The 113915-nt window shown below is 59.8% G+C and overlaps 3 protein-coding genes across 8 annotated transcripts; 1 reads left to right on the top strand and 2 right to left on the bottom strand.

The window, feature by feature from the left end:
- The first annotated feature begins 10477 nt into the window (after positions 1-10477).
- On the top strand, positions 10478-53502 carry Lama5 (laminin subunit alpha 5). Of its 2 annotated transcripts, none has more exons than XM_063248067.1 (80): positions 10478-10833; positions 14671-14823; positions 22469-22586; positions 23374-23492; positions 23577-23747; positions 23832-23929; positions 27852-27967; positions 28067-28185; positions 28273-28363; positions 28595-28729; positions 28831-28890; positions 31966-32106; positions 32184-32321; positions 32412-32546; positions 32623-32757; positions 32830-32967; positions 33342-33394; positions 33663-33762; positions 33864-33916; positions 33999-34104; positions 34530-34629; positions 34782-34938; positions 35049-35187; positions 35353-35495; positions 35573-35679; positions 35814-35967; positions 36186-36346; positions 36423-36531; positions 36859-36956; positions 37032-37233; positions 37318-37444; positions 37822-37961; positions 38381-38496; positions 38571-38782; positions 39107-39311; positions 39454-39598; positions 39759-39899; positions 39978-40142; positions 40324-40425; positions 40514-40597; positions 41063-41293; positions 41973-42086; positions 42267-42394; positions 42591-42671; positions 42761-42975; positions 43143-43243; positions 43328-43508; positions 43590-43739; positions 44310-44461; positions 44559-44660; positions 44844-44955; positions 45517-45687; positions 45853-46049; positions 46149-46265; positions 46423-46577; positions 46827-46968; positions 47053-47155; positions 47466-47576; positions 48179-48358; positions 48440-48588; positions 48660-48836; positions 48936-49072; positions 49153-49306; positions 49424-49557; positions 49638-49800; positions 49874-49996; positions 50070-50218; positions 50304-50436; positions 50515-50658; positions 50827-50957; positions 51040-51216; positions 51288-51423; positions 51505-51650; positions 51717-51909; positions 52003-52164; positions 52241-52394; positions 52468-52601; positions 52685-52778; positions 52860-52985; positions 53088-53502. In XM_063248067.1, the coding sequence occupies exons 1-80, from the start codon at positions 10528-10530 to the stop codon at positions 53210-53212; spliced, it is 11076 nt and encodes a 3691-aa protein (XP_063104137.1). In that variant the 5' UTR covers positions 10478-10527; the 3' UTR covers positions 53213-53502. The 2 variants fall into 2 exon arrangements, with proteins under 2 accessions (XP_063104137.1, XP_013000023.2); XM_013144569.2 differs by having other exon boundaries at positions 10479-10833; positions 52860-52979.
- A 142-nt stretch (positions 53503-53644) lies between these two features.
- Positions 53645-58921, bottom strand: Adrm1 (ADRM1 26S proteasome ubiquitin receptor). 2 transcript variants are annotated; one of them, XM_003462817.5, is made up of 10 exons: positions 58755-58921; positions 58030-58243; positions 57349-57465; positions 55929-56052; positions 55601-55687; positions 54950-55031; positions 54553-54785; positions 54245-54402; positions 54018-54120; positions 53645-53879 (listed from the first exon to the last, which is right to left on the bottom strand). In XM_003462817.5, exons 2-10 carry the CDS (start codon positions 58240-58242, stop codon positions 53773-53775), a joined length of 1224 nt encoding a protein of 407 aa, XP_003462865.1. In that variant the 5' UTR covers position 58243; positions 58755-58921; the 3' UTR covers positions 53645-53772. The 2 variants fall into 2 exon arrangements, with proteins under 2 accessions (XP_003462865.1, XP_023417728.1); XM_023561960.2 differs by having other exon boundaries at positions 54018-54138.
- Positions 58922-64145: 5224 nt separating this feature from the next.
- On the bottom strand, positions 64146-103824 carry Osbpl2 (oxysterol binding protein like 2). 4 transcript variants are annotated; one of them, XM_003462818.5, is made up of 14 exons: positions 103577-103824; positions 87368-87539; positions 85257-85401; positions 81581-81656; positions 77863-77997; positions 77128-77225; positions 74917-75099; positions 73723-73830; positions 73133-73222; positions 71531-71654; positions 69892-70032; positions 67809-67932; positions 66727-66817; positions 64146-65251 (listed from the first exon to the last, which is right to left on the bottom strand). In XM_003462818.5, exons 2-14 carry the CDS (start codon positions 87402-87404, stop codon positions 65149-65151), a joined length of 1455 nt encoding a protein of 484 aa, XP_003462866.1. In that variant the 5' UTR covers positions 87405-87539; positions 103577-103824; the 3' UTR covers positions 64146-65148. The 4 variants fall into 4 exon arrangements, with proteins under 4 accessions (XP_003462866.1, XP_013000114.1, XP_005000451.1 ...); XM_013144660.3 differs by lacking the exon at positions 103577-103824 and adding an exon at positions 100108-100264 and having other exon boundaries at positions 85257-85365; XM_005000394.4 differs by lacking the exon at positions 103577-103824 and adding an exon at positions 100108-100264.
- Positions 103825-113915: the final 10091 nt, after the last annotated feature.

Genomic DNA, 113915 nt, shown 5'->3' on the forward strand with positions numbered 1-113915 from the left:
CTTTCCGTGAGCCTGAGCGCAGGAGCACCAGGCTGGCCAGGTGTGGCAGCTGGTAAAATGTGCCCCAAGGCACTTGCCGGGCTCCCTCTGAAAGTAGAAGTGACTGAACCCGAATTCCCGCCAGGTGAGTCACCTGGGTTCATCCCACTCAGCACATGTGACCCCAATTTCTTGGGCTCCTGCCCTACCGGGCTCTGGAGCCCTAGGTCTATGGGGCCCAGGGCCCACACCCGTGCTGACCTGCCCTCCTCTGGGTGTCTCTGTGGAGTCAGGGGCCCCTGGGCCTGGGCAGCAGTGGACTGAGCCCTGCTAGTGCCTGGGCCAAGCCCGGGCAAGGGGTCCCGCAGAGGTCTGGGCTGCACGTCTGACTGGACCTGGCCATGCTGCTGGGGACCCGCGGGGGCCGCTGCAGCCCAGGAGTTTGGTCCTGAAACCACCTCGCCCAAGGCTTTTGCCACACCTCGTGCCCCTTGGGCCTCTGCTTCCAGGAGATGCTTTGCCCCTCCCCCACAGGGCCACCCAGCCAGGCAGCAGCGAGCACCAGGGCTGCCCCTGAACCTCAGCAGGAAGGGGCTGAGTCTGGGCCAGGCCTGCTCCTGCCCCACCACCTGGCTGACCTGTGTGTCCCACAGATACTCACCCAGCACCTGGCACCCAGGCCCTGCGGGGGCACAAGTGACCTCACTGTGCAGGACAGGTCGAAAGCTAGGAGGTCTCAGGTGGGTAGGGTGTCAGGCGGGGAGGGTCCCCAGGACATGTCAGAACACATCTGTGCTTGGCAGGACGGGGGATGGGGCCGTTGGCTGTCAGGGAGCAGAGGCCAGGGCTGCTGCTCTCACCCCATGGCACTGGCCACTGTGCCACAGGCCCAGGGTATCGGCAAGGTCTGCTGGAGGTGCTTTTGCTGTTTTCGTGTTTGCTGTGGTTCTGTGCTGCAGGTGCTGGGGCTCGGTCGCAGGGCCGCCAAGTGCATGCTGGGCAGTGCCATACCTGGGGGAGGATCTTTCTTTTTTCTTTTTTTGGTACTAGGGATCCAACTCATGACCTCACACTTGCCAGGCAGGTGCTGACACTGCTGAGCTAAATCCCCAACCCTTAGGGGGAGGATCTTGATGGGTGGAGGCTGCATAGAGGGGCTGGGGTGGGTGGTCAAGGCAGGCCCCTCTGGGGAGGGGCATCGTGAGCAGTGAGCAGACCCCAGGTGGCTGTCTCTCCCCACCTATCACCCGTGCACCTTGTGCAACTGGTGCTAGTTGTATGCAGTGGCAGGTGGAGGTGGGCAGATCAGACACCAGCCAGGTGCCAGGCAGCCCGGGGAATTCCAGGAGGGCACCTCCCCTCCCCTAGCCCAGGCACATTCCTCCGCTTGGGTGGGCAGGGTGGAAGCGGGCACATTCCTGCAGGAGGAGGCCCAGGTCCTCCGGCTTCCCAGGACCCAGATAATCTCTGTCCTCTGGGGCTGAGCTGGAGCAGGGCCCTGCCGAGGACACGCAGGTCAGCGCTGGGGTTTTGGCGTGGTCACATGTCCTGCCGCGAGGCTGCAGCTGGGGATCAGGAAGGAGAGCCTGGCAGACAAGGTCAGGGAGATGCCAGCCCGGCTGGGCAGTGGGCAGAGCTTACCTGGCCAGTGTGAGGTGGGGACAGGATCGCCCTGTGTCTCGGAGTCAAGCCATCTTACAGAGCAGTCCATGGTGCCTCTCTAACCCCCAGCCTGGGAAACTGGGCTGAGGAGAGCTGCTCTCCGCTGCCCAGCACACAAAGGGCTGGCCCAGCACCTGCCAGAGACACGGCAGGGCCAGCCCAGTGGGTACTGCACTGGGCTGAGCCAGAGGCCCCAAATCAGGGATGGAGACAGAGGTAGGACACACGGTCCACCACCACACCCAGGGACCCGGAATGTGCCTAGCCAGGCATCACACAGCAGGCCCTGACGGACACGGAAGCAGGTGGAGATGGACGGTGGGGTGTCCTGGCCCTGTCCTGGGGCCGCAGGTTTGGTTACAGTAGCTTCTACTCCGGCCTTCATCACCACCATTTCCTGGGTTCTGAGAGCCAGTCCGCAGCCCCTGACCTGGTGCTGTGGGACACCTGACCGCTTGCCGGAAGGCCCCTGGTGGACCCCTCACCCTCTGCTCTGGTGACAGCATTCCGAGTCTCCGTGTGTTTACATTCCCTGGAAATCCTTCCTAGTGCCATGGGGCAAATATTTTGTTAGTGTTGAAACTCAGGGCGAGTAGGGACCTGGAGCAGAGCCCCTCCCTGTCCCTCCCCATGGGCAGCGGACCCAGCTGGGACTGGAACCACTTCACCTGGCCCACCCCTTTATTCTCAGCCTGGCCCTGAGCCAGCAGCTCGGGCGGAGCCTGTGGGGCCCTCTGGGAGTGGCAGGTACAGGCACATTCCCAAAGCCCTCCTGCCCACCTTCAGCATTCTGGAACCCTCCTTTGTGAAACTGTGGGGACAACAGATGGAAGTGGCTGGAATATCACCAGTGGCCCAAATGCAGGGGACCCTAGGTGCCCCCTCTCCATCAGGGCTCCTTTGGGATGTGGCAGGAGAGGGAGGGAGCTTCCACAGCCAGGCCCCAGGGCTGCAGAGTGACCAGAGGGTGGGGCTGGCTGGAGGCCACAGGCGGGCTGTGCTCTCCCCAACAGTTCCTGGGGATGCAGCGGGGTCCTGCGTGCCAGGCTTTCTGTTTGAGGTGTGCTGGGCTCACTGTGGCTCTGAAGGCAAGTGCAGGCCTCCCTGTGCGGGGACAGGGCCCAGCTTGCCCACAGGCCCAGGAGCTGGCCTGCCTGCGCCAGCCCCCGTGGCCCCCTGCTGGCCCCACCATCCAGCCTGGCCATTGGTCTTGGCCCAGCTGGCCTCCTCCTGACACCCGGAGAGGCTGTGGCCAGGAGCCCGCCCCAGTGTCATCATGGTTCCCCCACCCTGCAGAGCGGGCTGACCTCAGCTCCCATCTGCTCAGCAGCTGGTGGACACCTGGGCTCCTTCTACCCTTTGGTTTTAGGGGCCAGCACCATGGTGGCCATCAGGGCACACATTTCTGCGGTTCACAGGTTTATGTTTCCAGGCAGTGACCAGGAGTGGACAGCTGGGTCACTGTGACTCTGGGTTTAGTTATCGGATGAGACGTCAGGCTGTTTGCCCCCACTGTGCGCCGCTCCACACGTCCTCCAGACCAGGCCTTGGTCCCCACGTCCTCTCTGTGACACTCCTGTGATTCTGCTCAGAAGATGCCTTGGAGGAGTCCCCTGTGAACTTTAGGTGGCCAAAAAGAGAGGACTGAGTCCTCGCCTACTGGCCCCGTCCCCACCACCAGGCCTCCAGCGCCTGGCACGGAGTGGGGCACAGGTCTCTGGGCCGGGTACTCAGCTGTCGGCCACTGCTGTCCAGCAACTGTTCCATGCTCGCCTGAGGCACACTGGCCCTACCCTGCCTCTGGGCCTCACCCTGGCCCCAAAGGACAGGCTGCACTGTGCTCCGTGAGCTGACGGCAGTGACAGCACCCACTGTCTTCGGTGCTGCCTAATGCACTTTTGATGTGGAAAATGCTCATTTCAGGAGTTTTTCCGTCATAGAATTTGGAGGGTTTTTTTCACTATGGAGTCCAGACTGGCCTCAAATCCACCATGTGTCACAGGGTGGTCTCGTGATGATCCTCCTGCCTCAGCCTCCTGAGTGCCGGGACTCCAGGGTTCGTCACTACACCTAGCTCCATGGTCAACTGGAGAACTTAGCCCTCACCCCACCGCATGAGGGCGGGGACACTGGCGTTCCTGGCGGGCGTGGGGGTGGGCACAATAAAATAAAGCTGCTGCATAGAGGAACACTGGGGGGCTCCTGCAGTGGTGCTGGTGCGGGCGGGTGCAGCTGTTGGAAAGGCTGCTGTGCTGAGCTGGGCTTGGAGGACAGGTCGGTGTCCCTCCCTGTCGCTGTCCCTCAGTCTCCTGCCCCACTGGAGGCAGCTGGCTCATTCCAGGCCAGGACGGAGGCACACAGCTGCATCCTGACGAAGGGTTAGTTTGCAGGAGGAGGTTGGCAGCCCCTGCCAGCTTGGTGGCGTGCAGTCTGCAGCAAGGCAGGACAGGACAGGAGCTGCGCACCCCAGGCCACTGGGAGCCTCAGCCGCAGGGGCCAGAGCCAGCTGGTAGCCCTGCTCTCTGGCACCCTCTGGGCCACAGACTCCTCTGTAAGTAGGGGCAGCGCCTTGCTGCTGCCACCTGAGCCCTCCTACAAAGCGGACAGTGGACGGCGCTCAGCAGCCTCCCTGCCCAGCCACAGCTTCCTGTACATCTCAGGGCCTGGCCCTGGGGAGCAGCCCCAGCAGGTGACAGCCCAAGGTGGTGAGAGAGGCAGGCACTTCCTCACCCCTGGAGAGTGCCAGGGCCCTGTGGCAGCTGTAGAGCAGAAGCCTGTCATCTGGGCGGGCGGGGGGTGGGGGGCTCGGCATCTGTGCTTTCAATGCTGGCAGCTGCCCAGCCCAGCCCTGGCAGAGGCTCCCCCCACTGCTGGCTCCCTCCTGTGGGGACCAGGACCCCACCCATGAGCCTGGCAGCCCAGGGGCAGCTGGCAGGGGAAACAGAGAAAGGGACGTTGGCAGAGAGACGCAGAACGAGGAACAGAGAGCAGCCAGAGAATGAGAATCCAGGCGCAAGTCAGAGGGTCCCAGTCGTGGCACAGAGCAGGGGCTGCTGGGCCAGGAGTCTGCACCCCTGGGGGCCTGTGTGTGCTCCGGAAGTCATGTGACTGGTGAGGGTCGGTCGGGGAGCAGCTTGTCCTCTTGTGAGGAGGGATCCAGGAGCAGGTGTCTCCCTCCTGCAGGGCCTCAGCCAGCTGCCCCACAGGTGCAGAGGGGCTTCCCAGGCTGGCTTTCTTTAAGGGACTGTGGCCGTGGGACACTGCAGGCCATTGGCTTCCAAAGCCCAGGCCTAGGCCCAGGCCAGGCTGCAGCTCCAGGGTCCGGCCTGGGCCTGCTCTGCTGGCTGGGCCCGTCTGGGGGTAACATTCCTCCTGGGCCTCAAGGCCTGCTGGCCATATAAGGCCGCCTGTGGGCACCTCCTGCAGAAGCTTGGAGCCTTCACCCCCACCCCGCCCCCTGTGGGAATCAGGGTTTGGCCAGGCCGAAGATGGGGGAGGTGCCTACAGCAGCCTCAGCCCCAGGGAGGGGGGCACGGGCGGGCAGCCCCAGGCTCTGCACAGGGTCGCACTGGGCTGGGAAGTCCCTCTGGTCTTCCCCATGGGTCCAGGCCTCTGGGCTCCCCGGAGCTGCCCAGTCTCTATCTTGTAGCAGGGAGGTACTGGTTTTTGGTCTTGGGGTGGGCAAGGACTGGGACAGGGGTACAGACGGAAGCTAAACAGGATAAAATGGGCGCTGCAGCCATGTGGGGAGAGCAGCACTGGTCACCACCCTTGGTGGGGGGCAGGTGAGCTGGAGCCCTGACTTCACAGCCAGGCAGGCCCTGGGAGGCGCCCTGCAGCACCCTGATGGGGTTGGGGTCCTAAAAGGAGCCTGGTCCCTGCCAGAACCAGATCCTTTCTGTGTCTGTGTCCAGGGCTCCGGGCCACTCATCCCCTCCCCACCAGCTGTGGGCCAGGGAGGTTGGCCGTTTCTTGTTGGGGTCCACACCTCGGGCGAGGGCTGGGTCCTGGAGGACTGTGGGCAGCGGAGGTGGAAGGGGGGGATGCCTCACCTGAGCACAGCTCCTCTTTGCACCCCCCCATCTGCACGGCCTGCTGCTGGGGGTGCTGCTAGTTTACAGGCCTGCTGGGAAGCAAGTTTGAGGACAGAAGGGCAGGAATTTGGGGACAACGCTGAGAGGCTGGGAGCCTCCCTTGAACTATTCTTGTCTGGGCCTGAGGGAGAGGCTCGCTCTGCCGCTTAACTCCCAGCCTGCTCTGCCACAGGGCACAAACAACAGAGAAGGAGACAGCTCAGAGTGAAGCCTGAAGGGTGGACAGAGCTCCAAACAGCCAGGCCAGGTGGACTCAAGGGGACCATCAGGGAGGGGCCCCCGAAGCCCTGTCTCTGGATAACAAGGCTGAGGCCGGATCCCCAACAAGAGAGGTGGGAGAGGGTACAGGCTGGGGCAGCTGGAAAGTAGGGGGCTGCAGAGAGTGCCTGGCTTTGGTCCTAGGAGGAGGGGTGCACCTTGGGCCCGGGAAGGTCCAGCAGTCTTCCTCAGCCAGCCCAGGGCCGGTTCCCAGTTCCCAGCACCCAGCACCCAGCCGGGGTTCAGGACAGCCTGACAAAGACAAGGTCCCTTCCAGGTCTCGGCTCATGGCGAATTTCACAAGCAACTGGGTGGTAGGCGCCTACATTCAGACAAACAAGCTAAGGCTGGAGCAGGGGAACGTCTGGGCTTCTGGTTCTGACCATCACAGCGATGAGGCCCCCTGAGCACATGCATGTGGGCGCCCAGCTACACGTGTGCAGGCGTGGCCTGCCGCTCTGTCCAGCCGAGATGAAGCTCACAGGGAAGAAAGCCAGGTGGGAGAGAGCCTGGGAATTCCTGTGGAGAGGACAGCACAGCCGGGTCACCTCGCTCTGTTCGTACCTGGAGCCACCTGTCCAGCCACCCAGCCTTGACTGGCACCATGGCAGCTGTCCTGGCCAGGCCTGCTGAGGCTGCTGTGGGCAGGGCAGGCACAGGCCACTCTCCACCTGGACAGACGATGGCTTGAGCCCTGGATTCGGCCTCTGTAATAAGACAGTGGACAAGTGGGGCCGGGGTCTCAGCACGATGCCTAGAGCCAAGGCTTTGAAGGCAATGAGACGCTGAACACAGTGACCCATACCTCTAAGCCCAGCACTCTGGGAGTTGGAGGCCAGAGAGTGGCCAGTTAGAGCTCAGCTAGAGGAAGGCAACACTCAGACCCCGTCAGTGCAAAGGTCCTGGGTTGGTCCATTCTCCAGTACTGAAAAGGAGGAGAAGGAACTGGAGCCAGGGCCAGAGATAAGAAGGAGGAGGCGAGAAGGAAGAGGAGAAGGAGAAGGAAAAGAAGAAAGAAACAGAAATATGAGCTAGGTGTGTTGGCACACTTCTGTAGCCCCAGTACTACAGAGGCTGAAGCAGGAGGATTGCTGGGAATTTGAGTCCAGCCTGGGCTACATAGTGAGTTCAAGGCCAGCCTGAACTACATGGGGAGACTCTGTCTCAAAAAAGAGAAAACAACATAAAGAACAAAAGCTAAGGTAGACGGGTAAACCTGGAGCCGGCCGAGGGCTCCTGGGCAGGTAGTGCAGAGGGTCTGTGCCCTGTGAGTGAAGCCCCACGGCAGGCAGGGGCAGGCAGCTGCTCAGGCCCCACCCTCGTCCTCGCCTCTCCTGAAGGCAGGAGCCTGGGATCCTTGGGAGGCTGTGCACGGGCAGCTGCCCTGGGGTCTCTGGCTGGTCTCATCCTCAACCTCCAGCCCCAGCTCCCATGCTTCCCCCACAAGTAGCAATGTCAGCTAAGGGCCGCGGTGCAGTTTTTGACCAAGCAGTGGCCAGCAAGGCCAACGGCTCTCGCTGCCCCACTGGGCTCAGGAGCCCGGTAAGAGGTCTAGCTGAGGGTCCTCCTGGTGTCCTGCAAGCCTGCCCTCCTCTTTGAGGACAGCACTGAGCACACCCCCAGCGGCTGCCAGAATCAGCTCCGTGCTGGCTCCCGGTTCCTCTGCCCCATGGACCTGGATAGCAATTGTCACTCTGGCTCCCTGGAAGGATGAGGGGGCAGCCCTGACAAAAAGGATGTGGCTCCAGTCTCCCAGACCCTTTGCCCAGGTGCAAACATCCCGGTTCAAAGTCAGAGCCCTGGGATAGCCCTCGGTGCTGGTGCTAGTCCTAACCTGCTGCCGGTGTGTGGGGGCTGCAATGCACAGCAGGAAGCAGTGGGCGCCCCGATTGATTCCAGAGCCCACACACCGCACCGGGGAGCATTGCTTGGAGCCTCGAGTGCGGGAAGGTTGGTGCATAATCTCTGCAGTCACTCTGTAGACTGAGGAGTGAGAAGCAGCCTGTGTCCCCGGCACAGCCCCAATCCCCGGAGGCCAAGGCCAGGTCCATCTGAGTCAGGCGCCCGGGCTGCACTGTCCCCTCAGCTGCCCCTTTGTGGCACCGGGAGGACCGTCAGCCAGGACCCTAGCAAGGCTAGGGACCATCGGCCAGACCCCTTCCCTGCCAGGACGGCCACTCTCCATGGCTCCCAGGCTCTTGGCGCCCTGAGGCCGGGACTGAGTAGGGACCGTGGGTTGTCCAGCAAAAAGGTGGCAGAGCCAGGGAGGACAGAGAACAAGCTGCTTCCCAAGTGCCCTTTCCCGGCCCCTACTCCCAACTGGACATCCCTTGTCTGTGGGTCTGGGGTAAGGAGGCCACCTTAGGGGAGTTGGGGGGATGCCCTAGCCTGACCGACCACGCCTCTCACTGACCTGTGGGCTGGACTCTGTCCTCGTGACTGGGCTTCCCCACATGGAAGAGGGAGTGGTGGCTGGATTGTCTCAAGTCACAGGGAGACAGGAAGAGCTGCTCACTGGCCCTGGGAGCCTGACCAGTCAGCAGGGGCAAGGGTGTGCAGGGGGACAAATCCCCACCCCTGCCACCTCCCTGCGCCCACTGCCCACCTGCTGCCTCCTCCCCAGTGCAACACAGAGAGGTGGGGCAGAGTGGATGCCGTACCAGCCCTGGTGCCACTCTGCCTCTGCCCACTGCACTCACTCCTGCCACCGGCCAGTTGCTCCCCGGGCAGCTGTCGCCCGCCGGGAAGCAGTGAGCCTGGGATTAACCCTCTGGGTGCCAGGCCCTGGCTGACTCAGCACATTCCCAGGCAGCCACCCCTCCTCCTGCCCAGCCAGTGCCCTGGGAAGGCAGTCTTGAACTGGCCTGACCTGGCCGCAAGGGGGCTCAGTGGGCCCTTGGCCCAACCTCTGCACCGAGGACCTTCCCTAAAGTGACTGTGAGAAAACAAGCAGGTTCTCAGGAGCCTAGCCAGCCTCTGGGGGAGAGAACGTCTCAGCCTGTGGTCCTCCAGGCTGTCACCATCCCCTAGTAGCTATCCAGGGGGCCAGGGCCAGAGCACACTGCCCTGTGTGCGTGGTGGGGAGGACCTCCAGGAAACAAGGCGGGCAGGGCTGGCCGGTCACCCATTTTGGGGCTGCTGCTGCCCCAGCTGTCCCTCCCCCAGGTCATAAATCAACTCTAGCAACCCTGGGATTCCTGGATGTCTCCCACCCACCTTCGGGCTGCCCCTCCCCCAAGGAACGGGACTGCCGCCTCCGCCCCTCCCTTAGGTTGGAGAACTAACCCTGAAGTTAGGAATTTCGGGGGAGGGAAGTGGAAGGAGTCGAGGAGGGCGATTTATCCCTCAGCGCTTTCCCAACTCCGAAGAGAGCCGCCCAGCGCCTTGGGGTTTGAGATTTGCCGGCTGCCGGGAAGATGTGCCCAGGCTACAGCCTTCTGATAAGAGCTGCGAGCTCGAGACCCCCACCAGGTCCTGTTGGCCAGTACCCACGAACCTACTAGCCCCCGGCTGTCCAGGAAGTCCCTGGAGATGGGAGCCCCACGGGTCACGTGGGAGCAGGACCCAGCTGGCCACGCTCAGAGGCTGGGGGACCTGCCAGCCCCGCAGCTGCGGCCCCACCTCCATCCCCAGGGCTTTCCTCAAGCCAGTTTGGCCCCGGACACAAGGGGAGGAGACCCAAGGGCCCAAGGTGCCCCAAAACAGGCACGAAGGACCCAGTCCTGTGCTCGGCAGCTAAGTCCGAGCTGCTTCCCCAGGGTGCTGGAGCCTTTCCTGGCAGGGGTGTGGCCCTGCGCACCTGTCCAGGCCCGCAGGTGCTCTGGGCACACGAGGGCACCAATAGATGGGAAAGCGGAGCCAGAAGTTTCTTTCCTGGAGCCAGTCTGACCCATGGGGCCTTGAGCATCCCGAGGCCTCTCCCCGATTCAAGAGTACAATGTTTTTACGTCCAACTAAGGCAGGCAGTAGCCAGAAGGGATAAATCTGACCCGCTCCCCCGGGAAGTGAGTGTGTGTGGGGGGAGGGTCCCCAAATGGGCTCTTACTGTGCCTCCGGCGGGCGGGCCCCTCAACGGCCACACTGCGCACCACAAACGCACTTCCCCCCCTTCCACCAGAATGCCGCGACTTGGAGGTGGGACGGGTCGCTGGCATCTACAGGTGCCAGAAGTTAGGGAGACAAAGAGGGGAGCCGCGGGGCTGGGAGGAGGGGCCAAGCCGGTGCGCTGGGGCCTGAGGGCTGGGGGGAGTGCGAGGGTCCCACGAAGGACCGTGGAGACGCGGCGGCGTCCGTGGCGCTCCGCGCCGGGCCAGGGGCCAGCAGGTGCCCTTCCGGGCGGCCGGGGTCTGAAGAGTTAAGGCGGCCCGGGGCCCCTCCCCCTCCCCCACCCCTCCCCCGGGGCGCGGGGCGCGGGCTCCCGGGCGGGCCTGGGCGGGGCCTGACGTCCGCGGGCGGGCGGGGCGAGCTGAGCTCGGATCCCGGCTCCCGCGGCTCGCAGTCTCTGGAACGCGGAGACGCGGCCGCGAGCCGGAAAATGGCGAAGCGCGGCGCCCCGTTCCGCGCGGGGAGCGCACGGTGCGCGGGCGACCCGCGGGGCCCGGCGCGGCTGCTGCTGGCCGGGCTGGCGCTGCTGGGCGCGGCGCGGGCGCGGGCCCCGGGCGACGGCGGCTTCAGCCTGCACCCGCCCTACTTCAACCTGGCCGAGGGCGCGCGCATCGCCGCGTCCGCGACCTGCGGCGAGGAGGCCCCGGCGCGCGGGCCCCCGCGCCCCACCGAGGACCTCTACTGCAAGCTGGTGGGCGGCCCCGTGGCCGGCGGGGACCCCAGCCAGACCATACAGGTGCGCGCGGGCCGGGGACGGGCGTCCCGGAGCGCTCGGACCCGGGAGCCGGGGATCGATCGGGCTCGCGCTCGGAGTCCAGCGCGACTCCCGGGGAGTGCCGCGGCCGGGAGAGCCCGGGTACCAGCTCTCACGTCCGGACCCGCGGGTTCCGCCTCCTGGGGTACCAGGAGGGACCCCCTAACCCAGCGCTCAGGCCCGGCGGGGACACTGCGCGTCCTCCTGGAAGAGTCCGTGAAGTGTCCCCGCCGCGGACCCGGGGGCTGCGGGCGCCGGTCCAGTTCAGTGGCGCTGACCTGGGCGGGAAGGTCTGCTGCCCAGTCCCTGGAGCCCCAAGTCCGGGATCCCGGCGAGGGCGGGATTTGGCGTGGGCGCCGGCGGCCCGTGAGGAGGGGGCCGGCGACTCCGCCTTCCCCCGGGACAGGCTGGAACCTGCTGGCCTCCGGATGGGGACGGCGAAGGCGAGAGGGCCCGGCGCCTTCCCTGCCGGCCGCCAAGGGTTGCAGCGACCCGACCGGGGTCGGGAGCTCGGTGGGACTCTGGAAGTGGGAAAAGGCAAGCACTCCTGGTTTTAACCGGGACTAGTAACACCTGGGGGTCAGAGGCCGCCTCTCTGACCAGCCTGGGGGGATCCTGGCTTCAGGCTCCCCCAGTCCTCTGAGATCCGAGCCGGCAAGTGGGCTTTGCGGGAGCACTGGCCAGGAGAGCAAGGCTGTCCAGATCCTCAGGACTTCGTCGAAGCTTTGAGGACCCAGATCTGCCCCACAGCGCCCCAGCAGCCCACCCTATGCCACACCACTAACCCAGCCCCATTGGATTCCCGGGCCCCAGAGCCGGGGTAACCTGAGCCTCCTCCTCCAGCGACCTGCCTCACCTTCCTGGAGGAGAGGCTAGGAAGGTGGAGAGTGGCCGGGAAGGTTGGCTGGGGCCGTGGCGGAGGTGCACAGGGAGCCTGGGCTGGGCGCTTCCTCCCACCCCACCCACCCCACCCTTGGGCTACTGTGGGGAGGAAGGAGAGAGAGGAGGCTTGCTTCCCCTCTCCCCAAGCCTAGTGCAGTCCTCCGTGGTGAGGGTGGCAGCTCAGATAGGGAAACTGAGGCTGGGAATGGTTCAGACACCTGCTCAAAGTTGCACAGCTAAAGGAGTCATTGGGGCTGAGGGGTGGGAAGCTGCTGTCTCCTGGCAGGGGACCCCATCCCCTGTTAGGGCTGGGCCCCTAGGACACTCAGCAGATATAGGGGGCCTGGCCTAGCCCCCGGTCCCCTCCTTGTTGCCTAGTTAGGAGTCTGCCTCTTTAGCCAAGGAGGCCCCAGTCCATTCTTCCCTGACCTCGCTTTCCGAGGCCGGGTGCTCTGCAGTGCTATCTGCTCTCTCTGGCTGCCGCCGCCTCTGTGGGTTTAAAGGCCCAACCTGGGAGCCTGGCTGCTGGGCCTCACAGCCAGTCTCTGCCTCTCCAGAACTGGGGGCTTCCTGGGTGAGCCTCAAGCTGCTTATTTGTGGAATGGACACAGTGCCACGCCCACCTCACCTGGTTAGGAAGCAACAGCGTGTAGAGTCCCTTTGAAAACCTGGAGAGAAAGCACTTAGCCCTCCACTAGGGCTACTGGGGTGGATGGGGCCCTGTGACCGGGATGCCTCCTCACCATAGGACCAGCCACGTAGGGCAATATGTGACAGAGGAGGTGCTGGGGACAGGATGTCTTGGATGTGCCCCATCTTGGGAAGCCCAGCCTGCCACTGGGGCCCTGGGGCCTAGCAGCACAGCCTGAAGGTGGCGGGGACCTTTTGCCCTGGAGATTCCTAGCCCCAGGGGATGGGATAGAAGGCAGTTAACGTGTGGCTGGAGCAGGCAGGGGGCCTCAGGTTCTCCCACCCTGGCAAGCTCAGGTGGGCATTAAAGGAAGTGGGACTGGCTGGGCCAGTTCCTGGAAGGGACATCTTACCAGACCCTCTCTTCTGCCCCTGGCAGAAACCTCTGCACGGAGGGCTGGAGGGAGCCTGGTTTCCCAGCCCTGTCCTCTGTGAGCTGCAGCCTGGCAGAGGGGCTGGTGGGGCCCTGGGCATGGGGGGGCACCTGTGCCAGCTGGCTGCTGAGAGCCCAGTCAGTGGGGACTAGGGCCTTCCCTCCCCCTCCCTTTTCAGACCATCCTGTTGCCTGGTGAGAGCTGAACACATACTTCCTGGGTTTCTGGGAGACTGGAGCTTACCCTTGACCCTTGACCCTTCATCCTGCACCCAGGCCCCACCCCACCCTACTCCCCCCCCCCCCCCCAGCCAGCACTAATGGGAGTTGTTGTTCCTGAGCCCTGGGCCACATGGGCTCCTCACCCGCTGGGAGGGAGCCCAGGGTTCTAGTTTGCTGGTCTCCACTGAAGCTTGGTGTGTGGCCCACAAGGTTCCCCACTGGCCTGGCCTTCTGCTTGTGGGTGGTGTATGGGCCACCCTCCAGGACCCATGGGCGGGGCATTTGGTATCCCTGGCCCAAACCTGGCCCCTGTGTTTGGTGGCCTTCCCTCCTCTCCACTTGGATGTCACCTCCTCAGCAGGCCTCTAGTCTGGGCCACCCAAGGTGCTGACCCGCCCCTTGCCAGGTGTCAGACTGTTTTGTTTATTCCACTGTGCTACCTGGCTGTTTCCCCAAGTGTTTGTTCCACTCTATGGGGCCCTCTGGCTCTGGTGGCAGGAGTGGGTGCACACCTGCCCTGCACTTAGCTCTGTCCTCAACCCATCACCGGCACTGCTTATAGCACAGAAGGGCCAGGGGAGCCTGGGGAGCACTGAGTCTAATGGGGGGCCTGCCAGAGCCTGGGAGTGAGGGTGGGGATCTCTGTCCCCCCACCAGCTTGGATGGGTGGGGCAGCCGTGGCTCCTAGACTGCACCTCAGTGGATGCCATGTCTTCAGGGCTGCCTTTGTGTGTGGAGGGACAGCAGGTCTGGTTTCCTTGGAGGGGGCAGTCCATGGGCTGGCAGCCAGGGCTCTCCACCTCCCCTTCCTCCACCAGGGACAGCAGGCCAGGACCCTGCTAGGGCTTCCTCTGCCCCCAGGAGGACAGACCCCCAGCAGGTGGCTGATCTGCAACAGAAACAGCTGCCAGGCCCTGTGTGTGATCTGTTAATCCCCACTGTGGCTTGAGGCAGGTGCAACATTATCCCCACTCTGCAGATGGGACACTGAGACTGCACGATTGCTGTGACTTGGCCCAGTCCCAGGGCTTGGAAGTGGCGCTGGGAAGCGGCCCGCGCCTCACCTGCCACGCCCACACACCTTCCCTGTCCCCAAAGCTTAATTCTCTGGAGACAGCCCCCATCCTTGGAGGACCAACCTTGGGGGTATATGTGCCAGGGGTAGGTTGGTGGGGGTAGGGAGGACTTCTGACTCAGCTGACTCTCAGGCCATCAGGACCCCTCCTCTCCAGACTATCTTTCCATCTGTAGCTCCGCTTTCTTTCTGTCTCCCATCTCACACCATCTTGTGCGAGCACTTGGCCCCTATGGCTCTAGCTACATTGCCACAGGGTCTTTGCACTGGCAGAAGCTCTTCCTGGAGTGTCATACCCTTACCCTGAAGGTCACACCACTTCCTCAGAGAGGCTGGGCTTAATTTTCCCACTTACATCGCGTCTCCCTCTTTCTCCCAGTTCATCCTGCCAGGTCCACAACCTGTCCCCTCTGAGCCTGGGCTCCTGAACCCAGAAGGAGTAGACCCCAGCAGGTGTAGGGGATGCGGTTGGAGGTGGAAGCCAGCACGAAGAGACTGAGGGCCTGGTAGGAGGGTGACCAGAGGGACAGGCGTCCCTTTGCCCCATCCCCTGCTGACCCTACCTGTATCCCCGCAGGGCCAGTACTGCGACATCTGCACAGCCGCCAACAGCAACAAGGCACACCCCGCGAGCAACGCCATTGATGGCACGGAGCGCTGGTGGCAGAGCCCACCGCTGTCTCGCGGCCTGGAGTACAACGAGGTCAATGTCACCCTGGACCTGGGCCAGGTAGGGTCCCTTTTTCTCCTGCTGTGAGGCGGGGAAGGGAGGGGTGCTGGTGCTCTGCAGGAAGCGGGGCGCCCCGCTGTTTACTCTAAGGAATTCCTGGCTGCTGTGGGAGGGGCTGCAGGAATGCAGCCCAGGCTGGCGGAAGTGGGCATTCCTTGGATACCTGTGTTTCTGGGCTGGTCTCCTGGTTAGGGGCTAGGTGCGCCTCAGGCTCAGGCTGCAGCTCTGGGGCATCCGCCAAGGCCCAGGCTCCCACCCAGACCTTGGGGATGGGGCGTTTTCTGGTGATAAGCAAGTCCCCAGGGTGAGCAGGACCTGAGGCCCCGGGCTTCACTGTCGGGCTGAGTCAGAACCACACAGCCTCTTCCCACTCCTGCAACTCTCCCCCGATGCTCAGCTCCCGGCTCCTAGCCTGTTAAATGGGCCAGCAGTGCTGTTGCCCGCTGGAAACAGGATGGGGAGGGATGCATGAAACTGGGCCCAGCACCAGACAGCCCCCAGCCCTGCCTTGCCGGCCCCTACCTGTGAGCCCCAGAGGCCCATGTCCCGGCAATTGCTCTGCTGTGCAACGGTCTCTGTGCCTTTCTGAGTCTGTGTCCCCACTGTAACCCACGGTGTTGGAGGGGAGGTGGTGGAGGCCTCTCACAAGCCTGGCCCAAGGGCAGGCTCCCTGTGTCCCCCCCCCCCACCAGCTGGCAGCCAGGGGAGTGGGGTGCCAGCACGTGGCCTGGGGTTTCCAGAGGGACCTGGTTTTGCTGCAGTGGCCGTGCCGCTCTGGTGGGAAAGGCTGGAGAGGGGGCTGCACCTTAGAGCTCTTGGGCCCCTGCCTGTCCTGGTCCAGGTCTGGGTGGGGCTGGACTCGGAGTTCACCTCACTGGTTTGCACCATTAGGACTCCCTGTTCCTTGGAGCCTTGGGGGCCTTAGGGGCACAAGGGGATCCCAGGGGACCCTCATCTCTGGCACAGTGGGAAGATATATAGGTAGATGGGTGAGGACCTGGTTTCCATGGGTGGCTGCAGAGCAGGTGGCATCACACAGGTAGCCTCTCCTTCGGAGGTGCTTATAGCTAGGACCAAGTACCCAGCACCTGCAGGCTGCCAGCTGGGGACAGAAGGGACCAGCCCTTGGGGCCTGTCTTTCTGGCCAATTTTGAGAGGCCTTCACCACCTCCCCTCCAACTCCGTGGCTTACATGGGGACACAGGCTCAGAAGGGAGAGAGACTATTGCACAGCAAGCACCCGGGATGCAGGCTCATGTGATTTAGAAACTTGGTGCCAGCGTGCTGGGTGGTGTGGTGGAAGGGCTGTGGCACAGGAGGGCCACCCTGGGAGGGAAGGGAGGAGCCAGGGAGGGAGCTGCCCCTGCAAGGCCATGCCCCTCTTCCCATGGCAACCGCCTCTTCCCTGCAGACAGCCCTGACTCCCCATAATCCGGCCACCTCTGAGAACCCCACCTTTGAGTGTGCCAGGTCCTGGGGGACGTCTAGATATAAACCCTAAGTCTCCAATCTGTGGATTGGGCTTGGAAGAGGCCTACATTTACATTATCCTGAGCCAGGAGGGAATTTCACCATGAGGCACTCTGTTTCTCTAAGCCTCAGTTTTGCCAACTGTAAAATGGTGCGCTGGGGAGACCCTCCACCCTCCTTGTCTCCTTTCTCCTTCGCTGTGTGCACCCTTTAACCTCTGCGTGGATGACCCTGGGAGAACTCTGTCTGCCGGCCCAGGGCTGCCCCCCAGTGAATCCAACTGGCGGGGCAGGTAAACGGATTCCAGTACTGTCTTCCTGGGGTTCTGTGCTGAGGTGCTGGCCCTGGGCTGGGGCTGGGGCTTGGGCTCACCAGGAAGCTGGCCTGGGCTGGGCCAGCTGCCTTTGTTCTGGGATTGGAGCGGATGCCCCGGGAAGGGGGTGGGGGCGGCTGGCACAGGCACCGAGGGCTTCCTGTGCGGGCAGGCCTGGGGATGGTGGGCTGGGCTGCCTGCTGCCCTGTGTCTCCTGCTTGAGTGGTGGGCGCCCAGCCTGTGGCGTCTCTGTGGGCCCGGCTGGAGGCAGCCAGGCTCCTGGACAGGACATCAGGGAATGCATGGGCCTGGGCCCGCAGGGCTCCTGCTGCAGGGGAGGGCCCTAGGAAGAGACTCCCTGCCGTGCCTGGTGACTCAGGGAGAGTTTCCTGCGTCCCCTCCTGACCCACTTAGGGGTCAGAGGGAGGTTCTTGTGTGTGTCCTTGGGTCCTCAGGAAGCTTTTGGGCTGAGTGTTCAGATTGTTGGCCCTGCTCCCCCTCCGGAGCCTCACGCAGCCCTGGATGCAGATGCTGGGCTCCGGCCACCTGCTGGGGTCCTGCCTGGAGGTTCCCACCCTGGTCTCTGCCCCACCCCCAGCACACTGGCCTAGGTCTGCCCATGCTGGTGCGGGCAGAGTGGGTAGGCCTGGCTCTGCCACCCTTCTGGCTTTCGCAGTACCCCGGGGCAGCCTCCTCCCTGCCCCCGGGACCTAGGTTGGGCTGGGTGAGGAGTGCAAGGCAAGGCCTGCCTGCCCCTTCTGGCAGGGAGGCCCCTGGCTTTGTCTCGTTTGCATGCAGGTGGCTCAGGGGAAGCAGTGGCTTTGTCCCAGCCTCAGAGTCCCAGAGCTGCAAGAGCGGAGGCACTGGGGTGGGTAAAGGACAGTTGGCATGCAGGGTGGACACCGTGGCTGGCCCTGGGGTGCAGGCTGGGCCACTGAGGACTGGAGTGCCCAGTGTGGGGCTGTGCCCCCAGGACAGGGGGCCATGAGCAGGAGGAGGTAGAGCACCCCAGCAGATGCGGTGCTGGCAGGTGTGGCCGCAGTGAAGCTACTGCCCCTGGATGATGGGAGTCCTCCCTGGGTCCCCGGGGGCAACTGAGGCCGAGGTTTGTAAGTAGGACAGTGCTGGCATGGAGGGGCAGATCCCAATGCTGGCATCCGAAGGGGCTGTCGGACTGGCTGTGGGGAAGTGGTCTCAGTCTCCTCCAGGAAGTGAGAGTGCAGCATGGGGACTTGGTGGCCACTGGCTGCCGGCCCTGCAGGCCTGTGCTGTCCTGCCTGCCGCAGCTGGCCAGTGTGGGGATCGCTGGAGGCCTCCAGGGCCTGGTTGCTGTGTCTGAGGCTGATGGCATGACTTCCTGGCCCAGCTGGGCACTCAGCCATATGGCCAGTGCCCGGAGATGGTCAGCAGGGGGTGTCCAAGGAAGTGACAGGAAGTGCAGCCGTGGCCGGGCTTCGGTTACAGCTCTGGCCAGGACAGGTGCAGGGTGGGGCCAGGCCCATCCCTGCCTGCTGGACTTCCTGGGGGGGATGGAGCCGGGGTGTCCTGGTGGCATCCCTGGGCGGCTTCTGACCAAGGGAGATGGCAGTCCGTTCCCGCTGCCTGTCCCCTCCCTCTGGCTGTCCCGTTGCCAGAGAAAGTTATTCTGAGGGGCTGCCAATGCCTGGGGCTGAGGGCCCTTCTTTCCCAGCCTGTGTCTCCTGTTGCTGCCACCTTGGCCTGCGGTCACCAAATGCAGCTGTCCTGGCATGCTGGTCACCTCATTCACTCTGTACCCAAAGACACCTTGTCACCCTGCCCGGACGCCAAGCCCTGGCAGCCTCAGAGGCTTACTGTGTTCTGTGTTATCAAACCACCCCCTCACACGGCCTCCCACCACACCTTCAGGACAGACTAAACTGTTTGGATTTTGGCGCAGGGTCCCCTCGAGATAAACTCCACTTCCTGCTGCCCTCCAATGACCATCTGGCCTGTTCAGGCTGGCTGTAGCAAGGAGGGGCAGGGAACTGGGTTTGACTGGTGTGACTGGGGTCACCGAGTCCACTCTGGGTCCAGCTCTGTTGTGGTTCCAGCATTTGAGGTGCTGTCCCTGCCATCTCCCCACCCTGCTCTGGATATCTGTGGCTTAGGCATTGCCCAGAGTCAGGGCAGAGTCCGAGCCCGTGGGTCCCCTTCTGCTCTTGGGGGGTCTGTGTGTTTGTTGTCCCTCCTGGTGGTAGGCTCACTGGGTGACCCCTCAGCTTTTCCACTGTCCTTTCCCTTGGGATGGGGCCTGTATGGGCCAGCTCCCGGATGGGCTGTGGAGAGGGCTATGCTTATTTATTTACGCAGTTGGGGGCCCGAGTGGACACGCTGCCCTGCCCTGGCCTCCCTGTGGTTCCCTGCATGTTATCAGGTTTCCATATGAGGTCTGCTGAGGGGGGCAGAAAGGGGTGGCGTTGAGCAGGTGGGCCCGGGGCCTGCTGGGCTGGCTGGACATCTGGAGAGGGTAGAGGTGCAGTTGAGAGTCCAGATGCCCTGGAGCTGGATTTAAGGGCCTGGGGCAAGGAGGAGCTTCCTGCCTCCGCCTGGCCATGCGTGGGACCCCAGCCTGCGTGCTGGAACGGGCATAAGGCGTTCTTCCTGCAAGCCAGGCTGAGTCATAGACTGTTTGCTGAGTCACATCACTGGGGGGTGGGGCAGGGCCCCTTCACCCCCAAGATGTGCAGAGGCTGGGACCTGTACCCCACCATCGTCTTCCCAGCCCCCCGAAGGCCCAGGCCAGAGCCAGGCACTGGGCACAGGATGGAGCCCGCTCCCTTCCCCAGCGGTTTCAGCCTCAGGCTATCCCTTTGTGAGGAGGTATCTGAGCCGTGGAGGCTGCTGCCCGTCAGGTTCACGCCCTGGTCCCTATGTCCCCAGGGTCCCCCTCATACATGTGACTTCCAGACCTGGCCCGGCACCTGCTCACCCCTTGCCTTGGCCTTCACAACATTGGAGTGTGTGGTGTGGCTCTAGGGGTCATCCATGGGGTTCCTGCCAGGTGCCACTGGCCTCTCATCCATGGCAGGGCCGGGAGTTTCCTCCCCCAGGGGGCTCTGAACCTTTGCCCCACCGTGAACATCCCTTGCTCTGTGCCCAGGAGTGGTGGCGGCTTCCGCAGGCCCCTTGGCATCTGAGACCTGCGGCCTGTCCCAGACGCACTCCTGCTCTGGCTCTGGCCCCTGTGCCCAGGACTCCCACAGACCCCTGCGGGGCAGGGACTGCAGGAGCAGAACCTCTCCCTCAGGAGCCCTGGCCCTCGGAGGTCAGGCTGTGCGGGAGCAGGGGGCAAAGCGGCCAATGGCCTGGAGACATGCCTGCCCCAAAATAGCCAGATTTTTAAAAATAACCCACGGCTTTTGTTTGGCTTTTACTTTAAAAGACATTTTTTTCCCTTTCTACACAGAACTATGCAGCAGCGGAAAGGTCAGCCGCAGTTGGCAGCTGAGTGGAACAGGGCGAGGGGGAGGGCTCTGTCCAGGAGGCCAGTGTCTGCCCATTCCCGGTCACGCCAGGGGCGCACGAGGGTGGCCCTGAGAGTGGGGACCAGGTGGGGACAGAGCGGAGTGCCTAGGCACAGCACTCCCCACCCTTAAGTGTCTGTGTAGCTGTCAGGCCTTTGAGTCCAGCTGTCCAAGGCCTCGTCTGACAGAGGCTCCAGTGGACAGTGAGCGGAAGGTCTCTTAGCGTGTCCCCCACGTGGGAGGTTTCTGTCCCCTCTTATCCTGCCCATCAGCAGCATCTCAGAGTCAGTATTTGTGAGAGTGCACTCAGCTGGGAAAAATGTGGGCCCGGCCGGCCCGGGAAGGGCAGAGTGACCAGCCCGGGTGCAGCCTGGGGCTCCTGCTCAGGGAAAGGCGGGGGTGGGTCCCAGGGGCTCAGCTGGGCGGTCATCTCCTCAGAGCCCTCACTGGGGGCTGAGCTGCCAGAACTCCAGAGCAGCCAGGTCCATGTCTGACAAGTCTGAGTATCCCCACATTCCCAGCCCCCCTCATGCAGACCCTGTCCTGCCCTGCTGTCCCAGCCCCCAAACCCCAGCAGTGTGCAGGGTACACCGAGGGCCTGAGTGTAAGATCCATCCAGGGACTGAGCCCCTCCCCCGCTGGGCGGGGATGGGAAGATGACCTCAGAGCCTGGCAGCCGTTGAATAGGCCTGTACCCCCACCCGAGAGGCCGAGCCCAGACAGACCCACGGTCCTGCCACGCCTGGCCTTCCCTGAGCAGCAGCACCCAGAACCTGTCTCGGCTCTTGCCCTGCCTGCACCTAGGCATTTGTGCCTCCCGGGGCTGGAGCTGCATGGGGCCCGTGGTCCCAGCCAGAATGTCCTGAGTTGAGGCAGAGGACCCCATAGGCCTTGCGCAGGATGCCAGCTGCCCTGGGCTGGCTTGGCTGACAGCATCGCCAGCTGGCACCTCCTGGGGCACAAAGTCCTCCCTCGGAGCAGCGGTTGCCAGGAGTCATCTGTCCCCTGCGCTGCTCAGGCCAGGCCCTGCCTACGTGGCTGTGACTCCATGGTGCTATAAGAACACTGAGCCTTCCTGGACAGCAGGCCTCTCCCCTGGTCCTTCTGCTGCAGCCCAGGGTGGCAACCGCAGTTCCCAGTCCTTCGGGTGGGGGCTCGTGGTACCCCAAGCCGTGAGCTTAGTCCTGTGGAGGGTGGGGTGAGCCTGGTCGGGTCTCCTCGGAAGCCACCCCTTGTCTGCTGCCTCCCTTGGGGGTTCTTGGCATGGGGAACCTGAGGCAGGGAGCCCACGGTGGGTCACTGAATCGGTAGACACGAGGCTGGGGGTGAAGACAGGCTGGGGAGTCTCAGGCAGAGGAGGGTCTGAGGGGACAGGGCTGGGAGGGGCCGTCTGTCCTGGAGGCATCCAGGGCCTGGTGTGGGTGGGTGGGCTCCAGTCAGAGAGTGCTTCCCCACAGAGGCGGCCAAAGGGCCTGCTATGCCAGGGCTGGGGCAGGTGGGGCTGAGGGGCTTCAGTGGGGGCAGGTGTGTGGTGATGTCCCAGGTTGCTGTCCTTTGGTCAGGAAAATGAGAAACAAAGCTTTGGCCTCCCGCAGTCAAAGTTGAGCCAACACCAGCAGGCAGGCTGAGGTCTGGTCTTTGGGGTTAGGGTACTTTAGAGGGAACAGCGTCCCCTGCCTTGGGCTGGGGCTTGTCCTTGACTGTCCAGGCCACAGCCAAGCTGCAGTTCCAAGTCCTGGCTGGTTGGGCGCCCCCTCCGCCACGCCGCTGAGGTGAATTCTGGGAGGGCCGATTTTCCAGTCTGCGTCCCCCGAGGGGCCTCCTAATGGCAAAGCAGGGCCCTAACCTGCTCTGTACTGTTGTGCTCCTGGATCTGGGAGCAGGTGACCAGGGTGAGGCTGGGACAGGGTCTGTGGCAGGAAGAGCGTTCAGCTGCCCAGTGTGCTAGGAGCTGGGGTGTTTGGGGTGTGATCGTCTGTCCTGGATGGACATCGGGGCTTCCAGGCTGTGCTTCCGTGTCTGCTGTGGACGCTGCCGGGGACAGGCTGCTTCCCCTGTGGGCTGTGCCCATCCTCCACCAAGTCCCCTCTGCAGCCACGGAGCCCATGGGCCCTGAGCTCTTTGGGGAGGAGGCTGGGGATCTGGAGATCACCTCCAGATCAGGGGTACTGTTGTCCTCCACTGTCCCTAGTGTAGGTGCCACCCTGTGGACCCAGTTGGCCCCTTATCACAGGGTTCCTCAACTGCTCAGCCCCATGCAAGGGATGCTGCACCCCCTGCTGTGCCTCACACCCTGCAGGGCACACTGGCCCCAGCAGCGTGCAAGGGTCCCAGCACCCTGAGTCCAGCACCCTGAGTCCTCGCCGCTCCCCCACAGGTCTTCCATGTGGCCTACGTGCTCATCAAGTTTGCCAACTCCCCTCGGCCGGACCTTTGGGTGCTGGAGCGCTCCACAGATTTCGGCCACACCTACCAGCCGTGGCAGTTCTTCGCCTGTGAGTGTCCAGGAGCCATGGGCTCTGGGAGTGGCCCTGAGACACAACTGCCCTCACCACACCTTCTCGAGGTCCCTGGAGCCTTGCCTGGCTCGCAGCCCTGTCTCCTGGGTGGGACTGGCGGTGCAGCCTCCCCACGGCAGTGGCAAGTGTGTTAGCTCTCGCCCCGGCCTTCCGGGCAGGACTCGTACAGAAGCCAGTGGCGCCTGCCCGGAAGCACTGAACCATCTCTTGGCTCCTCTGGACTGGCAGCATGGTTGGGTGGCTTCCCTAGTGATGGAGTGGCCCTGGCAACACTGGGCTTGCTTCCTGCCAGCTTAGTTGCCTATGTCAGGCGACAGTGCCGCAGTCAGTGGCTGGCCCTGGCTGTGGGTACCCGGATTGGCCATGTTGGCAGGATAGGGTCACTCCTATGGGATGGGCCTAGTCCCGGCTCCTGAGACTGGGGGAAGGCTGCTGGGATCGTCCCCAGGGAGGGGTGAGAGTGGTCCTCTGGGAGGGACACCTGCTCCCTGGTGTGCTGTGGGGAGCAGTGGCACCTGGGTGGGCTAGTGCCATTTGTGCCAGTGCAGCCTCCCTGGCCAGGGACCAGGCCACCACCATCTGTTGGAATTCTGCTCTTTGGCCAACAGATTCTGTGGGTCAGTGCTGTGCCAGTGGGGCACCCCGTCCAGGGTGACTTCACTTCCATTTGGGCGAGGTCAAGGGGTGCAGAAGCACTACTTGGTGCCCAGGGTCAGCGGGATGTCTGTGGCCCCTGCTCTCATCCTCCAGTTTATCTCCGCAGCCTCCAAGAGGGATTGCCTGGAGCGGTTTGGGCCTCGGACGCTGGAGCGAATCACGCAGGATGACGATGTCATTTGCACCACTGAGTACTCACGCATCGTGCCCCTGGAGAATGGCGAGGTGGGCCCCAGGGTGGACTGGAGCGGCACATTGGGCAGTGGCTGGGTGCAGGCGGTCACACCCAGCCTTGCTTGCTGCCCGCAGATCGTGGTGTCCCTGGTGAACGGACGTCCGGGGGCCATGAACTTCTCCTACTCCCCGCGCCTGCGTGACTTCACCAAAGCCACCAATGTGCGTCTGCGCTTCCTGCGCACCAACACACTGCTGGGCCACCTCATGGGCAAGGCGCTGCGGGACCCCACTGTCACCCGCCGGGTGAGCTCCAGGTGGCCGGGTGGGGGTGAGGCGGGGAAGGGGCGGGCTCGAGGGCGGACAGGGGCTCACGTGCTCGGCTTGCAGTACTACTACAGCATCAAGGACATCAGCGTCGGCGGCCGCTGCGTCTGCCACGGCCACGCGGATGTGTGCGACGCCAAGGACCCCTTGGACCCTTTCAGGTGAGGCCTGGGCTCCCTGCAGTCCCGACCTGGGCTGGGAGATCTCCTGGCACTGCCTCCCTGGCGTGGAGGGAGGACCTGTACCGGCCGCCCGCATGGTGATGGGGAGGAGCCAGGCCCTGGAGCCTGCTCAGGTTGCCTTGTCTTGGGTGGTGGGGTTTGTTCCACAGCCAGTGGTGATGGGGTTCTCCCGCCCCAGGGCTCAAAGAGGGGAGTCACGGATGGAGGCCATCAAACCCACCTGTGCGGGGCATGGTCGTGCACATCTGTAATCCCAGCACTCTGGAGGCTAAGGCTTGCTTGCCATGAGTTCGAGGCCAGCCTGGGTTAATGGCCTGCCTGAACATAGCAAGACTGTCTCAGAAAACCCAAAACCCCCAGGCTGCACACATGGACAGGTGCCCATCGCTTGCCCAGGCAATCCTCATGCACTTTGGGCATGTGTTCCCCAGCTTCCTTGACCCCTCACACAGACACAGCCAAGGACAGGGGTGAAGTCCAGGATGGGGGACAGCTAGCACCCCATTGAACGCTGTGGTCATCCAGCCAAGGGCTCCAACCTCTCCAACCGCTGCAGGGCTCTGCCGTGGCTCTGCCCACAGCAGCAGATGTGTTCCTGGGACCCACTCAGAACCGGGTGGCCAGGCAGGGCCCCACTGCTATCAGGCGGTTTGTACCTGAAGCCAGATCCCTGGTGGCGCTGGCGTGGAGGCATCCCTCTTGTAAATGGCTGGCTGGAGCCTGGCCCTGGGCTAGCACACTGGACTCATCTTGGTCCTCATTCTGCCTGGGGGCAGCTCTAGGGCATCAGGTTCTTCCTTCAAACTTTCCGCCAGCAGCGAAGGACGTGAGGCCCAGCCCTGGCCCCAGGACACCTGTTCTGGATAGTCGGGCTTGGGAGGGTGACTGACGGGAGGGTGACACAGCGGGGACAGGGTTGGGTGAGGCTCCTGTGGGGGCTGCCACGGCTCAGGCAGGCTCACCCTGCTGTCTCTGTCACTACAAAGCCCTTTGGGCCCTGCTTCTTGCCCTCGGACGCCCTCGGACGCCCTTGGACGTGAGACCTGCTGTGGGCCCTGCTGAGCTACAGCTCTGCACTCGTGCTCGAGTGCAGAGGAGACAAGGGAGGCCCAGGTGGGACGGAAGCTCAGCCCCGTTCCACGGCCAAAACTGAGCCTCTCAGGAGTGGCCAGCGGCTGTGAAGGGGCAGCACAGTCACCCAGCCCAAGGACCTGGCAGGCTGCTCCTGCCCTGGAGCCCTGGGCCCTGGGGACACTTCCTGGGAGTAGGTCCTAGCCAGCGCCACTGCAGGCCCCACTCAGTTGCCCTGGGAAATTAAGTGCCCAGTGGGAACGCAGCTCCAGATGGCTGGGAGTGGAGCCAGCAGACAGCCGAGCTGGCCTCGGAGGAGCCGAGGATTCTGAGCCCTGGGGCTGGGCCTGCCCTCACCTGCCAGGAGAGGCCTCATTATCTTGACTCAGACCTTGACTCGGCGCACTGAGCCCAGCCCACCCTGCAGGGCCTGAGGGGCTGTGCAAGCCAGGCCTCCCCCCAGCACCTCAGACCCCAACAGAAGTGGGTCACCATGGCTTCCACCATGGTCAGTCCCCACACTGACCGGTGTTCCCTCTGCCACTGCAGGGTGAATGGCTCCTTGGGTCCTGCTGGCACTTCTGTTTTTGTTTGGACATGGTCTTGCTAGTGGTTCAGGCTGACCTTGAACTCCCAGGGATCTTTCTGCCTCCTCATCCCAAATGCTAATTACAGGCATGTGCCACCATGCCAGGCCGGTCCCTGCACTGCCCCTCCAGTGTGTCGGCCACTGTGGCTCCACCACCCGCCCTGCCTCCGACCTCTGCCTTGCTCCCACCCCGGTGACCCTGGCACGCTGCTTGCCTTCTCTGCTCCTCTGGTCGGAGGCCGTCCGTTTGGTTCCTGTCGGAGGCACCCTTGCATCTTTGTCCGCTTCTTGTCGTGGTGGCCGCCCCTGCTTTTCCTCAGGCCTCCCTGACAGTGAACTGCTCTGCCGCCTCCGAGCAACACCTGGGCCCACGCCTGGTGGTCCTGGCTGTGCATTGTTCCTGCTTGGGGCAGCACGTCATTCCCTCTCTGGTGCCCACTGGTCACCCTGTCCTCTCCATTCTGTGTTCTCCCAGTGCGTCCTGTCTTGGGTGTTCGCTGTGGGCATCTCAGGTGTGGTTTGCAGTGGCTGTGTGGTTTGTGGGTGCTGGTGTGGCTGATTGAGGTTCTTGATGGCCAGTGCATCTCCTGACTTGGGAGGCCTCCTGTCCCGGCCTCTGGCCGTGCCCAGGGGAGTCTGTGCTGCTCCGGTGTCTGTCTCTGTGTGTTCCTCTTCTGGTGGGCTCCAGAGCTCTGTGTCCTCTGTGTCCTGCAGATCGACTCAGAGGTGCTGAGGGTTAGACATGTTCCCTGTGACTTCATGCACTGCCCTCCCACCCTGCTGTCTGCGTTCCTTAATCGAGACCGTGGCCTTCCCATCTCTGACTTCCCTTCTGACGTGGGACGCGGGGATGTCTCACGGTTCTCTCTGTCGCAGACCCCTGACATCGTGGCTGCCTTCTGCTCAGCCTGTCCATTGGGTCTTTCCGTGATCACTGGTTTTGCCTCTGGGAACTGCAGCTGGTTCCCTTTCACATCTGCTCTCTCTTCTTCCTGCTTTTCCATCTTGCTTTCGGTGCTGCTGGGGACAGAACCCCGGGCCTCAAGCAGGCTGGCGGAGTGCTCTGCCGCTGAGCTGCACCCTCAGTCCTGGCACCTGCCTTTGTGTCCGCCCTCATGTTTTGGGCTGCTCTGTTTATGCAACTCCTTCGTAGCTCCTGTCAGAGCATACGCTGAGCGTCCACTGGCCCTCCCGCGGTGTCTCTCTGCCAGGTCCTTAGCAGAGCCTTCTCTGCACGCCCTGTGCTGCCTAGGTCAGGGGGAGAAGCCCTCCAGGGTAGCTTTGTAGAGTTTATGCCCGGGAATTGCTATCCTATGGTCACTTAATTCCTTGAGGTTTAGGGGTCCCATGCCGCATAGCTAATTGAGAAGTGAACATCAGCGATGGGCCCTTGGGCTCCCAGCTCAGGCCTGGAGTCAGGACGGGCAGACTGCTTGTTGATCACTGCAGCTGGTGGCAGTGTGCTTCCTCTTCTGAGGAAATGGCCTTCCCAGATGTTCCTGGCTTCAGCCTGAAGGATACCGAGGGTGACAGTCATGGGCTGGAGTCGGGTGGTTTGGGATGCAGGCTGGCTCCCAGGGTCCTGCTCAGGAAACACAGTTTAGCATCCAGGAGCCCAGAGCTCTGTTCATCTCTGCCCCAGAAGAGTGGCCTGAGGCTTGGGTGCAGTGCTGTGGTGTGAGTGTCCCAGGCAGTAGATGGCTCCACCCTCCGTCCTCAGTGCTGACCAGCTGTCCCCCTGCCTACTGAAGCAGCAGGCAGGAGGCCATCGTGCCGACCTGGTGTCCACCCCATGCTGGGAGAGGAAGCGGTTTTTGGTCACTTGCCCTGGGGGGCTGCCCTGCACATGGGGGCGGGAGTCTGGACTGCCTGCCAGAGCTGAGATCTGGGCTTCGGGGAGCAGCTGCGTCCCTTCTCCAGGACCTGGCTGTGAGAGCCCAGGCTTGGGTCTTGCTCATGGTGGGACGGACCAAGGATCCAGGCTGCTGAGCACTCCGGCACACCCCTTCCTGTTCCCTGTGACCAGGGCAGCTCTGCGGAGCTATGGGGTGGGCGGCAGTGGGTCCAGGCAAGGACAGCTGAGGAAACTGAGGACAGGGGATCTGTGCCCGCATAGCAGGCCCGCAGTAGCCAAGGGGGACCGCAGCCCCTCCAGAGTGGGGGCCAACGACCTGTCCACCAGGGCCAGTGCTGCGTCTCCAGGGGTGTCTGAGCACCTTGGTGCCCATGTGTCGCCCACAGGCTGCAGTGTGCCTGCCAGCACAACACCTGCGGGGGCTCCTGTGACCGCTGCTGCCCTGGCTTCAACCAGCAGCCGTGGAAGCCAGCTACCACTGACAGCGCCAACGAGTGCCAGTGTGAGTCCCCTGTGCCCACTCACGTGCCCTGCTGTGGGCCCCCTGGTCATGGGATGTGTCTTGGAGGATGTGCTGACCCCTGTGTCCTCTTCCCTTTAGCCTGTAACTGCCATGGCCATGCCCACGACTGTTACTACGACCCCGAGGTGGACCGGCGTAATGCCAGCCAGAACCAGGACAATGTGTACCAGGGCGGGGGGGTTTGCATCGATTGCCAGGTGGGCTGCCAGAGGGAGGGCAGCATGGGGGCTGGCATGGGGCGGCGGGTGGGCCTGGACTCAGGGCCTCCACCTCCCCTTTCGCAGCACCACACCACCGGCATCAACTGTGAGCGCTGCCTGCCGGGCTTCTACCGCTCCCCGGACCAGCCTCTCGACTCGCCGCATGCCTGCCTCCGTGAGTGGCCCAGCCTGGGTGGGCAGGGGTCCTGCACTGGGAGGGGGCGGCACAGAGCCTGCCCAGGGCCCAGGGTGGGTAGCGGGCCCTGTGGCTGTGGGAGGCCTGGCCAGCATTCTCAGCCCCCTGCCCATACGAGGGAGGCAGAGGCTGCTGCACCCTCGAGCCAGCGCTGCGGGGCCTGCTGGCACCGGGCCTGGGGTCTCAGGGACTGTGGACCTGCCCTGCCAGGCTGCAGCTGCGAGTCGGCCTTCACCGACGGGACGTGCGAGGACCTGACTGGCCGCTGCTACTGCCGGCCCAACTTCACTGGGGAGCGGTGTGACGCCTGTGCTGAGGGCTTCGTGGTCTTCCCACAGTGCTCCCGTGAGGCTTAGCTGGGGCAGGGGTGCCCTGCGGAGGGGGGCACCCACGCTGGGCCCAGAGGGCGGCCAAGCTAACCCGGTCGATGGGTGTTCTCTCTGCAGCACTGCCGTCCGCCCACAATGACTCCAGGGAGCAGGTGCTGCCGGCCGGGCAGATCGTGCGTAAGTGTCATGGCCCGAGCCCTGTCGAAAGGGCAGATTGCCTTGTAGTCACTTTTGGGGACTTCGTTTTGATGCACAGTTGCACGGAAAACCTTAAAAAGATAGATCAGCATGGAGTTGGAGCAGAAGTTAGCTCAGCAGCTTGCAGGTGACCCCGCCCGGCAATGTCCCCTGCACATGACTGAGCGAGGCTACCTCCTCTGGCCAGGGTCCCCCCTCTCCCCCCCCCCCAGGCCCCCCCCCAGGCCCCCCCCCCCCAGCAGGCAGCAGGCAGGCACGACCTCCCTCTGCTAGGGCTTCCCGCACTCAGGTTCTGCTCTGTTTTCATTCTTTCTCTCCTCCGCTCCCCCTCCCCTTGCGCACCCCCTCTTGATTTCTTTTGTTTTTTCGTCCTTTGAGATAGGGGCTCACTGTCGAGTTCAGGCAGGCCTTGAAGTCTCTACGTGGCCCGGCTGGCCTGCCTCGGCCTCCAAGGGCTGGGGTGACAGGTGTGCGCCTCCTCCTCCAGCGATGCTGGGATGGGCAGCGGCCGGTCCCGTAGGCGGTGTTGGGTCTCCAGATGTGCATGTCGTTTCGGTCGTGGCTGCCGAGTGCCCAGCTGCTCTCTGAGCGCCAGCTCGTGTCAGCGGGCAGCAGCGTGGGCCGTGGTGCCGTCTCGTTCCTGTGCGCTTGGCTGGCAGAGCTTCCTCCGCCCCGTGCACAGACGCCCTCCCCGTCTTGTGTCTCTCGCCTGACACTTGATCGCGTCTGCTGTCTTCCGGGGCTGGGCCTGCCTGGGGTCTGGCTCCTGGCCAGCCTGTCGGGCCCGGTCACCTTCGCCTGTCAGGTGGATCCTGCTGTGGACTCGAGCTGGGCCAGGCTCTTCCCTCAGTCCCATTAGCCCTTTCTACACGTTGTGTGGGGTCCTTCCCGCAGCCTGACTTTCCTTTGTGTTTTTTAGGGACTGGTTTTCAGGCCAGATTCTCACATTTTTAGGTGATTCTGTCAGTGCTGTTCTTGGCTTCTCTGACTTTGGTACATTTGGAACCAGGGCTGCTTCTGGGTGGTTTTCTTTCTTACGGGTCATCAACAGCATAAACCAAGGGGCTGTGAACTTTGCTAGGGGGCCGGGAGGTAAGCACATGTCCTAGACTGGGGGCCACATGGTCTCCGATGGCTGTCAGCTCTGCCTCTGCAGATGCCTGGGAAGGAGTGGGCCGGCTGCCTCCCAAATATCTTCATTTGCCAAAGCAGGTGGCAGAGCCCTTGGGCTGTCATTTACCAACCCCGATGTAAACTGTTGAAGGTTCTTACCCTGCAGGACCCTGGCAAGCACTAGTGCTCAGGTCCCCACTTCGAATGTTCTTATGGTTCAGAGACTTACACTAAGGCCTCCCTCACGTGAGCCCAGCACAGAACATGATGTCTTTCCTCATGTCTGCATTCACGAGGGAGTCTGGCTTGGCCGTGTTAAGTTTGTGTGTGTTCTTGGGAAACAACCCTTGCGTTTCTGCTCTGCGGATCCTTTCAAAAAGTCACAAGAATCGTCCGCATTAAAAGTCAGAGCTGAAATGTGTGTACCATTGTTACCCCCAATGGATGTACTTTAAAATTTTGTCGTAGCTGTTCTCTTCCTCCTCCTCCTCCTCCTTTTCTTTTCCATCTATCTATGAATAAAATGGCTTTGCAGGGAGAAAGACCTGCCAAGCGCAGCGGTGCAGGCCTGCGACTCCGGCTGTGCCGGAGCAGGAGGCTGAGTAAGCCTGGGAACTTGGGGCCGGTACGGCACAGCCAGACAGCGTGGCTCCGGCGTGAACAAAAACAGCTTCCATTCCATGGAGCTGCTGGAGCCAGCTCGTCCTGATGCCCAGATCTTCGGTTAAGGTGCTGCCTTCTGTGCTCACGGTAGCTGATCATGTCCTGCCTCATCTGTCTTACGTCTTTCAGTTAGTCATATTTTTGTTAGCAAACTGCTGGTTTCATTTGGGTGTTTAAATGCCTGTTAGTAAAAGCTATACACGACGTTCTATTACAGCTTTTAAATTTCCTTTCATCTATTGTCTATTTTTTTCTCTCTCTTCTCTGTTGATCTGATTGAATCAAGATTTGTAAATCTACTAATGTTTCCAGAGTGTAGCTTGCCCAGGGGGTTGGGCACAGGCGGGGCCCAAGTACAGGCACCAGGCACAAGGACCAGTCGCTGTGAATGTGGCGTTAGTGCTGGAGTCCCTTCCGCTGGGTTTCCTGTGCCAACCCCAAACCCTTGGGTTTTTATCTTAGGCCAGGACTCACTGCCTGAGCTACCTGTCATCTGGCCACGCTCTTGCTGGGCTGTACCTGCCCTTTTATCTTTTTTCTTTCTTTCTTTCTTTCTTTCTTTCTTTCTTTCTTTCTTTCCTTCCTTCCTTCCTTCCTTCCTTCCTTCCTTCCTTCCTTCCGTCTTTTTGAGAAAGGGTCTCGCTATGCGGTTCAGGCTGGCCTTGAGCTCACTTTATAGCCCAGGCTGGTCTCAAACTCCTGCCTCAGCTCCAGGGTGCTGGGATTACCGCCGTTGTCTACTTTTCTACCTAAACATTTTCACTCCTGGCTTTGGCCCGGGCGGCAGCGCATGTCCCTGCCGCGCTGGCCTGTGTGTTGCTGCTGCTGCCGCTGCTGCCGTGGGGAGCCCGCTCCTCTCGTGGGTCGGCGAGTTCTGGCTCTGGACTGGGTGTCGCCTTGCTGCTTCGCTCAGTAACAAACGCTGAGCACATCCCGACCCTGCCTTCCTGTGCAGTTACGATGGTTAGCATGCCTTTTCTTCCTTCTTCCCAACGCTCATGGTTGTTTATAAAGAAACTAGAAGTTTCTGCTTCGCTTGTTATGATTCTGTTTTTATGGTTTTCCTGTGTCCCTGGCTGTCGTAAACTTGGATTTGCGTATGAACACCGAGTTCTGGGTTTGCAGTTGTGCTGGTTGCTCTGCTTGGTGGTTTTCCCAGCGGCCTCTTCCCTTCCGGGAGTCCTCGTTCCTGGGGTGAAGAAGCGTAAGCACCCCAGGCTGTGCAGAAGGCTGCGGTCTTCGTCTCTGAGCCTCCCCTGCCCTCCCCCTCCCACCCAGATTGCGACTGCAGCGCCGGTGGGACCCAGGGCAACTCCTGCCGCAAGGACCCGAGGGTTGGCCGATGCGTATGCAAACCCAACTTCCAGGGTGCCCACTGCGAGCTCTGTGCCCCTGGGTTCTACGGACCGAGCTGCCAGCGTGAGTGTAGCCCTGCTTCCTGGCCCCCTGGCTGCCAGTGGCCCTGGGCTGCCCTCAGCAGCTCCCTTTCCCTGCAGCATGCCAGTGCACCAGTCCCGGGGTGGCCGACGGACTCTGTGACCCTGATTCCGGCCAGTGCAGGTGTCGCATAGGCTTTGAGGGGGCTGCCTGCGATCGCTGTGCCCCCGGCTACTTCCGTTTCCCTCTGTGCCAGTGTGAGTGATGTCTCTCCAAGTGGGTATGGGCGGGGGACCCTTGGGGTGTAGCCTGCCTGGGCCTAGACTCCTAGATGCATCTGCCTGCAGTGTGTGGATGCAGCCCTGTGGGGACCCTGCCTGAAGGTTGTGATGAAGCTGGCCGCTGTCCATGCCGGCCTGGATTTGATGGCCCCTACTGTGACCACTGCCGCCCTGGCCACCACGGTTACCCCAACTGCCAGGGTGAGGCAACGGCTGAGGCAGGAAGGGACTGGGCCACCTACACAGGCTTAGACTTGACCCCACTGTGGCCTTGCAGCCTGTACCTGTGACCCCCGGGGAGCTCTGGAGCAGTTCTGTGGAGTGGGTGGCTCGTGCCTCTGCCGACCTGGCTATGCGGGTGCTGCCTGCCAGGAGTGCAGCCCTGGCTTCCATGGCTTCCCCGCCTGCACCCGTGAGTGTCTGGGAGGAAGATGGGGGACGGTGTGAGTCCACGATCGTGCTCACACCCGGCTCTAATCCACAGCCTGCCACTGCTCCACGGACGGCTCCCTGAACTCGGCCTGTGACCCCCGGACGGGACAGTGCAGCTGCCGGCCCCGTGTGACAGGGTTGCGGTGTGACATGTGTGTACCTGGTGCCTACAACTTTCCCTCCTGTGAAGGTGAGTGGGCAAGTGGGCAGGCAGAGCCGTGTTCCAGATGTTGCATGCATCCCTGGGTTGTAGAAGATGCTCATCATGCCCCTGCTGTGCTCACGCAGCTTCAGTGTGCATTTGTGTCCCCGACGTGTGGACCGGTGCCTGTGCATGTGTGCATGTGCCGTGTGTGTGTGTGTGTGTGTGTGTGTGTGTGTGTGTGTGTGTGTGTGTGTGTACAGGCATGTGCTGTGTAGTGGGAGGGTCCAAGCCTCTGATCATCATTGTAGGAATTGTGCACAAAGGCTCCTGCAGGGTTGTGGGCTTTGGTCAGGCCTGGGAAGTTGTTGGCCTCAGGGGTTAGTCGTCAGGGGATGGCCAGCTTGCTTATCTCTCCATAGCTGGCTCCTGTCACCCTGCTGGCCTGGCCCCAGCCAATCCTACCCTCCCCGAGGTGAGCCCAGGTCTGCCCATGTGTGGGGACGGGTGGGACACCTAGGCTTGAACAAAAGTCCCAGTCTGGAGAGGCCTTGGCTTCCTGCCTGCAGCTCAGCTGCCATGGCAACCTCGGACCAATCTGGTCTTTCTGCTGGTCCTTTGCCCCTGTTCCAGGTGACTGCCGGACACAGGGCAGGGTCAGTCCTTTGTCAGGGCTCCAGGGTGCAGGGTATGTGGGGGAGGGCAGGGCTCCCTGTAACTGCCGTCATCCTCCCGAGGCACAGGGCCCCTGTGTGTGCCGGGCTCACGTGGAGGGTCCGAGCTGTGACCGCTGTAAACCTGGCTTCTGGGGACTCAGCCCCAGCAACCCTGAGGGCTGCACTCGTGAGTCTGCCTGGAGGAAGTGGGGATACTGTCGTGGAAGGGGAGCCCAGGTCCGTGCTCCTGTCCTCAGCCGCTCTCAGGCCTGCTCTGCTCTTCCCCAGGCTGCAGCTGTGATCCCCGGGGCACGCTGGGCGGAGTGTCCGAGTGCCAGCCAGTGAGTCTGCAGTCCGAGGTTCTGGCTGCCGGGTGGGTGGGTTTATGCCCCTGCCTGGTCCCACTTTCTCTCATGGCCCCAGGGCAGTGGCCAGTGCTTCTGCAAGCCCCATGTGTGTGGCCTGAGCTGCGCAGCATGCAAGGAAGGCTTCTTCGGGCTGGATCAGGCTGACTACTTTGGCTGCCACAGTAAGTGGCCCCTGCTCTCTTAGGCCATGTCAGGGACACTGAGACCGCAGGAGGGACAGATGGGTTAGGGACGCCAGGGGGTCCACAGTACAGTAAGGCTCTGGGATTGGGCCTGGACCAAGCCAGGCCCATGCTGGGGTGGAAGCCAGAGTGTTGCCAGGGCGTGGACCTCAGCTCCATCCCACAGCCTGTGCCATAGCCCTGGTGGATACCACTGGGCCATCCCCATGAAGACCATGCCCCGTCCTCAGCCTGGGATCCGGAGAGCCCCAAGGCCCCTCCTGATGGATGAGAGCTGGCTTTTTCCCTGGGAGAGTGGGTGAGGGGAGGGGTTGCCGCTGGGCCAGCAGAGCCGAGCTGGGCAGAGCCTTGAAGCAGGCAGGGGCTGCGCAGTATCTGACCTCCACCCCTTTCTTCTACTGCAGGCTGCCGGTGTGACGTCGGCGGTGCACTGGGCCAGGGCTGCGACCCAAGGACGGGCGCCTGCCGATGCCGCCCCAACACCCAGGGTCCTACCTGCAGCGAGTGGGTGCCAGGGAGTGGGAGGCAGCCTATCCCAGGCTCCCTTGTGTCCCTTACCACGGGGCCCATGTGGGGCCACCAGCTGTCCCTGGGGATCCAGGCGGCCTCACAGAGCCAGGGCCTGCCCTGCTGACACCTGTGCTGTGTGTGGCCAGGCCCGTGAAGGACCACTACCTGCCCGACCTGCACCATCTGCGGCTGGAGCTGGAGGAAGCAGCCACGCCCGAGGGCCATGCCGTGCGCTTCGGCTTCAACCCATTGGAGTTTGAGAACTTCAGCTGGCGGGGCTATGCACACATGGCGCCCATCCAGGTGGGCGGCACCACCCTGCCCACTCACGTGGAAGCGGGGCAGCAGTGCTTGACAGGGCTGGGGCCGGCAGTGGCCAGGCAAGATGACCCCCTGTTCCCTGTCCACTGCAGCCCAGGATCGTGGCCAGGCTGAACATAACCTCCCCCGACCTCTTCCGGCTGGTCTTCCGCTATGTCAACCGTGGGCCCACAAGTGTGAGTGGCCGGGTCTCCATGCGTGAGGACAGCAAATTTGCCACCTGCACCAACTGTGAGTGGAAGGCTGGCCCAACTCTGCCTCGCACGCCCTGCCCCTCCTGGCCCAGCTGGCTCCTGGGGGGTCCTCTTGGGGGTGGTGGGCTCAGGCTGTCTCCCACACGGTGGGACGCTGCAGCCTGCAGTGGCCGAGTACCAAGCCTGGAGCCTCCCTCCCCAGGCACAGAGCAGAGCCAGCCCGTGGCCTTCCCGCCCAGCACGGAGCCTGCCTTCGTCACTGTACCCCAGAGGGGCTTTGGAGAGCCCTTTGTGCTGAACCCTGGCACCTGGGCCCTGCTCGTGGAGGCCGAAGGGGTGCTCCTGGTGAGGTGGGGGCCGAGGTGGGGGTTGGGCACAGACCCCTGGCCAGGAGCCTCAGTGCCCACTCCTGTCTCCATCAGGACTACGTGGTTCTGCTGCCCAGCGTCTACTATGAGGCAGCCCTTCTGCAGCTGCGCGTGACCGAGGCCTGCACCTACCGCCCCTCTGCCCGACGCTCTGGGGAGAAGTGAGAGGCCACCCAGTGGGCTGGGGCAGAGACTGTGGACCCACCTTCCCCACCCCTCCTGGCCCGCACTCGGGCAGCCTCCCAGGGATGGCTGCTGGGGATCCAGTGCTGACCTCCGCCTCTGTCCCCTCTAGCTGCCTTCTCTATGCCCACCTTCCCCTGGATGGCTTCCCTTCAGCTGCCGGGCCCGAGGCCCTGTGTGGCCATGACAACAGCCTGCCTCGGCCCTGCCCCACGGAGCAGCTCAGCCCTTCACACCCACCATTGGCTGCCTGTCTGGGCAGTGATGTGCGTGTCTAAGGGCCCATGGTGGGCGGGATGGATGTAGGACAGGCTGGCCGCGTGGTGCCCGCATGCGCGTTTCTCACCGGGTTAGGGTGGCTGTCACCATGCTTGACTTCACCTGTGGTCAAGGAGGTCACCCAGCCTTCCCCTTGGTCCTCTGTGGTCCCTGGGCAGACAGGGAGGATGGGCTATTGGCTTCTGGTCACCCTGCCCTCCCACAGGTGGACGTCCAGCTCCAGGTGACCGTCCCGCGGCCGGGCCACTATGCTTTGGTGGTGGAATATGCCAACGAAGACGCCCGCCAGGAGGTGGGCGTGGCTGTGCACACCCCCCAGCAGCCCCCGCAGCTGGGTGTGATCACCCTCCACCCCTGCCCTTACAGGTGGGCAGGGAGCATGCTTGGGGTGCGCATGGGTCAGCCCTGGGCTGCCAGGACACTGACCGTCCCGCCCCGCCAGCACCCTGTGTCGGGGCCCCGTCCTGGATGCCCAGCACCACACGGCCACCTTCTCCCTGGACTCGGAGGCCAGCGTCAGGCTCACAGCCGAGCAGGCACACTTCTTTCTGGTGAGGCTGTGTGGCCACAGTTGTGGTCTCCCACACTCGTGGGAGTGAGGAAGGTGTGGGGCCCAAGCAGGGGGGCAGTAGGGGGTCTGCGAAAAGCTGGACTGGTCCCTGGCCCTGGGAGCTGAGGGAGCCCGAGAAAGGGTGGGGTGTGGCAGGGGAGTGGGGATGAGTGGGGAGCCGGGCCTCAGGGGCTGCCCCTTGGTCCCACATCCTGAGCTGCGACCTGTGCCACAGAGGCAGGCCTGGGTCTGGGCTGTGCAGTCCCCCATCTCTGCTTTCGCCTCCTCTCCTGCCTGGGCACAACATGGTCCTGTCCCTGCCCTGCAGCACGGCGTCACTCTGGTGCCCGCAGAGGAGTTCAGTGCCGAGTTTGTGGAGCCACGGGTCCGCTGCGTCAGCAGCCACGGCACCTTCGGGCCTGGCAGGTAGCGAAGACACTGGGCCAGGGAGGTATGTGGGCACCCGTGCGGGTGCTCAGGCTCACCGCTGTGCTCCCCCAGCGCCTCCTGCCTGCCCTCGCGCTTCCCGAAGCCGCCGCAGCCCATCATCCTCAGGGACTGCCAGGTCTTGCCGCTGCCGCCCAGCCTCCCTCTGAGCCACTCGCAGGAGCTCACACCCGGTGCAGCCCCCGCCGGGCCCCAGCCTCGGCCCCCCACTGCTGTGGACCCTGACACGGAGCCCACTCTGCTGCGCCACCCCCAGGTGAGGGCCCAGCTGGACTGTGGTCCCTGGAGGGGTGGGGATCGGGCCAGGCAGGCTCTGCACTCACCAGCGTCTTCCTTGCAGGGCACTGTGGTCTTCACCACCCAGGTGCCTGTCCTGGGCCGCTATGCTTTCCTGCTGCACGGCTACCAGCCAGCGCACCCTACTTTCCCTGTGGAGGTCCTCATCAACGGGGGCCGTGTCTGGCAGGGTGAGTGTCTGGGAGGGGCTGTCACCCATGATATGGGCAGATCACACACACCCCAGTGACAGCTGACAACCCTTGCCCTGCTGCTAGGTCCTCAACTAGTTGTCTCAGGGTCACTGTGGGCGTTAGCCTCCTGCACACCTGTCTCCCGTGGTAGGGTGCTCCTTGCAGGTCCCGGTCGTGCATGGTGACGTGTTTGGTGCAGATGCCCAGGGATCTGCACCCCCAGGTGCTCATGTGTGACCTCGGGGGCTGCAAGGTCAGGTGCCTGCAGCCCTCTCTGTCTCATCTGCTTGAGGTCTGGAGAGTCCTGGGCCCAGTGGGGCTGGAGGGTGGGTGCTCGGTGCCAGGGTCCTGAGCCTGCCTCTTTCCTGCTCCAGGCCATGCCAATGCCAGCTTCTGCCCACATGGCTATGGCTGCCGCACGCTGGTGCTGTGTGAGGGCCAGGCTGTGCTGGATGTGACAGACAGTGAGCTCACGGTGACTGTGCGTGTGCCCGAGGGCCGGTGGCTCTGGCTGGTGAGTCCAGGGCTGGTGTCCCCACTCAGGGACTGGCTGTTCTGTTTGTCATACCAGTGGCAGTTTCAGGGTGAGCCCCCTCAGCCTGCTGCTGCACCCTGTGCCAGGTGCCAAGTGGGGTAGCTTCTGCCTTGGGGACTCTCAGGGTACCATGCTGCTCCTTCACCCTGCCCTGCTGGCAGAGTGCCTTCCTGCAGGGGGCAGGCTGTGCACTCTGGGCAGAGGTGACACCAGGAGGCTGCCACCCATCTTACTCCCAAGATGTGGCTGTAGTTGGCTCCTTCCTATGTGGCCTCAGCGAGGACCCTGGCCTTGGCTGGGGGTGGGTGCTTCCTTTGTCCCCATTCCTGCCGAAGGCTCTGCCCCACTGCATAACCCCTGGCCGTGACCAGGGAAGCTGACCAGGCGCTGTCCCCTAGGATTATGTGCTTGTCATCCCCGAGGATGCCTACAGCTCCAGCTACCTCCAGGAGGAGCCCCTGGACAAATCCTATGACTTTATCAGTCACTGTGCTGCCCACGGTTACCACATCAGGTGGGCTAGGCTCAGCAGGAGTGGGGCAGGGGCGGCCGGATGGGGCCTTGCCTTACCAGCTGCCCGTGTTGCAGCCCCGGGAGCTCCTCCCCATTCTGCCAAGACGCCGCTACCTCACTGTCTCTCTTCTATAACAACGGGGCTTTGCCTTGTGGCTGCCACGAGGTGGGTGCCACAGGCCCCACATGTGACCCCTTTGGGGGCCAGTGTCCCTGCCGGGCCCATGTCATCGGCCGCGACTGCTCCCGCTGTGCCACCGGCTACTGGGGCTTTCCAAGCTGCAGGCGTGAGTACCAGGGTGGCCAAGGGTGACTGCCTGGAGTGGGGTGTGCTGCAATCGGCCTAGTGGCCAGCAGTGTGCTACAGCCTGATGGGACAGCTGGCAGTCTAGGTGCTAGGTGCCCACCTTGCAGATTTGTCTAGAAAGTTCTGGGGCCCACAGATACCCTTTAGCCCCTGGCAGCTGAGCCTTGGCTCCATGTCAGACGCGCTGGCGCTGGGGCTGGGGCTGAGGTGGACCCTGCCAGACCCGTGTTACCCACCACCTCCTCGAGGCCTGCAGTAAGGCCTGAGGGGATGGAGGGGTCAACCAGCAATGTCCACCCCGCAGCCTGCGACTGTGGTGCCCGCCTCTGTGACGAGATCACAGGCCAGTGTATCTGCCCACCACGCACTGTGCCCCCCGACTGCCTGGTGTGCCAGCCCCAGACCTTCGGCTGCCACCCGCTGGTGGGCTGTGAGGAGTGTAACTGCTCAGGGCCTGGTGTCCAGGAGCTCACCGACCCTACCTGTGACGTGGACAGCGGCCAGTGCAAGTGAGCGCCTGGGCAGGGGTCCCTGCACTGTAGGCGAGCCCAGAGCCCACTGTGCCCCCAGGTCATGGAAGACACTGTCCAGGTGGGGGCCCCATGGGTTTGGCTGTGCCGGGCGCTCACCCGGTCTGTGTTTCCCTGGCAGGTGCAGACCCAATGTGGCAGGACGCCGCTGTGACACCTGTGCCCCAGGCTTCCACGGCTATCCCAGCTGCCACCCCTGTGACTGCCATGAGGCTGGCACTGCGCCAGGCGTGTGTGACCCCCTCACGGGCCGGTGCTACTGCAAGGTGAGGGGCGCCTGTGCCTGCCCCATCCCATGTGGTCTCAGCTGAAAGGTCTTTTTGTAGCTGGGGCCTCCTGGCAGCTTTTGGGGGTAAGTGGGTGGCAGGGCTTAGCTTCCGGGGACGCAGCCGACTGGCCCTTGTCCCCCCCCCCATCTCCCCTCAGGAGAATGTGCAGGGCCCAAGGTGCGACCAGTGCCGCCTTGGGACCTTCTCCCTGGACGCTGCTAACCCCAAGGGCTGCACCCGATGCTTCTGCTTCGGGGCTACAGAGAACTGCAGGAGCTCCGCCCATGCCCGCCGAGAGGTAGAGAGGTAGCCCGGGCCTCGGGGCAGGAGGGGCCGCCGCCTCCCGCCCATGCGTGATCCACCTGTGCGCCCACAGTTCGTGGACATGGAGGGTTGGACCCTGTTGAGCGCCGACCGCCAGGTGATGCCCCACACGCACCGGGCGGAGGCGGAGCTGCTGCATGCGGACCTGCGGACCCTGGCCGAAGACTCCTTCCCCGAGCTGTACTGGCAAGCGCCCCCCTCCTACCTGGGGGACCGGGTGAGCAGGGATGCTGGGCCAGGGGCCTGGAGGGGAGGGGGACGGGGAGCTCTGTGGGGCTGGAGGGATGGAGAAGGACCCGGTGAGGCTGCTCACGCCTGTCAGGCTGCAGAAGCTGCGAGGGAGGAGCGCGGCCATGGTCACCCGTGTCCAGCGTCACCTCCCGCCGCCGCACTGCTAGGTATCTTCCTACGGGGGGACCCTCCGCTACCAGCTGCACTCGGAGACCCAGCGTGGAGACGTCTTCATCCCCACAGAAAGCCGGCCAGACGTGGTGCTGCAGGTGGCATAGCGGGCAGACGTGGCAGGGTGGGTACGTGCAGTGGCAGCTTGAACAGTGGCCCAGCCCTCACCCACCCTGTGTCCCCCAGGGCAACCAAATGAGCATCGCATTCCTGGAGCCGGCGTACCCTGCACCTGGCCATACCCACCGTGGGCAGCTGCTGCTGGTAGAGGTGAGTGGAGCCGACCTGGCCTCGGGCACTGCAGAAGACCCAACTGCTGTGCCCAGTCTGTGATGGACACCAGCGCAGGGACACTGCTGGCCTTCCTGCCTGGTCACTGTCTCGCCTTGTGCTGGTTCAAACACCCTGGCCTATGACAGGAGAGCAAGTCCCTGCTGCTCCGTGACCATTTGGCTTCCTCCACTGTGAGCTGCCCCACAGCATCCTCCGTTTGAGTTTCGACTGTTTGGCCGCCTGGTCTTTTTAGCGGCCTTCATTTTTATGGCACTGGTGATTGAGTCTAGGGCGCAGAGTTACAGGCCTGTGCACCAGGCCAGGCTACATCTAAGTAAGTTCCTATCGCCAGGAACTAATTTTGGTGTAGGGTGTGAGGTAGGCATCGGGCTGCTGGGCTTGCCCTTGAGTGACCCCAGTGTGCCTCAGCCTCCGCACTGAGGTCCTGTTTTGGTCTTGCAGGAAAACTTCCGCCACGTGGAGACTCACAACCCCGTGTCCCGAGAGGAGCTCATGATGGTCCTGGCGGGCCTGGAGCAGCTACAGATCCGAGCCCTCTTCTCGCAGATCTCCTCGTCTGTCTCCTTGCACAGGGTGGCACTGGAGGTGGCCAGTGAGATGGGCAGTGGGCCTCCAGCCAGCAATGTGGAGTTGTGCATGTGTCCTGCCAACTACCGTGGGGACTCATGCCAGGTGAGGTCGGGGGAGGGTGCCAGGCTGGGTGCCAGGCTGGGAGGCCGTGCCCGTCCTTCTCCGTGTGTGTCCTCCTGTGCAGGTATCCCCAACCCCATCCCCACCTCAGTCCCCAGTGCATTCCTTCCTGCTCCCTGCCCTGACCCCTGTTGCTGCTCAGCGTCAGCCACTCGCGTTACCTGGCTCCCTGCTGTCCACACTCAGCCTCTCTGGCCCCTTGCCTGTCCAGCAGTCATCCACCATCTATCTGTCCTACTGTCCGGCTGACTGTCCTCTCTCTCATCCATCTACTTGTGGCTTCGGCCACTGGAGGAGGATTGTGGCTGGACTCCTCTGGAAAGAAATGTCGCCACCTAAAGGGAGGTCATGGCCCACTGGAGGAGGCTCAGTCACCAGCCCCAAAGCCTGGCCTTCCCTGAGCCAGGATCCACACGACTCCCGCAGCCCTGCCCTTGGGCCTGAGGGTGGCAGCCAAACACCTGGCTGGTATCCAGCTGGCCAGGGCCAGGAGTGTGCTTGTGGCCCAGCCTCTGTCCCGTGTCTGTGCGTAGTGTCTTGTGCTCTGGGCACAGTGCATGGCGCAGCTGTCAGTCTCTGTGAACGCAGGACCCCCAGGTCTGAACTGGAGCAGCTCCCTGGTCTTCCCAGCCTGCTTTACCTTTACCCCTGTGCTTTGCAGGAATGTGCCCCAGGCTACTACCGGGACGTTAAAGGACTTTTTCTGGGCCGATGTGTTCCCTGTCAGTGCCATGGCCACTCTGACCACTGCCTCCCTGGTTCTGGTGTCTGCGTGGTAAGTCAGACCCACTGGGAAGGGGCAGCCACTGAAGGCAGGGGCAGGCTGGCCAGGCCCGGGGCCTCTCAGGCTGTGGTTCCAGACACACTGAGGCCCAGGGCCTGGGGCATGAAGTCCCTGGCAGGCTAGGGTGGAATGGGGCCTCCAGCATCAGCGCCCACCATCCACTCTGCCCAGGGCTGCCAGCACAACACGGAGGGGGACCGCTGCGAACGCTGCCGGGCTGGCTTTGTGCGGAGCAGGCCTGAGGACCCCTCAGCCCCCTGCGTCAGCTGCCCCTGCCCGCTGGCGGTTCCTTCCAACAAGTAAGCAGCAGCCCATCCAGAGCCCAGACTCCCAACAGCCTGGCAGACCCCCTTTTCCGCTTCCTTCCTGGAACCCCACTGTTTTTCCCTCTATCGGGAACCCAGGGTAGCTGGGATGGGGTCACCAGATGCGGGCTTTAGCACTCAGCAGCTGAGCTCAGTGCTGGCCCAGGAGCTTATGACCTCTGCCTCTCAGCTTCGCAGAGGGCTGCATCCTGCGAGGTGGCCGCACCCAGTGCCTCTGCAGACCTGGCTACACAGGGGCCTCCTGCGAGCGGTGAGCCTGGCAGGGGGCTGGTGTGTGGACCCCAGGGTGCTCCTGCATGGGGTGCAGGATGTTGACCGGCCCCCTCACCGCCACCCCAGGTGTGCCCCCGGCTTCTTCGGGAACCCCCTGGTGCTGGGCAGCTCATGCCAGCCCTGCGACTGCAGTGGAAACAGCGACCCCAACATGATCTTTAGTGACTGTGACCCCCTGACGGGTGCCTGTCACAGCTGCCTGCGCCACACCACTGGCCCTCGGTGCGAGAGCTGCGCCCCCGGCTTCTTCGGCAACGCCCTGCTGCCCGGCAACTGCACCCGTAGGCACCCTGGGCACGGCCCTCTCTGTAGTGCAGCCCTGGCTTATCGTCAGCCCGGGTCCCTTGGCCGCAGAGGGCAGGGCTGGCAGGGGGTGGCATGGGGTGCAGGGAGGAGTCTGTAAGGACATCCCGGGCTGGCGGTATCGTCACAGCCTCCTCTTCTGCAGCATGTGACTGCTCCCCGTGCGGGACGGAGGCTTGTGACCCCCAGAGTGGCCGCTGCCTGTGCAAGGCGGGTGTGACTGGACATCGCTGTGACCGCTGCCAGGTAGGAAGAGGGCCTGACTTTCAGGGCTGGAGGAAGAAGGGCCTTTGGAGCTGGCTGGGCCATGACTGCAGCTTGTGCCCGCAGGAGGGACACTTTGGTTTTGAGGGCTGTCAGGGCTGCCGGCCCTGTGCATGTGGACCAGCTGCCGAGGGGTCCGAGTGTCACCCCCAGAGCGGGCAGTGCCGCTGCCAACCGGGAGCTGGGGGACTCCAGTGTCATGAATGCGCCCCTGGCCACTGGGGACTCCCGGAGCGGGGCTGTAGGCGTGAGTATGGCAGGTGGCAGGTGGCAGGAGGGTGGCGGGCACCACCATCATAGCCATGTTGACCCCGCCCTCTCTCCACAGGCTGCCAGTGCCCAGGGGGCCACTGTGACCCCCATACAGGCCGCTGCACCTGTCCCCCAGGGCTCAGTGGGGAGCGCTGTGACACCTGCAGCCAGCAGCACCAGGTGCCCGTGCCAGGCAGTCCCAGCAGCCCAGGTGTCCACTGCGAAGGTACGGGGCCCGTGTGTGTCCCTCTCCTCACCCCGCCCTGCCAGCTGTGCCTGGGAGCAGTGTGGGTCTCAGTCCTGCACTCACCTGGTGGCCTCTCTTGGCCTTGGTGCTCCAGAGCACCCCACTTTCCCAGAGGACCCCGTCCCTATCTGTAGGGACCCATGACCCCTGCTGATTTCACACTCACCCTCTGCTCCCAAGTCAGTGCCATGGCTCCAGCCCCGCACCCCTATCTGCTGCCACATGTGCGGACCAGGACCCCAACGGCACTGTGTTCTGAGGCCCGCTTCCTGGGCCTGCCCGGTGTCCTCCCAACCCTTCACACCTACAGCTTGGCCCTGTCTCTGGTGCCAGCTCCTGGACTCCACTGCTAGGCCCGTGAGCCTTGTGGTCTGGTGACCCTTCACTGACCCTGCTTCTCTGGCAAGCCTTGTGATCTGCCACACTCCTGACCCTATACTGATCCCTGACCCTCAACCCTGGGTGTGGAGCCAGGATCCCGGCCTACTGTGCTGACCTCTACTTGATCCATGCCCACTATGCTGACCCATGACCCTTTGGTGCCCTCAGTGTGTGACCACTGTGTGGTTTTGCTCCTGGACGACTTGGAGCGGGCTGGTGCCCTCTTCTCTGCCATCCGAGAGCAGCTGCGTGGAGTCAACGCCAGCTCTGCTGCCTGGGCCCAGCTGCACAGGCTGAACGCCTCCATCACCGACCTCCAGGTACCACACACTGCATCCCCCAGGTGTGCAGATGCCCTGCTTCCACTCAGCCCCTGCAGTGCAGCTCCCTCTCCCACCCCGCCTCTGTTCCCCATAGGACCAGCTCCGGAGCCCCCGCTACCAGGTGGAGCAACAGCTGCAGACCCTGGAGCATCGGAGCCTGAACTTGGAGCAGGATGTACAGCAGCTGGACAGCCAGGCAGGACCCTGGAGTCCCCCTCCCGAGTGCCCCTGGGGTGCCCCTCCAGGGAGAACCTGCTGTCCCCAGAAGTCCCCTCCAGCCCTCCTCTCCCCACTCCCTGACGGCCCCTTCCCGTCACCTGCACCCTCGCCCAGCTGTCCCCACCTCAGACCTGTGGGTTGAAGGACTCTGCATCCACAGGCCACGGGGGCCCAAGACCTGGCAGGCCGGCTGCTGGACAGTACTGAGGGCATGCTGGGCCGTGCACAGACACTGCTGGTGACTATCCAGGCTGTGGACCGCGCCCTGAGTGGTATGGCTGAACCATGCTGGCTGCTGCTCAATCCTCAGTGCAGGCAGGGCTTCTGGGGGTGGGGGACACTCCCTGGGGGCCTGCACGTGAGCTTGACCTCAAGAGCCAGCAAGACCTGCATGCTGGTCTGCAACGAATAGTGGGGCAGGTGAGAGGTGGGCGAGGGGCTAATGTGGCCAGGACGTGATACCAGGGGCGAGGGGAAAGCACTGGTTGGACAGTCGCACTGGTGAACTCTAGGTATGCACTTGAGTCCTGTGACCAGCAGGAAGCTAGGGTTCCCTGAGCTTCCAGAACTTATGGTGCAGCTGTAAGCTTACAGAACCAGGCCAGCCCCAGGGTGGAGAAGAGATGAACTGAGCTGAGCACTGCCCAGTGAGCAAGAGGAGGCCAGTAAGGCCAGTGAGGAGCAGTGAGGTGCCGTGCATGGCATGGGCACTGTGGGAAGGCAGCTTCGGCCCTCAGCTGAGACTCAGAGCCGTCAGTGCTCCTGTGCTCCACGACTGGTGGCCTGTTGAAAGTGTCCCAGTGGCCCAGGCCTTGATGGTTCCCTTCCCACAGAGCTGGCGTCCCAGGTTGGCCTTGTGTCCCCAGCCAACGTATCGACCCCTTCGGGTGAGCAGCTGCGCAGGACCCTGGCCGAGGTGGATAAGTTCCTGCAGGAGATGCGGGCCCGTGACTTCCGGGCCCCCCGGACCGTGGCAGAAGTCGAGCTGGCGGAGGCCCAGAGGCGTGAGTGGTGGCCACCGGTCGGGAAAGCAGGGGTGTGTTTCAGGACGCTGGGCCTCAAGTCAGTGTGGAGTTGTAGCAGCCTCCTTCAGGGGCAGGGCAGGGTCCAGGGGTCACAAAGGGATCTGGCTGCCAGAGTAACGGTCCTCACACCCTGGCACTGGCCAGTGCTGGCCCGTGTGCAGGAGCAGCTGACCAGCCGTTGGGAGGAGAACCAGGTGCTGGCTAAACACATCCGCGACGGGCTGGCTCAGCATGAGGCGGGCCTCATGGACCTTCGGGAGGCCCTCAACCGGGCCGTGGGCATCACTCGGGAGGCTGAGGAGCTCAACAGCCGCAACCAGGCACGGCTGGAGGAAGCCCTGGTGAGGGACTCTGTCCTCGTTTGCCCTCTGTTCGCCCTCTTTGCTGTGGCCCCTCTGCCTGTCACATCCTTTATTCTCATCACTTTAACCTGCCTTCAGCAACACAAGCGGGAGCTGGCCCAGGACAACGCCACCCTGAAGGCCACTCTGGAGGCTGCTGGCCGCACCCTGGCGCGTGTCTCCGAGCTCCTGCAGGGCATGGAGCGGGCCAAGGAGGTGAGCACAGTGCAGGGCCCACCGGGGCCCTGCCACCCAGTCCGAGGGCTGTGGCTGGCTCCTGCATATGTGCATGCAGAGCCTCTGTCCCAGAGGCAGTAAACAGGGCGAAGGGACAGGGCGCGAGGAGTGTCCCACTAAGCCTACCCACCTCCAGGACCTGGAGCACCTGGCTGCCAGCCTGGATGGGGCCCGGACGCCACTGCTGGAGAAGATAAGGACCTTCTCCCCAGCTGGCAGCAAGGTGGACTTGGTGGAGACTGCTGAGGCCCATGCCGAGCAGCTGAACCAGCTAGCACTCAACCTGTCCAGGTGTGTGGCCCAGGGGGTGCGGCCCTGGTCCCGTGTGTATAGTCAGGCCAAGATGGGGCAGCTGGTCTGGGGGGGCTCCTTGGGAGGAGAAGCCATCATCCCCGAAGGAGCCCACCTTCCTCAGCTCACAGCAAGTCAGGGACCAGGCCAGCAAGAAGGAGCAGGAAAGGTGCAGAGGTCGCCAGCCAGGCCAGGGGTGTGTGGCCCCCCGACATCCGCAGGTCTCTCTGATCCTCCTGCTTTGCACAGCATCATCCTTGGAATCAACCAGGACCGCTTCATCCAGAGGGCTGTGGAGGCCTCCAATGCCTACAGCAGCATCCTGAAGGCCATGCAGGCCGCCGAAGATTCCGCTGGCCAGGCCTGGCAGCAGGCGAGCCACACCTGGGAGGTGAGGCCCTGATATCCCCGGGGCTGTGGCGGGAGCCCTGTGGCACCCCGAGACTGTGATGTCCATCTTGTCCTCCTTCTGCAGACCGTGGTGGAGCAGGGCCTAGCAGCCCGAGCCCAGCAGCTGCTGGCCAACAGCAGTGCCCTGGAGGAGGCCGTGCTTGGGCAGCAGCAGAGGTTGGGCCTCAGTGAGTCCTGGGACTCCTCGGGGACCGTGGACTGTGGACCAGATCTGTGTGGGGTCTGTGGGTTGTTCCCCTGTGATTCCCCTGTGATTCAGGGCAGGAATGGAGCTGGCAGCCCTGTGTGTGAATTCTGCTCCCCTCCTGCTCTAGGGCTCCGACCCCAGGGCCCGGTAGGCACTGGCCGCCTGCTTTGATATTGTCCAAGGGGTCACAGCCAGAACGGCACCCCTATCTAACGAGTATGGGGTCTCAGTCTCCTGGGGCCAGGTGGCCTGGCCCCGGCTCCTCACCGCTGAGCCTGCCTCCCCCGCAGTGCGGGTCACCCTGCAGGATACCAGGACTCAGCTCGAGGACATCCAGGCCGCGAAGGACCAGCTTGTGGCCCGAATCCAGGAGGTACAGGCCATGCTGGCCATGCACACAGGTATGTGGAGCTTGTCGTTTATCCTCACGGGAAGAGGCCCTTGGCCTGAGGTGGCACTCCAGCTGGCTGGCAATGTAGCTCTGTGACAGTGGACACGTTCGCACCTGTGTTATCGCGGTTCAGCTGTTGACCATGTGCGGCATGTGGGCTAGGCTGGATCACAAGGTGCTTGCTCTCAGCTCTCACGAAGGGGATAGCTGGCCAGATATAGCCGCCAGGGTGGGAGCAATGCAACTGGAGCTGAGGGGTCAGTGGAGGCCTCCTCGAGCGGCAGGGTCCTGGCCACCACTTGGACAGGACTTAGAGTGAGGGGGCGGAGTCTGTCTGGGTCCTGGAGGGTCCCTGTGCCAGCTGATGTCCCTAGCAGGTCTGGGCTGGAGCCTCGGAGGCCCGGGTAGGCCCCGGAGCTGGCATCAGTCCGAGGGCTAGGAAGGTGGTACAAGCACCATTTCAGGGAGGGCCGTCAAGTGGGTGCTGAGGTCACTTTGACAACACTGAGTTGCAGGGTGTGAGAGGCACAAAAGTTCCCGCTCTGGCTCTTCGGGGGGCTGTGGGACACGAAGCCGGAGTGCTCCAGCCCGCATGCTCTGTGCCCACCATAGACGAGACAAGCAAGAAGCTCGCCCGTGCCAAGGCCATGGCTGCTGAAGCCCAGGACACTGCCGCTCGAGTGCAGGCCCAGCTTCAGGACATGCAGAGAAACCTGGAGCAGTGGCAGGGCCAGTTTGGGGGCCTGCGAGGACAGGACCTGGGCCAGGTGGTGCTTGATGCAGGCCACTCAGGTGAGCTGGCGGTCCCGGGGCCCCTGGAGAGGAGGCGGTCCGGGCTCCAGCACACACCCTGTGCCCATGCTGTGCCCACAGTGTCCTCCCTGGAGAAGACGCTGCCACAGCTGCTAGCCAAGCTGAGCCTGCTGGAGAACCGAGGCACGCACAACGCCAGCCTGGCCTTGTCCGCCAGCATCGGTCGTGTGCGGGAGCTCATCGCTCAGGCCCGGGGGGCTGCCAGCAAGGTGGGTAGGGGGGCGGGGGCAGCAGTGTGTGGGAGACCAGATGGAGAGTGCTGATGTGCCTGCACCTCCAGGTCAGAGTGTCCATGAAGTTCAACGGCCGTTCGGGGGTACAGCTGCGCACCCCACGGGACCTCGCCGACCTTGCAGCCTACACTGCCCTCAGGTTCCACCTGCAGAGCCCTGAGCTGGCGCCAGAATCCGGGCAGGAGGCCGGTGACCGCTTTGTATTGTACATGGGCAGCCGCCAGGTACAGACAGGGCGGGAGGACAGGGTAAGCTGACCGCCAGGTTGGAAGTGTGGGTGCTGCTTGGTGCCTGACCCAAGGGTGTGATTGCCGCTGCTGCAGGCCACCGGGGACTACATGGGAGTAGCTCTGCGAAAGCAGAAGGTGCACTGGGTGTACCGGCTGGGGGATGCTGGCCCTGTGACCCTCAGCATTGACGAGGACATCGGGGAGCAGTTTGCAACCATCAGCATTGACAGGTGCGAGGCCTCTGGGGAGGGGCAGTACCCTCCCACTGCCGTGCCCACGCCTCACCACGTGCCTTTCGCCTCTGCCCCAGGACCCTCCAATTCGGCCACATGTCTGTCACGGTGGAGGAGCCAATAGTGCAGGAGACCAAGGGGGATGCAGTGGCCCCTGGGGTGGAGGGGCTGCTCAGCCTGCAGCCTGACGACTTCATCTTCTACGTGGGCGGGTACCCCAGCAGCTTCACGGTGAGCCTGGCCCGCCCTGCTGTCTCTTTGCAGAAGTACTTCTTGGCGTGGCGTCTCAGCATCCTGCTGGTCTTCCCCGGGTGGCTGGGGTGCCCTGACTGTCCATTGTGCCCACAGCCCCCTGCACCCCTCCGCTTCCCTGGCTACGTGGGCTGCATCGAATTGGACACGCTGAATGAGGAGGTGGTCAGTCTCTACAACTTCGAGAGGACCTTCCGGGTGGACACAGCTGTGGACAGGCCTTGTGCCCGGTACGTACAGCCTGGCCCCATGTGCTCCCCAACCCTTCACCCCTCACCCTCCACACTGACCTGAACCCTCTAACCCACAGTTCCAAGTCGACAGGGGACCCATGGCTCACGGACGGGTCCTACCTGGATGGCACCGGCTTCGCCCACGTCAGCTTCGAGAGGCAGATGAGCACCACGAAGCGTTTCGACCAGGAGCTGCGGCTCGTGTCCTACAGCGGCATCATCTTCTTCCTGCAGCACCAGGCACGGCCCCGCCCCTCCCACCCACCACCCAGCCTTGCCCCGTGCTGACCGTGGCCTGTCCTTGTCCCCCTAGGGCCAGTTCCTGTGCCTGGCAGTGCGCAAAGGCAGCCTCGTGCTCCTGTACGACCTGGGCGCAGGTCTGAAGGAGGCCGTCCCGATGCAGCCACCCCCGCCCCTGACCACAGCCAGCAAGGCGGTGAGTGGGGGCACTGTGGTCAGGGAGGGCCCTGGGACGCCGCGTGGCCTGATGCCCCCACCTGCACCCACAGATCCAGGTGTTTCTGCTGGCGGGCAGCCGCAAACGCATGCTGGTACGTGTGGAGAGGACCACAGTGTTCAGCGTGGAGCAGGACAACACACTGGACCTGGCCACTGCCTACTACCTGGGGGGTGTGCCGCCTGATCAGCTGCCCCCAAGGTGAGGCCGGGCTGGGCAGGGTGGCACCTGGGGCATCCCAGGGCTGGGGCTCAGAGAGGCCTGACCCTGGGTGTGACCCCTGCAGTCTGCAGCAGCTGTTCCCCTCTGGGGGCTCCATCCGCGGCTGCATCAAGGGGATCAAGGCTCTGGGCAAATACGTGGACCTCAAGAGGCTGAACACCACAGGGGTCAGCTCCGGCTGCACCGCGGACCTGCTGGTGAGCCACCCCCCTGCCGCCAGGGTGCACACCGACCTCTTGGGCCGAGGTCGGCATTCAAGGCTCCCCTCCCCACAGGTGGGACGCACCATGACTTTCTACGGCCATGGCTTCCTGCCCCTGGCGCTGCCCGAAGTGCCACCCCTCACCGGCGACGTCTACTCAGGCATTGGCTTCCGCAGCACCCAGGACAATGGTCTGCTCTACCACCGTGCATCCCTGGTGAGGCCACCCTGCCTGCCATCCTGTGGCCCTCCCTGGGCCTCGTCCTGCCCGGTGTGACCTCTGCCTGCTCCCTGCCTGCTGTGACAGGCAGCCCAAAGTGGCCGCAGGGAGAAAGGGAGGAAGGGAGGAGGACAGTCTGTAGTTTGGCCTGCTCGCCCTTCCCAGGATGGCCTGTGCCAGGTGTCCCTGCAACAAGGCCACGTCACCCTGAGGCTGATGAGGACAGAGCTGAGGACACCAGGGGTGTTCAGCGACGGCGCCCCCCACTACGCGGCCTTCTACAGCAACGCCTCAGGGTGAGCCGTGCGGCTTGGGCCCCCTGTGCTCCCCGGGCCGGCTGGCCCTGCAGGCCCGGGAACGTTTCCCTTGTGCCGCCAGGGTCTGGCTGTACGTGGATGACCAGCTGCAGCAGATGCGGCCTCACCGGGGGGCGCCTCCCAGGCAGCACCCGTCCCCGCCCGAGGAGCCCCCCCAGCTCCTCCTGGGGGGCCTGTCGGAGGCCGCTGCCTCCTTCCGCAACTTCAGCGGCTGCATCAGCAATGTCTTCGTGCAGCGGTGAGTGGTGGGCAAGGAGGTGAGGCCCGCTGCGTCCTGCCTGCCGCTGACTGCCGCCCGCACTCGCCCAGGCTCCAGGGTCCGCAGCGAGTGTTCGACCTGCAGCAGAACCTGGGCAGCACCAACGTGAGCACAGGCTGTGCCCTGGTCCCGCTCCCCAGGGCCTCGGGCCAGAGAGCCCGAGGGCTGCGGGCTGTGGCTCGTAAGGTGAGGCACGGGGTGCCCCGGGACAGCCGGGTGGGCAAGGGGCAACCGAGACAGGGGCTGCCATCTGTGCCCTTCCTCCAGGCCTCCCGCCGCAGCCGCCAGCCCAGGCAGGACCCTGCTTGCATGTCACCTCTGCACCTCAGGATGACCCAAGACACCTTCCAGTTTGGGGGGCCCCTCCCCAGTTTCCTGGAGTTTGAAGGCCTCCTGGACCCCCGCAGGAACCGGTAAGGCCCAGCCAGGCGGGCAGCTTTGGAGTGGCCGCTGAGGCTGACGCTGTGCTTGGCTTCCAGGTTCCGCCTGTCCATGCTGGTCCGCCCTCGAGCGCCCCAGGGCCTCCTGCTCCTTGTGGCCCCTCTAGCGGCCAGCAGCCCCTCCCTGACCCTCTTCCTGAGCCACGGACAGTTTGTTGCACGAACAGAAGGGCCTGGGCCCCGCCTGCGCGTCCAGAGCCGCCAGCGCTCGCGAGCTGGCAGGTGGCACACGGTGAGGAGCTGGGGATGGGACACGGGCAGGGCCCCGGCGCCCCCTCCTGCCCGGCCGTGGTACCCCCGCCTGACTGGCCGTCTCCTGCCTCAGGTCTCCCTGCGCTGGGAGGAGGGGCAGCTGCATCTCCTGACTGACGGTGTCCCGGCCTGGAGCCATCACCATCCTGGCCCCAGCCGCATCGAAGTGCCCCTGCAGCCCCACACCCTCTTCGTGGGGGGCCTCCCCGCCCGTAGCCCCAGCTCCCGCCTGCCGGTGAGAACCCTCCTGCCGTACCCCACGGTGCCCCCTCAGTGCGCCCAGCCCGACTCCAGCCCTTTGTTGCCCACAGGTGGCCGCGGGGCTCAGCGGCTGTGTGAAGAGACTGCAGCTGGACGGGCGGCCCGTGGGGGCCCCCACGCGGGTGGTGGGGGTGACGCCCTGCTTCTCGGGCCCTCTGGAGAGCGGCCTGTTCTTCCCAGGCACTGGAGGAGTCATCACTGCAGGTCTGAGGGTGCCCAGGGGCCCTGGCCGGGGCCACTGTCCTGTCCTGCCTGCTGACCAGGCCTGTCCCCGCAGAGCCGCCCGTGGCCACACTGCACCACGTGAGGCTGGAGCTGGAGGTCCGGCCCTCCACGGCCGCTGGGCTCGTCCTCCGCCTGGGCCCGGCCCGGGGCCCTCCCTACTTGCAGCTGCAGGTGTCCAGGAAGCAGGTGAGCAGGGTCGGGGCGCCAGGACGGGGTCCCCAACTCCGGGGACCTCGGGCAGCAAGCCTGATGACTCTCGCCTGCCTCAGGTCTTGCTGCAAGCGGATGATGGTGAGGGTGAGTTCTCCACATGGGTGACACACCCCGTGGCACTGTGTGACGCTCAGTGGCACCGACTGGCAGGTGAGCGGTCACTCCCATGGCCCGGGCTGCAGCTGGGGGGACCGTGGTGGGGCCGGGGTCACCCACAGGAGTCTCCCGCAGCCACCAAGGACGAGAACGTGCTCCGGCTGGAGGTGGACGCTCAGAGCAACCACACCGAGGGCCCCCTGGCGGCGGCCATGGCCGACGGCCCAGCCCCTTTGCATCTTGGGGGCCTGCCCGGTGAGGGTGCGCCCCACTCCTCCAGAGGGGCGGCTGGGCGGCTGACTGGCACACAGGCAGGCCCTGTGGGACCTGGCTGCCACCCCCAACCTAACCTCTCCACCCCAGAGTCCGGGCTCCCCGCCTACGGAGGCTGCATGAGGAAGCTGCTGGTGAACGGATCCCCCCTCGCCCTGACCAGCCTGGCAGGCGTCCAGGGGGCGGCTGGGGCCAGCGGCTGCCCGGCGACATAGGGGACAGGCCAGCCTCCAGCAGCTCCTCGCCACACGGGGGGCATGCCAGGCTGCACCCCCAGCCCACAGCACCACCACCTTCAGTGGGTTTCATGGGCCACCTTCTGGGTCTTTGGAGTCTCCCAGTGACTGGCCCTGTTTCTGGAAACGGATTAAATTATCTTTCTCAGTGAAAGGGTAGCATCCTATAAAATGGGCTTTTATACTTTTACGTCCCTCCCACCAGTCTGAGTGTGAGATGTGTAACATCACTGGTTCAAGACAAAAATTAAAGTACCCTGTTCAGCTGAGTGAGCATCAGCTTTTGGGGTAAACCGGGGACGGGGGCCAAGCACCCAGGAATGGGCACTGCCCCCAGCCCAGAGCCGGCTCTGGGCCACACAGGCAAGGGAGGAACCGCGCCACTCATGCCGGGGACAGTAGGGCCAGAGGTGGCAGGTAAAAGAAAGGACCTTTATTTATTAGTAAGTCGGAACAGGACAGGGGATGCAACGAATCACAACCGCCACTACAGGAGTCACATGACTAAGAGCGCACTTCCTCGAAAGACAGCAAATAACTTAATCGAGACTCATGTCCTCTTCTTCGTCTTTCTTGTCCTTTGTGTTGCCCTCTTTCTGCTCAGATTTGGCATTGTTCTGCATAGCTTTGGCAAATGCTTCTACATCTGAAACACATTTGAGACACGGCTGCACCTCTCTGCCAGGGCTGTACCCAACAGGGATGGGAGGTCCAAGCTGGAAGGCACTGGCAGGGTCAGCTCCACCCTGCACCATGAGGGGGCAAGGAGGAAGTGGGCACTTACCACCCTTGTTGGCAGCCTCTACCGCCTCCGCGGGCAGCCCGAACTGGCACATGAGGGGCCCCAGCTGCCCGGAAGCCAAGGCTGCACTGAACATGCCCAGGGCCTGTGAGGAGAGCCAGGGCTGCACTGTGTGTCGGCGTCACAGCTCCAGCAGAGCCGCGTTGCCTCGGTGTGGGCAGAGCCTGGCACTGCTTTCCTGGGGCCACACCCCCTCCCCACTGCTGTACCTGCTGGAACTGAGGCGAGGTCAGCGTGTTCTGGATCTCATCCGCAGTCTGGGGCAGGGACTCCCCGGAGGGCAGATAGGGCAGCAGGCGCTCCTGGACATCCGCGTTGGCGAGGATGGGTGCCATGATCTCGGGCGTCAGCACACTGGCCAGGTCCACTAGGGCACAAGTGCATAGCATCAGTGCTGGCCCAGGTAGTGGCCGTGCAGTGTGAGGGACACAGGACTCAATAGGGCAGCAACTGGGGACTTGGAGGGTCAGGGAGCAGGCACGGGGCAGCAGCCTGGCCCCCTCCACACGCTCTTTACCTTGCTGGCCGCTGCCTGGCCCGGCTGGCACATTCATAGTGGCCAGGATATTCTGGAGGTCGCTCAGCTGGATGGGCTGGGTAGGGCTGGCTGCCGTGCTGGTTCCGTTACCTGAGCTGGGCGCAGGACTCGGGCTGCTGGCTGAGGCAGCTGCTGGGGCAGAAGGGGCTGGGGTGGCGCGGGTGGAGGAGGTGGTAGAGGATGGGGTGACCGCTGCCGACTGGCTCCGGGAGCTGGGGGGAGAGCGAGGGCAGAGCTGCAGTGCCTGTTCCACATGGGGCCGGACCCACTCCAGGGAAGAGGGGTGGCCACACTGGCTCCCCAGGCTTCCATGTGGGGTCCGTGGAAGGGAAGGAGGGCATAGTGCTGACGGGCTAGTATGGGCTGGGGAGCTCACCTGGATGAGGAGCTGCTTGCTGGAGGCCCGCCGCTCCCCAGTAAGCTGGCCAGGCCTGGCCCGGTCAGGGCCCCAAGCCCACCTACAAGGAGCAAGGAGACGTGTGCTAGTGATACCCCGGTCTGCCCACCCAGAACGGGCCTAGCCTACCTGCACAGGCTGCACCAACCCCAGCCCGAGGGGCAAGTGCAGGGAGGGCAGTGAACATGGGTGGCAGGCAGGCCAGGTCAGGCAGCAAAGGTGACAGCTCCAAGCCCTCGGCCTCAAGGGTTACTCTGGAGCCACGCTGCTTCCGTCCTGCCTATCCCACCCTGCGATTCAGGCCAAATCCTGGCCAGTGGGCCAAACCACCTCCCCAGTGTCCAACACAGGGACCTAGGCCATACATGAGCTGCTGGTGGCAGGCCAGCCTGGGAACCCCAGGCAGAACCCGGAGTTCACCCCCTCCAGCCCTGCCCACAGCAAGCTGGGCCCTGAATTCCGAGCTGGGGTCCTCCCAGGGTCCTGGAGAGCCCCCGCCCCCTGCCAGCTCCCATAGGAAATGAACCCAGATGCTGCTCAGCCAGCACCAACAAACACTTCAAGGGGACCCAGGTGTGAACCTGAGCACAGGGAAAAGGGCCGCTTCCGAGGGCCGGGGCGGCAGCCTACCCAGTCCTCCAAGGCCGGCCGGTCCGATGAGCTGCATGAGCTGGCTGTGACTCATGTTCCCCAGCAGGCTCTGCAGGCCGCCCTCCCCTGGAAAACACGGGGTTAAGACTGGGGGGGTCTGCAGCCTGGGCCCAGCCTGTGTGGGGACTATGGGGCAGCAGTGCCCGGCAGGAAGCAGTGCCTCACCCAGCGAAGACAGGGTAGGACAAGCGCCCTAATGCCTTATCTACTAGTTGCTTAGAAAACACTGACTCGGGATGTCAGAGTACCCTGGTGACAAACTCAAGGAAACACTGGCCTGCACTGCTAGGGCCCAAAGAACCGTTACCGCCCAGTGCAGAGAGCTCGTGGCCTCCGCTTCCGCTTGTCCCCAGTGCCCCGGGCATTGGGGGGTTGTTGAGATACTCGTTGACCTTCCGGCAGTGCTCCTCATCCTGGTCAGTCTTGGGCTCCTGCAGGGAAGGACATGGGAAGAACCCCAGCTGAGCAGCCCATGCGCAGGGCTGGCAGCCTCCTGCCGGGTTAGGGCCCTGGGCATAGCCCACAGCACAGACAGGCCGGCCCTCGTGGCTGGAGGGGCCACAGCAGCACCTCCTGGGGACTCTGCCATCCTCACTGGCTACCATCACAGGTGGGGAGGGCAGGGCTCTACAGCCAGCAGGCCAAGCCCTCAGCTGCCTTCTGCCCTCAACCAGTGGATGTGAACCAGTGGAGGGCGAACAGGGCCCTCACACAGCTCACTCCACAGGTGCCCCCGAACTGCAAACAGTGGGCCAGGGCTCAGTGGCACAAGCGCCTGCCTGGCAAGTGTGAGGTTGAGTTCGCTCCCTGGTACCAAGAAAAAACTGCAAACAGCACCCACATCACCCCCGAGCACCTGCTATGAACCTTGTAAGCCTCAGGGTACAGAGTCCCTGTCTGCCTGGTAACTGGGCAAGGAAAGCTTCAAATGAGTAAATCCAGGCAGAATAGGTACAAAGAAGTGGATGAAAGTCCAACAACACAGTAAAGCTTCAGCAGCTGGCAAACCACGCCCACTCCTGTTTGTAAATAAGTTTACTGGAACCGGGCCACACCCACCACGCTAAGGTCCTCAGCTGATTTCCCTTGGGACAGTGTGGGATTGGGCAGCAGTCCAGCGTCTGCAGAGGGCCTGGAACAACATTCGTCCCAACTGCAAGCCCATGCACGTGTTTCTGACCGCGCCGCCGCTCACAGCCTGACCTCCAGTCACACTCATGCCCAGGAAAGACCTGTATCCCAGGTCCTTCCGTGCAGTACTGCTTGTGACACAGCAAGAAATGGAAATGTGCCTGATGGCCGCCAACAGGTGGCAGAATGGGTGGTGGCTCCCACAGCAGCTAGGGTAAGAGGGAACCTGCGGTGACATTCTCAGGCTTCCAGTGCAGGCTGTGAGGGAGTTGGGGGGGGAAGCTCCACACTGAGAAACACAGCAAGGAGACCCCTGTGCTCCCCAAAGTTACTCCCACCTCCGCGACGGACAGCAAGGGAGCAGAGATGGACCAGGAACAGTGCTCCTGCTGTGGACGCCTCAGAGGCAGAGAGCACACCGTGCAGGGTCCCGGGAGCCCAGCCACACACCTCAGATGGGAAAGCCCGCCTACTGCCCACCACCTGTAACGCATCTCAGCACCCCAAGTGTGTGCCACAGTCCACTACCACGCAGCACCCTGGATTGCACAATGGAAAAAAAAGAGGACAAACACTGAACAAACCCTGCCAGGTACCTGCATCCAAAAGAAGAGCCGCTTGGACCCTGCCTTAAACTTGAGCACGTAGACCCTCCCACTAGGGCACTGAGGCACACGCTTGAACTCGCAGTCATCAGGGAAGATGATCAGGTCCTGACAACCACAAGAGTGGGACGGTCAGCCCGCGCACTGGTGAGGCCCCAGCCTCAGGAAGTCCGCAGGCCCTGCAATGGCAGGTCACCAAGCGGTCCCCAGAGGTGCTAAGTCATGGTCAGAGACACCTCGAAAGGGGCTTGGACGGGGACTGCCAACTCTTAAGGACTTTAGCAAACGCCTGAGAACTGGACTCCAAGATGAGGGGTCAGCTGTGACTGGCTCTCGAGGGGAGCTACAGAAAAGTGACATAACTTCTTCCTGAGGGCTGTGAAGGTCAGGATTTCTACACAACTACAGCGCCAGGCACCAGGGACACAGGCTGAGAAGTGCCTTCCACTGGGCTTGTCATCAGGTGAACCAAATGTCACCAACCGTGAAACCTTTGGTCCTAAAGTCACTGCACAACGTGTGACTACAGCAGCGGGAGCAGTCTCTGCCAGCCTGGAGAAAGCAGATCGCAGTACCGGCCAGGGATCCCCCCTGCCCTCCAAGGTCCTCCAAGCCAGGAAACAGCAGGTGCCTGGCCAGCCTGTGACACTGCCCTGTTCCGAAGGCACTCACATCCTCCACGGTCCCGGAGGTCCTGTCTTTCCAGCAGAAGTGAATGAGGGAGTCGTCAGTCTGCTGGATGTATACGAGCCCTTTTCGTTTATCTGGGGTGACTGTAGTTCCTTTTAAAGACATTTTTCCTGCCCGAAACTCCACCAGATACTTGTTGGAGGACCCTCGAGAGCCGGGCACCAGGCTCGGGAAGAGAGCGCCTGAAGTCGTCATTCTGAAAGAGCACAGAGGGGCAGTGAGGCCCGGCGTGCCGCCGTGTGGGCACCGTCGCCGAAAGCCAGATTCCCTCCTGGGGGTGTCGCAGCCGCGCCCTGGGTCGGGGCGCAGGCGCCAGCGCTGCCCGCAAGCCGGACTACCCAGTCCACAGGGCCCGCCTCCGGCCGACCGAGACTTCGCGCCGGCCCAACCGGGCCAGGTGCGGGCTTCCTTGCCCTTCCTTAAATACACCTAAACCGCACCACGCTTCTGATTCCCGAGCCCTGAGACGTCAGCGACGCCTCCCGCCTTCAAGCCCGGCTGCAGCCCCGCTGACATCGTCTCTGCGGGGCGCCGCCTCGGGGCGCCGCTCGGCTGCCTGCGTCCTGCCTCCTCGCGCAGCCAGACCGGGGCGTCTCGCTCGGCCTCCGCGGGCGCCCGCCGAGCCCATGCCCGATGCGCGGGCCGCGCTGGCGAGGAGACCCTGGAGAGACCTGAGGACCCCGCCCGCCCTGAGCCCGGCCCCGAACCTGGTTGCGCCCACACTCGGCCGAGAGACGCTGTCCGGGATCGCTCTTCCTCCTCGGCTCCTGCCGGGCCCCGCCGGAAACCCGCGCTCGGCCCGCCTCCCTACCGTTCTCGTCGCCGATTGGGCCTCATCTGCCGCGCGGCCAGCCCCGTCACATTCTCGATTGGTCTTCGCGGCCGTCCGTCGCGCCAACACGGCCACGGCCCGCCCCCGCGCCGGCGGCTCCTTTCCGGCGGAAGCGCGCACTCGCGGCGCGCGGGCCAGAGCGGCCCCTATTGTTGCTGTGTCATTGGGGAGCGGCGACGGCCCCTGGCGGCGCTGGCGGGGGCGGCGCGGCGCAAGCCCACCGCGCCGGCCACCCTAGGGCCGAGGAGACCCCACGGAGCGGTGCCGGGCGCAGGCGGAGACCCGGAGTGGGACCGGGTGGGGGGCGGGGGTGCCAGGCGACGCACAGCCGTGTCCGGGGTTTCGGCTGGGACGATCCCGGGGCCGGTGTCCACGCGACTGCCCTGCAGCCGCGGCCCCCGGCGCCCGGGAAGCCGGCCCTTCTGACGCGCGTTCTCCCAGAGCAGGCATCCGGGGCCTGGCATAGAGGCGACAGTCAGAGGTTACCAAGGTAGGAGGGAGCCTGGTGACCGGAGCTAGGAAGCGTCAGCGGGAGTTAATGTGACGTGAACTAACGGCCGGCGAGTGCCCGGGGAGCTGCAGCCCGCCCCCGTTTGCTTCATGCTCCCCCGAGCAGGGCTGCTGGGGCCGCGGTCTCCCGGCCTCGGATATCCCCGCGCCGGCGTCGCAGCGCGGAGACACCGTGCCTTCCTGCCCGCGCTGACCCCGTGTGTCCACGGTGCGGAGCTGGCTGCTGCCGTGAGCCGGTCTAGCCGGGCTGTAACTCCGCCACGATCCTTCGCGTTTGCTTTTGCTCAGTTTAATATTTGTTTGCTTCAGATCTTTGACAGTTTAGGGACTTAAAACAGTCCACACATGGTGGGCCTACACCCGTCTTCTCCACCTCTTGTCCTCCCGGGGCTGAGCTTTGTTGTATCTAGGTGGCTTCTCCTGCTTGCTTCATAATTTACTAAGAATACGTGAAATTTGTATGTTCCTTAGTTTCAAAAAAAGTACAGAAGTATTTTATTCAACATGGTTTTCCAGATTTATTCATGTTGACATAATAGAGCTAAGTCTTTCATTTTAGCTCCTGTGTAATAATTTTTGGAATATCCTGATTCATGAAGTTATACGCTTTGCAAATCTGTCATCTTGGTGGACATTGTCCTGTTTAGTAATGCTTGTTTTTAAAACTTAATTTCATTTAAAAATTCACCTTGGGAAAATATAGCTATTTTTCACTAAAATTTTTATTTATGTGAGGTCTTGTCTTCAGTGCTGGGGTTTGAACCTAGTATGACCCATGTCAGGCAAGTCCTCTGCCACTGAGCTACACCACATCCCTATTTTTAGTTAATATGTTTTAAATGTTTCTTTCAATTTCTCATACATTAGTTTCTAATACAGTAATATCAGTACATTTAGCCCACATAGGTAGACAGTCCTGAAAAGCAGATCGGGTGAGGGGGTGAGGGTGCGCTTGGGGCTGCTGCCTGCTACCGCCTGAGACATGCCCTGTGAAAGGAGGAGGGGAAATAAAACCCGGCCTGGCTTTCAGGCGAGCTGCTGGCAGCCAGGTGTCACTTGTTCAAAGTAATGAAATGTTAAAAAGCTGCCAGTAGAGGCCACGAAACCCACTCTGCAGAACTCAGGGTTCACGCGTGCTTCCCGCCATGGGACCTCCAGGGTCCTGCACATAGCATGTCCTCTATGCAAGCTAGGGGAGCCTTGTAGACCAAGACGGCTGTGCAAGAGCAGAATTCTTCACACACGTTTCAGGGTGTTTCCCATTCCTGCTGTGAGTAGACAGGCATTGTGGCGAGCTGGGTGTCTGCTCACAACTGCAGGGCTGGGGGCGGGGGGCGGGGCGGCCCGGACAGAGCACCTGTTGACTCAGCCACGAAAGTGTGCCTTGCTAGTCCCGACAGGCCTGGTCAGGAGCCATGCACTGAGAAGCACACAGCAGGAGTCCTCAGGAGCCAGGCTCTGAGTGGGCAGCAGCCAGGGATACACTGCGCTGACCTGCACTAAGCCGTGAACAGCATCTGCCAAACATCATCAGTCTCTCAGCCACCGGCTTTGGATGAACCAGTTAGGTTCTCCAAGGGAAGGGGTTTTTACTAGTCTTGTTTGACAAAAATAAATAAAAGGGCTAGGGCATTGCCCAGTGCTGGAGCACTTGCCCAGCATGTGTGAAGCCCTCAATTCAACCCCTAGTACTGCAAAAAAAGATAAAAAGCAGAACACCCAGCTACGACACGACGCGGACTGCAAGGAGAAAGTCTGGCAGCTCTGCAAGCCCCATATGGAAGGCGAGCCGAGCACAGCGCAGCAGCCAAGTGGCCCGCAAGGTGGCCCGAGCCTGCACCAGGCGGCTCCCCAGATGGCAGAGGTGCACGGGAGAAACTGCTCGCGTCATGTCACAAGGGAAAGCAAACTAAAACTCGCCTTTAGAATGGCCAAAAGCAAGAAGAAGTGGGACACCTGGTGCAGCTGAGGAGGTTGGTGGGTATGGATTTTTTTCTAACTTTTTAATAGACAATTTTTTGATCTCTGGTAAAACTGAACAGAAAATACAGTTCCCCCGTGCCCAAACCTCCCCATGCCCAACCTTCCAAGATTTGTCACAGCTGATGAATTTTCTGGACCAAAGTTCAGAGTTTTAATGGGACCAGCAGTCCTGTTCTGTGCTACTGTAACAGAACACCACAGACAGCCTAATTCACACACAACAGGTACTCTTCTCACTGCACTGGAGGCCAAAGTCCAAGGTCACCGTGCGGACAGGTTTGGTGTCTGGCTGGGCTGCCTTCTGTTGCCTGGGTGGTGTCTGTCCTCAAGTCCACACTTGGGTAAGGGCAAGGGTGCTGCAGGATGCCTCTCATCAGGGCCTGACCCTTGGCAGAGGGAGGAGCCCCATGCCTACTCATCTCCCATGTCTGACACCGCAGCACACTGTTGTGGGCTTCAACAGTGACACATGTACAATTCCTGAAGCCCAGAATTCACTGACTCTGCGCTCTGCCTCCCCTGGTCCCTTCCATCTCCATGGTTTTGCCTCTTCCCCGGACAGTTGGAATCACACAGGACGTAGCCTTTCTGGATTGGCTTCTCTCACGTGATGCACATCCAAGATCCACCTCGTTTCAGGACTTGGAAGCTCGTGGCTTTTTAGCACTGAACGGTGCTCCACTGTCTGGATGTATCAGTTGTTTGTCCCTTACAGGAGCTGTCTTCGCCTGCTTTTGGGTCTTTGTGATTATTCATAAAGCTGCTATGAACGTGTGCGGGCTTTTGCATGGACAAGAGTTTCAGTTCCTTTAGGTAATGCTTGATTGTTAGAGCCCATGCTAGAGGGATGTTTTGTTTCGTAAGAAACTGTCTTCACAGGTGGCTGGTGATGACAGCATCTGAGCTGACGGCCTCGCCAGCGCCCGGCATTGGTATTCTGGGCTTTGGTCACTGGACAGGTGTGCAGGGGCACTTTCTTAGTTCACTGCTCCCTAATGACCTAGGGTGTGCACATTTTTCATCGGCCTGTTTGCCAGCTGTGCCTCTTCTTTGATGAGGTGGCAGTGTTCTGCTTTTACAAACACAGAACTAACATGTGACCCAGCCAGTGTCTCCTGTTTACCCCAGAGAAATGAAGACAGATGTCTACACAAAAACCTGGATACAAATGTCTGTAGTGATTCTTCAGAGATGGCCCAAACCTGAAACAACTCAGATACCCGTCAACTGCCGAATAAACGGTGCAGCTTTGTCTGCTGCTCGGCAGTGAGAAGGAGCAAACTGCTGGCTCACACACACCACGCGCGAATGCATCTTTCTGGGTAAAGACAGCCTGACACGGAGAAGGCTGGAGCCACAGGGACAAAAGCAGGCCAAGGTGACCGGGCACTGGGGAGGCCTGTGTACAAAGGGGTGGGCTCTGGCAGGGGTTACCACATGTATCTGTTCGCCCAAATCAGGCCCCACTGCACTGCTGGGAAGGGGAAGCCCTGCTCCCACCCCACCCCACAGCTTCCAGCCTGGGTCCTCGCCCTTCCTACACCCTGCTCTTCCTCCCGGGGGCCACCTGAGGGCACCAGAGACCCTGACAGGCCAGGTACTGGCAGGTGTGTGTTCCAGGCTCACCTCTTACAGCCAGGCCTCCGAGCATGAGACTTGTAGGCCTGCCTGCCCGGAGCTATGCCCCACCCTGCTGGCCCCCATCCCTGGGCAGCACACAGCTGCAGGTTGCTGGGGCGGAAGCTGGGCAGTGGGCCCCTGCTGGTCAAACTGGTGTCATATGTCGGGTATTGCATTTCTTCTAGCAGCACTCAGTCCCCAGGAAAGGGACAGCTAATCAGGACTGCTGCTGCTCAGAACACCTAGGGCCCTTTATCCCTCAGATGTACCATCCAGTGTTACCAGTGCCCTGTGACCCCTTCCCACCGCAGCAAGCAGTTGGGAGAGACAGTACCTGCCAGGCCGATGCTTAACAACGCATGGTCCAGACACCGGACACCCTGGCACAGAGACTTGTCTGAACCATTTGTAGCCCCTTCCAGAAAGGGCTAGAGCGTTTTGAGACAGACAGGAGTGGTTTGGTGAGACGTGTCCGTTACAACCCATTTTCCAGTTCAGAAACGGAAGCTAATATTTACATGCACGGATCTGCGTGTGGTCCTCCAAAAACTCAGGATGGATCCTCTGGTTAATACACGCAAGCACTGAAAGTTATTAAACATGAAAAGTAAAGTGCTTTGCTCACCTGTCTTCACATCTGACATCTGGAGGCCACATGGGGTAGCACAGTGTGGACGAGGGCCCACCAGTGAGGGGGGCCCACAGCACGCCTCAGGGTGTGGGCCGCAGGGTCTTTGTCTAGGCACAATATCTGGCCAGGACAGCCAGTTCCGAGAGTGGGCTGTTGGGTGGAGGATGACTGTCCCATAACCCATACCCAGCACACAAGGGGAGGGCGGGTCCTTTATGGGACTCGGAGACGCCAGCACAGGGCTGTGTGGAGAAGCACAGGCCCCGGGCGACCTGTAGTGTCTGCCATTTCAGGGGCTCCCGGGAGGATGCCAGGAGAGCACAGCTCAGATGTACCTGACAGCCACCGAGCAGGGGTCAGGAGTGGAGGGAGCAACGATGGTCAGCCAGGGCTGAGGTGACACTCCGCAGTGGGCACTTGCAGGGTTCCACAAAGACACCGCAGACCCCAGAACACCAGCTGCAACCACAACACCCCCATTTCAGGTTCCAGGGATACAAAATCAACTTTTGAAACCAGCGGTGGGTTTTAAACGTGTTTTAATTACAAAGGTGGCTCTGAAAGCCTCTTGGATACACAGTGACAGTGCTCACTCAGGAGTGCTTAGAGACCCACACTCACAGCTGCACAGGTGTGCGCGTGTGCACCCAGCAGAGTCTGATGCAAAGCCCGACTGATCTGTGGTGTGACATTTCTACATGAAGTCTGTCACTGCACAGGAGTGCTGAGAGGGACCCACGCCTGCTGTGGTCAGACAGCTGTAATTGACAGCGGAGGAGCCGATCCTGCTCTGACCTCCCACACCTTAACGGCTCCGTGAGGCTGGCTTACAGTGGAACATGCATGGCGGGAAAACAGAAACACGTGACTGTGGACACAGGCGAGGTGGGCAGGTGACCGCTCTGAGGACATGGGTGTGGTCCACGGGGACAGCAGGAGTGCCGAGGCCGAGGCGGGGCTCCTGGGAGGCTGGGGGCAGCCGCAGCATGTCTCTAAGTCGCAGGCTTCTGCCCCCGGTGTCCCAGGACTTGTTCGGACAGCACTCCGGCCATTCACATTCCCTGCCCTTAGGTGAAACACTGTTCGAGTAGTTTCAACTTAAATATTTTAAAAGTAATCTTTACGTTGCTCCAGAGTGGTAGAAGGACAGGCGGGGCAGCTTATCCTGTCCTTCACCCGCTGCTCCGGACTCTCCCACTGCCGGGACCTGGGAAGGCTCTGTTGGGGGCGCCCCGCTGCAGCCACCTCCTCCAGTCACAGGTCTTCAGGCTGCCGGCACCACGAGCTCCTCCGGCCCCACTTGCGTCTGTCACGGCAGTCTGCCCTCCGAAGCTCATTGGTCAGAAGGGGCTGGAGCTTCATGGGGACTCAGCGGTCATGAGCTGCCGGGCAGTGGAGGTCATCAAGGTGGCCCTGGGTGGTAGGTGCAGTGTCCGGGACCTCGGGCGGACCAGCTGGCTCTGCTCTCGAGCTCAGGGCCGCTCACCGGTGCAGCCCCGAAGGCTTCCAGGCCTGGCTGCAGCCCTCAGTAGATATCAGGGCAGTCAGAAAAATTCCGCTCAAAGTAGTCCCCTGCGTATAACCAGTCAGGAGTCCCAGTGTAGGGGTTGTCACCTGGGTAAAACCACCTGCGGGACACAAGGAGCGCACTCAGAAGACGCTGCTACCCGCTGCTTACACCTGGATGCCCAGAACAGTGCTGTAGCAACGCACCTGAGGGGACCCCTGCCAGTGAGGATCCCACCAGTGTCCCACATAAATGCGCTGATCTACACACACTCGTCCTGGCGGTCCCCAACAGACCTTCAACGATTTAACTGCCAGAAACCTGCCTGCCAGGACACTGGACAGCCGGTCAGTGGACAGTGTCCAGCCGGTCCTGGACACTGGTCTTAGGCCCCTGCCCTCAGCCCCCTTTGGCTGCTCCTACAGCCTGCACCCGCCACAGCCTCGATCCACAGCTGTTCCACGGCACAAGGGCAGCTAAGGGTGTTTCAGTTTGCAGTGAAGCCTATTTTGGTAGAACTTGTAAGGAAAATTACTTTCTAAGGACAAAATATTATTTTCAGTTTATAATTTTTTGTATCTTTGACACTTTAAGAAAAGGTTATTTTCAACTGTTTTTCTTTGAAACAAAGGGAGATTTCCAAATAGAAAACCACTAAAAACACGATATTAAGTTGAATTGGAAGCCTAAGCATCAAGAATTGGTTTTAAAAATTGTAGCCACACCTCTATAAAGAATGAAGCCTCACTGGGCATGGTGGTAGCTGGGCCCAGCTTCTTGGGGCTGAAGCAAGAGGATCAGTTGATCCTAGGGGTCCAAGGCTCAGGAGACTCAGGAGGGTGACAGTGACACTTAGTCCAAGGATGGAGAAGGGAGCAAAGGAAGAAACCAAAGCCTGAAAAGGACTGAGCTCTTCAAAACACCCAAAGATTTTGTAACAGACTTACTTTTTTCCTTTATTTGAGATGAGGTCTCACTAAGTAGTCTACACTAGCCTTAAACTTGTAATCCTTCTGTCTCAGCCTCCAGAACACTAGGATTATCGGCCACACCATTACGGTCAGCTCTTACGTATGTAACACATGTAACTATAACACTGCATACACTGATTAAACATAGGTTGGGTTTAAACGGATTAGTAAATCCTTATTAAACAGATCATGTCTGGTGATTACTAAAAAGTAGCGTGAAACAGCCCCTAAGAAATGGGTCCAGAGCCCCTGGCAGTTGTGGCCAGAAGTCACTGCCTCTCCTGACAGTGTGCAGCTCAGGGCCACTCCATGTTCATGCCGCCCGTGCTGGCCGGGGACCCGGGCTCCAGCCTGGCCCTCAGGAGCAAGTGTTGCTGCCATTCCCCTGGGGCACCTGTGGCCACTGCACGCCTGGGGACAGCACCAGTACCCACAGCACTTGTGTTCTGCTTAAATGACTGGCCACGTTGCAGGACAATGCTTTGGGTCAAACACAGGGAGGCAGGCGGCAGTGCCGGGGCTGAGGTGATCCTCTCCTGAGGGTGTGCACCAAGCAGGGGGCCTGAGGGCGGCAGGGCGACACCCACTGCCCCATGGGCTCCTGCTGCCCTCCCGCCCGCCTCACCTGGTCCGCCACTCCGTCTCCTCCTTGGCGCGCTCCCTGCGGGCTTCTCTCTGCTTCTCCTCCAGCCGCTCCTTTTCCTGGCTGGCCAGATCTGGATGCGAGCAGACAGGCTCTGGGTGAGGGCCTGGCCTGCTCTAGGCTCCCAGTTACTTTGGAGATGCCAGAACCCTCCGGACCTCCTGAGGACACGCTCCGCCCTGGCGCCTGGGTGCTGGAGGGACTTCCCTGGGACCCGGAGCAGAGCCACTGTGCAGGACGATGGCACTGCTCTGAGTGTGGGCCACAATGCTCCTGGCACATCACCCGAACACCCAGCTGTGCAGGTGGCAGAGGGGGCAGGCTCGCGCAGCCCAGAGGGGTGCGTCTCAAAGCCGCCTGCATAGGAGGTGAGTTCTGGTAATGTGGGCCCTCAGGTGTCCACTCTTGAGCTCAGCTCATTCTGGGGGTGGACGGGGAGCGGAACCCCCGAGCCTGCACTTCACACTGCACCCCCTGCCCCGGCCCCAGCCCTTTTCTTCTCCACTGAGTGTGTGCGGCCAGGCACTCCGAGCTGCATGAGTGAGCAAGAGCCCAGCTCCCTGTCACACTGAAACTGGGAGCACCAGGCAGGGACATGGCTCACTGAAACGGCGCCTGCCTGGCAAGCACAAGCGCCCCAGTTCCAATCCCAGCACCAAGAAAAGAAACCGGGAGTGGTGATGTGCAGAGCTCACAGCAGTGTGGCAGACGGGCCCTTGCGGGCAGATCAGGGCGCAGCAGTGATCCGCTGCAGGCGTGAGAATTCAGGGCTTCACCATCTTAACACAGGGCAAGTTTTATAATAAAAATTACACCCATATTTTCTGTTTTTGGGCCCGCTGGGCTTCAGCTCGAGATCATCCTGCCTCAGTGGGCCAGGTTCGCAGGCTCGTGGCCATCCTTGAGTCTCGGGGTTTAATTTACTGTGTTTACAGAGGCCGTTACGAGCCTCCAAGCAGCTGCCTGAGCAGCGGTGTGCAGAGGCCTGCTTGCCACCTGATTTGGTCAAAGGGCCTGGGGACCCTTTCTGGGGGACACCTCCTCGAGCCCTGGCGCGGACGTACCCATGTTGCCGTTCTCCATGCCTCGGATGTCCGGGCGCAGGCGGCAGTCCGTGGGCGGCAGGGTCTTCTCCATGCCCGACTCTAGCTCATTGAGGCTCACAGTGAAGCTGGTGAAATTGTACATCTGTAGGGGCACAGACACGGCCCTGTAAACAGCCCCTGATTCACACAACTTGGGATCTAAGCCATGGTCACCCAAAACACTACACGTGGCCATGTGTCATCAGGCACCGAGTCCTGCTCAGCCCAGCACCTGCTGCCACGCCCCACCACAGGGCCGCCCAGGGTCTCGGCCCTGGCGTCTTCAGTCATTTCCTCTTGGAGACGGGGCCTCACTGTGTAGCACAAGCTGGACTCAAACTCACAGCAGTGCTCCTGCCTCCGCCCTCGGTGCTGGTGTGTGCCCTCACGCCGGCTACCCGCCAGTCTTAGGGCGCAGTGTACACACTGCCCCCAGGAAGCCCACTGGTGACTTGGACGCCTCTTTGCTCAGCATCTTTTTCTCCCCATTTGTAGGGCTTGAACCGAGGACATTTGTACTAAGCTCCATCCCTTTATTTAAACTTTAAGACAAGTGCTCATTAAATCACTGAGTTCCCCAGGCTGGGCTCAAACCTGCCATCCTCTTGTCTCAGCCTCCCAGAAAGCTGGGATTACAGGCCTGTGTCCCACAGCTGGCTTCACTGTCTCTCAGTGGCTGAAAGAATCCCCAGGGTGAACATGTCCAGCGCAGGCTTGCAGTCTGCTGCACCTCCTGCCCTGACGCCCCTGCTCCCACCTGGCCTCCTCCTCTCTCTCGCTTAACATGGTGTCTCAGTAAGTGGCTCCAGGGCCATAGAGATGCAAATCCTATCTGATCACCCCTGACAAGTGAGCTCTGGGGTACCTGTGTCACACAAAACCCCAGATTCCAGCATCCTGACCTCGCGTGGCCATCCCCTCTGGCCTCAGACAGCCTCAGCTGCCAGGTCCTCCTGGAGGCCCCATCCTCTCTCTCACTGCAGCGTCCCTGTCCCCAACACCTTCTAAGATAACACCGGGCTACCCCTGGAGTGTGCCCCTCCCTGCCACCAGCCACCTGCTGGGCAGAGAGGGGGACACTGGGGCCGATCTGCTCCCAGCACCCAGGCCCAGCCTACAGCTAGCAGGCAGGAAGCTTCAACCGGCACCAGAGAACCAAAGGGTGGGGCGCGAGGTTATTCTTAAAATTAACTTCCCTGAGAACACACAAGCTTTATTTCTCTAAACAAAAACGAAGCAGATGTGAACTAGTATCATTGTGCTCCTCAAACAGCGACATCGCTTGGGGAGGCGAGCCGCACGCTCCCCCATGCATATCTACACAGAGGCAGCAGCGCAGCGCAGACGCAGGCAGAGGCTCCAGGGCCGCGTGCGTGGGCAGCGCACCTGCACGCACAGAAAGCATGCTGGCACTCGGCATTACAACGTGCAGTGTGTTACAGGATGCTCCGCCTGCATGTTTTCCTTTTATATGTTTGTATCTCATACTATTTGTACTATAATAAACAATGTCACACAGATGTAATGAGAATTCTTAAGTGCAGTCCTCAGACAGAAATGTCACACTGTGTTTAGTGCCCACACAGTGGTGTGCCCACCCGCAGTGCCAGCCAAGAGCTTCTGAGCCCAGGTCTCAGAGATGAGACGGATTAGAAAGACAGACATGGAGGTCAGAACTCGGGCCTCACCGAGGAGTCTGGAGTCCTCTTGTGACGAGGACAGTCTGAGCGGCTCGGGGACAAAGCCAGGTGCCCCGTGCTTGGTGGAAGGACAGGCACAAGTGTGGGGGGCTCCAGTGCGGCGGCCGGGCATGGAAACAGGCAGGAACCAGTTCCCAGACCTCATGGGCATTGCAGAGGAGTGGGCCTGGGCTGCACATGGGTACACGGCTGGGTGCCGCTCTGGAGGGCATGGGCCCTCGGGCCCCAGCTGCAGAAGCAGAGTGCTCAGAGATGCTGACTGAGGCGTATCAGGGACATAGAGAGGGCGTGGCAAACCCTCAGTACCTGGCACCAGGCTGGCCTGGGCCCACACAGAGCACGCAGGTGCGAGGAGTACAGACCTGAGCAGAGTTGGGGGGCCGGCTGTTGATCCTCCAGAGTAGCTTGCTCCCAGGGATGACGTGCACTGTCTCCTGAGCTACAGGCACATCATCAGCCACATCGCCAGCCACGTCACTGTCAGCCTTTTCTGGGCCATCATCCTGAAACACAGGACATTTAGGTATTCCTGTACCATACAGCTGCCAGCTGGAACTTCAAGGCCTGTTCCCAGGTCCCTCTGCAGAGCGAGACCCTTTTTGTTAACCAAGAAGAAAACCAGGTTTCCTCTCGAGAGATGACACTGGCCATCCTCTGGTGTGTGGAAAGGGTAGGGCTCAGGAAACCAGCTCAGCCCTCTGCAGGGCTATGCTGCACTGGGCTGTCCCACCCAGAGAGAAGGTGAGGCAGCTGGGTACGGCTGCAGGCATCCTGGGCTCTGCGGGCACCAGGCCACATGCAGGGTGCCTGCCCACCTCAGCATGAAGGGCAGCAGACTGGAGCTTCCCCAGATGCTGCTGCTGGCCCTCAACCAAGCAGTCCCCATGGCTGGGATCACAGGAGCTCGCCTTCTAGACTATGCCCAGTGTCCAAACCATCCTTCCCAGAACACGATGGCCTCCCCATCTCCAGAGTCGGTTCAGCCGAGGAAGCTGCAAACAGAACCGCAGTGGAGGGCAGAGCCCTGGGCTGGGAGCAAAGCTCAGGGTCCCTCTACCGGACGCCAGCAAAGGGACATGCTCTGAGCTCTAGGTCACCCAAAGGACCACAGAGCAGGCCAAAGTATTACATGACACCACTAAGTGGAGCTCACATTTCAACTATGTGTAGCCTTTAAATGGAATGTTCCTTTTTTTTTAAACAAGAGAATTATTAGAAAAGATATCTTTTTTTTTTGTACCAGGGACCGAACTCACAACCTCACACTTGCCAGGCAAGCGCTGTGCTACATCCCTGGTCCTTTTTAAAAATAAATATTGAACACCTTGATTCAATACATTCCCATTGATTATCCAGAAAACATGACACATCTTTTATTACTTTAGAATTACTGTCTTAAAATCATCAGTATCCTAATGTACGGGGGAAAATCCTTGCCAATTTTCCTGATTGCTGAATAGGTTACCTAGTACTCAGAACTGGAAAAAATGTTATCTCATACTCAGAACTATAAAAACTACAAACAAAACTCACCTGGCTTTTTAAATAGATCTAAGCTGTTTCACATAAAGGAAGGGGATTTATTAAGAAGGACCCAGAATTGGGTTTAGCTCAGCGGCATAAGCACCTGCCTTGCAAGCAGGCGGTCGTGAGTTTGATCCCCGGTACCGATAAAAAGAGAAAAAGAAAAAAAAAAACTAAGGAAAAAAAAAAAAGAAGAACCCAGAATTTAGAATTTCCAGAAAAGAAATGCATTTGCGTGAGGTTTCTGGGACATTTTTAGTCCCGGGAGGAAACCACAGTTTATGACACAGCCCCGACACAATCTGAAGGCAGAGACTCCCACCCAGCACCAGAGCGCAGGCAGACAGGCAGCTGCACCTTAACACAAACTCCCGGCTTGGCCCTCCCGCACTGGCCCAGGAGCGAGCCTGGAGCCTCCGAGCAGCTGTGGCCTCACCCACCCAGGCTCCCCGCCAGGGCTGCAGCGGGACGGCTCACCAGCTTGGCTTTCCTCGGGTGGTCGCCTCTTTTCTCCTGCTTCTTGAAGGACTCGTAGGACGCAGGCTCTATGCCCCACAGGCACTCCGTCCACTTGCCGTAGATTATGAAGAGCTTCTTTTTGCTGTAAGAAAGGGGGTCCCGACCCAGTTCAGAGCCATCACGAGGCACCCGTCCCCGCGAGGCCCCTTCACGCTGCCTGTGGGACACCTCCTCCTCTCGGGATCCTCTGCACTGGGACGAGGCCGGGGGTAAGTGCAGAGGGAAATGCACACGCAGGCGCTCCCTGTCTGAAAGCAGCTACTCCTGACCTGATGCCACAGCTGAGAGGAACACAAAGCTCAGCAGCCTAGAGAGAGGCAGCCACAGGGCCTCGGGGAGAATTACAAAGGAGATAAGAAGGTCCAAGAAAAAGAGCAATTATCTATTTTTCTCAATTTAAATTTGCACATTCCAATCTCGATTGTTTCCGTGGTGCCGGGGCTGAAACCCGGGCCTCACACAGGCGAGGCACTGCTGACCACTGACCTCCGTCCCGAGGCCACACTGCTGTGTCTTAAACCAGACTTCAAGTGCTGTGTGCCTTCAGGCCTTTCCTGTCGGTTATGTCAACAGCCCAGGCCCCGAGGAGCTGGTGGTGTCTGATTTCTCTGGTCACGGAGCTCTGTGCCTGATTCCAAAAGGAACAGAGCCACCACCCTGCCGGGCCCTTTGCCCCTTTGTCTGAGGAGAGCACACAGTGGCCTCTGCTCCCAGGATGCACTGCTCTGACAGGCTCCTGCCACTGGGAGAGGACAAGTGTCTCAGTGGCGACCTTCCAGGCCAGTACAATGGGACAAGGGCAATGCAGCCTGGACTGGTCAGTGCAGACGGCATGGTGGCCACCTCTCCATCTCTGAGGAAACGGCATGCTCAGATTTAGCATGGAATCTCCAAAACCCGAAGAAAAGTTTGGGCATTCTCAGGGCTACAGAGCAGCCTCTGTGCCTATAGCCGGGGTGACTCTGGGGGAGGAGACCCCAGCAGGCTGCCACCCTAAAAAGCTGTGCCGGGCCCAAGGGCATTTCCCAGGAGATGGCATCTTACAGGCAGCATGAACAGGTAAGTTTCTGTGCCCCAGGGAACATGGATAAGGCTGCTTAAAGTGTCCACATTGGAAACTAGATCCTAAGAGCTGGAAGGAATCGCTTGCTGTTATGTGGCTCAAATTCCTTACTGAAAAGAGACAGAGAGATTGAGACCTAAAAGATAACAGAACTAATCCAGAGCAGGGGAAAATCTGAACAGTCGGACCGCTTCTCTGCCCACATAAACTTTAAAACATCTCGGTTCACACTCTGGCATGTGCGGCCAGGCGCCCATGCGCTGGGTGCCCGCAGAGTGAAGGGGGCGCACAGTCAAAGCTCTGCAGGCTCAGCCCGGTGTCTGTAGCCCTGCAGCGTCACCGCAGTGAAGAAGCCCCACGTCTCAGGGGCTTGAGCCTTCCGCCTCCCGGGAAGGCAGCCCACTGCCCTCACCTAGACCTGTACTACAGACCACGCCGTTCCCGAACGGGGCACACTGCACACTGGCCACACCCACGCACCCCAACAGCACACCCACTTTTTGTCTTGAATGTGCCCTTCCACTCTGTGTAGCTCCTTCCCAAACAGGCCGCAGGGCTTGAAGTGAAGCACGCACTTATCACCGGTCCTGCGGGGAGAACAAACGGGGGCTTTGCTGTGAGGTGACACTGAACGGGAGCAGGGCCCAGGCTGGGAGTGTGGGCAGCCGTGGCGTGATGGCGGCATCCCACGGGCCTTTCAGGGGTGACAGAAATCCTCTAGACCCGGCCTGCGGTGATGGTTGCACGCTTGGTAAATGTACCCACAGGTCACTTGGGTGGCCTTGTAACTCGTAACTCAACTGCGCATCTCCTGAGTAATAAACGATCTCCACCTCATGGCAAAAGCTCGGGCTTCCAGGCGTGACCACCAGACAGCGCTCGAGGCAGTGCTGACACCTTGACCCAACACACTCGACCCAACGCAGCTCAGAACTGCAGGTGAGCTCACTACTGTGACTCAAAACACCACTCGGTCAACAGTGTTGAGATGACCTCAGCAGGGCCAGGGCCAAACCCCGTGGGCCGCCACCACCCGAGGACCCTCTGCCCGAGCCCTGAGGCTGGGGGTAGTGGCCAGCACAGCCACCTGTGGTTCAGGATCTCCACCACTCCGTACTGCTCTATCCACAGCTTCCCGATGATGACGTTGTGCACGCAGCAGGTGGGGTTGGTCCAGGTGTAGGCCTCGTTGTGTCTGAAAAGGCCAGAAACAAGCAAGTGAGGGGCGTCGAGGCACAGAGCCTGCATGAGCAGGAGGCCATGGCCAGACAGAACCGGGAGCCTGCTGGGGCTGGGTCCCTTTGAAGTCCCTCTACACAGGCTATTTGGTTAGCCTGTGTTTGAAATTTATTTCTTCTTCCCTTTGTAGCATCAACAAAGCTTTCTACTTAAATGTCAAGACAAGTTAATAAGCAATAAAAGAGACTGAGACAAAAGGAAATGGCTTTCCTGTGAAGTTGCCAGAAGAAAAGCCACTTCAGTGCGCACTGTGCGGCAATGCCGGCCCGAGCTCTGTGGGGGCGGCACTGGGGACACTGCAGATGGCGACTGCCGACAGACAGTGCTCTGCACCTTTTCCTTTACTCCGCACCCTCCAAATGGCCCTGGTGCGAGAGGAACCTCACAAACGTGAGAGGCGGCAGATGGCCAGGCCCGAAGCCCAGACCACATCTGGAGCTAAGGGCAAAACCAGCTTGGAACATGACCACATGACAGGCGGGACCCAAACACATTAACCCAGAAGGTTTCTGGCTGCATAGAGCAGCACACATCTGGAACACCAGCTACTTGGAACGCTGGGGCAGGAAGGTTCTGGGTACAGCCTAGCCTATGCAACTCAGTGAGACCCTAATTCAAAATACAGGCACCCTGAGCTTAGTGGGAAAGAGCCCCCGGGTTCAGTCTCCACTAGCAGCGCACAACTTTTCAGTTCTGCATGGAGCAGCTCTGGGGAGGCCGGACGGAGGCCAGGCGTGAAGCAGCTTGGAAGCAGTCTGGAGAGCCCGGCTCTGCTGCCGGGAGGGCGCCTCTGCTCTCAGAAACCCCTGGCCTTGGGCAGCTCGGGATGGTGGACACAGTGAGGGACTCAAGCACAGGGTGGGTGGGAGGCCCACCAGTCTCGAGGACAGCGCACTCTCAAGCCCAGAGGCGAGCGGAAGCGTGCTGGCGGGAAGGCCACCTGCCCTACGAAGAGGCCAGGCGCCCCGTGAGGAGGCAGCGTGCAGCCAGCCAGGGCTGACCGGCTGGCTGGCTGGCTGGCTGGCTGGTGAGCACCACTCACTTGAGAAGCTCCAAGGTGATGGTCCCTCGAGGTTCCGCCTCCACGCTCTTGCCCCAGAACTTCAGCTTTGGGTAGATGGAGCCGTGGAACACGAAGTCTTGGCTGAGACCCTCTGAATAAAATGCACTAATGGGAGGGTGGTGACTGACCTGTTCGGATATGAATCTGAATCCTAAATCTTCCCTAGGGCCGAAACAAGAGAAAGGAGGGAGAGGGGGCAGAAAAGAGAAATAGCTCTGAGTGACGACAAGACACGAGGCTGCTCCCCGTCGGGCCAGAGGGAGCACCGCGGCCCAGGCCAGGGGCCCACTGCGGCCCTCCCCCGGCTGCTGGGGACACCAACAGTCTCCAGGCTAAGCCTGTGCCCGGACAGCACGACTGGCCGAAGGGTGACACAGCAGGCAGCCACCCTCAGAACCAGCTCACACACGGGAAGACCACCTGCCCTGCTGCTCACGGCCAAGGACACCTGAGCCTGTGGGCACTGGCCAGAGGTGCCTCAGACGAGGGCAACCCTGCCCCAAACTCCCTCTTCAACCCTCCAGTGCTGACAAACTCAGACCTGTGCTCCCAGGCCCCGGAGGGCGGTCCTGCCCAGCCTCCATGCTCCCAAATCTTTGGGACAGAATGTCTTAGACCTCAATATTCCCAGCTAAGAAACAGGACTTTCAGCAGACTTTCTTATTCAATAAAAATGTCAGTTTTTAATTGTTCCGGAACGGTGAATACACCTACAGTTGTAGTCATTAAAAATTATAAAAGCTAAACCACATAATTACTAACTTAGCTGGAATCAGAATTTCCAATCGTTACAGAGGAAGGAAAGTTAAAAAATTAGGTTTTAAAAGGTTGCCTACCAAGGTATATAATTTACAAAATGAATACTTGTCTAAGAAAAGAAAGCGTATTTTTAGCTACAGAGGGATGTGACGGGATGAAAGACTTGGGCTGCCACAGGACTGCGGCCATGCACCACGGCGGGGCCAGGCCACTGGCCTCTGGGCACTCTAAGTGACAGACGCTGGCAAGTGGGCCTCGAGCGGACAGCGTGACGAGCCGGCTGTGCAGGGATCTGAAACGAATCTGCTTTCTCCTTCTGTCTGTGAAACTAGTTCAACCCCTGAATGAAGCTCCCAAGACAGACTAATGATGCACCACGCATCACCTCTGGGGCAGCATCTCGGGCGGCCTGCATCTTCGCAGGCCTGTGGCCTCTGCCACCGCAGTGTCCTCTCTGTGTCTCCACAGCACGCACCCTCCCAGCCAGCCCCTCTTTCTCAGAGGCCATGGCACCTGGGGAGCAGGTGCCAGCCAGTGTCACAGCCACGGCTTTGCTCCAGATAGTGCCCTCGCTGGCAGGGCACAGGGAAGGGCTGGCAACTGACCTGAGAAGGGATGAAGGAGACTGGGCCGATGGTGAGGGGCCAAGAAGGAGCCTGGGCGGGCACGAATAGCATCACAAGGCAGCTGCACCCTGGGTCTCACTGACCCCCAGGGCTCTGCTGGGCCAACCCGACCCACGGCCAGGGAACACAGGGCCTCCCTTCTGTCTACAGGCATTTTTCTGGACAGTCTTGAACAACCACAGCCCCTAGGCAACGAGGCAGGGAAGGGAATCCCAGCCAGTCCAGTCCCCAGAGCCTGACAGCCACCCTGTGACCTGGGGCTGAATCAGAGGCCTCCTGGCCATGAGAAGAGGGCCTTTGGGAAGGGCCCTGCGTAGTCAGCTGGAGGATCTGGCAGCCAGGCTGTCCACCACTGCAGAGCCCCAGCAGGGCAGGCTGGCAGCCCGTCCGGCATGGAGCACCCACGGGCCTCCACGGCCACTCTCAGTAACACTCAGCAAACTGCTGTGGCTCAGCAGCCCCATTCCGCCCAGCGGTGCCCACCTGCACTTTAGGAAGCCACCACCCCTCCATGAGTCCTCTGGCTGCACAGGAATGTCACAGTCCAGGTGGCCACTGGTCCTGAACAGCCTACTGCAGCCCTGTCCTGCACTACTAGGGTTTTATTCCCCCATGAGCACAATATTCTGTGTGTGTGTGTCTGGGGGGGTATGTATGTGTGTGTGTGTAAAACACCTTCTTGCCTACTGCTCTGTAAATGCTCCACAGCTGTCTCCCCTCAGAGCCAAGAGCCGGTGCTGGGGAGAGGACTGCACTTGTGTCATCAAGAAGCCATCTGCTCGGTACTCGTGACGGGCCCCCTTACCTGACCAGCTCATACGTCTCCCCCAGGAGCGGGTTGAATGGTTTGCCGGTCCTCTCCCACTGGGAAGCCACAGCAGAGACGGCGAAAGCAGCCACGGACTGCAAACAATCCACAGGAGGGTTAGAACGCTCCGGCCGGCCGGCAGTGCGGCACCGAGGGAGCGCACGCTCAGCCTCCGGGTCATTATTTACTCCGCTGACTCCTTGCTTTCCCCGAGTAACGTGTTTGGAGATTGCAGGACTTCCTGCCACATGCCTTTCGTCGCCCGCAATTGCTTCAGTGCCACAAAGAAACAGAACAGTGCACAGATCCTGCCCTACAATCGGTACCCTCGTGAACAGAGTGGCAACATCAGTCTGTCTGTCTGTCTGTCTTGTTCACGAGCATTCAGGAGGCTCAAGTACACTCATTCTGCTCACAGACATGTGCATGTAAACATGGGCCGACCCATGCAAACATACATGCACACATGCATACAAGTAAAGATATGTGTGCACTGCATGTGTGCCACCCATGTGTGTCCATGCATGGATGTGTGTGTGCACTTGTGCGTACACACAAGCAAGCAACAATGACGTGAGCCCTGCGAGGCCAGAACTCCTACCTATGGAGGGCCCACTCACTGACTTCCTGTCAGCAGGGTGCCAAGTTCCTAAGTTCCTAGGGCTACAGCTCAGACCTTCAAAAGGGTCCTCATGCATCCAACCAACATGCTGCTGGCCTGCGAGGGCTCACCTGCATCCTCTCCAGGGGCTGCGCCTGGCGGGAGGCTCTGTGGATGAGGAACACATGCTCCATGTACTCCGTGATCCGCTGCAGGAAACTCAGGGGCTCGTTGAAGGCAATCGGCATTGTGATCTTGGACAGCTCCTGGAAGGACCCGGGAGACCTGCTGTGGTGCCCACGGGTCTCGGCTGCACGCCAGCCCACTCCTGACCCCCATCACACTCCTGACTACTGCCTCCTGCTCTTTCCTGACTCTGCTTCCAGACGTGCGACGCCAGTGCTTAATCGCTCCCGCCAATCCCATCACTATTGAGGCTGAGCTAGGACGACTGTAAGTCCAAGGCCAGGCAGGGCTACCTACCAAGTTCACGGCCAGCCTGAACTGCACAGCAAGACCCTATCTCAAAAAAACAAGAAACAGACAGGTATGATGACACACACCCACAATCCCAGCATTCAAGAGGCTAAGCAGTAGAACCGCCATGAGCTTGAGGCCAGCCTTGTACGATATAACAAGTTCAAGGCCAGCCTGAACTTAAATAGTGAGACATTATCTCAAAAAACAAAACAAAACTAAACAAAAAGACTGAAAAAAAAAAGAAAAAAATTATTCCTAAGAGGCTGGGGATTTAGCTCAGCGGCATAAGCGCTTGCCTTGCAAGCAGGCAGTCGTGAGTTCGATCCCTGGTACCGATAAAAACGAAAAAGAAAAAAAAAATTATTCCTAGCTGGGTGTAATGGCAGGCATGATGGTCCTCGTTACTCAGGAGGCTGAGGCAGAAGGACTGCTTCAAACAGGAGTTAGATACCAGCCTAGACAACATGAGATCATACCTTAAATAAAAGGAAATAAATCACCCCTAGCTTCCACGGCCGCCAGGATGACCCAGAAATGCCTAAGCAAGGTCCTTCACCATGAGCTTGTGTGACTCTGCCCAAAGATCTTTCAGTCGGGAAAGGCATCTCGGACACCTTCTCCCCAGCACTGTGCTGGCAGAAGTGAGCTTGTGGCCATGCAGCTGTCCCTGTGGGGACAGAGGGGCTCCCAGGAGGAGACAGCTAAGCACAGCGGAAGAGGTACAGGACGTAGACGACTGGGCGTCCCCAGTAAGGGTTCCCTGGCACTGAGCTGCTAACCTCTGGGCTCCACATCTGTCCGGGCCAGGACGATGCCCCCACGGCTGGAGTGAGCTCAGAGCATTCCGTGACTGGCTCTGCTGGTTCTGCTCTTAGGCCAGGTCCAGGGAGATGGCTCAGGACCAGCCTCAGCTGAGGGCGACAATGGACAGGCTGGGAGCCTGGGACAGAGAGGCTGCCTGCTCGGGAACCCTGAGAAAAGTGGGGGTGTGGGCCCGGGAGGGCTGGCACTGGAGTTACAACTGGGTCACCATGACCACACGAGGGGGGCTGGCCCAAGAAGGCAGGGAGAGCAAGCTCATAACTACACCCCCATTTCAGGAACAGGCAGAAGGGACAGCGTTAGAGACCCAAGAGAGCAGGCTGGGAAGGAGCAGGGACACAAAATGCAGAGAACACCTGTGGTCGGTACCCAGTCAGGGCTCCATGTGCCGTCTGGGTGCTGCAGAAAACCAGGGGAGCCCAGGGGCCGGCAGGGGAGGCTGGCTCTGGTCAGGCCAGGAGAGGCAGTGCCCCAGAGCGGCTCTGCTGCCGTGAGGGTCCAGCCCCAGCTACCGAGGCTCTGCGTGCATTCATCCTCGGTCCCGCAATACCGTTTCTGGGAATCTGTCCCAGAACCTCAGTGGGCATGCGCACACTGCAGCCTGTGTGCATCAACCGAAAACCAGAGGTGCCCCTGTGAACCACAGGGCCACCCTGCTTGGTTCCAGGGCAACCAGGGAGTACACAAAGCACTCACAAACCACATACTATCGTGGGGCCTTGGGGAACAGACAGGAGCGGCTAAGGTAATCTGTGCAGTCTGCGTGACTCAATCTGCATAGCGAGACAGCGGCAAGGAGAGTCACTGGGCATGGTGGCCCACACCTGTGATGCCAGCACTCAGGAGCTGAGGCAGGAGGCCTGCTGTGAGCTCAAGGCCAGCCTAAACCACAGAATGAGACCTTGCCTCAGAAAACAAACAAATAAACAAACAAAAAACAACAGAAAGAAGAAGGTACACAAACACATGCGTGAGAGTCCATGCACGCTCCCTGTGTCTCCGTGTGAGGCTCTGTGCCACCCAGGGACTCTGCCAGCTGAAAGACATGGCCCCGAGGCCTTGTACCTCCAGAACACTAAACCTCTTTTCCCCATAGCAAGACTACTCTGCGGTATTGTATTATATATATATATCAGTCTGCTTTATGTTAACATGAACAGGTTAACCTGTCTGCTAACATGAAACAGACTAATATATATAGCTCATTTAACTTTGGACCCATATTTTAAAACAAAATCAAATTTATAAAATTAGTTTGTAAAAATATACACAATTTATAAAAATTCAATTCATAAGACAGGGTTTTCCTTCCACGTAATCACCTGGGAAAAACAGAAACTGCAGATCTCTGCGTGGGGACCTCTGATCAAGTGATCGAGGTCAGCACCCCAGTAAGAAGTCGAGCAAGAGGCCCTGAGGAGGGGCCCTGATTTCTGCAAATTCCTGCCAAGAATGCAGAAGCCAGCCGGGGATTTAGCTCAGCAGCAAAAATGCCTGCCTGGCAAGTGCGAGGTCGAGAGTTTGATCCCCGGATCCAAAAAAAAAAAATAAATGCAAAAGCCAATAATTACGAGAAAACAGCAGATGAGCCCACACTAAGGAAGACCCCGCCCAAGAGTAAACAACTGCTCTTCAATTTTCAAGGTCACTAATGACAAGGGAAGGCTGAGGACCGGTGACAGAGCAGAGGGACAAGACAGCCCCCCGAGCCAGGGGACCCGGGGGGTGGTCATCAGTAGAAAACCTCGAAGTCTCAGTGGCCAAGCGCTGGTCTAGCATGCGTGCAGCCCTGCGCTCAATCCCCAGGGCCAAAGAAAGAAAAGGGGAGCCTAGGCGCGTCTTTCACTGTGATCTAATCTGGAGCCAGCGTCCGGGGGACGGAGGACGGCTTGGAGACGTCTTGTTACTTCTCTAACTCTCCATGTCCAACATTACCGCAAAAGAAAGGGTCGGGCAAAATGGAGCTTCCTCTGGGGGACAAGTGGACAAGAGCAAAACACAAGTGGCAAAAAAAAGGGTGTCATCAGAACACAGGCGGGCAGCCCCAGGCAGGGGAGTGTATTTCCAGACCATCCCTGGGGTTTCTGGCTCCAGGTTTGGCCCGTGAATGAGACCGCGAGAGACCGAGTGCAGAGACTGGATTCTAAGTCAGGGGGGGCACACAGGCTATAGCTGCTGGACACTCTGACCGCCCAAGCCGTCTTCCTGTCTCTACCTGTTCCTGACCCGCAGCCTGGCATATAGCTGGGGAGAAGCCCTCGACTGTCCACACCAAGAGTCCGTGGTCTGGGGTCTGGGAGTCCACCATGGGTGCTGCAGGAGGGCCATGTCACATTTCCTGTCCCGCTGAACCTGTAGGGTGCTACTCTGCTGCCCACAAATGACCCCACATCCCCTCCTTTCTCATTACTTGTTCCCTTCCTAATTATCTTAATCTCGCTGTTTAAAAATACATGCAATGCATTTTTTAAGCTTTCAACAGTGCAAACAACTCACGAGTTTAAAATGTTTATGTTTTCAGGCTCTGAACACGCCGCATGAACTCACCAGGCCGATGCACTTTTTCAGTATACTCCACACGCTGAAGTCGCTCCTGGTGAACATAGGGGCAGGCAGTGCCGTCCTGGGGAAACGGGAGAGCAGCAGGCACTGTCACCCCCGGGAGGCGGCGGCCCTGATGGCTGGCTGCTCAGGGCCTCGCAGCTCTGGGCACTGGCGTGAGCATCTCCGAACCCCGACACGCCCAGGAGAGAAGCAAGGGCAGGCTGCTGCTGCAGCACTCCCCTCCTCAGGTACCACCACAGGAAACGGATTATGGAAAGCGCTGCAGCCCCTTTAACACCCGCTGGTTCTTCGGAGGCGCCCTCCTCCCACACCATCTTCCCCTGCTCCCTGTCCCCTCGCTCCCTGGCTCCCTCCTCGAGATCCCCATCTCCATCTGCTGGGGTGGGGGTGGAGCCTGAGTGGAGATGGGCTTTGGTGGGCTGCCACAAAGTGGGGGTGCAGGAGAGGCTCCGTGGAGTGGCTCCCCGGTCCCCAGTGCTGCTCCCAGCTGCCTGGAGGTCACCTCTGCATTTTTCTGTGTAACTCCTACTTTATGGAAGCTGCTCTGGAGTGAGGCTCTGCATCTGAAACTAGGGGACCCTCAACTCTGCCTGGCTCTGGGCCTCACAAGGTGCAAGCCTGAGTCCTGTCTGGCCCCACGAGCCAGCCCCTGTGTCAAGGCAGCACTCAGGTGGAACAGAGAGGGAGGATGGGTGCAGGGCTGTGAGGCACACTGGAAATGACGTGAACGAATGTTTACGAGCGCTGCGTGCCAGGGGACAGACGCACGGCTCCACACCACTCCCTCAAGAGCGCACCTCACAAACGGTCCACAGCAGCACACCGTGCAGACTGCAAGGGTGCCAGGAGGAGGGGAGCACAGCTTGGCCGAGGCTCGGAGGGTCCCGAAGGGGGGGTCCGTGTGTGTGTGTGTGTGTGTGTGTGTGTGTGTGTGTGTGTGTGTGTGTGTAGTGCCGGGGACTGAATCCAGAGACTTCCAGCTGAGCTATGTCCCTAGCTATTTTTTATAGCTTGACAAAAAGACTATCAGTCTCTAAATTGTCCAAGCTGGACTTGAACTTGTCAGTCCCAGGAATCCGGATGTGTATCACCACCCCAAGCAAGGACATGACCCCTGCAGGGAAATGAGAAAGAAAAACAGGCACAAAGACATGGAGAAAGAGGCTCCCAGCCAGGGGGTGGGGAGGCAAGCGCGGGCCAGGGCAAGATGCGCCTCAGGCTCCAAACAGGTTCCAAACAGCTGAGGCCAGAGGGGTGAATAGGGCTGAACCCCAAGGACAAGAGGTAGGGATGATGGTGGCTTTGTCCTAAAAAGAAGGCAACTTTGTAGTTCAGTGTCCAAGCCAGGACTTGTGTGTAACTAGAGGGGGTGCTGTTGCGAGCCACTTGGGACTGGGGTATAAGGGCAATCCATGGCTGGGCTGCCTAGGCTTCAGGTAGAGATGGCGATGGCACCATCAGGTCTGACTGAGAAGTGCCCCTACCTGGCAGGAAGAAAGCAGGATGGGGGGGGGGGGTTGCATGCAGCAGAGCGGGGAGAGCCCAAGGACCCGGGAGTCATTAAAGGGGCCCAAGTATCAGAGCAGGGCAGCAGGGAGAGTGAGGCAGGGCCACCGGGCTGACTGCCGGCGCTGGTCACAGGGAACCACGCACCACGGAGCACGACGGTGGAGGTCCAGCGTGTGCGCTGCCTCAGACAGGGCCCTGCAGCATCGGAGTCATTCCTGCAACTGCTGCGCACAGGAATAAAGGATGACAGGCGAGTGAGGCACCCAGGCCCTGGGCGACGTGTCACACAGGCAAGAGGGCCAACGTTCACAGCAGAGGTCTGCAGGGAGGCTGGAGAGCCCTGGTACCAAGCGCCCTCCCACCCACTGCCTCCGGCAGCTGGTCCTGCCTGTGCCCTGCTTCTCTCCATAATCACTGGAGACTGCTCACCGTCCTCCAGATCTACTTATGTGAACAGGAACATTTTGGCAGGAGGAAGATGGAATAATGAGGTCTTGCTAGAGCAATGAACCCTTGCTGTCCTCACTGGAAGCCACAGGAAGAACAGCAGGATCTGCAGGAAATCGGCATGGAGTGTGGCTTACAGCAAGCCCTTTCTGCACAACAGGCCTGAGCAGGCCCTGGACCAGCAGGGCCGCACTGGCCTTTCTGGGATGGGAGACCTCCGAGGAGATGGCGGAGCAGGAAACAGCAGAGAAACAGTCACCCAGAGGCCTCCGTGGAGAACAGACCTGCGGATGGAGCAGACTACAGTGGCTTGTGAGTTATTCAGGTTCAGACACCCCCAGGGGAGGGTGACAGGCCAGTGACCACACTGGGGAGAGGTCAGCTGAGCCTGGAACTCAGAGCAGCTACAGCCGGCTCCATCTACAGGGTCCAGTTCAAGTCTCCAGCAGGTTAAGAAGCTAAGATCAAGCCAGCAAGAGGCACATGCAGTACTGCAGGCTGAACCAATCAGGTCCCAACCTCACAGCCAGAAGCCAGCGCAAACCAGCAGAAACGGGGATTCAGCTCAGCAGCACAGGCCCCTGCCTGGCAAGCGCAAGGTCACAAGTTCAATCCCCAGTACCAAAAAAAAACCTTCAGTGGAAGGTGCAGGCTCACTGGGATTATCCACTATCCCACCATCACCTGCATGGCTTTCTGGGATTAACCTAAACAGGTACCAATTCTGTCTACCAATGAGAGCAGAGACACCTGGGAGTGAGCATTTTTTTTAAACTTTCATCTGGTTTTGTTTTCCTTTCTCTTGACTGTCTGTTCTTGTTATATGAGTGTGAACATGTGTCTAGTCTTTGTGTTGTTCTGCTGCTTTTATTTCTTCCTTCTCTTTTTCCCTCCTGTCTTCACCACTTTCCCAAAGTTTGCACGACCATCCTTCCTTCTCCAGGCTTGCTTCTAACCTCTTCTGCTTCTCATTTCCCCGAACCCCTTTAAAATTTGCTGCCCTGAGGTTAAAATCACCGTAGTGAGGGCATATTTACTGCAAGCAATTTCCCGGTTTGCTTTAGATTCTGTTATGTGACCACAAATCCAGGGCATATGGTTAAAGGTATAAATTCATACTCAGCACAGCTTGTCATTTTCTAGGCTGTGTTCGATGCTGTTGTTATTGGTGACTGTACTACGTTAGCCAAGGTGACATGACTGTTCTAATCAGTCTTTTTTCCTGGAATGCCAAGACTGAGTCTGCCTCAGAGTCATAAGCAACACTACAGGCCAGCGCCAATGAACCCGGGGCTGGGCCAAATGGCAACCTCTCATCCCCAATAAAATGAAGGGGTGGAAGCTTGCAGCAGACTCAAACCTAGCAGCCAGTTGCACTGGAAGACATCTCAGAGAAGCAGTCAGAAATTCCTAAGGGTTCTGCATATTAGCAATAAAGCTACTTGCCATAAGTGATTTATAAGCATCGACCCAGGAATTAAATTACATATATATATACCCAGACTTCCATGGAAATCACTATGCAAAGCACCACTCTCTGTTGATTCCAAGACCAGAGAGGCTGTCTGGAAGAGCCTGCCCTGAGCCCAGGCATTGGGGCACAGTGCTGTTCTAGCTGGACGTGCCCGAGAGCTGAGGGGATTGTGCAGTGTGACTGCAGATGCACTCTGAAAACTCTGTAGCAGCACGCTGAGACCCGTACCTGTGTTTCTGAATGCCGTTCTCTTGAGAGGGCCTCTCCCCACTTTTCCCACTCCTTGTACTTTTGCTGGTGTCCAAGTCAATCATTCCAGTGATCTTTTGATTTGCCTCTGAAAATTCCCCAGAAGAGTTATCAGAATCAAAGCCTGCACAAAACAAGCAAAATGGTCATTTTCACAAGACTCGGCAAATATAAAAATCTACCTCTAAGATTCTGATTGTGCAAACTATGCAAAGCTTTGCATAGTTTCCAAGTGACACATCTGGAATATGGTTATACAGGTCATACAGGTCCAGCTCCACTTCAGGGCTGGGGACACACGGGAGGTGCCACCATGCAAGAGCAACAGCTCCACAGCCACTGGCTTCTGGAGCAGGGGAGCTCATCCGCGCATCACACCAGGCTGGCCCTCTCTCTGGGCAAAATCCTGCGGGACTTCTCTGAGAAGTTCAGAGGCATTCAGAAGTCCCAGTTCCACAAGTCCTCAGACAACAGGAAACTTCCTGTGAGACCCCTGGCTGGGGATCTATGGAGGCCCAGCTCTCTGTGCCAGGTACAGCTCCAGGTGAGGCCAGGGGCCCTGCAGGTGTGAGTGCCTGCCGATTCCTTCCCTGAGAGAGAATTCAGCCAGGACGCACTGCAGGTTCAACAGCAAACACATCTCCCAGGAGCACATCCACAAAAATGCAATCAGTGGAAGACTTCAACACACACAGGAATAAAAAATGAACACAATTTCATCTGCAAAGATGGGAAGGGCTCAGTGTCTCCTTCCCATGGGGTTTCAGTTAAGATTAGGGCAACAATCAGCCAGCACCAATAGGGAGGTGCAGGAGGGCAGCTAGTGCGGGAGACTCAGCACTCTAGTGGGGCAGAGGCCTGGGCCTCTGCTGGGGAGCAGCTGTGAACACCAGGAAAGAGGCTGCCAGGCATTGCCAAGAGCTGGGCATGGTGGCCACATCTGTAATCCCAGCACTTGGAAGGCTGAGACAGGAGGATCACAGTGAGTTCAAGACCAGCCTGGGCTACATAGTGAGCTCAAGGTCAGCCTAAACTGCTTAGTGAAATTTTGTCTCAAAAAAAAAAAAAGAAAAAACAAGAGCACAGGATTGTCACCAAAAAACCTGGCCCACAGTAACATTTCAGTTGGTATCCTGGCGCTCCTATACCTAAAGACAAGGAAAGGACACGGAAATGGACAGAAGCAGCCACTCAAGTACCTCTTCCTGGCAATGGTCATTTGGTCCACTTCATAGAAATGACCACTAAAAAGGTATTCTAAGTCTGACACTCAGAAGAGAAGAGGAATGTGCAAAACCCACGGGCTTGAAGCAGGGAGGCGCCCAGGCCGGTGGCCGGAGCAGCTCTGCTCTCCTGGTGGCAGGAGTGACGGGTGGCAAAGACGCAGGCCGTTCAGCACACACGCTGCTCCGCCCCCTCAGCCCACAGCCCACACGTGTGCGAGCCTCACCTCCACCAGGCTCACACACGCAGCTCTCTGAAATGTCTTCCCGAAAGGGAAAAGCGGCTGAACTTTAAGGCAGGAAGAGCCCCGCGAAAGAAGTCAGCTGTCTCCCAGTGACTGTGAGCAGTAAAACCCGAGGCACAGTCATGAGACCAGTGACGTGGGGGTTGGTTTTCTTGGTTTTGGTTTTTGAGTTCAGCTATGCAGCTCACGCTGGCCTTGAACTTGCAGCAATCCTCCTGTCTCCACCTCTACAGTGCTAGGATTACAGGCATGGACCACCCCCCCCACCCCCCCCCCGCAAAACCAGTAATTTTGATCATTAAGTGACAGAAGAACACGGGCCATCTTATTCAAGTAAGATCACTTCTTGGAGGATCCAGATAAAACCACCCCCAGAAGGCTCTTCTGAAAACTTCAGATTTTACGGCCCCTTCGAACTGTCTTCCGAGAGCCAACGTCAAGGTTCCCCCACTCGACAAGGTCACTGCATTCTCCCCACAGGGCTGGGGTTGGGCCTTATGTAACACACCCTCCCTGGCCTTGTTTTGCTGAGCTGGGCCACATCTCGGCCAAGCCCGCCCTCCAGACCCTGCAGACTCCCACACACACTGCAGCCTCTGGGTCATCCTGGCTTTCAACTCACCTGTGACGGCATCAAAGAATTCTTCCTCCCCGTTCATGCTTCGGCGGCCAGGCTCTGCTGCTGCCCGTGCGTGGCCTTCCTACTGGATCATTGCATCTCATCCACTTCAGCAGCAGAGGCGACTTCAAGCTGTGATCTTTTTCTTGATAAAAATCCAGTAGACTCTAGAGTTCTAAAGAGAGAAACATTGTGGCATGCTTAGCTCCCAGAATAAACACGGCTGAAAACCCATTTTTAAATACCCACTTAATGGGCCGGGGATATGGCTCAGAGGCACAGCACCTGTCTGGCAAGCACAAGGTCATGAGTTCAATTCCTGGCACACACACACACAAAAAAAAACAGTAATAATACCTACTTCCCATTTTGAAACTGATCTTAATTACATCTAAAGAAATAAAACATACAGTATTGTAACACACAGAGGACTTCAAACAGTATAAATGAGGGAAGTGTTCCTAATGTAAAGATAACTGATGAGTAACAGATCATAAGTGACTATCATGTTAAGCTATATTTGAAAGTTGTTACCTACAGTTGTGTGAGAAAACAATAAGACATTAATCTAGGAAAAGATCACAACAGTTCAAAGGCAGATCAGTTTCAGTGAGGTGTTTACCATCAGGGGCTCTAAGTGCTCAAAGCCTCGTAGTAGCTGTAAGTAAATGGGAAAGTATCTCAAAGTAATTTTCACACTTATTCCAAGCCAATTTTGTGTGTGTCTGGCTGGGGATTAAACCCAGAGCCTTGAGGGTGCTAGATAAATAAATGCTCTATCGTGAGCTACACCCCTAGGCCTGAGGCCAATTTTTCAATTCCAGAGACTTGAAACTGCTATACACATTGATTGCATAAGGGTAAACCGAAGTAAACTTAAATTTTCTCAGATTCATTTTGGCTCGGTGTTTTGAAACACACACATTAACTTCTCCCACAAGAAGAGCAGTACCTCAGAAAAGGCACGACACCGAAGCAAAATGTCAACGTCCCAAGAGGCTTCACTTTTTCTGAAAATAAGCTGAGTCCTTTTAATTGCTAGCCTCGAGCTCCTGTTCCAGCTGATCACGCAGATGTGAGGGGCAGTGGAGGTCCCGCAAGAGGACTGGCCACAAGGTGCTCAGGAACGTGGCCCCCTGCCTCGGGGCTCACCCCGGGGCTGTCCACAGAGTGAAGGTAAATTAGAGCTGCTGTTTGCAGGCTTCCAATCCTCAGCATCTGGGGCTAAGCTCCTGCACTGCTCTCATCTCTGAGGACTCCCAGTATTTCTCCCTCCTTCACCTCTCTGAACAGCACAGGACCGCATACCTGGAACAGTTAGAGGGTACCAGTGCAAGCAGCATCACTCTCTGGGGCCCAGTCTGCATCCTCTACAAGGTGGAAAATCACTGCTGGCTTCTAATTCCTCTCTGACGCCATGCATCGCATCTACAGTGGCTCAGCTTGCTTTTGTCCCCTGGCAGCGGCTCAAAAACCAGGGTTCCTTCAAGAAGAGACAGCTGTAGCCAGCAGGTCTGTCCTACCCTTCAGGAGGTGAGGGGCTGTGTCTGAATGCCTCTCCTTCCCCACTGCAACTGTTGCAAAGGTGCTAGGAGGCCACCACTGGGCAGAGAGGGTCCAGGCCTCAGGAAACGTCCCTAAGAAGTGGTCCCTACAAGAGGTGAGCTGTGCACTGCCCTGGAGCTCTGTCTGCTGTACTCCTCCCCTGCCTCCCACCACGGGACATGAAGTGGGAAAGATCTCGACAGACACCAGCACCATGAGTCAGTGAGTTTCTGTCTGCAATAAGCTGCCCAATCTGCGGTAATGTCACAACAGCACCAAACAGACAAAGAAAGGAGGCCAAGCCAAAAGCTCCCACTGCAAAGCTGAGGCAACTGGGCACCCAGAGACAACAAGCAACCGAGACACAGCAAACACACTGAGGCCGAGTTCATAAAGCTAATAAAAAAGAAGTTAACATGCCACCACTGGGCGATGGCAGGAAGCCAACACCCAAAAGTGGACATGTCCTGCCTTCGTCCTGGCAGTGCCCATCCCGCTGTGTCACCAAGTCATAGATGAGATGATGAGATGCCAGCACAGTGATGAAGGGGCACCCTGCACATCGCCACCACAAGCCCCAGGCACCACTGCTCTGGGCCACAGCAGCTGCTGAGCTGCTCAGCACCCGGCCCCACCCACCAACGCCACCTCGCCAGAAACCAAGCCCAAACCCCAGCCAGTGGCTGGCTTTCCGCCACCTCAGGGAGCACACAGAGCAGGGGCTTGCTGGGCACACCGTGGGAATACACGAAGCAATTTATCTGGGCTCTGGAGCATTCCAGGAAGGCACCATTCTCCTATCACAAAAATCTCAAAGGGAGAGGGACAGAGCAGTGCCAAGGGAAGCCATGACTAAGCAGTGGCTTCTCTAGTGTATGTGTGTCACGGTAAAGCACATGCCAAGCTACACCGCAGGGGTACAGGAGGTGGAGGGTCATTTCCTTATCCTGATTGTATACTTTATGAACAATTTATTATATGTCAATTAACCTTTTAAGAGCTACTCCCCAAAAGAGATACCAACTAACAACTTAACTTTGACGCAGGATTCAAACAAGGGTGCAAAATAGATCTCAAAGAAATTCTGTCAAAGAACTGTATAGCTGACAGTGACTGTTTTGGGGGGGTTGGTACCAGGGATCAAACTCATGACCTTGCACTGGCCAGGCAGGTGCTTACACTGCTGAGTTAAACCCCCGGCACTGTTTTGTTTTGTTTTGACACAGGGTCTCCCTAAGCCACTAAGTTGCCCAGGCTGGGCATGAAACTCCGATCTTCCTGCCCCAGCCTCACAGACGGTGTGTTACCATTCCCAGAGTGAACATCAGATGGCGTGAGGCCCGATGGCTTCTGAGGGTCCATAACAGGACCCTTTTAGGAGGCCTCCTCTACATACTGATATAACACATAGGGATTCGATCACAGCATGTCCAAGATTTTCTTCAAAATAGCCCGGGGAGCGGGGTTCATGGGGTGCATGGGCCTGAGCTGGAGGGCTGTGGGCTGGAGACACGCAAAGGCCCTCTGTGCTAGTCTGCCTGCTTTGCAGTACTATGAAATCTCCCAGGATGAAAAGCACTTTAAAAGCCACCTGTTTTGTTTTTAATATGCTTCCTGACAAACATCCTGATGCTAAAGGTAATCAAACAAACTTTGCAGAAAATCTTTAAGACAAAGGTGTGAGATGTAAGGTCATTCACACTAAAGACACAAGCTCAGCTGACTAGGGGACAATGCTATCACCTGTGGCTGCATACCTCCCACGTGGACCATGAAGCCCAACCATGACCGAGGTCCTCAGGTGACCTCTCCCATGAGTCTCCACGTTCCAGGCCACAAGCCTCCCAGGCAGCCTCACACAGGCCTGCAAGAGCATCAGTTAACTCCCCCACGGCCCCAGGTCACCCCGGGACGTGCTGTGTCTGCAGGCACCCATTCCACACCTGCTTCACTAAGTCCCAGGACCCCTCAGCTCCCCGACTGCTGCAGGCTGCCACTGAAATCCCACCACCGCTTCATCAACGCTCACCAGACCCACGGCCCACAGGAAGTGAGGTCCCAGGCGGATGTACAGCATCGTGCTGTGATACTGGCCATGCGCCCTGTTGGCAGCCCCTGCGGGGTGACCTGGAGTCTGCAGGAACACGTGGCCCCAGCACCGCAGGGGTCTTCAGTCGTGAGAGTTGGCTTGCCAGCACTGTGACAAAATCCCTGAGGAAGCAACTGTGAGGAGGAAACAGGGATTGTGCCTCATGGTTTCTGAGGTTTTGCGGTCCACTGGCTCCACTCCTTTGGGCCCGTGTGAGGGCCTGGTAGCAGATGGCTGCTTACTTCAGGCATCCAGAAAGCAAACACAGAGAGAGGCAGAGAGAGTAATGGGTTGGCGGCAAGACACAAACTTCAAAGCACAGCATCAGTGCCTACTTCCTCCAGCTGGGCCCTGCCCCAGCCACTGAGCTGCAAATTCATCCGCGGATGGGTTGGCGATTATCCAGTCACCTCCTGGCCCCAGCTCTGGTACTGCTGCACTGGGAACCCAGCTCTTGAGATACCTGAGTCTTTATACTTAAACTGTAACGTCAGTCCTCCCAGGTGTCTGCCCAGCCCTGCACTTCTAAGAGTCCTGGTCCAATGCACGGGTCCTGGCTGCCCAGAAGCCCATAGGCTGTGAGTCAATGACCCCAGAGACAATGTGCGGCTGCTTCATCCTTAGAAATAACACAGGCAGACAGAGCCTCGGCAAAGAACTGTGGGCTGTTTTTCTTTAAGCAGCATCTCCCTTCCTTAAGTCCAGAGGGAAAAATAACCCAGGCAGTGAGCTAAGAATGGCATCTCTGGCCAGGATGCCCTCCTGTGCACCCTGGGAACTCCAGGTCAGAGGTCAGGGAATGTCCTGCTACCACCCGGCGCCCAAGCACAGCATCGCTTACTATAAGCCCCACCCACCCTGGGGTCCCCCATCCCTTCCTCCTGGCACTGCCAGTGCCCATGCCCTGAAAGCAGTTCCTGCCACACCACCTTTTAAAGCTTCTTCCACTGTGCCACCTGCATACGCCTGTGTGCGATCCATGTTCTGTTCCGTCAGAACCTCCGTCCAATCGGCCCCAAAATGCTCTGCCGCCTCCAGGAGTACTCACACTCAGGTCTTACAAATGCATCTTTGTGTTATTCTTAGAGAAAGATTTCTAATGGTTTGGGCAACGAGTGACTAGAGCCGGAGACTGGAGTGATCGCCCTGTAAATTCACTGAAGTATAATTGTATGAAACTTGTCATCTATCAAAAACCTGCACGGTGATGCGCCCTATAATCCCAGCTGTGGGGGAGGAGGCAGCAGAGTCACGAGTTTGAGGCCAGCTTAAGTAATTTGAAAAGACCCTGTCTCAAAATAAACAACCAAATAAATAAATAAGGACTGATGACGTGGCTGAGCGGTAGAGCACCTGTCCTGAATGCACAAGGCGCTGGATCCAATTCCCAGGATGCAAGACCAAAACCAAAAAGGCGGGACAACCTAGACAATCAAACCAATAATGCAAATATTCTAATGTCACTTCTGAGTTTAAAAATTGATTCTGGGGCCAAGGATATAGCTCGGCGACATAAGCACCTGCCTAGCAAACACAAGATTGTAAGTCTGACTCCCAGTACCCAAAAAGAAAAGAAAAGGAAAAGGAAAAAATTAATTCTGAATATAAATTATTCCAGGCCAGGGATTCAGCTCAGTGGCACAGCATCCATTTGGAAAGCATGAGGTCATGAGTTCAATTCCTGGTACCAAAATAAATAAATAAGTAAAATTGTTGGGAATAATACAACTCTATTTCATGACTCACAAATCCACAAGCAGGCATACTACGGAGAGAGGCGTGCCGAGATCACCCACACCAGCCGCCACCCTGTACAGCACTGAAGCGGAGAAAGCTCCCATTATGTTCAGCGACAGCATTTGGTCCTAGAAAGGACATGATCCCATCTAACTCTCAACTTCCCGGGATGTTCTCCTGCTGGCAAGTCTAAGTAACAAGCATGAACTCTCTAGCTTGCCAGTTCCTGGGAGCACCCTTGCTTGGCTGGGGCAGCCAGACCACCACACAAGGGACCCTCCACAAGGCCTAGTCCTGGCCCAAGAGGCCACACTCAGTGCGGAGACCACAAAGCCAGCTCCCTCAAGGTAGCTACAGGAAAGCCGTGCAGGAGCTGGGCAGAGGCAAGTCCTGCTTCCACGCTTGCTCACACGGGGAGGCACATAGCCCACTTCCAGGAGTGCGCGGCAGAAACAAATGGAGACAGCAGGGCCACGGGCAGCAGGCCCCCGACGGAGCACCTGAGGCCCAGGCCCCCACAGCCAGCAGCACCTAAGCTCAGGGCTGACAGATAAACCCACCCACGGTGCAGGGTAGAACAGAAGCTAGCCAGGCGAGCCAAGGCCACCATCACATTCCCACAGGGACATCAGTGACCCTGCGGGATGACCTGGCCACATCGCCCGGGCACTGTCCTGTCAGACCCCAGACAGATGCTACGGCAACACTGAAATGTTATCAGAGCACAAACAGGAAATAAGGGTCACTCGTGAACCTCAGGGTGACAGCCTATTATGCAACGCGCAGAAGCAGCTCTCTGTAGAAATTAAAGGGCGGAAGGTCTCGGACCAGGACGGAGGATGAGAAAGCGAAACGGAACAGTAAGACAAGCCCAGTTCTGCTGTCTGAGCGCACTGCAGAAAAGGCCAGTGGCTCCTCGGTCGGCCACGCTGGAAAGTGGTGGGAGCCCAGGCTCTCTTGGTCAGCACCTCCCATGTACGGCACTAGCGGGCTGGGGGTGTGAAGGTCAGGGCCCCTCAGGGACTTTACTCCTCCCATGACCACATGAGGCTTTGGGGGAAATGCAGTGACAAGGGTGGCTGACCCCACTACACCCTTCTGAAGACTAGGCTTTGAATGGGATGCCACAGAGGAGCCGACCCGGCCGAGTCCAAAAGCACGGCGCCTTTCCCTGTGTGCCCTCACAGAACCGCGCTATGCTAACTGTTAAAAAAAGACTGGACAGTCATATGCTTGTCTTTCTAAATAAAAGCTTACTGGTTATTTTTGCAATTTTGAATAAATTTATTCATTTATTTACTTATGTATTGGCTTTTTGAGAAAGGGTCTTGCTAAGCAGTTCAGGCTGATCTGGAGCTCACTTTGTAGCCCAGGCTGGTCTCAAATTTGCAACAATCCTCTTGTCTCAGCCTCCCAAATGATGGGATTACAGGCATGCACCACCATGCCCAGCGAAATAAACTTCTACCTTATTTTTTTTAGGTACCGAAGATCAAACTCACAACCTTGCACTTACCAGGCAAGCACTTCAGCCACTGAGCTAAATCCCAGGTCCTTGAATAAATTTATAATTACATAAACAAACTCTTCTCTATGCACAACAAAAACCTCTTTTAGAAACCAAGTGTGTGTGACCTGCCTCCGCTGGCACCATCTGCACACGGGCACCCCAGTCTCTGCCCGGAAGCACACCTCGGGGACAGGAAGGACTGAGCATGGCCTTCACAGGACGCTGGCTCCTGACCCTTCCTAAGACAGCCTAAGACAGTTAAGCCCGGCTGTACCAGTGCTTCCATTACAGTGCTCTCTTTGTTGTTTTATTTTTTGGTCTTTTTTTGTATTTTTCCTTTTTGGTACCGGGAATCAAACTCTGGGGCTCGTGCTTGCCAGACTGGGACTACGCTGCCAAGCTCCATCCCGGGCCCATCCCGGGCACATGCTCTTTTGCAAACAAGAGGAGTAAGCTCCACGCTCTCCACTTCCTCAGCTTTCACGGCGTCCCAGCTTTCTTCAAGATCCTGCGGTTATTCTTAGTCTGGGCCCGTGCGTAATTCATCACAAAGTCAGCCACTTAATTCTACTCAGCACTTAAAGCCGAGTAACAGGGGAACACATTCAGCGCTCCACGCTAATAAAATGGCCATCAACGCACAGCGGCTGAGCACCCACTCGAGGTACTGCATTAAGGCTGCAGCCAACCAGGCCTCCGCCAGCGCAGAAAGCATTCATATTTGGAATTAGTGCAGGACACAGAAACTTTCGAGATCTGAGGACAGCGAGTGTTTCCACTCTCGATGCCAGCAGGGTGGCCTCGAGACCAGGCAACAGGGAGCCAGGCTTGGTGCACACTCAGAGCCCCAGCACACTGGGAGGCTGAGGCCAGAGCGTCACAGGTTTGAGACTAAGCTAGGCAACTCAGCAACTTACGTGAGACGCTGTCTTAAACACTACATGTAAAAAGGCCAGGGTGCAGCTTAGTGCAAAGGCTCTGGGTTTAATCCCCAGCACCAAAAAAAAAGAAGAAGAAGAAGAAGAAGAAGGAACGAAGGAGGCAAAGGGGAGGCCCAGCAGGGTCCTTGGACAGCAACAGGAGGGCTGTGATGTCCCTGAACCAGACAGCTTCAAGCCCACTGTCTACATGGGGCAGGTTTCCTCAAATACCATCCTCAACTTGATCACATGGCTCATAATTGACTGCCAGTGCCAGAAAGGTACCCCACACCCCAGGAACATTATCTCAGAACCCAATACAACACATTTCCAAACTCACACGAACGTGACTCTCGCTCAGTGACACTCGCTCTGAACAGCGTCATCACTATGCAACACAGCAAGACACAGTTGCAACGCGCCCAAGGAAGCGTTGCGAAAGTTCTGGGTGGGAACTCGCTGCAGCTCGCAGCTCGCCACGGCCTCAGCAGAATCAGACAGGTGGGCCTGCGCCCTCCGGCGCTGCTTCGTGTGCATCCCTGACCTCAGACTCCAGGGCCTTGGCAGGAGCACAGTAGCAGGTGTGCGGAAGTCAACAGAGCCACGAATCAGGACAGCAAAGGAGCCTCGCGTGAAAGGCCACCGTCCTGCAGGCCCCCATGTCCTCAGGCTCTCTCGGACATCCGTGCCCTTTCGCCGGCTCCCTCTCCTGTGGGCGCCATTCCAGGCCCTCTCTTCTTGTCTTGCCCAACTTCCCCTCTGTCCCCTGGAACCGGTTCTACTGTTCTGAGAAATTTATCATCCTACAATCAGCCCTGCCCAAGACTCTCAACCGTACTTCCTGGGCACTGCAGGGGTGAGAGTTCCAACCAATGTCGGGAAATAAATCCACGACCTAGCACCACACCCCCACCAACCTCCTGCTAAAATTAAGAAATAAAAAGGAAAAATGCTAATTTCTGATGGTGCTCATGCCCCCCTGCAAAGATGATTGAGCCAGCCATTAAGTTTCCGGGGTCCCCGATCCAAGCAAAAATTCTGACCCAACTCTGAGTCCCCGCAGTGGGAAAATGGTGCTCCTTTTCCTCTTCCCGGTGTCCCAGCCTGGACACCGGATCTCACATTCACCTTGGTTTTAAGGCAGTGATGGACATCACTTCTAGCCAAATGCAGCGGCATAAGGTCCCAGACTGTAGTGGCCCCTTCCCACGGCACACCGGCCTTTCCTTTACTTGGGAAAGGGCAGCCGCATCCCTGGCGGGCTCCCATCGCTGCCTTCCTCTCCCGACCCCGGAGCCTCCGAGGGCTCTAGAATCCATACTCAGCACAGCCTCCCCACCAACCCGCATCCTCCATGCTGTTCTCCCTAGAGTGCCCCTTGACAGCCCATAACACATTCTCTCTGGCCATCTCCCTCAGCAGCAAGAACAGAAGCTCCAGCACCCGGGCCAGGAGACACAGGGTCAGGCGCAGTCAGTGCCCAGCGCTGTGTGCCCTCCCCGCCCACCCCAGCATTCCTTAGACACAGACGGCATGCCTGGAGTACCTTTCTCAGAACTGACCAACAGGCAGTACGCTTCTTAAAGGAGACAGCAAGGAGGCAGAGGCTCAGACACCGGTGACAGTGCGCACACATACGTCCCCACACCCAGTCCCCTCTGAAGGCTGCTCCACCAAGCCCCACTCAGGACTGTGTTGTCTGCACTATCAGAAGTTCCAGCGAGAGACACGAGTGCTTTGAAACTCTGCCAAGTGACCCCACGTCACTTTGGACCTGGAGGGAGAGGGAAGCAGCGTCCTGAGGTCCGTGAAAACACTGCCGTGAACTTCTCCGTGTGCTCACCTCGAGCTGCAGGCACGGCCGCCAGGTCACGACTTGAACCCAAACAAGGAGTCTGATAACGCTGTGACGCTGACACATGAAGTGTTTTGAGCAGGCAAAAATGACGGCACAGACATTAATTAATTACTTTACACGCAACCTCCATTTCAAGTCTCACACTAGGGCCAGGGATACAGCTCAGTGGCACAGTGGCTGCCTGGCAGGCACAAAGTCCTGAGTCCAATTCCAGGTACCAGAAAACGAATGAATGAATGAATGAAGAAAGCAAGTGAGTCTCAAACTAGAAGGTGAGATAATCCTAGGGCTTAAGTATTGTTTGTACGTCATACACCAGCTTCCTCTTTGTCTCAACCGCACAGCACACTGAGTTTTGGAATTAAACCTTCCGTTTGACAATCAGTGCTGAGGCTACGTTAGATGTCCACATCCAAGTGGAGGCGTGGTAAGGAGGAGGAGACCGTGCCACACGCCCATCAGAGCTACCCACAGGGGCCCTCGGCAGGTCACAGTGGTCACAGCCTCCATGTGCAAGATCTTTTCATGAGACCCTTAGCCGGTGGCCCCTCATTCCACAGTAACTAACTTCTAACAGAAGACTAACTTGCCTACCAAAGACTTCCTGGTTTCCTCTCTATAGTGCAACTGTGTGTTTTCAGTGTCATCACCGGGGTCCCCTCGGCACCTCCTAAGTGGAGGAATCAGGAATGTCCAGAGGGCCTACAATGTACAGTCGCCTGATGCTGTGTTTTCATGTATATTTCTCACAACACTCACTTTACAGCCAAAGCTATGGGAGAACAAACAGTGACTTTCCTCCTGCTCAACAGCCCCGGGCACAGGACCCTGGGGCCCCGCCCCCACAGGGCCCTGCACAAGACAATCTCATGCATGCAGTGTCAACACTCTGAAGGCTGTCACCACTGACTCTGCTGAAAGACATCGTCCCCAACTGCCTCATACTCACCCCAAAAGGATGACATGGCAGGACAAGGCTTTTCTGGGACACCAGAAAAGTGATTTTCAAAATGCAGTAAACTCCATTTGCAGCCATCATAGAACACAAACTCATGGAAAAAGAAAATCTGCTTTCAATTAGTTGAATATAATAAGACTTTAAAAGTCGAGCAAGTCTTAGGGACTATCCAAGACACTTTTGCTACAGGCATGAAGAGGAGACAGAATGAAAGTCAAGTGGCACTTTTCAAACACTGGAAGAACACTGCTCATTAAAGCAGGAAACAGCACAGTGTGATGCCCTGGGGAGGAGGGAAGAAAAACACCCAAGCCCACACAAGTCTGACTGTACAAGAGCCCATGCAGATGCGAACCACAAGGAAAACCTCATCCTTGAAGTTACATCCACACTGCCTGTTCAAACCCACCCTTTTCTCTCAACAAACACCAGCAATCTCACTAGTAACAAAGGCACTGCACAGCAGGTAAGGTATTTCCACAAAATCCAGAACAGCCAGATGGAGGACGGATTTCATTTTACAGGAAACAGAATGGTTTTATAAACATTCCAGCTCATGAAAAATGAAAATCTGTCGCAGGTGCTACAAGAACCCCCATAGCAGGCAGCACAATTAGAATGTTTTCCACAAACTTTTCAAATGACAATCTTCTCATCAATATCCCTGGGACCACGAATAAACCAAAGGCACAAGAGGATCAACTCTGAGGCTGAGGACACTGTTTAGCAGCTGTGTACTTGCCTATCATGCATGAGGTCACAAAATAAAATAAAAGAATGTGAACTTGAGAGCCATACTGCTTTGATTTAAATCTCTAAACCGTAACTCACTGCTGTGTAACCTGAAATAAATTACTTAACCTCTCAGTTTCCTCATAAATGATCAGAAGATAACACAAGTGCCTGTCTGGTAGATTGCTCTAAGACTCACATGAATAAGGCTCTTATAACAATCTGGAACAGTAAGTGTTAAACACTTTATCATCCCCTCAAGTAAGTGCCAATATTAACAGAAGGCTACGTGAGGCAAACAAGGAAGGTAAATCTATGAGATGCAGCCACCCATTTCCTCGTCATCGTGTTTTGATGACAACACCCATGACAGGCAAAAGAGGAAGCACCACCCTCAAGGTTCCTGGTCCCAGCAAGGAAAAAGTGAACTAAGGCTTCGGGACCCCTAAGTGCCAGAGGCTGCTGCCGACACAGATCCCTGTCTCCTCTTATCAGCAAAAGCAGATGGCACACGCCAGCCAGGGTGGGAGACAGGAGAAAAGGCTCAGGCAGCCAGGAACAGCAAGAACCCTTGGTTCCGGCATCTGGGTCTTGTTAGCATCCCAGACACCCCTCCTCTCAAGCTGCTCCCTCAAGAGCTCCAGTGAGCTGAACAACATGCAAGAAGTTTGTGTCGAGCGGCAAGTAAGGAGCCTGCTTCTGCAGCCAGGCCAAAGTGGCCGCAGGAAACTCGGGGACCCAGTCCAGGGCTTGATCTCCACGTTCAGGACAGAAGCCTGAGGCCACCTAACACCAACTATCTGCTCTACACACGTTAGCTGTCCTCACTGGGGCTTACAAACTTACACGGCCTAAGGATGTATTCTTCCCAATGTCCCAATGTCACAGTGGTGAACGAAGTCACCTTAGAACTCAGGCTACCCAAGAGACGCATCAGATGAAAAGTTCCCAGCAGTGGGCACGACTGGACAGCATTCACGAGTTAAGGACAGAAACAAAGGGGAAGGGGTCACACAAGGTGGCTCCAGAGAAGGACACGAGAGGAAAAGGCAGGACAGGGTTGCGCGGATCCGTTCGCCGTCCACCCTGTCGCGCGCACACTGCTGACCCTGCCTCCAGGCCTCAGCCACGGCTCATGGGGCCTCGCCTGGGCGCCCGGGGCCCATCTGGCTACGGCGGGCGGGCGGCCTCCAGGGTGGACAGGCCCGTGCGGACCTCGCAGCCCAGCGCGGGAAGGAGGCCGAGGCCCGAGGCCGCGACCCTAACTTTCCCCCTCTCTCTGGGTGCCAGCCGCGGCGTAGGCCGGGACCGCTACGGCCTCGTGAGGCCTGTCCCACCCGGCCGCGCCTGCCCGGTCCTTGGGATCGCCCTCTGCCTGAGGACGGCCCACCCACCTGGACGAGCTCCCCGCCCGCTGCACCGCCGAGCCCTGCGGTCGCAGAGTCCCGACCCAAGGCCAAAAGCCCGCAGCTCACAGCCCGCGACCCACTGACACCGAGGCGGAAGTGCGGCCCGCCGCCTCGCCGATCGACAGCAGGCGCAGCCATTCGTTGAGCGTGGCGCTGTCACGTCGGCCACCTTCTACCCAATCAGCGCCAGGCCCGAAGGCCCCATTGTGGGCGGAACTATGCTGATCACGTCGCCTGGGTGACCTCTCCCTCCGCCCCCCTCCGGAATCCCGCCTACACAAGGGAATGACTGCGCGCATAACCAATCACTGCAGAGAGAGGTGGGGTTATGCAGATATGACCAGGGAGGGGCGGGCCAGAAGGCGGGAAGGGCGTGCCCGAGGGAGAGGCGAGTTTACAAACAGTGAGTCAGGTGGTCCCGGGTGTAGGTGCCAGGTGGCCGGCGCGCTGCGAGGCGCGTGTCTCCGCTGCCTGACCCCGGGTGTGTGCATGTGTGAAGCAGTGGGGGGAGTATCTTCCAGATACTAGCAACGGGCAAATGCCCAGTATCATCCCTCCGCTCCGCCTTGGTGTGTCACTCGTCGCTTACCACAATCCTGCGTCAGTGTAGCCCTGCAGGGTCAGCCCTGACACTCGCATTTAAAACCCTTCAGAGCCGGGCGTGGTGGCGCACGCCTGTAATCCCAGTACTGGGGAAGCTGAGGCAGGATGATCATTGTGAGTTCGAGACCAGCCTGGGCTATACAGTGAGCTGAAAGCCATCCTGAACTGCATAGTGAGACCCTGCCTCAAAAAGACATAAATAAATAAATAAATAAATAAATAAATAAATAAATAAATGCCTTCAGCTCCATTGCCCTTCTGTGGTGCCTGCCATGCAGGCAGAAGTGCGGGTGGCACATCTGGAGCTTGTATTCCTGCCTGCTGTCAGACCTCAGAAAGGTTATCTTTTTTTTTTTTTTTTATCGGTACTGGGAATCAAACTCATGGCCACCCATTTGCAAGGCAGGTGCTTATGCTGCTAAGCTAAATCCCCAGCCCCCCAGAAAGGTTCTCTAACCTCTCTAAACCTGTGAGCACCTAGAGTTCCCTTTGAAAAAGTGGGTTCCCCTACCATCATGCCATTTGACCAGAGGTCTGGTTTGTGATGAACAGAGAGAATGAACCAGACTCAGCAGCTGGTTGCGGTGAGCACCAGCCGGTGTCCTGATCAAGGAGGCTCAGCTCCAGGCTTCACTGCAGCTGCAGAGAACAAACCGCAGGAGGAACCGGGATCAGATGGCTCTCATTCGCCCCATAGGCCACTGCAGAGCTCTGAGAAGCCCAGGGCTGCTGCTCAGGGTCCAGCTGCCAGAGGAGCCAGAACAAAAGAACGAAGCCAGCAACAGGAAGGAACAAGAGCAGACACCACGGGGCCACCTGGAGCCAGCTGTAAAGTTGTCTGAATAACTGTTTTCTCTTCTGCTTAAGCCAATTGGAAGTGGAGTCAAAGGGTGGTATGGGTCCCCTGAAACCACAGGAACACTGGTCAGTGACTCCTGGGCCCACAGCACGTTCCTGTACTGAGCGTGCCTGTTCCACAGAGCCAGCCTAGGCCCGGGGCCCCCTGCTCAGAATGCGTCTCTCCGCTTCCTGAAGTGTGTTTGTGAACACACAGGTCTCCCTAGCAGGACCAAAGGTGACTTGAGGGCAGGAGCCACCTTGGCTGCTTCTGTGGGCCCCTAGGCAGCTTGATGCCCTCGTAAATAGTGGGCTGCTCATGAGTGGATGGGGCCTCTGTGGCGGGGGCCCAGGCCTCTTCTCCAGCACCCCTGTCCCAGGGCCTGCACCAGGTCGCTGGGGTACCCACTGTCCTCTGGGCTGGGGAGACGTGGCAGGACTGGGAAGGAGCCCCCTGTGCTGCTCTGGAAGAGAAGCGAGATGGGAGGGAGGCAGCTGGCCTCCGAAACAAAGGCGTTACCATGGTTACCTCTGAAGAGAGCGACTGTGCCAGCAGAGGGAAGGGTGCAGCGTACAGCCCCCAAGCCAGGACAAGGACGACAGCATGGTTGCTACGGAGATGACCAGGCTGACCAGACTTGACCGCTTCCCAGGAGCCCTGGGACCAGCTCATGGTCCTAGATGCCCACCACACTCCTCTACTCCCCTCACCCAGTTCTCTAAGCTCTGACCCCTGCAGTGTGCCTCTGAGGGGTTCAGGCACCCCCACACACACACACACCATCAGCTCAAGGTCAAAGGCTCAGGCAGAGTGACCCTGCCATCTGCTCGGAGACCACCCAAGCTGCGTATGGCCATCTCCACCCTGGGGGTGGCTCCCATCACACATGGGCCCTAGGCAGAGACAGGGTTTTACCCTTTCAAACAGATGCCACTGCTGAACTCCAGGAATCAGCTAGTGCCTCCCCTGCCTGGTCCCTGCCGTCGGGATTGGGTGGTGGGCAGCTGAGGCTGAGTCCTCCTGAGCTTGTTATGGGGGTGCCCTAATGGCACTTGGGGTGATTTTGACAGTCTTTGCAAGGTCAAGAGCCAAATTACAGGGGCAGGAATGGGAGAGAAGACAGGAGTGACTTGGGGCCATGCCAGGATGAGGATGAGGAAGGCGGCGACTCTGGCCGCTGAGTGCCCTGAGTGCACACACCTCAGCTCGTTACTCCTCTGCCACAGTTAAGCCAGTGACCTCTGCACCATCACCCCACTTTACAGAGGGACAGACTGAGGCTCAGACAGATTACCCAGGCTGGCAATGGGGATGAGTCAGAGCTGCCTGGACCAGGCCCGCCCCTGCCTGGGACAAAAGGCCCAAGCATTCCTACCCATGAGGTCCAGCAGCTGTGGCTGTGCATGCTGTCCGAGGCTGAATCGTGCTGCTCTGGTGGGTCATTCTGGGGCACCTGATGGCCTCATGGGCCGTGATTGGGTGCATGCTCCCTCCCAAGCACAAGCCAACCCCAACAGCAGCCCCACAGCAAAATCTGTCTGTGATGCCTCCAGCCCAGTCATGGATGGTTAGCACCTCCTGTCCCAGCCTGTGAATTTTGGGGAGCAACATGGATGGGCCTCTGGATCTGGAGAGGACCTTGGAAGCCAAGTCAGGCCTGAGCACTCAGGCCAGAGGGCAAGGACCCCCTGACTGCATTTCTAGGACCCTCTCCTCATTATCTTAACCCAGGAGGGGAAGCTGTCCCCTCTGGGGGAACCAGGTGCCCAGTCAGTGGGGACCATGACCCATGGCCTGCCCTGGGCCACCAGCTTCCCTGTGGGTGGTCAGGGCCGCCTAGGGACACACACTTGGCTCACAAAGCCTCCCGCCCTCCTCCATGAAGGAAGCAGAACATAGGGGAAACTGAGGCTCAAAGGGCAGAAGCAACTTGCCCAGGGTCCAGCATCTTACCAGGGCAGCAGTGCCAGACTTGCCCACAACCCCCTGCCCTCCGGCCCACTGCACACTTACCTGCCTGTGGGCTTGGGCCTGGGTTTATCTCTTCATCTGGGCCCACGCCCAGCACAGCCCTGGCAGACCAGCCAGAGTCTGGCGTCCGAGAACACCAGTGCCTCCACGCCATGCCCCACCCGGCTGACTGCTGGAGGGCAGGGACTGAGGTTCTCGGCGCCCACCACTCCCACCCAGGGCTGCGCGGAGCGGGTTTCTGCACGCAGGCCTTCCTGGGCATAAACGGAACCACGTACAGGGACGCAGACAGGAGCAGCCTGGCCACGGAGGCCTGGCCCTGTCTCACGTGGCTCAGGCCGATCCCTCCCCCAACTTTCAAGTCTCCCTGCAACGTGACAGCACTCGGCTTCCCTGTCGCTGGAGGAGGGTATTTTTAGGCTTGAACCCGCCTCGTGAACAGACAAGTTATCAATAGCAGCAGTAAAGGGCTTTTTCTTGTTCTTGTTCTTTTTTATTTTTTCCCGTGTCTTTGGGACCTGAACAGTCTGCACCCATTAAATTCTGCCAGAAGATGGAAAGGAGGAAGGTGTTCCTCTTATAAACTTTTTACCCCGCAGCATCCTCCCTGCGGGGGCTTTGCCAGCCAGCTCCGTCTGACCCCATCTGACTCAGCCCCGCTCCCTACCTCTGTCTGTTGTATCGAGTTCATCTGCCTGGTGACAGGTGACAGTGACGCTGTCCCAGCAGAGGGCGAGGCTGGGCTCAGATGGGATGGAAGTGGGGTGGGAGGCCCTGATTTCCACTATGCAGCCCTGACTTCCGGGCTCCATCTAGCAGCCCAGAGTTTATGAACACACACTGCATCCCCAGCACCAGGCTGTGTAGCTTTGATGGCACCACCTCAGCTGAACCCCAGCACCCAGGAAGAGTGGGGAGAAGGGGACACTGAGGAGTCTGGGCCTGCTGTCTCAGCCTCCATGGCTGCTCCCTAGCATTTCTGGAGCACAGAGCTCCCCAGGAGAGCAGATCTCAGAGAGCCCCGTCTAAGCAGAGCCAACAGCCACCCATGCCGTGCTTCCTGGAGCACTTGGCACTGCGTGGCCCCGAGCAGACCCAGTGTGTCCAATCCAGAACGCTTTCTCCACGAAGTTTCCTGCAGGACGCCGAGTGGCCTCTTACCGTGCTGGGGGGATATTTGAGCCAACTTGGCTGCCTGCCCTTCAAGATGACAGCTCCATATCCGAGAAAGCCCAGAATAAGACTCCCACAAAACCCCAGTGTGCTTCTCAGGCGTGTGACCCAGCCCACAGTGTCCAGGCTGGCGGCACCCGTCGGGAACCAAGGCCCTGTCTTGCTGCGTCACTTGCTTCCATACTCAGCGCCGCCTCATGGCCCAGAATAGCTGCCCACGCTCTCGCAGTCACACGCAAATCTGACCAGAAGGAAAAAGCCACAGAGTGAGGGCAGAAGTGCTATTCCGTCCAATGAGTCATCTCGCTTTGTGGCTCTGTCCCTAAAGGTTCACCAGGTTCCTCAGCGCATGTCTCCCGGACAGAGCTTCCTCCTTTGTGGCTTTTGGCAGGACGGCAGCATTGTAGCCAAGCTAGGGCTACGTAGGGTGCTGACGGGATTATGGGTGGCCCTGTGTCAGAAGGCCCCTCCTGCTGGCCTTACTCACGGGGGACCCTGAGACCACTAAGCCCAGCGACCAAGTCTGTCCACAGCCCTGGGTCTTACTAGAGCCAGAAGCGTGGACACCCCCGAAGTGGATCGCGTGTGCCCCGCATTAGTCAGAGGTGGGCTCAGGATGCTGCTCCAAAAGAGAGGGCAGCGCTGGGCATGAGGCAGATGCTCGGCCCACTGTCCCCAGCACACTTGCCCGACTGACCTGTCCCCCACCTCTTCTGTGCCCAGTGGGCCGCGTTTTCCCTCTTCCCAGCTGTTGCCTGGCAGGAAGTGACTTCCACTTCCTGTCCCCATTCCTGCAGTGAGCTGTGGCTGGCCCTGCCCTGGACTCTGGGCAGAGCACAGGCCCTGCGGGACCATTGGGCAGGTTCTGGTTCCCCCCTCTCCACACTTCCCAGAGACCCACGTGGGGCGGGAAGGGTGTGTGCACATCCGTGTGTGCGGGGGCCTGGCGGGCTGGCGGCAGCCGGAGCAGAGACAGCTGGCTGGATTGGATTTAGCTCCCTGGAGCCAAGTGCGTTGGCCAGAGCCACTGGCTGGGCCTCAGTGCCAGGGAAGCCGTCACACTGGGGTGGGAGGGATGGTGTCTAAACACGCCTGGGGAGCCAAGACGGGAGCGGAGATGGCTCTGGGCTCTTCCCCGGAATAGTCTGGGCCAGTGGACATCCATCCATGGGCCTGCATGTATGGGCCATGGGGCAGAGCTGGGGTAAGACACAACAAGGCATTTGGGGTCCTTCTGGAGCCCGGAACGCTCCCTGCCTCTTCCTGGGAGAGGAACTCGGGTGTGGAGGAGGACAGGGCTGAGCCGATGGTGCTCATCGTGGGCCCCAGCAGTCCCACCTGCCTGCCCCAAAGCTCAGGGTGGAGAGGTGACCCTCCAGCAGCAAGGCTCAGAACCTGGGGCCTCGAAACAAGCAGGTACACAAGCTGTGTCATGAGTGGGACCCAAGCTCAGTCCCCGTCTTCTGCAAATTCTTAAGGCTCTCAGGCCAAGGGACCCATGCTTTTGGTCTCACAGTAGGCACTGAAAAGTGCGTCCGTCCCTCAAAGGAGGGTCTGGGGGAGGACATGGACCCACAGCTGCTGCAGCCAGCCAGGTGACCGTGCCCTCAGGCACATGACGGACCAGGTAGGGCTTATTCTGTGGGGGCGGGGAGGGGGGATGTGAGGGCCTCTAAGGGGCTCCTGCCCACGCTGTGCCAGCACTGCCCTGGTGAGGGAGGCAGGAAGAGGCGGCTACCCCAGAGACCTCGGGCCGTCCTCCCCAGAGCCCAGCTGCAGACAGAGCCAGCTCGGCGCCTCTGCCTTCCTGCTCCCCTCAGGAGTCACGTGGCCTCCTGAGCTTCTAGCCAAGCTACACAGAGGAGGTGCTCAGTAAAAGCCCCTGGCACTCACAGGCCTGGGGTGCAGGTCGGACTGGGCAGCCTGCCGGGAGTCGGGACAGAGCCTGGAGTCCGCATGGACTGGGCCCTCCCATTTGTTCCTGGAGGTCTTGGCCACAGCCCAGGGCTCTCTGTGTCTCATGGCTCTGGGGCGGTGAGGGATATGACAGCTTCAGGAGATACAGGGAGTGAGCACCTATGCTCCACAGCACCCACCCTGTTCTCTAACAACGACCAGGAGGGCTTGCCACCTGCAGGCTGACCACACCTTTGGCCTCAGACTGATACATAACTGATTCCTAGAGTAATGAGCTGGGTTGAGGATGTAGGGACCAGGCCCTTCATCTACCCCATGGCTGTGAATTGAAGCCTGAGAGCAGGGTTGAGCCCAGGCTGGGGAGACATAGCTTCGAGCATCCTAGGGACATATGCATATATATATAGAGAGAGAGAGCATCATGCCAGCCAGTAGGCTTCTGGATCCAGCCATGCCTGAAGGAGGTACCACTGTAGGCAGGCTCTCAGAAGTATACTGTGGTTTCCATCCTAATAGATGAAGAGCCCTGGCTAATATGCCCGCCTTTCCACATGTGGGGCAAGTGGCCACTTGTCAAGCCAGGTCTTTGGGTTTCCTCCGCTCTGCTCCCCATCATGGCACCCCAGGTGGGATCACCCCTCAGGATGGCACACAGGGGATTTTTTTCAACACAGACTCCAAGGAGTCCCCATGTGCACTGCAGGAGCCCTGGACACCTGCTCATGCAGCGTTGCGACACTGTATGGGTGGGAAACTGGGCCCGGAAGGAGGCGTCGGGCCTCACAGTGACTCACATTAACCACCATTCGGCTTTTCCAGCTCTGCTGGGATCTCAGGTGGGCACGTCTGGGAGAGGAGAGAGGGCAGTGCCAGGAAGAGGGGTGCTAGGGTGAGGCTGCCAGCAGTGTTGGGGGCAGCAGGCCTATGTGAAGCTGGGCAGGGGGACACAATGAACAGTGAGCACTTTGGGGACATAAGCGCTCTTCCCCAGGGCTGCAGGGAGGAGCCAGGTGACCTCAGCAGAAGATGGGTCCTGCTCCAGCTTTGGGGGCCGGGGCTCCCCCGGCCAACACTTTGTGCGAACCTCCATTGTCCCAGCTGGAGGCAGAAAGCACTAAGGTCACTCTGGGGGTCCCGAGGAAATCTTCAGGAGCCTCGCAGGCCAGGCTTCCCAACTGTGAGAGGCGCTGCTCTCTGCCCGCTGCCCCCTCAGCCCTGGGGTCCGCAGCAGCTCCTGTTTCCTGGCCACGCTTGTGCACGTGTGCTTGTGCCGTATGAGGAATGTGACAGGGTCAGGTGACCGGGTCTGCTAGGCGGGGAGGGGCTCTCACTGAGCCCTCCCAGGACTCACACAGGGGGGGAGGACACTTCTGTCCCAGAGGGAGGAGCCGGGGTTAGCCTCCTCCTGGTGCCCAGTCCTGTGTCACCAAACACACCCTCAGATGCTCGAATCTGCCCACTCCCCCGGGAGCACCCCAGGCTCACCCTACCTCCCAGGCCTCGTCCTCACTAACAGGGTCTGCCCGCCCAGCACTGAGCGCCGAGGCTCATTTGTTATTTCCCTGACAGGCGCCGGTTCTCCAGGGAGCCACTCTGTGTCCCAGGGGACGCTGGGTGTAAACAGAGAGCTCCTCCAGGGTGGGGCCAGGCAGTCCCTGCCAGCAGGAACAGCTTGGAGGAGCCAACTGGATGCTTCGAGGTGGGGAGACCTCCACAGGGGCTGGGGGACCCCACATTTGCACTGGGCCTGTGAGTACACACACACATTCACACACATCCAGGGCGGGATCCCCAAGACTGGCACAAGTTGGGGGGAACTGAGGAGCCCTGAGGTTCAGAGAGGGTCCTATGGGGAGGTCCCAGGAGGGCAGTAGCACACGGGTGGGGGTGGTACAGAAGGGGTCACCGGCTTGGAGTCCCTCCCACTCCTCAGGCAGCCTCTGCCCCAACTTGGTGATGCCCTTGTGGCCCTTGGACCTGACCTTAGTCCTCAAGGCCTCCTCCAGGGAGCACTGGCCCTGCCCACATACACACACTACCCATGCAGAGGAGATGCTGACCTGGGGGCCTCAGGAAGCAACCAGACTGCTCCGCCCAGTTCCCCAGACACTCGGGGGGCCTCGGGCCTCCAAGCCTTGACAGTGCTGACCCTCGGGCTCTCTGGATACCCAGACCCCAGGTCCAGGCAGTTTTCTGGGGTCCGTGGCTCAGCCCAGGGACTGGGGTAACCCTGCCTCTTGTGCTGGGAACAGGCTACAGGCGCCTTCCTGGGACGGGAGCCTCCCAGGCCGGCCTCCCCAGACCTGGGGCTCCCCCCGGGCTGCACTGCCGCTCTCTGCGCTGCCCTGTCCCACACTGTCTCCCAGGCCGGCCTGCCCAGACCTGGGTGCCCTCCGGGCCGCACTGCCGCTCTCTGCGCTGCCCTGTCCCACACTGTCTTGCTTTGCCTCCCACTCCATGCCGCACCTGAAGACCACCACTGTCCCAGCCAGCCCACCGAGGCCCATCATGCCGTGTGTGCTCTCTGTGGCCAGACTGTGCCCTGTGGCTCTTCAGCTCCTTGGGAGAATGGGGACAGGGCAGCTGCACAGAATCAGGCACCCGGCCACCGTCCTGCCCACTCCACCCTTCCTCCATCTTCCCTGGCCACTGCGGGGCTCAGGTGATGCTGTGCACCCTGCCGTCAGCCCGCCCACCTGACTGCAGGAGCCAGGCCAATGTGGGTGACTCCGGGCTTCTCTCAGCAGCTCCCTGGCCCTCCTGGAGGTGAAGAAGGCTCTGACAGGGTCCTACAGAGAGGGTCCTACAGAGAGTGCTGGACACTCGGTGTCCGGAAGGAAGCAAACAGGGAAAGGTGAATGGCAGGGGGGCAGCTGGATGCAGCCGTGTCTGACGCTGGTCATGCTGGACTCATCAGGCCTGGGTGACAAAAACCCTTATTTCCCCCAAGGCTTTCCTGAGCTGGCTTCTGTGACTTGCTGACAACCAGCAGCATCTCTGTCTCTAGATTTCCTGTCCCCCCACCCCTTCCAACACCTGCGCCTTGGACCTGATTCTGCCTGGTCCCCAAAACGGAAAGAGCAAGACCCAGCTCTTTTTCCAAACTGGTGGACTCAGATACCATTTTTATCACGCCCAGGCCCTGAGCTCATCAGGATGCGCGGAGCTGGCTCAGAATGTCACGGGTGGGGGAGGAATGAACAGGGAAATCTGCATTCCTATATCCAAATGAGCTCCTGCTGAGAGAGAACAAACAGCAGTTTCTCTGAGAGATGGCCTGGCGCAGGACCCAGACCCTGACCAGGGCCTTGGCTGTCCCCAGCAGGACAGCTGGCCCTCGAGGCCCCGAGCCCTCATCATTTCTCATTAGTGAGCCATGTCCTGAACAGCAGGAGCGGAGCTCCGTACACAGCGACACTGGGCTCACCCTTGGTCCAAGGCAGAAAGGTCTTCTTGAGCCCAGCAAGAGAAGCTGGGGTAGAGCTGCTACCCGGGACAGCACCGGTACACAGCCAGCGGCCAGCTGGCTTTGCCACCCCAGGCTCTAGCTGCCCTTCCCCCACTGCTCTGGAAGGCCAAGGCTCCATTCCAACACACTTAGAGCACGGAGTTACCATGCTCCCGTCCTGCCCTCTCCACCCTTCCTCTATCTTCCCTGGCCACTGTGGGACTCAGGTGATGCTGTGCACCCTGCCATCAGCCAGCCCACATGACTGCAGGAGCCAGGCCAATGTGGGTGACTCTGGGCTTTTCTCAAAGTCTGGGGCCAGCTCGCATCTTCCATGTCAACACTGTCTTCTGAAGTCACCCTGTAGGTCTTGGGGGCCTATCTGCACACCTGCTGCTGTACCAGGGGAGCTGCACCCGTGCATTCATAGAAACACCAAGAAGGGAGTATCATGGTGCCCAAGAGGGCTCCTGACCTCCACACCTGCTCCCCCAAACCTCTGTGCAGCAGGAGGTCCGCCCTCTCCTTCTGGCCAGAGCCACTCACCATCAGCCTTCCGGGCTGCTGAGCCTTGGGTCCAAGGCTCTCAAAACGCTTCTGAGGGAAGCCCTTCCTGTGTCCCCAGTGAGGACTTGTAACCCCGCCGAGCCCATAGCGGCCTGCTGCAGAACGATCATGGAGAAGGTGTCGAGTGGGCCACACCTGTCACCACTCCTGGCTCCTCAATCCCTGTCCCTCTCTTGTTGGAGACGTGGTGCCATGCAGAGGTCTCTGATTCAAATCCGAATCCTGCAGGACAGCCCAACTGTGCTTATGGGAGATCAGTCCCATGAGGCCAGTGGCTCCTGGGAGGTGTGGCCAGCAATGCAGCCCAGGTTTCTGGGTCTCAGGTTTTCTTTGCTGGGAAGAGGGCCCCCTGGCTGGATGTCACATCTGCGGATCAGAACTCCATGAGCTCCTGCATTGTGGTGCAGGCTTTGTCAGTAAGTGGGACAAACCCAAACCCGGTCAGGTACACAGAGGGGATCCTGTGAGGACCAGGACAGCTGGCGCCCAATGTGTCCTCCTTTCAGACGGTGCCTTTGGCAGCTTGGAGCTGGTCTGTGCTGGTGTCTGACATTCAGAAGTAGAAGCAGCAGCAGACTCAGCCTGTGGCAGTCTGTGCTCCTGAGCCCACATGCAGCCTCGGTGTGGCCACTGTGCCTGTGTGCATCATTACCCCATGGTGGCAGATGCATTCTGGAGGGTGACACAAAACCTATCACAGCCATACACCAGGCCAGTGCCAGCGGCTCAGATCACCATCTCCAGGCCTTTTTTTCTCAGAGCCCTGACCCACTTGCCAGGATGCGGATCGCTGCTCCTGAAGTCATGGCTACTCCTACCTGGCCACCTACCTTTTCCTCCACAACGTGCACAGCCCAGAGAGCCACTCAAGACAACCTCGGGGCAGAGTGCCGTGTGGGACTCACTGCATTCATGTTCACCACCTAGGCTGAATCAGGCTCAGCCAAGGCCCTGGGTGTGGACACTGCCAGCCTGGTATGCTCACCACCTCGAAGACCTCCACCTGAGGGCTGGACCAGGCTTGTGGTGGCTGAGACACTGCGCTGCAGGAGCCCAGGCAGGCGCCTTGCAGTTCTAAACAAGGACTCCTGCCCACTCTTGCGCCGCCTCGGGGCTAACAAGGTCGTGCATATAAGTGCTGGCAAAGAGTCTGGACAATAGGGGGCGCCCAGCACCAGCAGCGGCTGTCATCAGACCTTAAGGTGACTTGGTTCCTGTTGGCCTCCATTGACAGAAGATCTCAAGGGTCAGAAAAGTTTGGTAACTCACCGTGATATTACAGGGTTGGACCCTCGGCGCCAGGATCTGAGGTGAATCCACCTCCACTGCCCGCCGGGTGCCCTTAGGGGAAGGGCTGAGCTCTTGCGTGCTGTTCCCACCCTGCCACAGGCTGTGAATCCCCAGAACAACTGTACAGTGATGTGCACTGGGCTGTTCCTACCCAGCTGCTGGGGCAGAGACCCCCAGGGAAGTGCCTATGCCCACGTGGCCTGGCCCCAGCTTGCTCTATGGATGGGTGGTAGACAAGGAGATTCTTGGACATCTGGACATCTGTGGATGAAAGGGAAGGAGAAATGCTACCCAGACCCCCTCCAGGCCTTTGTTCTTGGGGTATCAAAGTTCCAGGCTCCATTGCCACCCGTGAGTTTCCACAGTGATGATCACCAGAACAGATGTGGCCAGTCTGACAGACTTCGTGGACTCTCGTTTACTTGGCTCCTCAGCTCTAGACAGGCAGTGATTCCCAGTGCACGGTGGGGAAACTGAGGCTGGTGAGTGAGAACTAGCATCCTCTTCTTAGCCTCCAGCCTCCCCATCTCCGGGGACCCCAGGGACACACACAGCATGTCTGGCTGGAGCTGGCCTTGGGGGTGGTGGGAGAAGAGGGCATGGTGGCACCTGCTCAGCAGGATGGGGACGGTGAGCCCTGCCCCCGCCGGGTCAAAGGAAGGCTTGCACAGCCCTGTCATGGGGCCCAGCAGCCCCGCTGGCCACTCCAGGGAATGTCCCACCTCGTCACTAAGTATGTGCCTAAACCCAGTGCAGTCCCTGCTCACAGTGCAAGTTGGGGTGTCGCGGGGTGGGGGAAACTGAGGAGCTGCCCAGAAGACATCTGAGGGGGCTTCCGGGAAGAGGGCAGCGGAATCAGTCCCTCCCCTAGAGCAGACTCCTGGAGGCTGTGCGCAGTGGGCCGGTGGAGCCTTGGGTCTGGGGCCTCGTCTCTGTGACCAGCCCCCCGCACAGTGAGCAGAGAGGCTCCTTGACCCATGCCCCAAAGTTTCCAAGCACAGCGTGGGCTGGAGCGAGGCGCAAATCACCACAAGCTGCTGTCAGGACGGAGCCCCTGCGCGCGCCTGGGGTCCTTCTGCAGCCCCTCCCCCAGCAGCCTGCCCCACCCCCTCATGGGCTCATTTTCGTCTTCTTTGAGGCATCCACGGATGTGCGCCGCTGGCAACCGAGCAGAGTCGCTGCTTCCCTCTCCCTCGGGCACTGTTCCCTGTCTGCTGTCTGATGTCTGACTGTTTTCGGGTCCCAGCCTGTCGCTGTTTCCCTGGCTGTAGGTTTATGGGTGTCTGAGCGTGGGCATGTCTGTCTGTCTGCACTGAGCCTCACCAGATAACCCTGTCCTTGACCCTGAGTATCCAAGCACGTGTGGCGAGGGCGGGGGGGGGCGCGCCCTCCCGCTGGCGCTCCTCCCCCGCCCCCTCCCGCGCCGCGCCAGCGGCGCTAACGCAGCCGCTGCCGCCCTGGCTGCGCCCCTAGCGCAGTGACCTCGCCTGTCCGCTGCAGCGGTGACCCGCCCACCGCACTGTCCAGCCGCGGGATCCGAGGCCCCTCTCCAAGATTCTTGCTGCTCCTCCCTACACCTGGAGCCTGCTGTGCCCCGGGTGGGCTTGCTCTGATCCCTGCTGGGTCTGCTCGGCCGCGTCTTCCCTTATGTAACTCCACATCTGTGTGTATCTTGCAGGTCACCCTGGACGCTGCTCTAGGCCCTGCCCACGGGAAGACTGAGACCCAGGGTCCCGTGCATAGGAGGCCGAGCCCTCGGTCAGACGACTCTCTCAGAGACCCCCTGTCTACCCCTTCTCCTGGGGAGGTTTCTTCCTCCAGAAACCCACTTCCCAGAAGCAGGAAGTGAGGAGGAGAGCCGCGAGCAAGTCCCCCAACGGGTGCAGGCGTTTTCCCCATCCTCCACCCCAGATCCACACAGGAGCCCGGGCTTCTAACGCCGGCCACGTAGGGGCCACCGGGGCCAAGACATTAGGAAGGCAGAGC

This window comes from Cavia porcellus, unplaced genomic scaffold (genome assembly GCF_034190915.1).
Source record: "Cavia porcellus strain 051 isolate PalLab524CR breed Dunkin Hartley unplaced genomic scaffold, mCavPor4.1 scaffold_5, whole genome shotgun sequence".
In the NCBI taxonomy this organism is placed as follows: domain Eukaryota; kingdom Metazoa; phylum Chordata; class Mammalia; order Rodentia; family Caviidae; genus Cavia; species Cavia porcellus.

Coding starts and splice junctions, on each gene's coding strand:
- Osbpl2 (XM_003462818.5), bottom strand. CDS start 87,404: ATGAACGGGGAGGAAGAATTCTTTGATGCCGTCACAG. Junction 73,831..74,916: donor ATCACCTTGGAGCTTCTCAA/GTGAGTGGTGCT, acceptor TGGCCTTTTCAG/ACACAACGAGGCCTACACCT. Junction 66,818..67,808: donor CATGGAGAACGGCAACATGG/GTACGTCCGCGC, acceptor GCTCGCATCCAG/ATCTGGCCAGCCAGGAAAAG.
- Lama5 (XM_063248067.1), top strand. CDS start 10,528: ATGGCGAAGCGCGGCGCCCCGTTCCGCGCGGGGAGCGCACGGTGCGCG. Junction 34,630..34,781: donor CAGGGTCCTACCTGCAGCGA/GTGGGTGCCAGG, acceptor GTGTGTGGCCAG/GCCCGTGAAGGACCACTACC. Junction 43,509..43,589: donor CCCGGAGCGGGGCTGTAGGC/GTGAGTATGGCA, acceptor CTCTCTCCACAG/GCTGCCAGTGCCCAGGGGGC.
- Adrm1 (XM_023561960.2), bottom strand. CDS start 58,242: ATGACGACTTCAGGCGCTCTCTTCCCGAGCCTGGTGCCCGGCTCTCGA. Junction 55,032..55,600: donor GGCCGGCCTTGGAGGACTGG/GTAGGCTGCCGC, acceptor TGCTCCTTGTAG/GTGGGCTTGGGGCCCTGACC. Junction 53,880..54,017: donor AGAGGCTGCCAACAAGGGTG/GTAAGTGCCCAC, acceptor AATGTGTTTCAG/ATGTAGAAGCATTTGCCAAA.